This window comes from Chanos chanos, chromosome 8 (genome assembly GCF_902362185.1).
Source record: "Chanos chanos chromosome 8, fChaCha1.1, whole genome shotgun sequence".
In the NCBI taxonomy this organism is placed as follows: domain Eukaryota; kingdom Metazoa; phylum Chordata; class Actinopteri; order Gonorynchiformes; family Chanidae; genus Chanos; species Chanos chanos.
The window spans coordinates 39,982,938-40,104,833 of record NC_044502.1 but is presented as its reverse complement, the minus strand read 5'-3'; the positions used below and the strand labels follow the sequence as shown (position 1 = coordinate 40,104,833).

Here is a 121,896-nt window from a genome sequence, read left to right as displayed (position 1 = left end):
CAAAATCCAAAAAAAAAAAAAAAAAGAAAAAAGTCTGAGCACTGACTTCAGTTGAACTTAATGTGCTATGTATGACGTCTTGGATATTCTAAGAAAACTACGTCCCTTGTCTCTCTCTGCAGGTCTTTTATTGCCATGCTCATAGAAGCTTCTTTTTCCATTTTATTCCATTGTGTTCCCAATAAAAATGTTGTCTGTAATCTTTGTCTGTGTGTAGTTGGGGGGGGGGGGGGGGGGGGGGGGGGGGGAGTGGGGGGGTGTCTCCTTCAGATTTTTCCACGAAGAATTGGTGAGTATCATGTTTTGTGTTACCTACGTAAACATCGGACTTGGTGCAGACTGATTTTGCAGAACTCTTGTTCTCTTACAGGAAGGACACGGATCTTCCTCCCTCTCTCTCTCTAGTGGGATACATTGGTTTGAGGATGTGGTCACTACCTGGGTTGCTGCTGCCGCCGTTTTGATTGACTGTTTGGTTTCGGATGTCTCTTCTGTTGATGGTGAATGCCGTGATCATCTCGGAACCATAATCCCTGGTGTCGGATACGGGGCCCGGAACATGCCTCAGGTGCCCGTCCCCCAGGCACGTCATGGAAATACGGGCGTCATCGCGGTGTTGCAGCTCATGTTGTCCTTGCCCGGCAGTCGCCGGTCGTTGAAGGTGTGCATGTTGATCACCGCGTCCGTCTTCACCATGACCGGCGGCTGGGGCTTGTGTTTCACCCGCCTCTCGCAAGTGAACGACAGTCTGATCTCGTCCACCACCGCACTGCAGAAAGACCTCTTGAGGGAAAAAAAGAGTCAGAATGGGGAGAGAAAAAAGCAAAAGAGGAAGTAAGTACATTCACGTCGAATCAGTTTAGTATGAAAATTTTCTGGCTGTTAACCGAGAGTGTGAAAGACATTTGAAGAGGTTAACTAGCCATGTTCCTGAGGTAAATCATTTCTAAAGCCTTTTTCCAATCTCGATCCCCCCCTCCCGCCCCCCGTGACATTTAAAACCAGGTTGAATGGATCCCATTTGGCTGCATAACAGAAAAACGCAATGCACAAGTTTTAGTTCTGACATCTCTGCCTAACAATGGATACAAACTTCAGTTTATAACAATTTTTTTCTGGAAATCATCTTCTAATTCATTAACTGTAATTAAAAAGGTTACAAATGGCAGCCATGTAGCGGCTCTATGACCGGTCAAAAAACAACATATTCAGCTAGGGAATACTAGAATAGACCAAATGCTCAAGGTAGTGGCAATCTAATTGCATTGAAAACGGCTTCACGCCTAAAACCCTAAACATCAGACAGGGATAAAGCAGAATAAAACTCTCAGCAGTCTACGCCTTAGAGTCTTTTTTTTTTTTTTTTTTTTTTTAATCAGTGTTCTTCTATCCTCTCCAGAGGGACCACCAGCTGCTGAAATAGCAAAACTAATTCAACTAATCAAGGGTTTGATGATCAGTTGACAAGCAGAATCAGGTGAGACTGCGCCGGCCTATAACAAATGTGTGAAACAACTGGTAGTCCCAGAGGAGAAGGCTCAGAAACAGCACTTTAAATGACCAATTTTAGCCCCACTTAATCTCAGCCAAGACACAGTGCAACACACACAGAGCGATGGTTGGATGCTAAGCAATCACAGAAGCCTGGAATGGAGCGGAATCTCATTTCAGCCAATAAAAACTTCAGCTCAATTGAACGTGTGTGTGTACTGCATCAGACTACAAGAAACTGTAGCCTGATAAAGGCGCCTCCTGTAACTTTGCCCTACTAGTCTCATTCTCCAGGTTGTAGTTCAAATTTTACATTTGGTATTTCCCTGAATAAACGATTTTTTTTAAAGGGTACCTTGATTGTAAGTTCATCTTTCCTTTAAGGACACAGTCTATATCCATGAAAATTTATGTACATATATATAACCCTCTTCATTGTAAAACTAGAACAAGAGGAAACACATTTCAAAGATTCCATGCATTTTGTTTTGATACTGTTTCAAGCTCTTATCCTAACTATTCCCCTCACTGAATTGGTGGTTGTTTAATAACTTTTTTTTATTGTTATTATTAGACAGTTTGTTGGACGGATTTGGGAGGTTTTTCACATTCTCTCAACGAAACATCAGTGTTTAAAGAGAGAAAATACAGTAATATAAGGATATTAATAAGCTTATGAACGTTTTGCTCCAAAATCCTCCATTTACTAAATACCCTTTTAACAAACGATTTGACTCTCATCACAGAATCTGTGTCAGCTCTAAAGCATCTTGCAAGTCATAAAGTATTTCACCTGTTCGCGTTCTGCCGTTTTACGCAGCTTATAGATGAACTCTCCTATAGCCACGAACACGGACAACACTAATCCAGAGGCCAGCACAATGAAGATACCACCAAGGTTCTGGATGCCCATAGGACCCGTCTCATAACGCTCATCCTCCTGACAAATGCTCCCACTCCACCACTTTTCCTTCAGTACGTGCAAACGCCCATCCTCCAGAATGCTCAGGATAGCTATGGTCACCTTGTCCCGGTAAGGTGAGCCTGGGGAGAGTCATACAGACCGAGGTGAGCATTGGTGATTAGAGTGTGGTATTCAGTTGACAAAAAAGGGAGCATCTGCATATGAGTAAAAGGGACACTATGAGTATATCTTCTAGCCTGTTTGCATTAGCAAAACATCCCAAGATAGAAAGTTATGGAAGGAAAGCAAAAAAATAACCAAAACATCAGAAGGTAATTCTGAATCATGTAAGACCACCAGAGGTTTTGAATGAGCTCAACTAGCTCAAGCCTCTGCTGGGAAGTGAAAATTACCTTTTGGAGTGCCAATTCCATAGCCTTTGCTGTCGATATTACTTCCAACTTGTGTAAGATTACAGTTCCTGCGAGTCACATACTCTATCGTGGTAGATTCGGTGAGTAAGGCGTAATCAGACTTTAGGACCCTCTGGATCCCATCCTCTATGGATTTAACAAGCGATGTGCTTTGCTTACTGCTCATGAAGGCCCACATCTTCTCAAAAGTGGAGACCCTGGATTTCTATGAGAACAAAAGTCAAAAATATGACACATACTGAACGATTTTCTTTTGTTGTGGGTTGTTCTTCTCGAAGTAAACCAAGTTGAGGACAACAAGATAACACGGGTCATTTAAAACATTAGTCAGTTAAGAACATTGTAACAATGTAAACCAGTCACACACAAAAACATATGAACTATCACACTTACATCATACATGGGATCCTAAAAGTGCATCAATTCAAACAATCCTAAAAGTGCATTTAATCCTTGAAGTACATCAATATCTAATTAAAAAGGAATAAAAAAAACAGGAATAAAAAAGAATTAAAGAACCAACACAGTTTCTCATTTTGGTTAATAAATGGCACCCCACCCGGGGAAAGACTTTTCCAATTAAAGTGAAGATCGACTTTATACTTGCTTGATCTTTTTTTTTTTTTTTTTTTTGTAACTGATATCTCAAATTTAAGTGGACAATTTATGTTCTCTCACAGTTTTTAAACAGACACAACGTATTCCATACTCAGTTATACTGTGAACAGCAGATATGAAAGAGTAAACAATATTCCAAACACAGAAGGGATTCAAATTTTTTTTTTGTTCAGTTTATTCTTTTTTTCTTTTTTTTTTTGACATTGCTCTGTACAGCACTAGCGTTGACGATGTTCTATTAACCTTGAACACCTGTTATTCCTTTTTCTCCTCTAACTGTTTTTTTTTTTTTTCCCGCAGGTGTCGAGCAATATAATTGAAAGTGTCTGGCATGTTTCCTTAAACCTTGAATGACAAGAGAATAAATAAGAAATAGAATGGCACAATTTCTATCCGCCATTCAAGTAGCTACTTTGTCCTTTGAATTATTGCACATATCATCCACTCACCACTTCAAACTGTCCTTTCTTTCTAATATACAATAAAAGATACAATCCAAGGCGGGAAAAGGCACGCATCTATTGTATGCTGAGAGAAAAAAAAAAAAAAAGAGGGAAGTTGTTTCGGCCCAGTTGAGTCTTTCTCAATTAGCCGTGAGTTTAAAATGACATTTCATGGTACTCTTCGAGGAGGTCACGTAAGATACCACAGCTAATCACAGATAATTACTGGTTCAACTTCATCTAGAATCTGAAGTGACACAAGAGGAATAATGTATGAGAGTGCTCCTTGATTACTCTTGATAAAATGGCAAATTAACATGTGAAGCTTCAGGTTCTGTTCCTGAAGTGATGTTGAGGAGCAGTCTGGAAAGCAACGTTTTGAAGTTTCGTGTCATCTAAGTTCTTATAGGTTAGCTCATTTGCCTCAGTCAATCTTGTTAGCTTTTCCCAAAGTTAACGAGGAAAAAACCAGAAGCACTTAAGCAGAGAAGCCCCAGATGGTTTAATTGCAAACACCTGTTTCTCTAATATCTGTACATCAGCCGCTGCAATCATACTACCTACTGCCTTAAAGGAGTGGGGATACTTCAAAGGTATTTGGTGTATTTATTGTACTTTGGCTTAGGGTTGAAAAGTAAAGCTCTTCAAACATGTTTAAAATGAAATAGAGTAACCAGATACTGGAGGTATTAAATATGATAAGCGATCAAATATTATTAATATTAAAAAGCATTTGAATGAACAGAATTGTTGTATTAACATTATGTAGAAATCCTCGTCATGTCCTCAGTGCATACTAGAAGTTTTAGTATTATAATGTACACTGTGATTTAGTGTTTGGAGTATGTAATCACTTCACCATTGGCAATCCTTACACTCTGTCTAGATATCTTTTTTTGTTTTTGTTTTTGTTTTTTGTAGTGCTCTTTTCTATTTTCACAACAGTTCGCAGCATTTTGAGAGAATCTCAAAATAATAAAATAACATGAGATGTAAAACCCTGCAGGCAAAAAAACTGAAACTAGAGTAACAAAAAAAAAAAAAAAGAGAAAAAAATCATTATGAAGAAGCATTTCAAACGACACAGAGAAGTGGAGGAGCTTGAGAATTTTCTTTTGCTGTGGGAATTAAGATCTAACTGTAAAAAGACAAAGAAATTCACAGAAAACTCTTTTGTGGGATACTATTGATTTTTTTTTTTTAAACTTATATACTGCATGAAGAAAAAGTTAGCTTTTTGAAAAGTTGGCTTCGGCTGCAATTCAAAACATCTCCTTTTTTCCATTGCGCCACAACTTCTGAAGATGCGACTTGGTGTTTTTCAGTGTGTTTTGTCATTCTTGGCTGACTTAATATCTTTATATAACATGAACATTAGAGTAAGGGAAAGAAATGTCAATTGTACCTTGAAGAAAGTCATTGTGGCACCGTCTTTCACAACTCCATATTCTATCTTGGTCTGCTTGGCAAGGTCGTCAGCTGAGTCCACTGGGGAGTCCATCCTCTCCACGGTGAGGAAGGCAGCGAGGTTGGCCGTGTAGGAGGAGATGATGATGAGGGTAAAAAACCACCAGATGCCTCCAATGATCCGGGTAGAGAGAGCTTTAGGCATCAGCTCCGAACCTTGAAGGTGGAAAAATGAAATGGGTGCACTGGTAGAAACTGCATGAAATGAATGTCACTTAGTTAAATTGTAATGTTATTTCAGTATTTAAACCCCCCAAAATAGAGATGCTAGTCAAGAATAGGATGTGTTCAAACATCAGCAATTTAGGATCTGTAAATTAGAAGATTGCATCGTGCCAAGAGATTCTCATAAATATGATGGATGCCACATATTCGCTTTGTCTTATTCTTGCCAGAAGAATACAAGAAAATCAATAGAGCATATGCAAGATTCTGGCAAGACAGCCTAGTCTGGAAAGCAAATTGAATTCTAACATGGTTTTAATTGCCTTTATGGGAACTGGAATTCACGCTGCAATGCTATATGATATGAAGGGTTGGCAGATTTGGAAAAGCTAAATTAAGAAACACTCTTGTGGAATTTCAGCATTTTAAGAGGGTGCAAATATTAGAATGCATATCTGCTTTCATAAAACATAATTCCAACATTTTTTTGCACATTTTGGAAAAATATTGGGATGTATACAATAAAGAACACAATCGAGGGAGAGAGAGAGAGAGAAAGAAAGAGAAAGAGAAAGAGAGAGGGGATGGTTAGGAAGGGTATATATATACAATTCTTTTTTTGTCTCACAAAGACCTGATCTTCAAACTTTCAGTCAGAGTTCTGTTTTTGTCGTTGTCATATCTAAAAACCGCACTATCCAGTAGTCTGGATTTTCTTTTCTACTGATACAAAACCCATCGCTGGTATTATAATTTTCCTTTAAAATTTCTAAAGAACCTGCATTCTTGAAAATGTTAAAGCAAAATAATGTGTTCTGGCAAAAAGTGACACTACAGCACAGTCATGACCACCAGTAAAATATATTACGGTACACAGCATAAAATGATCTTTCTCATATGTTTTATGCCGATAGTCAAAAGGGTATGACAACTTTTTTCCACTTAAAAAAAACAATATCATGCATAATGTGACATTTATGAGCACTCTGGAGATGTCCTCATAAATGCTAATGAGACTAAGTTTGTGCTGTAGAAAACAAACCAGCAGTGACTGTCACCATTGCCTTGTTCTCTGTTTGAAAGCTTCACAAAAAGTTCTTGGTCAATGGCAAGGGGAAAAGAAAAAAAAAAAAAAAGAGGCGGGTTAAAAAAAAAAAAAATGGAACCGAGTTCAAATATAAGTCAAGTCTCTGAAGTCAAACAAACACAGTCTTCTCAAAGCCAAAAGAAGTCTTGGTACTCTGTGTTCATAAAATATAGTGCCATTCCTCTCCTGCAGAACATGATATATCCATTTCGGAAGCTCAAAGCATGCAGCATCTACAGTGCACCTAATGCCATTTATTACACACACACACACACACACACACACACACACACACACACACACACACACACAGATTCAAGAAGAGGTGGCACACTCCACACCTTCAGATAATCTAAATAGCAGATTAAAAGCATGTGCTGTTTGGCTGTTGCCAAGATGAAAAGAGGCCGGGGCATGTGGAACTGAACCTTGTTGTACTGTATGTGTGTTTGGGGTGGGGTGGGGGGCGAGGGGGGTAGCGAAAAAAACAAAACCACTACAAAAAACAGTGTCATTCTAAAATAGCAGGCAGGTGCTTTCAGGCTCAGACAAGCATGCAAAAATAATGCATTATCCAGATTAGAGGAGCATGCTCAAAAAAAAAAACAAAAAAAACAACAAAAAAAAATTAGAGGGGCACAATGACTCTAGACAGGATGAAGGTAATGAGGGTACATATCAATGGTGCAAATCATATCAGTCTCTGAAAATGTAGGCATATCATAATCATCCCCTTTTTTCCTCCCAATACAGCTGACGTCTGAAGGGGTCGATGAGAGAGCGAGAGGACATCGCCATATTCCAATTTTTTAGTTCATATGGAGGAAGGGTAACATGAAAGAGACAGAGAGTACCACCACGGACAATGTTTCAAATTGGTTTCAATTAAGAAGGACGTGTGATTAGGAGGGTGCTGTTTGTACATTCTCCCTAAGGCCATGTTTTCCCTCAACAACACAGACCGTGATAAAAACGAAGTGCTGGGTGTCATGAGAAGCAGCATTGAGTTGCAGGCTTGCGTATGTAATGCTGAACCTTAACATCTGGTTAGAGCTCCTTAAAAAAGAAAGAAAGAAAGGGGGGGGGGAGTTGCTGATCGGCAGTGGGCGGCCAGTCAGTCCCTGGTGGTTTAGCGCTAAGTGATATTTAATGGGATGCTCTTGTTTTCCAGTCATTTTTTTTTTTCACTTCTCCTCGTATGCTAAGCTACGTCGGTGTAGCATCGGGTGTGCAGGTCCCTGTGAGAATTGTAACCTGTGCTAAACATTACTCCAACACAAAACAGAGACAGAAAGAGAGAGAGAGAGAGAGAGAGAGAGAGAGGGCAAAAAACAATCTAGGAGCATAATATGATGCCCGACACCATAACTGTTTATCAGGCTGTTTCGACGAGAAAGGTGAATATTTGCTATTGATTAAAATGAGTGTGTTCTCTCATGGAAGGGAAGTCCAAAGAGAGAAAACGAGGAGCAAATGTGTTATTGACGAATGAGATACAACAAATATTAACGAGCAAACAGGACTACAAGAGTTGTTGATATTTTCTCGGGCAACCTTCAGGTCATTTTTATCGATTGGCTAAATCACGGTTCTAACACATGTTCATTAGATGCAATCCACGATGTTCTGTTGTCTCCTGCTCTCCTTTTAGTTTCATTTCAGACTCATCTATCCACCTCTGAACACCCCTAAACATGTTCCAAACAGATTAAAGATTAGAACAAAAAAGTTTGTGCACTGTACCATTACATGTATTTAGACTATTCTTTTACATGTATGTGATTATTTCCATCACACTGTACACTACGTATCTGTTACATTGTAACAGATACAAACAAAAAAATAGTTGTTCTGTAATGTTGTCAGCGCTTTCGCGTCACAGGATATATGGATGTATGTAACTATCGAAATAATAGCTGCTCTCGTTCACACGAACAGATCTATAGCAGTATATGCCTTTTTGTTGATGATCATGATTATGCATGCTTTTTGTTGTTCATGTTTGTTTGTTTGTTTGGTTGGTTGGTTGGTTGTCTGCTTGTTTGTTTGCTTGTTTTTTTGACTTCTCATAAGACTACAATATGTTCACTGACTCTGAACACGACGCTGACCTTTGTGGGAATGTCATGCAGTCAGAGCGGCGGTGGAGAGAGAGTGTGCAGAGCTCTTGTACCTAATGAATTACGCCTCACAATTGCAGTCCTTACAAGTACAGATTTGCCACAGAGCTTCCCTGAGCCTTCTCCATTTGTTTCATTACATGAGGTTAAAGATTTCATTACTTCATCTTCTTTCTCCCTCGCCTACTTAATTATAGGACTTGGTTTGGGGGGGCCAACATTTGCTTATGTATGCCTAAAAGGGACACGGGGGAACAGCAGTTTCACAAGAGCTTCATTGAGGCTCTAATAGCTTCCCCCTTCTCCTCTAAATTTCATCAGACTGTGCTGAAGTGTTCAAAAAAAAAAAAAAAGAAAGACGTTACAATTAAATAATAACACGAGCAACAAATGTTGAAGAGAGGAAAGGTTTCTTAAATATACTGTCAAGTTAAAGACAAAAACACAGGTGTAACTGTCAGCAAAGTCCAAAACAACAAACAGTAATGAAACAATGGAAAAAAAAAATTAGGCTATGCTGACACACTAGTCTATGCTTCTGTGAATTTTCTCTTATCATAGTTCTTGTGAGAAATGCATAAGAAAAGGATCATCTGACAATTGGGTGACAGTAGATGAAATGAATCTAAAAGACTCAGTGGAGTCTATAATCTTCAACAGCGTGTCTGTGTCTGATGGTAGACAGAGTGACTGTTTTTTTTTTCTTCCTCCTCTTCTTCTTTGTCAGCTCGGATCAGTGCCTCAACCCTATGGCCACAACGTTACAGGAGGGTCCCGGATGGTGTCGCAGCTTTAAGGAAACAAATCCTAACCCAGGACCTGCCAACTCGTGACAGACGTCTGACAACTCTCCTCCTCAGCGTGCTTTGGAAAAGAGGATGACAACATCCCTCTCGTGTCATGGAGCTCCATGTGCTCTTGACAGGAAGAGCATCTTCAGAAACAGTCACATCAGTTGTCAGTTGAAGGTGTTTTTTTTTTGTTTGTTTGCTTGTTTGTTTTGTTTTTTGGGGGGGGGGTTTTTTTTTGGTTGTTTTTTTTTTGTTTCTTTTTAAAAGACTGGCAAAGTGAGAACGCTGGAGTATAGTTTACCTTGTTGCATGAGGGAACCCACTCCAAACCAGAAGCTGTTGAGAAGCGTGAAGTTGTTCTCCACCACGTCTGAGCCAGGGTTGCACGGATGGGCATCGTACCATTCGTAGGGACTGAATCTTTGGGAGAGAACAGAGTATCGTATCAGAAATTCTCACTTTGCAGCAACATAATATGAGTAGTCATTACACAGTCATGCACTTTCATATCAGCTTAGTCTAGTGGAGGTAGGTGGCCAGCTATAAAATTATCGCATGAAACTATTAAGATGCATACATCAGTCATGAAACGTCCATCATCTGACGATGACACTATGACAAAATAAACCATTCAGCCAATGGAAGCGAGTCCTCTGTCAAATGAAATTGTGACACAAGCTACAGGTGCTTCGTGAGTGATGCCGTCCTAAATTAAAGCAAAGTAAATCTGAGTTAACGCAGGGCAGATTAAAAAAAAAAAGAACTCGTGTATTTGTGCATAAAGTCTAAACGAGAAACGGTGAAAAAAGACAGGGGCAGACTAATCCACGGCATAAGGGATGAAAAAAAAGTTATGCAATCTGAGAAGACTAATAGAACTACTGTCTTTTTGGATCTTTTCATTTCATGCATGTAAATCTCCCATCATAAATTTAGAGTCTGACAGATTTTGACCCACAGTCCTGCAGCTTTGTCAGAGGAAGTTAAGAAATAAATCCAAAAGAGATTATTACGATATAGAACTGCAACTGTGCGTTATAATGAACTCCAAGTCTTTTGAATTGAACACTTCTCTCCAACAAGTAGCACCCCTGTTGGGTCCTTGATCGAGCTACTTAACCCGCATCTCTCAAAACAAATCTCAGAGGAAGCTGTGCGAGTGTGCTACCGGGAAAAAAAAAAAAAAAAAAAAACGAAAAGAAAAGAAAATTAGATAATCAGCATATCTCACGCTTGTCACATTTCACATGGAAAGTTTATTCCTTTATTTTTTTTTTCTTTTTTGAAACACAAAGCATATAGTATTGTGACCGGGCATAACTTTTTAATGAGCAGCTCGGTTCTGCGTGAGAGAGATTTAAAAAATAAATAAATAAATAAATAAAATAAAGTGTCACTTTACGTTGTTTTGACTTGCTTCAATGTCACCATCAAAAGCTGTCTGTCAACACAACTTAAATACAGGTAGTATTTGCAATTTGACAGTTGCTGTTCAAGTCACAGGTTTAAAACTCAAGCTCACTGGAATATATGTCTTTTACGAGTAGCTGTTTGCGAGATAAAACCACATTTTTTTTTAGGACAAGATACATTAAAATGTCATTTGTGAGAAAATGGGAGGCATAAACTGGAAAGTGGGGCACATAAAACCGCATCTTATAAGGATCCTCGTACTATTTTGTAGAACAGCTTTGCACGCCATAAATCTTTTCAGTGTCATATTAAAAGACAGATAGAGAGATTAAAAAAAAAAAGTTAAAATGTCAGTACTTTGCCCACAATGAAAATCCGGTAACTATTTTTCCCAAACATAATAAGATTATTCAAATGTATTCAAAGTATTTAGCTACCAGAGGAGATCAAGGACAAGGCTTAGATCATTTTTACCTTGATCAGTTTTATGTTGCCGAGAGAAAAGTCTTATCCTTTCACCCATAAAAGTGAAATTTTGAAATAAAATGAGAATATTTATAAAAATGAAAACATTTAAAACGTAATGAACCATGAATGGTGAAACGTTGAAGACTTCCTATTTTCTACCTCACTGTTTCAGAGGCAGTCTTGTGTAAGCTTGGCACTATAGATGTAATGCAGTTATATTATGGAATGCATTTCTCTTACACTCTAGATGCAGACACAAAACATAATTCATGTCCTTGAGTGCACTTCTATCTACTTGGTTATTTTATTATTATATATTTTTTTTTTCTGTCTGTATGCATGAACCATAGTAATGTTTTTAGCTTAGACACATTCAGCAACCTATTCAATTGCTGACAATGAAAAGTCAATATTTAAGATAGTCTGCAATGATAATTGAAATAATAACAATAAACTATTTGTCTTTTCACTTTCTCCTGCAGTCAGAAATGACCTGAAGCTCTAACTCTCAGAAAATTGAAACTTGGCCAATGTGTTGGTATTTGAGAAGATAAGAACAGGGAGAGAGCGTTGGAGGGATGGTCCGTTATTACACACTTACTGGAGCGTAAGTGCTTATCCACACTGGCGAGGTATTGGAGTCTTAAATTTTAATCTGTATTCCATTGCCCATTTTTATCTATTTCACATTTCAAATGTATATTTTCCAGGGCATAGGCAGTTTACTGAAGCATCTCTCCTACTGATTCTTCATCCTCACCCCGTCCTTAAGTTATGTCCTTAAAGTTATTCTTAGTTTCAAGGGCTCTGATACGCAAAGTGGTTAGAGGATGCCTGGTGTTTACAGGTTGGCTGGCAAATCTGTATTTTCTCTTTCACAAATCTCTGAACTCCTGTGTTTTATAGCACTGACCCAAAGCAAAGAGACTCCGAAAGACAAAGGACTAGATGTTGAAGAGTCTTGTTTTTCGCTCCTCTGATTTACTCAGTGAGAGAGAGTATCCTAACCTAAAGTAGATTTTACTTCAATTTATTGTTCGGCCTTGTAAAAAAGGTTTGTGTCAAGTGAGTAATTAGGAGTGTGTTTTGTAAAAGTGGATCACTGAGTTGAAATGAACTGTGTGGAAGTATACGAAAAAAAACTTTGTTGAGATAAGCTGTGTATCAGTTTGGATCCAAACATCTCTGAGATCATCATACGAATCTAAATGCAACCGCTGTTAAATAAATTTTCAAACATGGATTGAGAGTCTTGGCAATTAGTGTCATTTTGTACATGTGCATTAGACAAAAATAAATGAATGACTGACTGATTAAAAGATATCTTCAAAAAAGATCAAAATGATGTCAGCGTGCATTTCTTTATAGGTCGACCAAATAACTGTGTATATAAGGCTGACGCAATCTCTCATTACTTTAAAATTTAAAGATTTTCAGTTAGACATTCCATCAGGTTGTTGAAAATCTTATGATCATTTTGTGAATGAGGGGTCTCATACTACATTTGGCATTGGACAATGCTTCAGAGTAACATGTTCCAAAAGAAACAATTTATACCAATATAAGTGTCATTATCACCTGCTGTACGGACTTTCCCTCATGGTGTCAGTTTCTCAATATCCTGACACGCACAGGATGGAGGGACTAGTGTGTGACTACACTGCTATCTTTTCAGCCAAGCGCTGAAAGGAGACAGGACTGATGATAAAAATGAGTTGATGAGAGCAGCTGTCTCATCTTGAAACACAGAACTCAGCCAAACGTTCATTTCCTCTGAACTTACTCAAGCAGCACTTCAGATGTGTGGCTCTGTGAATTGCCAACAATGGCCACCCGGGGAGGAAGAGTTCAGCAAGAGGCAATTTTTGGTGTGTGTATGTGTGTGTTTGTGTGTGCATTTGTGTGTGTGTGTATATGCAGGGGGAGTGGGGGAGGGGGGGGGGTGTACGTGCGTGCGTGTGTGTGTGTGTGTGTGTGTGTGCATGAGTGTGATTTTTTTTTTTTTTCTTTTGGTCCCCTTCCACTTCTGCCTAAGCATTCCCGCAATTGAAAGTTCTGAGATTTCTTGCATAAATTCTTTCATCTGTGATGTTCAATTACATTCAAATGCTAATTTCTCCAGGTATAACATCATCAAAGACATCGTACAGAAATCTTTTTTTTTTTTTTTAACACCGGACTCACCTGGCAATGACAAACAGCACACAGCTTACGCCCAGGTAGGCGAGTAGAATGTAGACCCAAATGTCAGGTGTCATAGGGTTTAGAAAAGAAAAGAATCCATTGTTGGTGCTGTTGGGTTTGCGGTAGAGAATGCTGATTCCAGTGCTGAGGAAGGGCTTGGAGAAGTCGATTACTTTCTCTCTCATGAAGGTTATGGTCAGGGGAGCCACAGCTAAATCTGCTCTCTAAAAGGTGACAAAAGAAAAAAAACAAGCAAACAGGGGGAAAAAAACTTGATAAGAACAATTTGACAAAAAAAACTTGATAAGAACAATTTGACACAACAGTTTCTTTCTTTGTACAAAAAGAAAAGAAAAGAAAAGAAAAAGAAACGTGAGCCACACTGAGAGGCTTCTGACAAATTGTATATTTGAAATACAAATCATTGCGGGGAAAAAAAAAAAGTCATTGAGAAAAGTTTATGGTCCTCTAAAAAAAAAAAAAAAAAAAAGCCTGTCAAATTAGGTTGTAGAGGCTTTCACAGATATGTGAAAAGGGCTTGGCGTAATTACTTTAAATTAGCTTGATATTGGCTGTTGGATGCAATAATGGACAATTACAAACAATTTGAGAATTATTCAAAAATCCATTCACCAAGCCAATCATGTTGGCACACAAATCACCGATTGTTTGCGGCATTCTGCAGAAGCTCTTTCAAACTCAGTTTTGCCAAGGTGACTCATCTATCGCTGATTTCAGACGCAAGTGACCTACTTTCCTCATCATCACTTAAGGTTTTTTTTTCTCTCTCTCTCTTTCTATGAATCATGGACGTAGAGAGGCAGTCACCCAAACGTGTCTAGCTGCATATTTAGAAGGTCACCATTTACATGGACTTGCCCTGCTTCCCTCTCTCCAGGGCTGGACAGGAGGTTAATGAAACCAGCTGCTTTGCTCACGCTTCACTGGATCCACCCCCCCGCCCCCTACCAGGACTGAACTCACAAAAGAGTTCCAACCTCCTTCTTCTCCTGAGCAAAGAAAAGTTGTGCAACACTTGCTCTGGCAAAATACTGTGTGTTCAGTACATCAGAAAATGTAACATTTTCATCACAATGAAGCCAAAGGAAGACTGTTGCCCCTTTCTTCTGGCTCTTTGACATTCAAATTCATTTTTTGACCTGTCTGGGTAGTCTGACAGAGACTGTATTCTCATTCATTGTATTTTTTTTTTTTTCTCCCCGCCAACATCTTGCCGCTGTTCACTTCTTTGTTTCCTTACACTGGAACATCAGAACAAATAGATCTGGAGTGACTGACTGACAGCCAAGATGTGAATGGTGCAAAACTGCCTGTGATGGTCGAGATTAGTCAAACTTGTGGTCAGCGCTACGGCGGCTAAACACGAGAACACAAACCAAGAACAGCGAGAGGGATAAGGACAACGTGTCACGTAGCACAGCCACCGTAAGCCCATTCATTATTTACCTTAACGACATGTAGCGCTCTCTTTTACCCTCCACACCTACTGCAGCTATTCAACGAAACCAGCTGTTCAGTGGGAGAAATGACCAACAGGTTACCACAGCCATCCATGATGGTAGGTTTAATATGTATTCCCTGTGTCCTGTGGTGTAGCGAATACTATGGCCAATTCACACACAGTATCCTTAGACAATATATCCTGCTGAAAGCCACTTGGTTGTGTGTCTGAGATGCTTAAGGGTGCTTCATGACAAAGAAATAAAGACAGCTGTGCATACTATCTATAAAAATCATTGAATATTCTTCCCATAGTGGCATAAAAACATTGCTGTGTCCACAATCCTGAATGGTAACAATGAAGGAAAAGATGTGTGGAAGGCTCATGACTAGTAAATAAAATGTCTTTTCATGAAGGTATTCTCCTAAGTCCAGGCCACAGGCTTATCTAAATAATGAGACAATGAGGCCCATGCTAGTGGGTAACCTTCTAGTGTTTCCGTCAGAGCAAAGATTAATTACCATGACTGAAACAAATGATGAGCTTAGCCAGCTATTAATACTGGCATCCTGGCATGATTAATGGGATCATCCATTGTAACTAAATCAAGTTGAACAAGGCCTGTTGCGTCGCTTAGCGCCTTTCTCCATCATGCCCTTTGGCTTTGCAAAGGGCTTTGCCTGTACAAGCTGAAGAAAATAAAGGGCAGCAAGCTACATGTTACGGCGGGCCTTTGGCTTTTTAATTAACCACGCGGAACACACTCTTTCATCCCTCCCTTTCACACGTACATTTGACAGTGCAGTAACTTAAACACAGCTCTCTATAGGTCCTCATTAAACTCACATAACGGAGGAGTGATGTCCTACAAAACATAAACAGACAAACACACGCACACTCACACACACACACACACAGACAGACACACACATGCACGCACGCACACACCCACACAGACACACACACAGGCATGCACACACGCATACTCAGATAGGCACCGGCATAAACGTACACACAGATTCAATTTCTTGTTGTCGCTCTCTATTTCTTCCTGTGTTTGCCATGGCTCAGTGACCTACAAAGATGAATGAAGAGGTCCAGTTGATTTGAATACATTCCACACGAGAACAACAGCATTAAACAGATGTGCTGGGGAAAAGGCTTTTTTGTTAATCAGTAATGAAACTATGATTTATGCGGGCGCCATGGGAGACAGTTTGAATGTATACCCCTATGATTTAATGCTACTTTATCAGCTTAAAACCAACCACGGACAGGCCTGTTTGAGTGTTCCATGTGTTCTTTACACCAATAGGCCTTTACTAAATGACCATTGACAAAACATGTCATAGCCACATTCAGGGAAAAATAATATTTACAGAGTATCCATACGACCATGAGAAAGAAATGAAAATTCTTTTAGGGTTAATAAAAAGCCTCAATGAAAATAAATTGCGTCAATAAATAACTTTGACAGAGTCCATACATAACAGCTCTCCTCCCCTTCCTGTACTGTTCAGATCAATGACCTTCTAGAACACTGCTTACAGGTTATTTACTGCAAATATAGGTCGATTCAGATGATTGCGTTTATCGCGACCTGGTAGATGTAAAGTTGATAGGGTTGCTGTTGATGGTGATGATGATGATGATGATGATGATGTCTTCCCTGTTAAATCATAAGTACCTCGTAGATAGAACGTAAAGCTGCTAAAAACTGATGTTATTTTCATATTTTCAATTTTGAATAAGATGTATGCTGTTTTTTTGTTTTGTTTGTTTGCTTTTTCATGTATCTGGGCAATAAGAGGCAGCAGAATTCAGCAGGAATTGGGAGTAAAAATCACTGAAACCATAAATCCCTCAGAAGCGATAAGAGTTGAAGTTTACTCACATGAAAATAGGCTATCTAAGCAGGCCTCTGGTGGCAATCCGAGGTCAGCTCTCTGTGCTTGTTTCCTAGTTTGCTTTTCAGGTCTGCTGATTCAAGATCAGCTTATCTATATAGACAGCAGCAAGAAAGGCACTCAGCCACAAAATAGAGCTCCTAAAAATACACACAGCACCTCTGATACGCACAAGGCCATGTGATAAGGTCCAAGAACACAAGACTGTTCAAATCCACTGCATTGAACCTGGGAAGACAAAGCAATCCAAGAAGTCAGAGAATCTCAAACCTTAAATCATTCTGGGGTTTTTTTGTTTGTTTGTTTGTTTGTTTGTTAGTTTGCTTTTTGAAAAATGTTTGGAAAAAAGAAAGCGTCTGAACAATGTTAACAAGGTCATTAGAAGCTCCTGACAATATTCTGGAATTTTCACGAAATTTAATTTTTGAATCTTTTTGCTTGCCATACGAAAACATTCCTCGCGTCCCTTAAACATTTGAATGGTGTTTCATGAAACTACAGATGAGTGGCAATAGACTGACCTATGAACTTGACAATGCGGTAAAGACTTAGAGATCTAGGGAGTGTTTGCATAGCTTCTCACCTCAACAGCTTGAGAGTCATTCACACTGTACTTGCTTCCAGGAGGCTAACTGTATGTGTAATACCATTTATTCATGAAGCCTGCACTACATGTATCCATAAAACACAATATTCAAGGAGATATATATATATATATGTGTGTGTGTGTGTGTGTGTGTATATATATATATGTGTGTGTGTGTATATATATATATATATGTGTGTGTGTGTATATATATATATATATATATATATATATATATATATATATATATATATATTTATAAATTCAGTTCTTGGTTGATTTCAGACAAGAGCTCAAAAAAAACCCCAAAAAAACAGACAATGTCTTCCCATGGATAAGACTGCCAGAAACTGGCCTACCGCTTGCTTATTTTTATGGTCAAGATTGAGAGGAAAACAAGTAAGAGCACACAACGGCACTTCCATTTCAACTCTTCATACCATAATCCTATTGTTCCCTTCAAGGTTGTGGTTATCATCCAGGATCTGGCTAAAGCTGTGGGGAAGATTAAGTGCTCCTGCAGCAACTCACCTTCCTTTACCCTTTCAGCACCTAGCCATTGACTCAAACCATATGGCTTCCTTCACTAAATGCCACTTAAGCTATTACAACTTTTCAGGCAAGCCCAGCAGCTCTGACCCTAGAGGGTGAGGACAGGGTGAGGGCAATGGAATAAGAGCCACTTTGCAAATGTCAGTCGAGCCCCTCTTCTATCCCGTCCTAGGCTCGCAGCTCTTCTCCTCTGCGGGACAGGGAGGTCAGAACAATTCTTAGCGAGATGCTAAGCTCTGTTCTCTACTTTCTGCTGGCTCAGGAAAAGCAGTTTAACTGTATATTTGCTGTAGCTGCATTTGCAGCGAGCTTGTCTTGCAATATCGATGTTGTCTTGACTGTAAAGCGGGGAGTAGAGCGTTATATCACCTTTGTAACTTACAGCTTTGTTACTTGGGAATTAGATTGGAAGCAAGTGTGTTGACAGATAAATCAAATTATTTAGTGATCCTAGCTTCGACGCTGATAGCATTAGGAATGCTGGCAGAAACACATGTAGGAAAATTGTGGTGGTGGAACTGGACCATACTGTCGGTGCTGTTAATTGTACCAGTACCGGTCATTAAGTACTCACATGCTCCATCAGCTCCCTGATCATGCCGTTCCACTGGCCTTTATCATCCTGCGATCCGTACTTGCCATCCGGAACCAAACGGATCTCGTAGGAGAAGCCGAGGACGTTGGCCAGCTCCTTCAGCAGGTCGATGCAGAAACCCTCAAAGCGCTCGTTGCCGACGAGCGCCTTGTCAGATTTCTTAAGCATGACATATGGCTCCTCCTGCCCGGACACAAAATATCAAATGAAAAGCAACGGTGAGGTCAGCTTTTCCAATTTATGCTGAGAACACACCTCTGGTTGAAGTAAACTGATCTCGACTGATACCGTGTTGAACCATTTAACAGGAAACAATGACAGATTCAAACTCAACGACTAGCAAGAACACAAGGCCCGTTTGAATACAGTATACTTTATATATGGTTATTAACACATACTTCAAATACGTTTGAAATGCAGTTTTTAGACACATTAAAACTTGTACTATTAGATTATATTCTTGGTAGCCAAAAAATGGGTATTAACCTCGAGAGAAAATCTCCTAAAGTTACTCCCAAGTTTACTGTGAAAACTTTAATGCACTATTTTGTCACCAGGGAGATGTGCTAAGTAAGAGAATATTTGTTATCGTTCCATATCTCTCATGCTATTTGTTTTCCTTGGCAAACAACAAAAAAAATTGTTTACAAAAGATTTGTTTTAAAATTGAATTGCTTAAAAAGTCATGTTAACATCATTGCAGTAAAGTATCATTCCCCCCTAAGTTTCAGGTTTTGCGAGATGGATGCAAGTAACACTGAAGTCTTTCCAATTTTACATCATATTACAGCATGAGACTTCCATCTAACAGAATCCTTAATGCTATCTTGAACAGAGTCAATGCACTAGGTGCAAAGGCAATTCTGTAGGCACAACCCAAGGCTCTGAGTTTCTATCAAAAATATAACCATTCCTGATACCTTGTAATCCATTCACATCATACACTGTGAACCTCCCGCACACATACGCAGACAGACACACACACACACACACACACACACACACATCCCCATTCTTCGTATGCCCTGCCCCCTCAGAGCTGAAGAACAAGGCTCATGTAGTTTATGGCCAGGGTACTGACAGTCTTTACAGCTACATAATATTTCCCCCTCGAAACTCATTATTTGGCTCGTATAAGTTCTTGATTAGGAACAGAACGCTGTCATGACAGGGAACATGCCTATAATGTCCTCTTCAATGCTGTCACTGATCACCCTACTGAGAGCATTCAGGGACAGACAAAAAAAAAAAAAGAAAATGACACAAGAACAAGGGTTGTCACCGAGCCATGCGAAAACAGTTATCAATATGTGATCTGGACACGTCACACAACTGTGCATTGAGAGGAACAACTACCATCACTGCTTAATGTGTTTTTAAATTCTCATTTATACCCTTTGTTCTCCTCACTCATTAGATGTGTAGTTCAGAAACTCTTGGTGAAGTCATTGATTCTTTTGTCAAGGTGACCTTTGCTATCTAATTGTGTCTCCGCTAAACTAGAAGAGAGAGAGAGAGAGAGAGAGAGAGAGAGAGAGAGAAAGATCCGATCATAATGGCTTCCACTCAAACACAAAAGAACGGGATTCTTGGTTGCGAGAAGAGGCTGGATTCTTTCCGTAACCGTGGGAGAGGAGAGATGTTTCAAGCAAGTGTAATGATGCTTGAGCTTGTATTTGGAAATCAATTTTGTCGCTCTTGTCCTGTCTGTCCAGTTGCCGTTATAATAAATGTTTCATGAAGATGCCATTTGCATGCCTCTGTTGCCAAGGGAGCGCAAGGCCTTAATTCATCAAAGTGCAGTGGTGTGTCACCCATTCCACAGTCTGTGTGTGAATGTGAAAATAGATACATTGACATCAGATAAGTAATATGTCATTATGTATCCACAGTGCACTCTGGGAAACCAAATACAACATCACTGCAGTGAATGTTCCTCTTACTTCATACATGCATAAATATCAGACACCATACGGAGTTTCCAGTGACAAATGATCCTTGGTGATAAGTACTTGAACATAGGGTACATGATGAAGGTAGGAAACGGACGAAAAAGATTTTTTTAAAAAGATGGGGCTTTTACATAAACATGGCGACACGACCATCAAATGCACAAATCCACTGCAGAAAGCAACAATAAATGTTACTTGTTTACATCAGAATCCAAGATACTATTTGACATTCTGGTTGTGTCCAACATATGAATGAGTAAGCAGCAGTAGACAGTAAATTTCATAGTAAACAGAATTAGGATTCAGGCAGCGGAGATCAGAATGTTAGAAGTATTTTACTAACAGTAGGATTAAGTACAAACAGAATGGCAGAGAAGGTCAGACAACATGAGAGCGACTGATACAAGCAGAAAGTATTACTTTGGTCACCAGCACTACAAGTAATCCACAACATCATCTACTTAATATGAAGTGTCCTCAAATAAAGAAAATATTCACACACTACAAAAATACTTTTGAGTGTTTATCTGTCTTCACTTGGCAGCATGCCAATTACGATAGTCCCAATCAAACATTGCTGCTGATTCATACTGACGCACTATTAAATAAATTAAAGCCGATGAATTTTTGATTACTCTGGAATTATATTGTAAGTGAAAACCAGTCGACACTATGGAAAACTTTCTTCAAGTTGTCCAATTATCTTGATCAAAAAGTTTGTGTGTTGTCGTGGAAAAAAAAAAAGCCATTACCATCTGTTCCTAGGCTCCTAATTCTTGAAATTCCCCAAAGGTTTGGACTCAAATCAAAGCCTTTAAAGCAGTTTTCTCGCTCTATCTCTGCATGGATGTACATAAGACAGAGTGGGAGTCGGCAGAGTAGTGTACAGAGAAACAGTTATAGGCAATGAAGTGAGGACAATTAATGCAAGCAGGAAAGCACATTAAATATCTTAATCTCCTTTCAGGGTGCCAGATATCATCATAAAAATGTCAGCCCTCTTATTTGTGTCCTGATGAGATCATTCTATGCAAAGCTATTTAAAAAAAAAAAAAGAAAGAAAGAAAGAAAAGAAAAGAAAAGAAAACATCTTGTGACTAAGATAGAAGAATGAAAAGCATCTCAGCATTCGTCTGTGAGATATCCTGTTTCAAAAAGGGACAAAGCTAAATAAAAACTCTCGTTGATTTGTCCTTTGAAACATTGGTTTCTCCCACAGCTTGCAGCAGCTCCATTCAAAAAATACCTGTGAGTCATTGAAACGGAGCAAAAGCCCTGTGCAGAACCAGAAGGGAGGCTCCTCACATTTTACGACATCTGACAAGCACTTTTGAGGGTGAGTCAAAAATTACCACAAGCAAGATGTTTCGTCAGTCTCCTCTTTCTTTATTCGACAGAACATGGAACTCCCATTGCTGGCAGAAGAGAAACACTGATTACATCCCTTCTAGATCACACTTGGTCATAATTATAGCCTCCAGCTTCAATCTCTACCTAATGACAGTGTTTATTGTTGTTGATAACTCATAGGCCTGTCCAAAATAAGCCCCAAAAGGGCTGTTCGGCGACAGCACCCCAGTGACAACTCAACAAAACCCCTAACCTTTCAACGACAGTTATAAATATAGGCCAGGAAAATGTGTCTTTTTTTAACCCCCAAAACTGAGTTGAACTGTTAGAGGGGGTTTGGGAACACCTGTTTATTTCAAGTCATGTTAGTAATGGAATTATCTGGGTGCAAAGCTGGTATACAGCAGTCTATCAATTACTCCATTAGCAAGGAACTGCGTCATACCAGTGGGCAGGAAACAAAGCACATATATTATATATGGAATTCTTTTTTGTTTCATTTTGTTTTGTTTTGTTTTTTGGGGGGAGTTACTGAGTTACAAAAAGTAAGTTTTAAGTTCTTTTCTACTTGTAAGTCCAAAAAATCAGCATTTGAATTCTATTACTGTAAATCGATCATTTATATTTTAACAAAAATTTCAAAGTAACACAAGGTCACTGAGATATTCAGTGAACCAGTCCACACAGACTGAAATGCAGACAGCAGACTTCAGTTACAATTTTAGCAGGCGAGGATGTCTGGTACTGTTGCTTAATACATCAAATCGTGAGTGGTGACTGAGTGTGGCAAGTCATCTGAACTGAGGGACTAAAATGCTTAAGTAGTGGAAGCTCTTAAACTCTTGTCAGCAGCAGCATGAAAATTGCAGGGAGGCCATTTTCATTATTTCGCAAAAACTGATTCTCCTCTGACCTAGGTCAAGGTTAAAAGAGAGGAGAGGAACGATTGTCCTTCAAAGAAGGTGCGTATGTGACCTACCAGGATTGTGGTGATGACCAGGGAGCGGTTGGAGAGCGAATCAGTGATGTTCATCCCATTCCGCTTGGGGACCTCTGTGATGTTCAGACCTCCGGACGCACTCCACTTCCCAACCTGGCCAAGATGAAAATTGTGTAACTGTGATGCATCATGGAAGCAACATGACCCTTTCCCTTCCACACAGACCACTTTTCTGCATCAGCAGCCTCTGCAAAGCTTCTCCTGTGGCATTAAGCTGATTGGCTATGTCATCTTTATGCCAAAAGGTCCACGGCCTGGCACCATGAGGAGATTGTCTTTTGCACACCTCCAAACGAATTAACATCAGATGAGGGAGAGCAATTCTACTGAAGGAAATTGCTTTTTAATGCAATTTCGGTACAGAGAATGTTTAACAGAAGTAGGGCAGGAAATTACCAAAGCACGCGTAGCAAATTGATAACACAGTTTGCTTATCATTAGTAAAGACTTGGAAAAGATTACAGTGTAATTTTATATCATATTGTCCTGATAAATGCAGAAAAGAATGAATTTTTATTTCATAGTGATATAACTTTTTGAGACAAAGAACACTGGGCTTTGACCCCTTTGAATTTATTTTCAATAAAAGAACTATTTCAATCATTTTTGTCCAACTCCACTTAAAACATAATGGTGGCATTAAATATAAGAAAAAGAACTAAAACTTGGGTTTGGACCATTTAACAATGAATCTTTACATTTAAGGGTGGGTGGAGCAAATTCTTTTTGTGTAACACTACATAAGATCTTTATATACAAGTCCTTAATCTCCCATATACTGCTCACACTCCTAAGAAACTTTTAGTTACTATTTCTCTTGATTTTTCTGTCTTCTGAAGAACCATGTCATCATCGTCACCATCACCACCACAATCATCATCATCATCATCATCATCATCATCATCATCATCATGTCCATTTCAGACTAAATTCAGTGTAGTCCCTGGCTTCTGCTTTGAGAGAAATTTGTAAAATGAAATACTTATTACCAGCTAAACTTCAAACACACAGACACAGCATGGGGTTGGCACGAAAATGATTAATAGGCTGTATCACCATCTGTAAAAATGTCTGCTCTGAATAATCTCCACAAATATCAGCATAAAGATCTGTACAAATAAAAGGAGTTTTATACCAATGTTGCCCTCTGGTGAGAAAACCTCGCATACTGTACATATACTCGTGAACCTCTCATTACGTCAAACAACCCAGTGGCTGTCTCTACACATCTTCGTGTGTATGCAGCGCTTGCCTCCTCTTGCCCAAAAGCCAAAGGGCTATTTTCATATTCATGAGTCCAAGAGTCGAGCTGGATCCATTTAGGGCAGTGCACGTACATGGTAGCCTACACAGTAAACAGCCAATAATGCCATCCACATGATACGAAGATTGGAACAGGCTCGGATTTGAGAGGCTTATTAGTTACAGCTCCTAAGCCAGGGACTTGAGGAGATATGCATACAGAATGCAGGTGATGGTGTGTACATTTGCACAGCATCATTTCTCAATCCAAAGTGACTGCGTTATTAACGGCGCGGAAGAGCCGAGCGAGCCCACAGCAATGCCGACATAAAGCACATCTCCTAGTCCGGAAACTTACCCTAATTCTAGTAAGAGCTAAAACGTTGTCTAATATTCAATTATGCGGGATTACATTCACAAAGTCCCTTTCTTAAACAGCTCAAACCGCCAAAGCCGATTCCCGGCACCATCCGTTTCAAGTGTGCTGGATCTGTGTCAGAGGAGCCAGGGAGATATTAATGTGATTTCGCTGGAACACGATGAGTTTTTAGTCCAGATTGCATTCTTGTCAGCGTGGCAGCATGCAGAAGCAGGCGACAGTGTATCACAATGAGGGATGGTAACTGCTTGCACTATCAGTGTTGTTTGGAAAGTCATCACAGCTTCCCTGACAATCCGTCAGCCTGGCATACGCTTTCTCTGATACATGAAAAGTCAGTCGCGGAATCTTTTCATGCTACAATAAGTACAGTGTTCAAAGGCGATACAACGTTCTCCGTTTTATTGCCGTTAATTCCATTAACAGTGTGTTGAAAGAAGAAGACCTTAAGCCTTTTTCCGTATAGCTGATTGCAGACGAAAACTGGCATTGCTGAGTTCAGTTGGAACACAGACATTAACATTTCACTACTAACTCCATTACAGACCTGCACTGCACACAAAAAAGAGAAACTGACTAATGCTCCACAGACAAATAACTTTGCCAACATTGGTTCATGCGCTATCATATACAACACACGCTACAATCACTTTTTTTGTGAAAAGATCTGCTATGTTTTTAACTATGTTCATGTCCTTCAGTACCACAAAAAAAAAAAAAAAGTTGGGCACCACTTCAGATTGTCATTAAAAGCAAGGTAGCAATTAACAGTCCTGTGTACCCCAATCCAATTTACTTTATGACCCAATAACTTATGCTTATGTTTCAACAGACTATTGGTTTTCTTGTTAGGGGGTAAATTATAATGTGTCAAATGTGGACTGGGCTTTATTTTGTTCGGCAACGGGGATCAAATCGGGTGGCAGTTTAGCCTATTATTACATTGTCAATGCAGAGCACGATTTAACTGTAGCCATTAGCCTTCGCAATGGTCTGTATACACTTATTTTCCACCACAGCATTAACAAAAGACTATTTGGTCATGTCTGTTATGCGAGTCACTGGGGCATAAGGATATTTGTGGTTGTACAGGCTGGGCATTGCAAAACAGGGAATAGCATTCCACGCTAGGCTTCTGATGAACAAAAATAACAATTTGTTTTGGGGTTTTTTTGCAAAGGGTTGAGTTCTGTGTTATCATTCTGGGTATGGCTGTACAGCCTTCATTCTGGGCTGTTTCTCTAAGCCATGGCAGTGTAGGAGTTAATGAGTGCTGCATGTTCTAACCTTCTCCAGGCCATCTTCCTTCAGGCTCACGATGTCCAGGTCAAAGTCAGTCCGCAGACCCGTGGTTCTGTTAAAGGACAGTCGTCCTGTGAGGCCGTCCCAGTGAGACTGCAGGGAGAAACAGGACGATGCTGTCACAAACATTTCTGAAAATGCGCGCAGACACACACACACACACACACACATACACACACGCGCGCGCACACACGCACACAGACACACATACACGCACACACACGCACACACGGCCTGCGTTTCCTTTTTAATTACGTTTTACATCCCAACGCCTCAGACACATTTTCCCCCCAGACCTCAGTCTTAATTAACAACCATCTCACTAGCTTCATTCCTCAGAGGAGATGGAGGGAAAAATACAGTTACAGTCCCCTGCTACAGCACCCCCCCCCCCCCCCCCCCCAGCCCTCCCCAGCTCACCCCACCCCCTTTCCCTCGTCCCTATCCAACTGATGTACTGATACAGGCCTCTCTCCCTCATACATCCAGCTCTCCCTATGGTTTTGAGAGCTTTCACAGGAATGTTTGCGCCTTCTCCCAGTCGCCTTCCAAGTTGACTCGGCAACCCTCTTCCCTCTTCCTCTATACGCATGGCTCCAGTCGAGCTGTGTTCTACAACCCTAATCTGGTTATGATGAGCCACAATCACAGAGTCTCTTGTGAAATGAAATAAGAGCTGATTATGCCATTCACAGTTGTGACCAGAATGCACACAATGAATTCATCCAAAAAAGTGGGACACACACTGACTCATAGCGAGTTTGGCATTAGTGGCTAGGTTGTAAACAAAGGGGGCTTACTGAAATCAACGTTAATTGTGCCAATCTGATTTTGTTGATTCACATGCGAAAAAAAAAGTAGATCCATAAAATAGCCCTGTTACTGAGCAAGTGCAAAATATAGATAAAATAACCCATTGGCCATTATTTACACAGTATACTAAGTCACAAGCTGACATAAAAAATCTAACACCCAATGCATTCACTTACTAATTTACAATTAGCCCACAGTTGTTGATATCAGCCAATACATGATAAATCTTAGTTCTTTAATGCTCTGTGAATCTCTATGGTAATCCCCAGCGGAGAGGGCTGGCTGTATGAACATTGCCCTGCGCTGTAGTCATTACCTCCTTAATGAAACTCATGAAGCGCCCGCCGAACCTCCAGGGCTTGTGGCGGTGGCACTGCAGTGAGTTAACTGTCATTTGCGGCGCGTGCTGGTAGGAGACAGACACGATGTGGACCGCGTCATACGTAAGAGCAGCATCTGTCTGGAATAAAGCAGGACATTATTTCAACTGACAGGATCTGACTGGGGAGCAAGAGCGCCGGACGCAGATCCATGTCTGATAGACAATCCCAACGCCTGTTTTCAACTTGATTATGCGAAACGCGCTACAGAGAGAGAGGTGGAGAAGAGAGAGAGAGAGAGAGAGAGAGAGAGAGAGAGAGAGAGAGAGAGAGTGGCTCAGGAGTGCACTGACACCTAGATGCAGCTGTGATCAACAGCTTGACAAAAGCAAAGCTAACTGATTTTTTTTTTCCCCCCTTTTCTTTTTCTTTTCTATTTTTTTTCCTAGAAAAAAAAAAAACATGCTTGAAGAAGTTGCTAAATAATTTATGTTGCTCCCTCCTGTGCATCAAAGTCCTTTGTAAATATGGATATGGAGCTTTCCAGTTGAGTAAAAAGAAATTAAAGGCAGCCTTCCTTGTTATTTATGGCATACAGATTCCTGCTTACAGTTATTCAGGAGCAATTAAATGCAGGTACTATCTGTGAAAAAGTGCTCTCCTCATAAAAATTAATAAATAATAAATAAAAAATAAAATTAAAAAAAACCTTATTCTCCTACACACTCATAATTAGACCTGTGAGGGAGCTGTGTGGGAGTGTTTGAACCCCAGTCAAACATATTAATAGATAAACAAACAAAAAAGAGTCGTACAACGAGTTATAAAACATTCATATTAGATTCTAAGTGCATTTAGAGTCCTTTATCCTCTATTAGCTGTGCACCTATTCACTTAAACCGCTATATCAAAGACAGGATTTGTGATTATTGGATTTGAACTGTTGTGCTACAGGATTTTCATTGCCGAGTAATAAGCCCCTCTCAATAAATGACGAAAATGAGATCAGAAATCTTTAGAGAGTGTGACCCAGCTGTGCCTGTCTACCATTTCGTCTTCCATTACTATGATAATCATCATTATTAAAGAACCTAATCTAGACTAATGTAACTCTCAGTATCAACTATAAGCAGACAAAATCATTAGATGGGAGCAGAACCAGGGAGATTTGAAACCATAAGCCACTGTGTTTGCCATTGTTCCGTAAAAAAACATGGAAATTTGTGATATCTAATTATTTTATCTTTTAGTTTGAGAAAGAAACTTTAAGGTGAGAAAGCACAGAGTGAAAATGCAGCATACCGTCATGATTCCTTCCAGGAGCCCCGAATCGGGCTTAGGAGGAATCTGCTTCTCCATAGACCACCTTTCTACAATGGAGGCCACTTGAGGGTTGTCCACATTGAGGATCCGAAAACCGGTCATATTAACACCACAGAAACGGTATGGCTCCAAATTAATGGCCATGAGATCCTACAGAAAGACAGAGAGAGAGAGAGAGAGAGAGAGAGAGAGGGAGAGAGAGAAAGAGAGAGAGAGAGAGAGAGAGGATCTCATTTAGCTGGTTAGCTGGTTTGGATTGAGTCTCATTGTTGTAGTGAGAAAGGCTGCTTGTCTCTTTGTCCTCTAATAAAAAGGAGAGGGATACAGCAAAGCAAATGGAAGACAGCATGAGGTAAAATAAAGGAGAGAGAGGATAATGCAGAGCTTCAAGGTGTTCTGGGATGAGCAGGATGAGCTCGGTGCAGGAAACCAAAATCAAAGCGTCACCTCCTCAGTATCTGATTGAAACAGTTCATTATTTGGCAATACATAGTTCACTGCGCTTAGTCATACTTCCTTCAATTTAAACTCCCTTCGGTTTGTCATTGTGTGGAACTTTGAGTAAAGACTCAGCACTTTACGCGGTACAGGCAACAGTAAACTCCAAAGCCAAAAACAAAAAAAAAAAAAAGAGAATAAATTACTGGTGTGTAAAACGGCGTTAAGATCTTGGGTAAATTATTTCAAATCCAATTCAAACTTGCAATAGGGTCAAAGCAAAAAAGCAAGACAGACTGTAACCCAGTAGAGAGTGCTCTGAATAGCACAGAGCCTAGATAAATGAGCAAGTCGATGTTCACATATTAAAGCAGAAAGCCCTTAATCTGCTGAGGGTAATTAATAATGTAACACAATTCCATCGTACAAAGAAAGCAAACACCCACTTTTGTCTGTGTCGTTATTTCCAGAGCAAGTATTCTGCCTCTTGTACAAAGCCTCACATCAACACAAATGGTGTTGGAAAGTGCCGGGGGGGGCGAAGACATTTGGTAGAACATAATAGGCTATTTCATTAACACCCCGTGGGGCAGGCACTGGGGTAACAGGAGCGTGCAGACACATGCTGAAAGACAGTTTGCCCCCAGATACGAGAAATTAAACTTTCCCCACCCCCAAGATTGCAGATTAACACTTCAATATGAACTTAATATAAGATTAAAAAAAAAAAAAAATCAATCTGTTTTTATGGATTTTTTTTTTTATTTTTTGCTACTTAAAACTTGCTGATCCTCCATTACAGTACATGCGTAGCTGAAGTTATTTCAGAGCCGCATTTTTGAAACAGAATCTGCTTTTTTTGAAAAAAGAGACTGACAAACAAACAAACAAACAAACGGCAGTCTCTTGCTGCAAACCAAAGTATCTTTAAAAAAAAAAAAAAATTAGGGATTTAGTCAACAAGCTAAAATTTATTTGCACAGTATATTTTTCAAAAAAATTCCACGTTGTAGCTGGAGTTTCATTTAGCGCAAAACAATAAAGGCCAAACATCATAACAGGGAATAAAATTCCTTTAAAATAGGTTTGAGGACCAAGTTAGAGGAAAAGCGATGAAGCCAGTGGAAACTGAGAACAACCCTGCAGGATCAGGAAAGCTACAGTCATGACAGACTCTCTACTGAGGGAAGGGAAGCTAGTAAGACCCAACATGCTGCTCTTAACTCCTCATGTTCCGAATAGGTATCACCCTATCTGCCAGATGATAAAGTAGTGATATTAAACCAGGTTTATTTTATTTTATTTTTAAGTATCAGTACACACTGAGCATAAAAAATATAGCAAATCTTGAAGAGGGCACTCTTTGAAATATCTAATGAAAAGAAAAAAAGAAAAAAGTAAGATGACACAATGACATGGTTTGGGTATCTTTACTAAATAAACACAGCTCAGTGAACCACAGGTATCTTCCCAAAACACGCCGTCGCAATTCTAAATATGATTTTACTTGAAATGATATCTATCTCAGAGGATGGGTATTCTTTAGAAAAATGTATCACATGAATTACACGTGTTGGTATTTATAGTTGTCTGAAAATTCCTTAGCTTCAGCAAAACGGTACATGAAGAGAACCAAAAATGTATTGATTTTCTTCCTGTTCTTTTTTCGGTCTCTTAAATTTTGCATTCCTTGAAATCTTTATAATTCACACTACGGTAAATCCATGGGTTTTTTCGTCCGCTTTTCTGTTAAAAAAATACCCAGACAGAATGTGTTTGAACTGAGCCACATGCCAGCTGACAATGCACTGTGATACACTTTCTCCACACTGTACCCTGTGAGTGATTTTCTGCTGTAAACACAAACTGCTACATAGCAGAACAATGTTATTATCAATCTGCTGCACTTGAGAGATGAAGTAGCCAAATTCTAAACCTTACTGTGCTGTAAACAGTTACTGAATCCTATTTGCTAACGGTAAGAATTGACACTCCAAGAATTTTCTTGTCTCAAATGTGGGATGGTACAGTGTTGTATAAAGTACCCAACAGGCATACTTGAGTAAAAGTACAGATACCTCTTTGGAAAATAACTGAAGTAAAACTTAACATGACCCAGTATCTGTAGTAGAAGTATCTGATATTATTAATATATTATCTTTGTGCCGGTCAGAGGACAGACGCTGGTGGTTGATTTTTTTTGTAACACTTTGGTGACTTTTTATGAATGCCTAAGGGTCACTCAGCCACTGAAGTACAGGAGAAATAACTGCAACTTTGCCAAATATGCCAGCTAATATAGTTATCTAAAATAATAAGGCTGAGACATTGTCATATCACCCATGCAGCCTCAGCTGGTCATAACCATGGTAACCTCAAAGATGCTTGTCCAGTCTATGGGAGGATGAAATACAGCTGAAATCATTTCTGAGCGAAGCACTGTGCATATTTGCATTTTGTCATTTTCTGCTTATCTAATATTCCAGTACATAACAATCATGTCTGTGGAAATATATAGGGGTAAAAGTAACCATTTGCTTTTGAAAATGTAGCGAAGTGAATGTGAAAATGGACAGAAACATTAATACACAAGCAGAAACATTCTGAAAACACACTTAAGCACAGCAATGAAGTATTTCCACTTTGTTACTACACACCACGGAGGTGGCAGGCAGACCCGGGAGAAGTCCAGTTAGAGTACACACTCTTAAGCAGTAGGAAAGGAACTCCTAATGTTCTAATGTTCTTTTTTGTTGCTTTAGCAAGAAGATTAATTTGCTCTGTCTTGCTGTGCGCTCTGCTGGGACTGACTCACACTGAGGTTCTGTTGCTACTCTGGCTGCTACATCCCCTTTCAGTAAACCCATTTTGTGGGGTGATGTTGCTTCAAAAGTTATGTGCAACAGGGGAGATGTTTGGAGCAATCAATGCATTGTTTCACACAGGGGGGATTACTACAGTGAAGCACTATACGAGATGTTTATTTGTGGAGTATAGTGTGGGGTTGTAGTGCTGTGCCATTGGCCAAATGCAAAAACAAGACAGTTACTTGGCATATGGGTTGCGCTGGATAACATTAACCCATGAGCAAATTAAAGTTTATTTCACTTCAATATGGCTGTCTACCTGTTTGACATATCAAAAACACCAGAAAGTCTTGGAATTTAGAGTCAAGAGTATTTCTGTGGATAGTTGGGAAGGTCATAATTCAAAGTCTGAGCAAATAGTGGGTTATTAGTTGAAGCATTTTTTTACCCCTATCAAAAGCAGCTGTGACACATCAATTGAGTATCAATCTGTTGCCTTCACAACACTCTTTTCAAAGACTTTTGTTGGCTTCACCGAGGGGGAGTGTTTACACGAGGCTATTGAAGACTCCATTACTCTGTGTTTTGTCAAACGGAATTGATATTATGGACCAGATTCAAGCCCCACTGGCAATTAAAAGCCATTCATCAAAAAAGAAAACGAGAGCAGAGATGAGGACAAATGAGACTCAATTTGCTTTAGCAAATGTGGTACATTACCAGAGTGGTGAATATGTAGTGGTAGTACTCTGTCATCATTCCCATCATCTGGGCCTGGAAGAACAGAAAGAGGGAGGGAGGAGGAGTCGGGGAAGGACGGTGAAAAAGAGAGACAAGAGAATGAGAAAGGTCACTATGTCAAGTTAAGTCATTTACATGCCAAGTAATCAACATGCCAGCCAACACAAACTATGCAAAGCGAAAGAAACTAGATCAGAGTGGAGGGACGGGAAAAATCAACCGCTCTTCATTGACTGTATTGACTAACATGCTGTAGATTTTTCTTTTTCCTTTCCAAGTTTGTCAGAGGTACAACACGTACAGGAATCTTTTTTTTTTTATTATTTTTTTTATCATCATTATTATTATTTATTTTTAGAAGAAGAAGAAATGACATTTTAACATGAGCGAAAAAAAAAAAAAACTTGTCTCTATCAACCACTTCTGTGGATCAGAGTTGGATGGCATATGACAACTCCTTCCCACCCCCTGCCAAGCACAATAAGGGTCCTTAATCAAAGAGAACGATCATTTTAGTCATATCCCCACCCACTCCTCTCTGCTCCCTTCACTCAATCTCCATCTAAATGTCTTTCTTTTTCCCATGGTGGCAGTATCTCCTCTTTAATTATACCATCTGTTGTGAAGAAAACCCAAGGTTATGCAAATCATTGTCACTTCTTTTTTTGAGCCCATGTTTCCATTTTCTACAACTACAAGAACTGACAAAACACAACAAATAGTCTCCATCTAAACTTGCCTTTTTAAAAAAAACAACAACACGAAATGTAATCATTTTAAAATCGGAATCACATCGTCGTGGCGTGACGGGTCTCCTTCGCGTCAGAGGGACAAGAATTTCAGAGCATCAACATCGATATTCGCCTCTCATTTTTATCCTTCTATCCTGCTCTCCCTCGCTCTATCCCTCTTTCCCACAGGCGTGGCAATGCTTTTTAAAGACATCTGGGAGGTGGTTCGCAGACAACTCCAACAGACACTTGGCCCTGCCACATTTCCCATTTCCCTCTCCCCTAAAGGGGAATGTGTGCACTGGTGGAGGCTTTGGTGATGCTGACTAACACAGGCAAGTGGCAGACGGGGTAAGGGCAGGTGACTGCAGGAATAAGCTGAGGAGGATTCAGAAGACTTAAGCTACAGAAAGTTAAATCTCTTGACTGTATATCCAAGTCTGAGGTAAATTGGACTTTATTATGAACCTAAAAAAAAAAAAAAAATAAATAATAATAATAATAAAAAAAAACGAAAATCTCCGGGGTTTACAAGTGTAGTTCAACACAGGTCAAGATACCTCATAAAACTTCATGGGTATAGAACAGAGGATCACGGATGGCTGTTGGACTATTAAGCCTCTTAACTAAATTACTGAATTAAATAGCTACAAGATAAAAATGTTCCACATTCCACTCTTAACCCTGGAAACCACATCCATGCTATATTTCGGCTGCTAACGGCTCCAAAATAAAGCGCTGTTCAAAGTCTGATTCAACGAGAAGCTGCCAAATCTCTATTCCGCCTCAAGCTCTTTCAACAAAATATCACAGATTTCTTAAATCCAACCAACCAGTGTCTCTTTTTCTTTGTAACGCATGCTCTCGATACATGTAAACCTTCTTACGCCTTTTGTGGTTAGTTCCAAATTGCTTTAAGGTAATTTATTTCATGAGATCAAGTTTGTATGAAAATGTGGGTATTAGTTTTCTTTTTTTTTTTTCCTTCTTTTTTTTTTTTTCCATTTCCAAGTTTCGGTGTGAGAGCTGACCTGTTTGAGGATCTGAGCTGCCATGATGTGGCTACAGTCGAAGATGATGCGAAACTCTCGGCTGCGTTTCATCTCTTTCAGCAGAGGCCTGGCATCTGTAGTATCGAGAGGCAACTGACGGATCTTTAGCCTGATGTTGTACCTCGATGGAGCCATGATCAGCTCCTGTAATCTTATCAGACCTGTTGGAGAAACATAATTAGATTTGGTTTTCAACATCATATAATACATATAACGGTATAATATTTTGAAGTACATGCTCACATACTACTGGATACATGGGGAGGATATTGACATAAAGCAGAAAAATATTACTTATAGAATCACATTATGTAATATTTTAACCCAATTACATCATTAATATTGTCAAAACAAAAACAGAAATGTTAAGCAGTAAATATGGCTTGCGTGCAGCATGAGAGCAATACTAAAAGCTGAGATAGTACTTTATGAAAATGGCAGTGTCCAGAACTCAAAATGCACAGTACTGGGCAAGCATGAATCTAATGCAACACTTAATGAAAGGTAATTATAATGGGGTGCTCTTTATGTGAATGGCACAGAGCGTTGTTTCAGTCGTCACTAGTCTTGAGTGTCCATCTAGCCAGACTTTGGCCCTCACCTGTGCTGTCATCGTACACGACGGTAGCTGTCTTCCATTTGAGGAACTGCACGAGATCCAGGATGGCATAGCTGAGGGAGGAGTAATCCGGGTACAGGTTGGCATAAAATGTGTCCCTGTTGTCCATTGGGTGGTGTTTCCACCGAACCTGGATGTGAGGCACCTCCAGAGCATTGCAGATAGACTGCACGGCGTTCGAGGATGAGCTGTGTGACGGCCCAAATATGGCGACGACACCTAAAGACAGTTGGTCACATGCTGGCAAAAACAGACACAACGTTAGCCGTTAGGGAATACATGAGTACGCTATATTTCAGATTCTATATTTCAGTATATGGATACTGAACCAATATATGATTCCATAAGTCATTCTAGCTATTCCCACAGCATATTTACTTAAAAAAAATACAGATGAATAAGAATATTAGAATCATCAGGTCCTTAACGAAGAAAAAGAAAATTGAAGAAGGTGCCCGAGGTGCCCATAGGTCAGACCTGGCAAAACCAATATGTAATTCCAATCCTGAGGTAAATCACTGATATTTCTCACCTTTTCTTGATGCTTCAAAGCTGTCATAGATATTTATCCTTTGTATGTCATATGTTAAAGTTGTATTTGGCAATAATGTCCTGTTTCTGTTGATATTGTTAACGGCAAATTTAAAAGCCAACTCCTCCGAACTGACGAGTGGGACCGGTCCATCTGTTTGTTCAAAAATCCCACCTGCAAAAAAAAAGAGGCAAAAAGAGATCGTGTGATCAGCAGAAATGCAAACAATGTGAAACTCACCTCAGAGTAACATCTAAACCTCAGGTGGAGATATGAAATTACAGCGTGGATGATGGACTGCACTGCATACTTCAGACAGAGCACTAGATATGCTCAGCAAATACAGAGGGAACTTCACTCCATTCCCCATCATAAGAGTGAATCACAGCTCAGACTTTTAAGTCTAGGATCACAATGGAGATGAGTGGAGAGGAGAAAAAAGAGAGAGAGAGAGAGAGAGAGAGAGAGAGAGAGAGTAAGAAAATGGTCACATCAAAGATATCCATCCTCCTTTTCAGCCGATCTGTCTCCTTTCATACTCTGAAAATATGAAAATGAAACTTTTGGATATAGCAAATAGATGAGATTTTCAGTTATAAACAGCAAATATTGAACTTTTTTCTTTCTTTTTTTTTTACCACTTCATCCACAGAAAATCAGGAGTGCATGAAATGGGGCCAAAAGTAAGTAAGGACCTCTGCAGAAAAAGAAAAGATTATTGACTCCAACCTCTGTGTGAAATTATATTGAAACACAGAGACGATAACACCCGAAGTGATCTCCAACCCCCGAGGCCTTAATATTGTTAGACCTGCTGCAACTTCTCCAAAAAAACGGCTTACCGACCACGCAACTCGATGGGAACCCCAAGCGTTCTGGGTTACAGGAGGAAAACCAATGAAAAGACCACGGAGCGAAATAAAAAAAAAAAAATGCTAACCTATCATGTTACTGTTGCATTCGGTGTGCTAATTAAAGTTTTCATAAAGAAGAATGCCACTGATTTATTCCCCACTGGTTTGGGCCTCCCAAGTACCAAGACATAAGCAGTAAGCGCAACCTCAAATGTGGTATTTTAAAGGTCCACAGTTGTGAAAACATATCAAGTTTTATATTTGTCCACGGATCTGGAAACAGGATAAGCACCTCGAATGAAAAAGTGTAGCTTTAAAAAAAAAAAAAAAAAAAACGGGCGTAGGCAAAGGATAACCAGAGAAGATACATCACACTTTATATTTCAGCTTTTTTTTTCTTTTTTTTTGACAGGGGGAGGAGAAGGTCAAGAACACCTCTCACAGCTTTGGTCTGCACTCCTCCCTCAGGACTCCTCCCAAGAGAGGAGCAGAATCATAGCCCTGCGTTATACAGCACGGAGCAGCAGCCTGGGCATGCAGCGCATTTCACTATTTATGACCCCGGTTCGCTGCTTGCTTTCTGACGGGACTTGATACATAAACTCCTTGCAAGGAGTGGGCGCATTAAAATAAATGAAACCTGCCACTTTGTGGGGAAATCTCATTAGAGTACATTAAGTAATTGCTGGAGTATATACTAATTTGACTGTTAAGAGGATAAAATGTGCATTGCTAGAAAGCACTTTAACAAATTTAATAAACAGGGGACCTGCTCCTTGGGAAAAAAAGAAAAAGAAAAAGAAAAAAGAAAAAAACAAGGATAATTTGCATTCCTTTCCCCGACTCCTGCCACAAGCGTAATGCCAAAGCTTAACGTGTCACAATATCTAAGTCTGCTAAACAAAGGAGCAAAGCACTCCATTTTTATACCAGTCTATCCACACTAATAAGTAGATATAGCAGACTAGTACTAGATGCTAATTACACTGATGTAAGAGTTTCTGTCTCGGGATATAAATGTTATGTGTCAAAGGCGACATGTAAATTGAGCAGTAACTTTTGTGTTGTTGTTGTTGTTGTTGTTGTTGTTGTTTTTGTTGTTGTTGCTATTGTTCTCCTTTTTTCCTGAACATCAGTCAATTTTGTTTCAGATTAACTTGCTCCCTATTCTTAGCCTACATTACAAAAGGACTTAATTAATCTCTTGGGCCGTACCCTGCTGCAGAAAACAAGTGCTAATTATCACTTCGGCTTCTTATATAGTAACCCTTAGTGAAACTGTTGGTTTTAAAAAGCTCAGCATAGCATATGGTGAACAAAACTGAGTTAGCATATACCTGTATCAACACAATATCATAGAGAGAAATCTGAGGTGAGGAAAATTTCAGTTTCTTTTCTTTTTCTTTCTTTTTCTTTTGTTTTCCAATAGGTAAACAGCTACTTATGAAAACATTCTTTAACGAGTAGCATTTTATTTGTTTGTTTAATATGTCAAAACTGTGTGGGTGAAATGCAATCATGTAGATTCAGTAGAGCTTAGACTCAATGAATCTGATACATTTTTTCCACAAATTGTGAGTCACACTCAGTAACGTAATTTGGCATCTCAGGTTGGATTTACCTCCCAAGAAAGCAAAAATGACCAAAAAATAAAACCTATTTAACTTTTTTTTTTTTTTTGCTTTTAAACGACTGAATGAAATTAAGAAATAGTGAAGTATTGATTTCCCATAATATCTCTGAGAAACACAATCTACGTCTAAGGGAGCACAGGAAGGCCGCGTGAATCTCAACCCTGGAATTCCACCGTGGGGGCCCAGTCGCATTGTCGTCACCTTGGAATGAAATGTACCTCACAGAGCGCTTGTTCACATTCATACTGCCAGGTAGGTCTCTGCCAGCAGAAACACAATAACACAATATCATTCTGTTTCTGGATGAATGTGTGCTAGCAGGACTGAATGTTTGAGAGGAGCTCTTTGTGTGGCTTTGCTTCTCTGGTAGGATTCCCAGTCTGTCTGTGAATGGCTGGCCTGCTCTTTGGACCCCTCACAAGCACTTTGTCAGACAATGGTATAGGAGAAAAGAACAAACAATGCCCAAGCAGAACAATTACAGAAAACTACCAATGTTGTGGGAAAAAAACATAAACATAACCTACCAAAAACACAGCTACATCTTTCATTCTGTTCCGCGTAAACATATTCAATGATAAAGAGACTAATGTTTCACAAACTTCAGGTTTTTTTGTTTTTGTTTTTGTTTTTGTTTTTCATTTTAGGCGCAACATTTATCAACGTCCATCAAAATACAAAACTAAAAAAAAAAAGGCTGCTCCTCAAAAATTTTCTTAACAACCATGAATTTTAAAATAGTCAGCCTCATTGAGAGAATTCGTTACTGTGTTCACATGTAACTAGCTGCCCAATTAATACAAGTTCTACTTTCATACAAATGCAATTTCACCCAAAACACTAACAGAATGTATCTGAGGAAAATGGCTACATATAATTGGATACATCTGCTTAGTGTATTAAACGATTTGCATATTGTGCCCTTTCAATTGGATGTGTAATTTCATACAATTAAACCCATATTACGCCGCTGCATTTAAGTAGTCCGTGTCAGTCAACAGATGATCCGTAATGTGCGCAAAATTCACTCTCTGCAAAAACAGCCATGACTAAGAATTTTTCAATGATGTCATGTTCCTTCATGTTGATTAATCAAGCTCGTCTCGTGTCATGCGCCCTCCTTACCTGGAGACGATGCAAACGAACAGGCCATAATGGCGCACAATTTCGCATGTGTCACAGTCTTACATATTACCATATAAATTACATCAGGCTATAAGTATTATGTTTAAGTCCATAATGAGAAAGTGGGCTTTAATTAAGTTATGCTTCTCTGTTCTTGTCTTGCCAATTGTGAATATGCATCTGACACCATCAATGCTGTAACATTCTTATTTGCTTGATATGATTAGTAATACTCATATATTGCTAGAATGCTGTGATATCTCCTCTGTCAAATAACTGTCAGGTAACAACACATTTATAAAATCTAATTTTATGCTCAACTGGCTCTGTTTCTGCAATTTATCGCACCTTTCACTCTCTCCCTCTTCTCCACCCCCCCCCCCCCCCCTCCCCCCCTTACTTTCCCTCCCTCCATTTCTTTCCAGCTTAGAGCCTTTTTATTTTTTTTTTGTGATCACATTATCCTTCACAAACATTCGGACTAGATAACATTACAGGGATAAGCTTGTATCCGAGAGATTCCCTGGCTACTCCTTCCTAACACAGATGCACACCTGTTAAGGAAAAAAGCAAATTGTTATAATATTTTTTTTCTCTCATTTCTTTCCTTTTCAATTAGCCTCAGACTGGAATTACCTACATTGTTCAACAGGCAGAAGTGAACAGTCTAACAAAATGAAGGTGACTTTGTGCGTTCAGTAATGATGAAGATGAAATGTTTTTGGCATGATTCACTGGACATCCTAAAATACTTTTATGAAAGAAAGAGAGGGCCGAGAAAATCCGAAAAGAAAAGGAAATGTTGTTATCCTTGCAGGTGCTACTACATACCTTGCTACTACATCCCTTCAATAACCTGAATTTTTTCTCCTCGCTGCATTTTGGACATTTGTTGATAGAGTGCCCCCCCACCCCCCCACCCCCCACCCCCACCCCTCCAGACGACAGCCTCTCTCCTTTCACTGGCATAGTGTCATTGTTATCACTGAGGTACAGTTCTCCAGTGCCAAGATACTATACCCAGCTTGTGCCAGGTAAACCCAGCCAAGAAAATGGAACAGTGATGACTCTGGCCAAATGAAGGAAGAGCCAAAACAGCAAAGACCACAAACCTTACAGACAAGGACAGCCACGTGTATGCAAGCACAAACACACACACACGTACATACACACACACACACACACACACACATATACACACGTGTGCGCGCACACACGCACACAATGGAAATTTTTGTCCATCTAAGATGATATACGTACACTTGGACCATCAGTCTTGGCGCCAGTGGGAACTGAGAAACAAAGGTGAGTTATTTCTCATTAACAGAGACCCTCATCTCTTTTCATTAGCCATGGCTACAAACACTGTCCCTAATGGAAAGAATCAGCGTTGTCGTTCGTTTTGTGGAGCTCAGTGCTCAGAGTTGACAGCTGACACTAATAATATATGCTAACTACACTATAAATGTAAAATCCACTGTGACATCGCGTTTAATAAATCATGTTTTATGAGACATATTAACCCAAACCGCAGCAGCCTGTTCTCTGCACCCCCAAGTTCAGTCTGAGGAGAACAACATGTTTGGAGGTGTTGCTTCAGTTGACTTATTTATGCTCACACCAGAGAAGCTGAGACGCTCAAACTGGTAACCTGGGAAATAAATAGTGATGTAAATGTATCAACAATACAATACATGAGGAAAGGCGGTCAATGCAGCATGACATTTAGTATGGAAGCTTCAAGTGTTATTGGGTGTCCTTGTGAGAAAAATATGTGAGAGGTAAGACTGAAGAACGTAAACAGCATAACTACCACTTGACCTCATCAAGTAGAAACGTAAAAAAAAAAAAATTGTCAATATGCCTTATGTAAACCCTGAGACAGACACAGCACCCTGAGGAAGAAATAATGGAATTGGAAAAACATGCTGAAGAATACGGCGAACTTATGTTTGTTGGCAAGCATGCGTCAAATATTGTGTTTGCCACATGTTGGTAATTCACGTGTCTTTTATTCCCCTTGACCAGTTTGGGATATCTTTTCTAACATGTTCTTGTATTCATCATTCTTCCTGCTAAGAGACTGTCTCCACCATCTGGAACAAACTCCCTTCCAAGTCTGTTTAAGAGCAACTCTAGTGTCTGTGTGTGTGTGTGTGTGTGTGTGTGTGTGTGTGTGTGTGTGTGTGTGTGAGCGCGGATTTATAATAATTGCTCTGCCTATAGCTTGGGGACATCATTTTCATTAAGGCCGTTTCATTCACGAAGGGACCTTTTAATTCCACAAACCAAAGCCATGGGCAAGCCCATACATATCCTGGGGGGGTGAACATTCCCTGGCTGAAAATGGATCTCCAAAACGGAGATCACAAGGTTAGATAACCACTAAGCACTGCCAATACCAAGGGTAGTGTAATTGACATTGATTTTACACTTTAGGAAGCAATTAATATCTGAACAGAGTTTAGCAAGCGAATAGCCTTTCCAATTTCATGAGGGGAGGGCAAGACATTGTTTACGGACTACACTTGATTAGCAAGCTATTTGATCCAAGGAACTGTCGTATGTCTTTACAATCTAATTTTATGTCTCTGTAGAATAACAAAGATGTTTCAGCCCAGCTCCTGAAGACCATACTCATCCGACCACTGCGAGTCATTAAAGTCAAGTTACAGTAAAAAAAAACAAAAAAAAAACAAAACAAAACTATTATCAAAGCAGTTGGCAATTTTTAAATGTGAGGTCTTTTTTCTCCTGTAAATTTATGCAGAGAAAAATGTGTTGATAATAAATAATAAATGACTTTTAATTAATCAAAACACCAGGGGTGGTAAAAGTATTCAAATATTGCACTACAGATAAGTAAAGACACGACCATAAAAGAACAGCTCATAAAGAACATAAAAGAAGTCACCAACTAAAAAAAATAACTTGAGACAAAGTCTTACGGTATCAAGCTTTTAATGTTCAAAGATTTTCAAAAGTACGAGATGAAAAAACATACTGCAGTTAAGAAAACAATGACCAAGAACGTGACCTTCTTGAGATCCGACGCAGAGTTCTTGAAGGCACTTGTTTTCCCGTTGTGTTGTAAACAAAGCACACACTTCATCTTGCATGAATCGTCTCGTGCACCAACAAAGGTAAACATACTGGCTGCTAACTCGCTTTCTGCTGCCGTCCCCCATACCATTTTGACGTTCCTGGCACCTCTTTGACATTTCCCAGCCAACACACTCAAACTGGCAATGATGAGTACATGCCAGGGCAAGTACTATAGCTAGGCCTATGAGCTAGTCACATAAATACACCTGATCTGGCAACCTTGTGTACATTCGCATCATTTAGGTCCTGCACCAAGCTATGCTTCAATTAGACTGTGGTATTGGTGTTTCCACACACACTAAATAAGCTACCACATGATAAAAAAAGTCTTAGTGTTCATGCAAAATGAAGCAAGTGACATCAGCTGTCAGTGGAGATGTAGTGGAGCAAAAAAATATATATATATATCATTAGATTTCATCCGGAAGAAAACTGCTCAAATCTACCAGTGTACTACTTAAGTACAGCAACAAACCACCCTCACTTTGCTGCTTACCACCCCTGCAAAAGAAATGTATAATAGAGAGCGGACGAAAAATGGTCAACTAATAATTAGGATGGCAGGCTTAAGCCGCGCTGTCGAAGATCAGCTGGAGATTTTGTGGAGGATGCAATTTGTTCTCTCAATAAGGAAACCATGCCAGACCCTCCAACACACAAGTTAAGCTAAAAGAGACAATACAATAACAGTCACATTAGTGTGAGGAGACCAGGTTACTCCGTTTTCAAGGTGCAAGAGGACAAGGCTAAATATAAAAACTGGCCCACTTATTAGCGAGGAGGCAGCTCCCATGCAATCTTAATGCGGACAAATGAGGGAGAGGGGGAGGGGTGGGGGGGTGCAGAGCTTATCATTTGGGACACCTCTGGCTAAATTCTAGGACAAGGGGCTATAAAATGGAAATTGAACGTGGCTCTCTCTGAATGCTTTTGCATCCTCTGAAGTTGAACCAATCACGAATACCTGACACGGAGGTCTGCCTGTTTCTGTCTCTCTGTTATTTGGTAAAATAATTGAATTTGAGTCTATTAAATTAAAATATATGACTTCACCTATAAGAAACACTTGCAGTACAGTACTATCTTCCAGTTGTGTCCTAGTTCAGAGCTTGTGCTTCTTCAGCCTGAAGGCACATACATTTTGTGTTACTTCTGGAATTTTCTCCACTGGCACACATACATAAATTTACATCAATGCCTTGTAGTCAAAACCTCTTAAATGTATCCACGTACAATCAGCGTAAGTATGTCAGTGTGCCTGTGAGACATGTAAGCTTTTTTTATGACAATCTGTACTGAGTGGACTTTGGGGAAATCAGAAAAAAACGCATGCATATATTCAGAGCTCTTTACAGACCCTCCTCTTTATATATCCACCTGTTCTATTCATCTCTCCAATTGCATACCGTGTTCCAACTGAATTTGGAGGAGTGTATAAATAAATATTTTATGCCCCGTGTGAATGAATAGGCTAATATAGAAATTACACATTTGCCATTCGTAAGCTTAAGCTGCACTACCTACTGTGTAGTTTTAAGACGTTATTTTAAAGTATTCTAATGAAACTCACATCATCAGGTGATATAGAATTGATAAACCCTTCTGAAATGAGATTTTAAAGCGGAAAGCAAACCTCTGTAGAACTGAGCGTGGTTCATATAGGGAGTTTAAGGCAAGTGCTTTTTAAGTATGTTCCTCCAGTAGCTTATGAATGGAATCACCATGTTTCAGGTTTATGAAAATAGATCAATATGATTTTTTTTTCTTTTAATAAATAGAGCGCGTTCATGCTGAATAACTGATGGCAACATCAAAAAGAAGCATTAATGATTGCTAGAGAGTTCTGTCCATGGTAGCTTATTATCCTACATAACAACCAACACACAGTAACTTGACTTGGCATGTTCGTAGGCAATTAGGTGAACCAGATCGAACATCAAGCGAAAAATTCATTAAAACCATATCAATATGTATTCACTTAATCTGTTAAGAAATTAAATGAAACTTTCTAAAACTTGTTTCTCATTAGTTCTTATTACATAGAATTTATTCATCTTGATTTCACAATTTACAGGTACAAAAAGAGCACTTTACAAATCATCTAAAATTTGTGTTCCATTAATGGGTCGACCAAGTCATTTGTTGGTTTTCGCAACTGATTATTGGTCTTAACACATGCTAATTCTGGACCTTTTAGGTCTTTTAGGCTGGAAAAATAAGGAAAAATTATACCCCCCAAAGAGCCCTCAATATGACTTTATATGTTCAATCTGTCAATCTTAAGGCATAATAGCAACTGAAATCCAAATGAAGTAAATGCAATTGTCCCCATCTCTTTAGTTATTTTTGGTGTAAATTTATCAAGTGTAATTTATTTTCACTTGCCTACATTAAAAAATGTGGGAGCAATTACACTTGTGTGAGGAAACTCTGGTCTTCTTTATTTACTGGAGCTAATCACAATATGTGCCTGGTTTACATTCGAGTCCCTCCTCAAACACTGCTTGACAAGAGGAGATTTCTGATAAAAGTTAAGTGTTTTGTTACTGCACAAAACATTTGTTCCTTAGCATCTTGAACCATCTTTCAAATCCAATTAAGAAACTAAGAAGGCCAAAGCTTTGCGGCGAGGAAAGAATTTGTACGTGCCCAATGCGTATTGATTTGGTTTTATATGGCCTCACATCTTGGCCTCTTTAGGATTAACATGAGAAACAAATGATCCTCAGAGGCCATTTTCAGCACCTGGTCAGGTTAGTGTTTACAGGTGCCTCGCAGATGTTTCTACAGATGCTTTTGAGCTTAAATCTCTCACAGGTAGAAGGCAAACGCAGTCGGTAAAACTATTCAGAGAGAAACAGTGAAATAACATGAAAGACAAGCCATCACAGCATGATACAAGGGTATCGCTAACAAGACTTCTGCCCTTGAAAGAAAATAAAGTTCACACTAAATGTTTCAATTACTTCTGTTATGCCTCTCAGAATATATCTGGATGACAACCAAGAACGCCATTAGACCATTTTAAGCGGACAAATCCATTAAGTGCAAGTTTCATTACAAACTTGCTACTAAAAGTGCCTCTTCAGGAAGTCAAAAACAAAAATAATTCAAGTTTTATTTGTTTTCCTGTATAGACAGCCTTTTAAGTTCACTTCAAAAACTTTGATTGTTATTCAGCATTTGTTATTCAGCAAGATATTATTATATTTCATTGTGCTGACTTTAAATCTCTTTTTAGACATTATGGGATGAGAGAGATAGAACCTCCGAGGACGGGACATCACCCAGAACATTCTGGGGGGTGGGGGGGGGGGGGCATACTCATCCTCAGCATGGTCAAGCACAATATTTCACAAAGCTCAACAATTGGTCATTGTCTCATTACGTTTGCCAGTAAAGCTCCAATGAAATTGAAAGATTCAAAGCAATATAAAGGACTTTCCCTTTAATATCATACAAAGTGATTCTGCAGTGATTTCAACTCTGAATATCATCCCGAATGCTAAATGACACTAAGAAAATGAGAACCAAAGAGTACTATGACATGGGTAATCAGTCAGATATATAACCTGAATTGAGATCCAAACATCCTTGAAAAATACATCTTTGACTGTATTTCATTTTTGAAAGGTAAATATTTTGTTCGTTTGTTTGTTTGTTTGTTTGTCTGAAAAAAAAAAGAATGAATTGTGTCAAAAAAAAAAGAAAAAAGAAAAGAAAAGATATGATTTGGCAGTTAAAAGTGAATTTGAGAAATGGCATGCCAACAGTAGATCCATTGCCCATGTCAAAGAAATGTAGAACTGCTGTGCATCCATTCGGTGCCTCATGTCAATTTGTCCAGTGTTTCATGTGAAGAACCGTCATGCTCATTGCACAGTATAAATTGCTCACTCTGTTCAAACTGATCCCTGACATGGAGTCGGCCTCCCTTCTGACAGTTCAACCGTCTGACGCCTGACAACCAGCTGAGCTTTGCTATCAAAATAACACAAGGAAAGAGGGCTTTCCTCCAGGATCTCTCCACATCATAGACAGGAGAATTTGATGAGTTTTTGAGTTTTAACCACAAAAGCAGAGATACAGTGCACCTCGCTGACAAACTTCTAATGAACTGGTAGCAGTTCAGAGCTTTGAGACAAAATAATGAATACAACAGAGGTCGAAATAAGAAAAAAGAAAGAAAGAAAATCGTCTTCTACACCAGAGAAAGTGAATCAGAGCTCTCTTTTCTTTTCTTTTCATTCTACCTTTTTTTTTTTATTAAAGAAATATTTCTGCTGTAAAAAAAACACCTCTCTCTCTTCGTATGGACCTCCGTGTTTTTATTCGCAGATGTCAACAGCCAACTTTGTGGTAACACCTGCTTCAGAGAGACTCATGAAGGACAGCACTCATAAAACCACACCACTTAAGTTGTTCACACCATCTCCCGAGACAGACAACCTTGACAACGGTGCCACAGCAAAGATTACGATTTACGGTGAAGAGTGGATGAATGCTATTTGAGGTTACGGGAGTGCTTTCAGATCACAAGCAGAAAAGCAAAAAAAAAAAAAAAAAAGAAATACTCAGTATACATTAGCGCAGGTATGTTGGTCAAAGACGATGATATATTTCACTCCTTAATGGAATAATGTGTCAGTTAACTAAAATGCTTTCTCACATGTCAGTCATTTATGGATTCGGTTATTAAAATGCTTCTTTCACACACAGTTAAGTGTGTGTGTGAAGATCTAAACGGCACGCTACAGCTGCTCTCCGGTCTATTTACTGCATTAAAACTCACCATGTGAAAACAGACCGAGAGAAGCATTAATTCGGTTGTTTAACATTTGTGGGAACTGACAGTAGAGTCTCTGACTCCAAACATTATTTGTTTTAAACAAGAGCTCTCCCAATACCTCGGGCCAAAGTGGAGGAACAGCAGCTCGGCGCTGGATGAAATTACAGGCGGGGTACAGCTTTTGAGAAATCAGTTGAGAAAATGAAAAGCACATCCAATTTTAAATCAAATAAAAAAAAACTGGAAGAAAAAGTTGAAAACCGCAAAGCTTTAAGTCTGACGAGCAGATTAATGTTGAAAACTAAGCTGTATCTGAATTGAACGTTCAAGGTTTTTTCCAACTGAAGTCACAATGTCTGCATCTCTGCAGGTGTCACCGCAAGACAAGCAAATTGGAGAAACAATGGCTGCCTGATTCAAGGGTTGCTTGTCACAGTGTCACAGGTGTAAGGACACGTTAGCAGTCAAGTGACACTGGCCCCTGTCTCCACGGGGCCACCCATAACAACACAGTGGGAGCTCTGTTTTTTTTTTTTTTTGTTGCTGTTGTCTGTGCGCTTGCCACGGCCTACGTCTCCTGGACTCAGAGGCCTAATTGTTTTCCCTGCCGATCTGACACAGTTAAATGAAGGGTGTCTGGCGGGGGAGCAGGTTTCAAATTCGCGTGGCAGATCTCGAGGGTTCTCCTCGCATCAAGGGAACCGTGAAAGCTCGGCCAGCAGAGTGAAGCGATTTTTTCGTGTGTGTGCGTGTGTGTGTTCGTGTGCGTTTGAGTGAGGAGGGTTAGACTTGAGTCATGCACTGTGAAGCAATCCCGATATACCACTTATTTAACATACTGAACCGCTACAGTGCATCAGTGCCGTACACTGTTTCTCATTCAACAAGCAGAAGGTTCTGCCAAAACAAAGCTTTCTGCCTCAATACTTAGAAGCTTTTGTAAGTTTTATGTAGTTCAGACAGGCACAGGTCAAGATATACAAGAAAATAGCATGAGCCGCACACAAAAGCATCAAATTCTATGTTCAAATCAATGAAGATTAGAGAGCATCTCGCGGCTGAAATTACAGGTCGTTTCATTCCCTACAATTTTCCAGGTGAATGGAATTTGAAATGGTGCACTGCATATTCTTCCTTTGCTCATTGTTCCTCTTCACTGAGCTCTCTAAGTGCCCCATCTCTCCTGCTATGTTCCTCTCTTTTTCTCTCATCCTCACCTCTGCACCTGTCAAATGAAATAAGCCTTCTCCACCTCTCCATCAGACAAAAATAGACGCAAGGCGAGAGTCGTGAACAAAGCCACACGCGTACCCGAAACATTTCACACGCACGGTGAACTACATGCAGTCTAAATGAGTGTTACTACACACTAATGAAACGTCACAGACAGCCAGAAACAGAGAGGGAGACAGAGAGAGGGAGACATAGAGAGAGAGAGAGAGAGAGAGAGAGAGAGCGTCGGTTCTGGGGAACAGCGCTTTGTGAGAAATAACTCATCTCGATTAACTTGCGACGTGTCCCCTCGCCGACAGCGTCCTTGGAAGTCACCGATCTTAATTAACAAGAAGAGCAATGACGCGGTCATGACTCGGTCCACTGCAGTGGTGACACGAGTTTGACAAGTGGCACGTTTTGAGTCTTTGAAAACTGGGGGACGTAAGATGTGGTATGTCAGTAGGATCACATGTTAGGTACACGCCATCAATCCTAAAACTCATTTGGCATGTGAGACAGGTTACTCAATTATTCATCTCTTAATATTTCTCCACAAATTAATCCTCATTCATTGTGACAAGGAGAATGAAGTGATAGCTCACCAGGTAATTTGAAACATAATTATTTGCTCTCTTGAGTAGCTCAGATGAGACTGTGATGATACTGATATTGTTTGATTTCTTTTTTCCGCACACAAACTTCTGCAGGCGACAACATTCTGATATCAGCTTCCAAAACGTCCATCTGAACTCATACATAACTTCTGTTATTCAATTTCACTTCTTCTCAGATCTTATACCATTCCCTAATAAACAGTAAAGTAGAAAATGTCATTATATTCAGATAATGTTCAGACAATGCTAAGATAACTAGGCATTCTTTTACAATCTTGCGTGGGCTTCGTTCTTCCCATGGCTGTTCACAAAATTATTTACAATTATTTACTTCACAGAGACTCACCACTCTAAGATGACCACCCTATTTTTATTGTTAATGCATGTGCGTAAAAATTCCGAATTTTATCGCTAAACCATGAAAAATGGTTCAGTAAATATTTGACCTTTATTATGGCTGTGGAGTATTAAATGAAATTCACACTGGTCACCTCCCACAATTCCTCTTGGCATCTGGAGTGATATATGCACCTTAATTTGCTATATGCCCTCTTAAATATGATTTATTGACATTTCTTCAGCTTATGCAAATAAGGCATATTTATGTCATCACTTTCATAACGGAGAGAGCACAGGACGAGCCTCTGTTCCGGGGTGAAAAGAAAAAAAGAAAAGAGACAGGAGCTCTGGAGTGAAGAAGTGTGCACTGACACTCCTAATGGAAAAACGCTGCCTGACTGAATGTGGGAGATATACACTGGGATATGTTCTGACTCATCTGCTTTCCCTGGGAGATTTCCATGAAAGAACAAATATTGCCCCTGAATGACACAAGAGAGGACAAAGCTGTGTCTCAGCTTCGTCTGCTTTGGAAGTCTAAAGTGCACTGGATTTTAATAGAGTAAAATCCCCCAAAAAAGTCAAAATGTAAACTAATTCAACACGTCATTTCGTTTTGAAATTCAAATTTAAGATGCGATCACATGAGCGCGCTTTACGTTCGACGATCATTACTTGAATCAAAAGAGCTCTTCTAGCCAAACTGGATTATTACAACCGATCAGCTGAGAAAGCTAACAAAGGCGCTGAGACAATGACCGGCTGAGAGACAGGGAGAGATTTTTACAGTGCGATGGCAGAAGTGGGAGAAAAAAAGGAAGCAAATACTCAGATAAGCAGTTTGCTATTACTCATCAAATGCAGCCTTGGCTACATTAAGTAATTAAGAGAGGTGATAATGTAATTACAGAAGAATAGCGAGTGAAAGCATAAAAGAAAAAAAAAAGCCTTCTGACCTTTAGCACTCTATTCAACATTTCCACTTCCTGTAAGAGTGACTTTTTAGAAGCCGTATTAAGGCAAATAACGCACACAGGCTCAGTAAATTACTTTCTGTGGCCAATTTAAGAAGAAAAATAAAATGTTTTGCAGTCAGACGTAACTCCAGCTACTTATCATACAAGTGCTTCATCATACCACTCATAAGCAGAAAAATGTCACTTCTTTTCCTTCAAGAGAAAGAGCGTAGGTTTATGCTAAAACATCACAGACACTATTTCGAGGTGCTATTTTAAAAGTGAAACATCTTTTTATTTTCATTTTGTAGTGTTTCTAACAAGCCTTACAGGACCAACGTGAAAAAGAAACACTCTAAACAAACATCATGACAGAACCTAACAGTAGGACCAGGAGGCCGCACGCATAGACGTTAATAAAGCTTCCCTACGAGTAGTGCTGAAGCTTAAGGGATATCATTTTCGCAGTTCAGTTATTTTCACCAGCATGAGAGGTGGTTCTGGAAACAACAGTGTGACCTCATTTTCTTATGGAGGCCAAGGTTAAACCATATGGACAAATAAATATATAAATCAATATACTATGAGCTAGCTGGACGTTCTCCATGCTGGCTCAACCGGTGAGGACAGCATGTCGGGCATGTGCGAGCAAGGCTAAATTCACTAGTCAATCTGTTCTCCTTGCTTTTCTGCTGAGGAGAGGCGAAACGAAACAAACGGAAAGTCACCATCTGTCAACGCGACGGGCTCCCAGGGGACCCAGAAGACAATGGACTCTCATCTGTCACAGGGATGAAGAGCGTAGCTGTAGTAATGGATGTTTAAAAGATGGACACCTTTACTTCCATATTTAGCCTCTCCTGAGAGCAAACCGTTGACAGCTGAGACAGCTGATATAGAATATCATTCACTGTCTGCGGTTCATGTTTGGATGCCACACTATGATTCTCTACGCACACCACAACGTCAAGTTAGCACGAGGTGACATATGTAGAGCAGAGTCAATGCAACCGACAGCGAATGGAAAAAAAAAAAAAAAAGAAAAGCTGGCTAATCTTCAAGAATTTTTTTGGACATCCTGACCACCTCTCTCAAGACAATGACCGATTCAAATTCTGAAAACGCCTGGCTTCCGCAAAAGAATTTTGAGAGTTGTTTCGAATAAAAGTGCGAATAAAACCAGCGGCTAAGAACGAGAGAGAGAAAAAAAAAAAAAAAAAAACTTGGAAAACACTCTGGATTCTTATTTCGCGGCATAAACATACCACAGAGAGTCAAACCTGCAGTTTTCTTGTCAAAGCGTAAAGCTGTATGTTTCCCCCATCGTTTCTCCCACTCCTCTGTCAGGCATGCTGATTCACAATCTAAGGCCCCCTCCTGTGGTATGACAGGTGCCAGCATCAGCCACAACACGCCGCTGCATTAGCGTCTCTGGAGCTACCTCCGCTACCCGCTGTCACGTTCTCTCCCTTCCCATTTGTAACGTGCGGAAAAAAAAAACAAAAAAAAGACAAATGCTGGGAGGATGGAGTAACCTGTCAGAGGGCTATAGAGGAGAAAAGGCCGTCGAGGGCTTGCGCATGTGTGTGTGTGTGTGTGTGTGTGTGTGTGTGTGTGTGTGTGTGTGTGTGTGTGAGAACATTCCGCGGAAACTTTCAGTGGAAAGGATACGGACATCCAGATATGGCCACAGAGCCTGGTTTCATAGTTTAACCTCTTTTTTTTTTTTTTGCTTTTTTTTTTTTTTGCTTCCATCTAAGGTGGAGAAGCACAGGAGCTTTGCTTCTCTCTGGCCCTGTGTGGTGTGGCAAAGCTGAGTTAATCTGTTTTCTGCATCGGCGGCTCGCAACAAGTCCACTCTCTTTTTCATTAACCGTCTGAGAGAGCCTGGAGGCCGAGCAGGGCCTCTGCTGTCAGAGAGCTGAGCCTGGCCCATCTCAGAGCTCAACAAACATCACGCATCAATAGGGCTTCACACACGCATCTACTCACACACACACACACACACACATACGTGCACACATACACACACGCGCGCGCGCGCGCGCACACACACACACATAAACAACCTGTCCTTATTTAGAAGAAGAAAAAAAAACATATATAAACGTTCTGTCAGCGCAAACAAACAACACACATACTGCGTACATACACAAAAGCATATTCACACATAAAAGCAAACACGTTCATACAGAAAGACAGGAAGAAAAACGTTAGCAAAGAAAGAACAACACACAACAAAACCAATACCCTGAGACATTGACAAATATTGATTCCCTTGTGCATCCCCTTGGCCGTAATGACTAAGAAACGATTCAACCTTGAAGGGGCCCCATACAAAGCCAAAACCACATGAGTATGGGAAGAGCATGCTGAGTCGCATGGTTACTGAGGTAACACAGCTCTTACTTAGTGCTCCCTCCTCTGTCGAGAAGAGGAGAGCAGGAGGAATTGGTATCAGGGCCACCATCTCCTCTCTCCATCTGTCTGTGCACTCTTCCGGGGGCTAATTATCCTAATCCCCGGAATCCAGGATGCGGCTCGGTGGCATGCGCCACGTCCCAGGACGCCACCGTTTTGCCTCCCGGTTAAATGTGGAAATTAATTACCGCCCCCGCCCACTGCTGATGGGAGTAAAAAAAAAAAAATCAGCGCAGACATTTGCCCCTCCCATCTGGCGCACCCGCGTACGGGGGACATCTTTTTCTGAAGGCACCTGGGGTCAGAGTGGAGGGTCAGAGAATGCGGTGTCAACAGGTCAACGGTCCATCATCGGCCGTCAATCATCCTACAGCCTGTGCAGCGGAAAATAATCACTCCTGAGCTTTGGCTGGAATCAGAGGCTTTACTGTGAATTCATATGATCTGTCTCATCGATGCCATAGATCTCTCTGAAATGTTTCTTGCTCTTGTGTTTTAAATGTAACTGTAATATACTGAAATGTAGTGAATGTAATGTAGCGAAATTAGGAATGGCTTTACCGTTTGCTATGAGGTCTCAGTGATAATGTCTTAAGCTTCAGTAAGCTACACCAGAGAAAATGACAAAAAGAACGACAAAAGCGACTTGAACTCAGAGTGACATGAAGTCAGAGTTAGTAGATGCATGTACGGTGCGGCCTGAGGTAAGACGTCTCTTTTTTTCTTTTTTTTTTTTTTTTTGGAACACGCTCGTGTAAATCAAAGTGGATAAGAATGGGAAATTGCTCCGAACGCGGGGCGCTAGCTATCATACTGACTTACATGCCGATGATACTCTCCCAGGACTCCGATTTCTCTCGTCTGCGTTTCCGCTCCTCCAAGACACAGTGGAGACTGTCACAGACTGCCATCTGAACCACGCCGTCCAATCAGAGCCGGCGCATTTCCCCACGGTGCAATTAACCCCTAGCCGTGAGAGAGTCGGCCTCCCCAGCAAGTCTGTCCAGAAACCTGGCGGCAGGCTACTAAAAAGGAACCCTTATATTTCGATACACCCTCTAACCTGCCGTCAGCAAATCCTCCCCCCTTCCTACATCTGCACAGCATGTTACAATCATGGTGAAACAGCCACTGACTACCAAGCAGGCCAGTCATGAATTCCAAATAACTATTCTTTTCTAGATTTGTTTGATTATCTTTTCAAAGGAAGAGAATGAGCCTCAGCCGCCTTGTAAAACTGAATGTATTCCAAATATATGACGGAGATTTTCTTAGAGACAAGGACGCAACACAGTGCTTTTGTTCATTAAGAGGTGTCGTAACAGAAATTAGTTTCTTTTTTTTTTTTTGCCGACTTTCACTTGCCATCTTTGGATGAAAAGCAGGGGTTGAGTGGAGGTGAAGACTAGGGTCAAATGTTAGAAGGTTATTGCAAGCTCAAATGCTAACAGACTGAAATCAGATGCTCTACGTCAAGCTGGGAACGCGAAAACTATCCCAGCGAAAACTCACGCCCTACTGATTACTCGGGGTAGCATGGTACGACTTTAAAGACATAGTGTCTCTCACATAACACAATACAGAGCATCTGTTGTTTAAAAGAGGTGTTAATTACCAGTGTACAACAGAAACAAACTAGACCTCAAGCTTCACTACAAGAGTAACACTGAAGATAAGCATCAAAGGTAGCATTGACCTTGGATTTGAAACGTGTAGCTCACTCCAACAGAGAGCTGGAAGAGGCTGTGAAAGACAGGATTAACATTCTCCACGAGCGCGTCTAAACAGAGTCTCGACTGTTAGAGGTGAGATTCCACCTTCAGATAGGTCCATTAGTATTTTTATTCCTGATCATTAGCTCCATAAGTGCCTTAATTGATGCTCATCTCTGACAGATGACTCTCTGATTAGACACAGTTATCTCCTTCTTGCCTGCTGAACAATGGTCCATTAGTCCACGTTTGAGCGTTGCAAAAAAAAAAAAAGGCATTGTTTGACAGTAGGCCTCCATTCTGAACTGTTTCCAGTCTGACCTTCACCATTTCTTTACATTATTTAGCCTTTGCGCGTGAGGTAGTGACAACTGACTAAAATGTCATTTTGGAGGCTTTGTGTTTGTTTTGTTGCTCCTTTCTTGAGTGAGCGGATGGCAGAGAGAGAGAGAGAGAGAGAGAGAGAGCTGCCGCATGACGGAAACATCTCTGTCCTTATCCCTCTTCCCCCACTCAATCGTTCTCTCTTTCTATCCATTCTCTAAGCTCACTATCGTTCATCCACTCACGACCATTCATTCGTCCACCACCCGCTTTTTTATCACTCTCCTATCACCTTCACTCCTTCTGTCTTTCCAGCGCTCCTTTTCTCTGTCTATCAATCAGTCTACACGCCTCTACTCCTCTTCTTTCAGTCTCTTTTCCGAACTCTTTTAATTCTGCTCACAGGACCAGCGTTAGTAGCTGTTTGTCCTGAATGCTCTCTTACTGGACATAACCTGGTGTAAATTGACTACATTCGACAGTTTCTGTCAACTCTCACCTTCATTGCCTCTGTTTAATGGTCAGTGTGCCCGCAAATACGAGGTTTCACGAGATCTGATCCCAACTCAGTTGCTCTTACTGTCCAAAGAGCTGATATGGTATCTGCAGTCATTTTCCGCACAGTTCAGTAAAACTTGGATTTTCGAAAGTTCTTTTCGACAAAGACTCCAGTGAACATTAGCCATCCACCAACATATGTGGATGTGCTTGGGTCTGAGCAATGGAAAACATAGGAATTACCAATTGCAGACATGATCCCCCACAGCACGAGAGTGCAATATGGCATCTGACCTCTGGGTACACCAGCAGGCATATAATACGCTAATGTATCCTATTACGCACGGTTTGCTAGCGGCAGATTCTCTTTTCTGAAATGAACACTGCGTCTAGACTTCATTGGGGCTTGGCATAATGGTAAGGGTCTTTTATTTGGTTATTTATTTATTTTTGCTCTCTCTTTCCCCCTCTCCCCTTCATGAAAGATACAAGGGGCACCCTACAGAGAGTCATTAGGGAAGCATTTACACTGGGCTTTTTTTTTCTCTCCGCACACTGCATCGTACTGCAGTGCTTTGAAGACACCGTGGAGACACCCACAGCTACTCAGGGAGACGCTCCTGCAAATGACACACCAAAAAGATATCCACCTCGTCAAGTTCACTTTGGAAACTCCGCTAAAATTGAGGCTAATGTTTTTAAAGAGGCTGTTGGCTTTGAAATATCCCTTTGGAAGAGAGGGGAGGGGAAAGAGAGAGAGAGAGAGAGAGAGAGAGAGAGAAATCTGGCAGGCCAGAGTTGAGGGAGGACAAAATAGTGGTTTGGCCCGCATTTGCAGAGCATGAAACATGAATTAGCACGCTAGGACGCTGGCGGGGTGGAAAGAATTGCGGCCCTCTCTGCTTCTCCTCTCTGGCCCCTGCATTACCATTCTGTCTTCAAATTGAATCCGCGACTGATTTGAATTCCACCACTGTATAACCTCTTATTTATTCATTGCTTTTCTCTCCCCTACATACCATTAAATCTAATAATTCGTTTTCAATACGGCTTCTGCCGCAACAGAACGCGCTCCACTGATTTCATGTTGCCAAGCTCAGGTTCCGACAGTCAGAGAATAGAATGAAAAGGCTGCCTGGTGGTTATGAGGCGCTTAGATAGCAATGAGGGTGTGATTAAAAATTAACCAGCGCATTTGGTCATTCCTTTGATGTGCGGCAGGGTCGAGCCCACTGGTGAGTTAGAGTATTAGTTAGCCCTGTTGTACGCACGGCCAATGGCGGTAATTATTCTGCTTTAGTGATATAAGTTGTATCTGTCGGCTGAAAATGCTATGTTTGCCCCTTGATATTAGCCTGTCTGCTTTACTTGACAAGAGAATTATAAAAGGGAGGCGACCACCGTGGGAGAATTAAACAGACCCCCGATGTTTGCCACAGCTAGATCCAATCAACTTTTTATAATGGATGATTTGTATCAAACTCACCTTTCTCCCCCCTCCCGACCAACAGAATACACATTGTAGTGGTGAACCGTCTGTGGACTTGTGTTTCTGTACAGAGTTTGTGCATGTGTGTGTGTGTGTGTGCGTGTGCGTGTGCGTGTGCGTGTGCGCGTGCGCTCGTGTGTGTCTGTGTGTCTGTGTGTTGCATGTGAATCCTTTCAGGCAAATAATTCCAAAATATTAAGTAAGACGACTTGAAAAAAACATCTGAACTCCTCTTCATCTTAAAGATGAAAAATGTTTGAATTCATAGCAAATGAAAATAAAATATCAATGAAGACTTGTGCATATTAATGTTATTAATAGACAAAAGCACTGTCAAAGTGTCAGCCCTTAGACATTACTGTTCTCTGTTCATCTCATGCAACAAGAAAGATTGTAAATGAAGATTATAAATAGAAAACAGCTTTGACAACTTAAAAAAAACATGAAACTAGAATATAATGGAAAATCACATGTTATTTTTAAGATGTTATTTATATTACTTAAAATTGTTATAAACCCATGTTAAATAAAACTGACGAACAACACGGCTGAAAACGTCGCACCTGGTGCATGAGTAAGTCTGGCCTTATCAGATAACAGCACATGGTTTGGATAAAGTTTATGTATGGGCTTCAACCTCTCCTCATTCACAGTGGTAAGGAAAGGAGGTCTCCGAAGCTATGAGGAAGCTATGTCTACACAGTGTCTGAGCAAGCATGGGGTCCAAGGCCACCTTGCCACCACTGAGCTACACAGAAAACAAGACTGACATAAATTATGGAGGTTAGTCTTTGGTGCTGTTGTTGTTGTTGTTGTTGTTGTTGTTGTTTTTGTTCCCCCCCCCTTCAAAACTAGACAAAACATAAATTCTGCATCTGCTTGCTTTCTTCATAAATTGGCCTATATATGTCAGACAGTGAGGAAATAGGACTATAAATCCAACACATGCAGATTGGCAGTGTGAGCATTATCTTTTTTTTGTTCAATGGAGACAAATCCACTCATGATGGGTAAATATGTCACTTAAGAGAGCTCCTCTAACATTGCAGTGTTTAGCATCATAGTATATATATATTTGTAATATATATTATGATCTTATGACACACACACACACACACACATATATATATATATACACCCAGTGAATTTTTTTTGACAAAATCTTCTCGTATCTGTTCTAAACTGACATGCACTGAGTGACTGGCTCTGGTCTAACACATTACTCTAAAAAATATCAATGCACTAATTGCACAAAAAATTAACTAGTCATTCAGTTCCACTCACCAGACTAAAGGAGAAAACAAAACAAAACAAAACAAGAAAAGGGAACAAAAGAAAGAAGCTGTTTTTCAGATTTTTTCAATCAAATATTCACCCAGTCAACATCAGTTGTTCGTAACAGAGTTCAAAAAATCTGTTAGGGGGATTAAGCAATTCAGGTGTGGTTCGATATTACTATTTGCGGACCATCAAGTTGCTGAAATATGAAAACAATGTGCCTGTTCCAAGTTTCGCACAGATGGCTACCACATTTCTCCTTGACCTTCTGTGAAATCCATGGGCTTAATTACTGCTGCTGCAGGACTTGGACATGTTAATGACAGACTATGTATGTTAACTTCAAAACCTGCAGTGTGGGACATTGACAGACACTGAATTTTAAAGGTGGCACCAGAAATAATCCATTCTCCTAACATATATTTAAATATATTTTATAGAACCATTCCCCATAAAGCTTTGTGCATAATGTCACATATAAAGAAATTTGATGTTGTCCTTTGAATGGTTCCCTGCAGAACTCCCCTTCAGGGAAGGACACTCAGACTAAGCGTAAGTATGCCAAGCATATTATGTGTAGTCACGGTACAAACACAGCATGTAAAAATGATGGAAATGAGGATGTCGTTTGTCAAAGTTACCATAAATTCATAGCTAGGACAGTTCAATAATGGGGTGTTGTATTAGATATATCTTTGTAAGGATGAATCTTTGGATGTGTTGTGCAAGCACTGAACTAGACAGTCCTTTGTCAAGGTCACTGACCTAAGCTATAGTTTTTTTTTTAGCCTTTGTCCAGACTCATGTGCAGATGACATTTAAATGCAGTTTGTCACCATTCTGCTTGGAGGTCACCCAACACGATAAAGAATAACACAAAAAGATGCACATTATTCATTGTTCTTGTCTCAAATCTAATACAGTGCGTACAGTACAGAATTCTGTAAATACTGAGGTCAGTGTCTTCACCCTGAGTATGAAGAAATGTCCAGCCTGCAGTCCTTCAGAAACCCAGCTCTGCTCATGCTTTTTTCCCCCTCCCCACAGGTCAACAGCACCATATGACTCACTCGGAGACTCAGCCCAATCCAGCTGCCTGATAACAGTTAGATTATGCCCTGTTTGTCCTTAGATAGAATCATACCCCAATACACACACACACACACACACACTCTCACACACAAATGCAGACACACATACATACAAACACACACACACACACACACACACCCACACACACACACACAAACATTCACACAGATAAACACGCAAATGTACGTATACATATATATTTTTTTACAGTGTAGCATTTGTCAACATGTAATTCATCTTTGATTACGGCACCCTTCATAGGCCCTTGACAAAGCCAATATTTTCTTGCCGGGCTCCTTCCTGTCTTGCATTCAGGAGACTTCATCTATTCTTTGCTGAACAAATGTGTAATGTTACTACAAGCCACTCGTCTGCAACCGACTTCCACTTCTTATGTAAATGCAGTGCAGAGTGTGATCAGGGATTTATTTTCCAATGCTTTTTCGCTCTTCCCGCTCCATGGCTCTATCACCAACACCAAGGGATGAATGCCCCAGCCTGTTTGATTATACAAATTTAACATTGTCGCAGTGTAATCGTGTCTGTTCAACAGAAATGCTGTTGAGTCTGAAACTAAAATAAGGGGATTTTTTTTTTCTTTTTTCCCCCCTTTGAGGGAAAGAGTCAATACTACACTGCACACAATAGATCTGGAAAAGAGGTATGAAAAGAAAGCAAGAACAAGCGAGGAATGCGAGCTCATTCTCTGAAATAATAGTAAGGAAAAAGGACGAAGTTGACAAAAACATTAGGAGAGTGATCTATTACGTTACAGTTTTAGTCTTATCCAAAGGGCAGCACTACTGAAAGAGAAGGCCTCTTTTTGGAATAAAAGTGCAGTCATTTGATTTTTTTTACTGAGCAGTGAATGAGCCTGTGGCTACAGTCACCACTTCATTTAAGGCGGAAAAAATATATAGAAGCTGGCAGCCAGTTAAATGCAATTGCACACGTCAAGAGAGGGAAAGTAATTTCGAGAAAATCAAGAGCGCTCTTACAGGGCAGACATTCCAAACACAAAGAGCTGTCACATGTTTGCTACACAGTCCGTATACAGATTCAGCCATGATGCTACAGCATAAATGCAATCGTTTTTTCCAGGTATGTTCCAGGAGCAGAAGGAGAAAGGTTTAGAATTGTTTGACCAAGCGTGATTTTTACTACCATTCGAGATGGAAAGGTCTTCCAACATTTTTTTTTTTTTTTTTAGGCCTCCACTGTCAAATTTTAGGTTTAGGGTTTTGTATGTCTTTTAAGATGTTCTAATCTGAACTGAATCTAAACTGGGAGCTAAAACAGATTGAGAAACACACCCCTAACAAAAAAGGAAAGGAACTGAAGATGACAATGAGAGTTTCTTAACTATATGTTTATGTGTTTGCCATATGCAATCACGCATTGTGACAAAAAGCCGATTATAAATTCAAGCATATACAAAGTGAATGGAGGTCCAGGCAGTCATTTTACCGGGTATTAAAAAAAGAAGGAGAAGAAAAAGGCATGCAGTTATGAACAGAAATATGATGCGTCATATAACATCATATTCAAATGACCACATAAGCTATTTTCAATGGAAATTGTACAAGATATGACCAAAGATATTTCAGCAATCCAACTGGTGAATTAAATGGCCGCATTAACAAAGAGACAGGGCAAGAATTATCATCAGTCAAAATTTGGCACCAAACCTCATCGTCACTCTTTCACATGCATCAGCCCTCTGGCAGAGAAAATGATATCATAAATTAGTAAGTTATGTTAAGTCACGACAGTAGCAAAATGACACTACATGAAAAAAACAACTTTGTAAAAAGTATCGCTATGACTTATAGACGTCCTAAAATGGATACAGAGTTTGTTTGCCAATGTCTATGGGTCTATGGAGTTATGAAATATATAGGCTACAACTCTCTTTGCGTCTTTAAAATAATTAGAGTCATTGTTTACTTTGCCAAAAAATGAGTAGCTTACTGCATGCTGTGGTGATGTAGTGTGTTTTGCAAAGACATGTCTCAGGTGTGAACTGTCCACTTTTCACTAAGTGCGTTTGATTGAATTTGTGGAGGCTTCGGTAAAAACTGGTGCTCCAACCTACCAGTTCTTTTGGCCATACACACTGAATTTAACTGCCCCGGTACAAGTGAATGTCTTAATTTTGACATAATTGATGTGCAAAGACGAGATTCAAAAACCAGACAGCTCGCTGAATACGGTCTCAGATGAGATACGATACAAAATAAAGAAATGTCCATTAGCGCTCACGTATGAACCGTGGAGTACAGGAACAATAGAGTAAATTACTTTTGCTTCTTTCACTTCTGTGTTCTATTACTTTGCAATCTTGTCTCCAAAACGAAATGACTGTGACCGCTGTTATAGACATTCTATTAAAATTGCCTCGCTATAAAAAGATATTACAGCAGTTTAATTTTCTGGAAGCTGGCACCGGCAACAGAGGAAGAGGCTGGTTCTCTGACATCAATCGTTCAAAGTCTGACATGTAGATGAAGAACGAGCATTTACCTTTTCCTGCCGCATATTCGACACAATAGTCTGCTCGACACCATATAGTGCTTCTCTAGGAGATTTAAATCAAGAGACAATCAATCGACAAAATCTTAGCCATCAAAATAATACTGTGTATGGTCAAAATACACTTCAGATAGAGGGTATACAGTGTGCCAGAGAGCACTGCTTGTCAATACATCTGAGTGAGCTTTTTTATATTGCACATGGTGGTGTAAAATCCGGAAGGTCTTTCCGTGGGTATTTTCAGTGCATTTCAGAAGTACATTACAGAGATATACAACCCTCTGGCATCACATGGAATGTTCTGTCTCTAGGAGACGTATCAGAGCACCTTTTTTTTTTAAATGCAAGGTTGAAATATTATAATTGGCATTTTCTGGAGTTAAAAAAAAAATTGTAAATAATATGTTGGCACCAACTTCTAACATTAGCAAGGAACTTGCAGAGTTCAATTTTCGACAAATCTCTTGCAATCATTCCACTGAACAGCGCTGTAATTACCTTGTTACGTATGCTATATGTGCATATAACAGGTAGACAGTCTGTGGAATGATATACTTTAGATGGAATGATACACTTAAGAATTGAATGCCAGGTCTCCACCAATCAGGGAGCTTTTGTCAGGTCCACTGGGGCTGCTCAGCCAATGTGTCGGTCTGAGCCGTCAGGGTTTCACAGCTAATCAACCCCCAAGGAGAAATTCTTTGTGAAGGCAGGCTGTTCTAGCTTTCCATCAGGACCAGGGAAGACAATCACTACCCATTCCCGCTGGATAACAAAAATCAAGCTACGCAGATGACTGGAAAATCATGAAGGAGATGGCAGGTGGAGCAGTGGATGGTGCAATCAAATGCAGACAGAATGAGGGAGAAAAAGAGAGAGAGAGAGAAAAAAAAGGCCTGTCTTGGACTGTGAATTGTAGGTTTGCAACTGGCACTCCTTTTTGAGGGGGTTGCAAATCATCTTCTGCTGATAGTGTTCCATTAAAATGATAAACAAGTGATTATAAAGCGTTCTGTGGTATCTGACCTCGAGTCAAAAACCCGGGCTCTCAACCAGCGATGAGAGCCTTCTGTAACCCTGTGTAACAGCATTAACGGATAGATGTCTCTGAGAAAGACTTGATAGACACAAATGACTTTAAGGCCATTACATAAAGTCCCATAATTGGCCGTCATTATTGAAATATAAACACAATAATCCACCAAAAAATGGGACAGGGGTGGAAAGGGAACAGGCCATTGTGTCCCAGTGGGGATTACCACAATGTGCAAATGCTGAACGGGATTAAATTTGCAATTTGACAGGAAGGGGTCTGGTTTGTGTAAGAGGCCTCAGAAAAAAAAAAGAAAAAAAAAAAAAGGTTCATTTTTTTCCAGGAAGGGTTCAAGAGCTTCAAAAGAGTACTTCTATGTTACTGCTCTATAAGGAAATAGGATGAATCGTTTAGGGGGAGGAGTAGGAAGGAAGAAAAGGGACAAAAAGTTCTCTCCCTATCATCATGGTGGTTTGAACTAGCTCAGTCTTCATGGTTCCACTCCATCGTGATTGGTCAGGAAGACGTATAATTGGGAGAAATATCGTCCCTCGTTGTTCTTTCAAAAGACTGGAAGTGGCGGGAGCTAGTTTAATAGGTATCATCCAACGCACGCGCACACACACACAGAGAAAGAGCGAGAGACAGAGAGAGCCACAGCAGACATCAGCCCCCAAGGCTGACGGGCTGCCTAATTTTTATGCACAGGGCATCCCAAATGTCATTACTGGCTAGAAAAACGGCACAAAGACTCACTGATTGTCCCCGGGCCTTGACATGGCTTCCTTTTTTCAATCACTCTTCCATTCCATAGTCAAGTGATGCCCAGTGCATGATCACAATGGGTGAAATTCAACATTAAGGCTTGTCTTATCTTTGTACTAACAATTATTTCCTCCGATTTTCATGATATCAGCACAGAAATTACTACTCCTTTTGTTGGGGCAACCATAAAGCTATGTGTATTGATATTAACCATGTAGTTAAGGGATTTACAGAACAAGAATATGCATAATTCAAGGGACAATCATTTAAATTCAAGAGATTTACGTGCTATTCACGTATTGTTGTGTTTTTCTGAGGCTTGCAAGAACATGGTGAAGTTATATAAAGACAAAAGAAAAGAAAAGAAAAGAAAAGAAAGAGATTTATATAAACCCTTCACTTGTTTTTGCTGTGTTAAAAGATGTTCTGAAGAGACTGCAGAACTGTATTGAAAATAAGCCTTTGGGCAGACTGCCCTCAGAAAGAAGCTAGTCTCAAACTTCACTGACTGTCTTTGACATTTTAGACAGATCAATTTAGACATTTCAGAATATTGCTGTTTTGTAAGCGTCAGCGGTTAGTGTACCCAAATATGTGTACAATGCCTTTTAAAACCCAGACATCGCATCATTGGGGAGGGCAACTGCAAAGCCTTTGGTTTTGTTTTTATTTGTTCATTTATTTATTTATTTATTTATTTATTGGCAAGCCCGGCGTTCAGCAAATCACTATCCACCTTGCTGTACTTGGTTCTGTGCTGAATGACTCAACATCACCTATGACATTTTCCTGTTTTCTATGCAATAAGAATGCTGGTAGGAAGAGCACACACATACTCACCCTCTAGCACAGCTGTGATAGCCAACAAGCCAACCCACATCTTTTTTCAAAAAGGCCCAAATCCACATTGACTGTCACATGGACATGGGTAATGGTGATTTAAATGGATAGCCTGGATAACCACAAGTCTGTGGAGCTGGCACTGCGATCTTGCCTTGTAATATCAGTTACCCATTAACAGAAGACAACATGATAGTATTTCTCAGTATAAAAAAATACTTTCTCAGCAACACTGTAGTGCAATCCAGTAAGTAGTGTGGTGGGGGACAAAATTCCTTTACACAAAAATAAAACATAAGGAGGATTTTTTAAAAGGCAAGATTAAAAAATTCATTTGAATGTATTGTAGGTAGTTATTACAAATAAACAGCACAATACAGAGAATAAACAATCCCCTACCCTCTGTGTGTGTGTGTGTGTTTGTGTGTGTGTGTTTGTGTGTGTGTGTGGGGGGGGGGGGGGTTAACATACTTTTATATATTTATTTATCTATTTATTTATTTATTTATTTGTTGGGGGCGGGGGGGTCAAAACTGATAATCAGATAACACTTGCTAATTCACAACTGTAATTATTCATGCAAATATTATGATCTCATGTTTGCATTCCAAGTGAAGCAATTAGAGCCAAAGTAATTAATTCTGCTAGTCAGTGTTGCATTATCACCATGTTTTCATTTATTTTATTTTTTTTCACAGTGTAGTGCAGTCTGGATTAGGGTTTTGTGATGATCAGAATGTGATAAAAAAAAAGGGCCCTTGATTTCACACACATGACTGTATTTTATGTTCAGTTGACACCTGTGCTGATAAGCTTCAAACAACATGCTATTTATTTTCTTTGTGCGGAAAGATGAAGCAGTACGTAAACATCCCCACTAAGATACCAAGTGAAAAAAAAAAAAAGACTTGGTCATTACCTGGCAGCCATAGCTATGATGTGTGTGTGTGTGTGTGTGTGTGTGTGTGTGTGTGTGCGTGTGTGTATACACACATATGTTCCGTGAGAACACACATTGTGAGTACAGCAGCAATGACTGGCCTGGATATTTAATTATGTATTCTGACAGAATCTAATCAAACTTGATCCAACTGGTTCTGTCACAGTTTTAGACAAACAGTTTTATGCAATTCTATGAAAACACATTCGCACAAAAGCTTTGAAAAAAAATTTGTGCTAAACATTTTAAAGTGCTTATGTGTCTTCAGGGCCAAAGAAAAACGTTTCTGTTCGACTTTCCCCTTCACTCGTACATTTTTTTTTTTTTCCCTGACAGCAAACATGTGGTCCTGCTTCATTTTCAAAATCCCCTGTAAATCCTTCCAGTTTCTGCCTTTCCTCTTGCTTGTGTATCAAACACAACCTCCATTTCATGCCTGACAAGACCAAGTCTCAGCGCGTGCAGGTGGTCAGCGCTAAGACACTGAGTCCTGTGCTTTCTGTGGTTAACCACTATATTCTCAGAGAAATCAACATGCCGCCTCTACCCTTCTCTACGGTGCCACGCCGAAAATCGCCTCTCATCCACAGTGCAGCTAGATGATAGGAACAGATGGAAGCTAACGCACCGCTAAAATGAATTATACCAGTCTTCAGAGGTGCCAAACAATTTTGTGTAACCTCACTGTACGAGCCAGCTATTGAGAAAAATCAATACGGTTTTCAAGTACTACTCTTCACTCTAGACCAAAGTTGCTGATTTACTGATCATACCTGTATGCTTTCAGTGCACGGTTGTTACGCAAGGGCTTTTTTTTTTTTTCGTCAGAAAATGCTCATATGAATAGATACATACTCTCTGAAGAATTTAGAATTCATGCCAAAAGCATTGGAACAACAAAATGGCTTTAGGCAGCCTTGAGTGCTTTGCCTCTGTGACAATGAAGGTTCCAAAGCTCTTGTCGACGCTTAAAGGAACAATACGGCAGACCTGCAAAAAAAAACAAAAAAAAAAAAAAGAACTCTTGAACTCGTGGAGTTCACAGAGTTTTTCTCTGTGCTTCTTGACCTCCTAACCCTTCTTCAAGTACCAATAAACTAGGAAAGCGCAATCTCTCAGCCAAGAGCTTGTAAAGTAATAGTTAGTTGTTATTGCGACCAATTAGAAAAAGCAGAGAAGAATCTCTTTTGTTGTTGTTGTTGTTGCTGGTTTATTTATTTATTTATTTATTTGTTTGTTTATTTGTTTATTTTTTCGTGAGATTGGTAGAAAGAGCTGCATATACGCTAGGCTCTTTGCCGCACTCCGCTTTCCCATGGCTATTTTTCAGCCTGGAAACGGGGCTGATTTTGCGCATGTACCTCTTTCTGGTCATGGAAGCGTGGAACTCCTCCAAAGGACCCTGCCATTTCCCAGTCTGCTAGAGACAGCGAGGGTCAATGCAGTCGGCTTCTCCGCCACCTCTTCTGCAACACGGTTTGCTAAATACGGTCTTTGCCATGGCCAATGAATCCTTAATGTCAATGTCTGATTAAGTCAGAGGAAAAGGTCTGCCATTGTATTACCAAGGTAACAAGGAAGCCTTAGCTGCGAGCTCCCGCTTTAACACAGATTTCTGCAGGCACTGATCATGTCTGGAGACGGACAAGGCAGTCCTCCTCAGGTGGGGGGGTGGGGGGGTGGGGTGGGGGGGTTGGGGAGTGAGGGGGTGGCAGCTCTGTTGAATGCCACGCTATTTGAAAGGAGAAGAGAAAAAAAAAGAAGCCGTTTTATCTTGCTCGGGGCAACACACAAAAGAGGCAAGCGCGGCAACGTGGCAGGTTTTTAAATTGGGATCAAAAGGTTCGAGCTAATTAACAAACTAAATAAGAGTTTGCCAAGCTTCACCAGCACAGAGTTCTCTCCCCGTTTATGGGTTTTCACAGGGCAACACATAGCGGATATTTAATCTCTGTGTGTGTGTGTGTGTGTGTGTGTGTGTGTGTGTGTGTGTGTGTGTGTGTACACAGGCATATGCGCCTGCGTGTGGCGTGCGCGTGCGTGTATGTTTGCATGTGCCTGTGTTGTTATGGTTGTTGTTTAAGGGGGGTACGAGACTAAAAAAAAAAAAAAAAAGAAAAATGCATAAAACAATAACACCATGTCCTTGTCACTGTCCCCTCTGCATGTCAGTGCAACCTGTGTCCATAAAAGTCTCCAACATTGGTTGGAGGGTTGAGCATTCCCGTTTGACTGCTTTAATTCTATTTGACTTTCCCAGCAGAGCCAGGGTGATGGCTGTGACTGGGAGTCGGATGGGTGAGACAGGGGCTCGTAATAAAGACAAATGGGGACAACATGAAATTTGATTCTGTCTGGTGAAGCAGCACCACCCACAGAAGTAAAAAAAAAAAAAAAAAAAAAAAAAAAAGAAGAGAGAAAGAATGATAGATAAACAGAAACCAACAACACTGACAACCTATGAATTTCGCCAAGCTGTCAAATCCAGAGGGGCACAGATCCGGCAATAACGGCGCCCATCCCTGGAGATGGAGAATGTGGGGAAAAAAAAAAACAAAACAAGAAACCTCCCAATATTATCTAATTCTCCTCCAATGCCCCCCCCCCCCCCCCCCCCCCCCCCCCATATCCGCAAGTTCTACTTGTCAGGTGATGTATCAGGGCTTCTTGGGGTTTTGTGTCATCCGAAACAGGTTCCGTCCCCTTCTGTCACTATTCCAAAGGGGGGGGGGGGGGGGGGGGGGGTCCATGGATGAATCAGTGTGAGAGAGTCACACCGTTTTATTTATTTAAATCATTATCAGGAGCATATGTTCCCCTCAGACCTTTTTCTGTGGAACACACACTTTGTAGCGTGATATGAAAACACCATCTGCTACGAGAACACGGCGATGTTACCAACAGAGAGAGGGCCCACTGTGTCAAAGGATTATCTTCCAGTTTGGGATCTCCGTTACATTATCAGCAGTCTCCACCGGCCATCAGAGGATGGTCCTTATGATTCATGATGAATAAAACCAATTAGGTCTCAATTATATGAAATTAGAACGGCCAAGAAAGACCATTTCCCAAATGGTAACATATTCTTTGGGTTTACAAGATACTCCAATAATCTGCTGTAATATCTTCCTAGTCACTCGTTTACAAATTGAATGATACATTCTCTTCCATTGTTTTGGAGAGGGTATAATGCAAACTTCTACACTTGCCATAGGTTTTAAGGAAGCGTTTGTCTCATCCATTAAAACAGGTTATTATTTTTGAGATAGCAAGAAGATCAAGACAAGAATCATACTTCTGCAAAAGAACAATTTCATTCCACATAATATAGAGTTTTCAGATTAGAACTTCTGTACAGAAGGTTAATGTAATCTGTGTGTGTGTGCTTGTGTGTGTGTGTGTGTGTGTGTGTGTGTGTGTGTGTGTGTGTGTGTGTGTATGCGCACTAGGGAATGGAGGGGGAGAGTTGTTGTTGTTGTGTTCAAGGTTATGGCACATTAGCAGATAGCTCGCTGGTCTCGGAACCCGTTCTCTGAACAGGTCTCACCTCTGGCGTGAGTAGACTGTCCCGCTGACTTAAAGGTACAGGACATGGTGCATTTGAACGAGGCCTTCCTACAGAACTAAACTGACATCTGTTGCTTCTCATTAAGTATATTAAAGCTAATACCAAGGCCACCAAGTGCTTTTAATGGAGGGGGACGTATGAACAGTTTCTGTGAAAATCTAGCACCTGTTAGTCTGTGTGTGTGTGTGTGTATGTATGTGTATGTTTGTGTATGTGTGGGTTTTGGTATCCGCTCCTTTGTCTGGGTGACACAAACCCCTTCTCACTCTCCCTTGTTTCTCTAATCGGCCTCTGCAGGCTAGAAAAACAGAGCCCTCAGTATTATACATCAAAGCGCCTATGCACTGGGCTCAGCTTTTCAGTGACCTGTCCCTAGCTCTGTTCAAATGCAGAGTGCTGACTCTCAGACCCCCATCTGTGCTAAGAGGTGTCTGTCTCTACTCTCTCCTGTCTGTGCAGCGATTAAATTTACATGAAAATGAATAATTCATTTCTACTCCTCAATTGATGGCCATCTTAATTTGATAGAACTTGTGATGTTTCGCTTCTTGTTGTCAGCTTCTCTCTAATTTAATCTCCTTTCTCCCCTGTTTTCCTTCTCCTGTACAATTATTTCAACCTGGTATCAGTGCCAAGCTGAATAATTTAGACGGACTCCGGCTTTGTTGTGAGTAGGTTGTAAGCACAATGATGAGTTTTTGTTTCATATCATTCAATTTCTGGCCCATTTGATATTAAGCACTTCATGATCTCTAGAAGACATGTCCTTGGGAAGACCATAAATTTCACACTTCACAAAACAGACATTTTGGTATACTTCCTAGTATCTAGAATATAGAATTATATTCTTTAATACAAGTGGTGCCATAAAAAAGTCAATTCATTTCAAAAGGCCAGTCTGTATATCTCACCACACATTTTCAAAAGGTCTATTGAATATAATTTTTTTTTTATGTTTGTAGAACAGACTACTAATATTCTGAAAATTGAGCTCTCACGAGAAACAACGATGTTATTTGTAAAGTTCATGTTTTGCTTGTTGAACAGTAAGCGTACAAAACGATGGACATAGTCCGTCACATAACCCTCCATATTAACACTTCAGCAGTCTTGAAGAAATAAAACTTGATGATAAATTTAAACCAGGTCAGCTGTTGCTCTGGGAAAACAGTAACAGAAACAAAAGCGATATAAAATCATGAACCAGATTGGTTAACTGGCAGTGATGAAGCACTTTAAGTATTAGGTAGATAAAGCAATTGATTATTCAATAAATCCCTGTCTTGCTTTGATCTCCCGCAATCAGAAATAAAGAAGAAAAAAGGGCCAGAGGCCATAAATTAGCTTCATCAATCGTCTGCCTGAACAGGAGATAATGCAACAACGATGTCAGTTAATATGGATCTGAAAATGGTTGCCAGATGAGAGATTTCAAAAGATTGCCTGTTTGGTTTCTGACCTGTACACCACGGCAGCAAATGTAACGTAAATATATCTGTATCACACGTTCCACCATCTGTCAAATGTCACGAGACAGAACACACAAGGATGTGTTTGAAAAAGGGATTATATTTTCAACTGTGTTCATTAAATTTAATCATATGTTTGGGGTTTTTTTTTTTTCTTTCTTTCTTCTGTACACCAACATGAAGCACCTCACAACTCTGTGTAATGACTAAAACATTTTGCTGATCAGAAAAAAAAAAAAAGGAAAAAGGCACCACCCGCAAAATGTTCACTGCAGCAAAACACCACCACAGCGTCTAAATCAGTGCTGGAGCATTCATCACCATACTCATACACACACACACACACACACACACACACACATATATATACACAACATTGTCTCTACAGTGGCGCTGAGCAACTATGAGTTTCAGCTTTGGTTAAGTAAGAAGGCAAAAGCAATGCAGCTGAAAACAAGAGAGCAGGAGAGAGAAAAAAAAAATAGTCATCTCCTCCTTCAGACGTTTACAAGCGTGGAGAGTGAGTTTGATCGACCATCTGGCCTCGCTGAAGAGCATTGTAAAAACAGTGAAATCAATGGAGAAGAGCCCACCTTGGATACCCACCATTACACAGATGGTGTACAGACACACATTCAGTCTAAATCACAGAGAGAAGACAGTGTGCCGACAACCACACACAAACTCGCACACACACCACACACCACACACACCACACACACACACACACACACACACATACACATCCATTCGCTTTCTTTCTGGGCAGAAGCCCTCCTTAATGAATGCCACCTTTGTGACAGTTATGATCTCAGAGGCGTGGGCAAGTCCCTCGCTGCCCATTGTCCTCCGGCTTAAACAGAGCCCTCTTGTGGCTTAAAGGGGAACAGCTGAGACACTGAAATGTATAAAAGATGATGTACATATAAACTTACTGAATATATTTGTAAAGGAACATGATCAGGACAATGCATGTTTACAAATGCCCATGCATGCATGTGATAATTCCATATTTGTACTAACGCAGAACTGTTAAAAACACCGCAAACATATACATATATATGAACAAATCCACACACCACATCCAAATAAATCCAAATCCAGACTACAATGTACATGTAAATGAACAAAAACAAGTATGTCAGCAAAAATACAAGAAAGCACAGTGGTAAAATTCTGACAGCCTCGCAGCATGCAGAAATAAATCTAAACCATTGTATAATTCTATGCATATTAAAAATGACCTTCTGAAGTTCCGTTATTTCCCTCACTGTCAAACCCACACTTAAAAAACAGGATGCCACACGTGTGTGTGTGTGTGTGTGTGTGTGTGTGCGCATGCGAGTGTGTCTGTGTGTGTCTGTGTATTGGTGTATGTCTGTGCATGTGTGTGAATGCACATGATTGTGTGTGTGTGTTTTAGAGAGAGAGAGAGAGAGAGAACACTGCTCATGGTTACTGCTTTATTTTAATACATTTCAGGGTAAATTTGACTCAGTTCTGTCATTTCAGAGAAAAAAAATCCTGTCACTTTTTGTTTGGGATTTTTTGTTGACTGCACTGCAGAAATACAACAGCAACTGCTGCGAAAACGATTCAGTTTACACTAGTAGTACAAAGCCCACAAATCTGCGCTGAGACAGACATCACATATCTTCACTACCGTGTCATATATGTCAAAGTTACAGACATCAATCTTCAGCCAATGCAAACGCCCACTATAATACTGACGAACTGAAATACTTAAGATCAGAAGCTGAAACTGATCATCTTTCTCCATCAGTCACAACCTAACTGTACTACTTATATGAGACACACAAAGACGGCCCAACCGATGGCAAATGAAGAACCACTGTAAAGTGATGTATTTATAATTATATTACAACCCACAACTATAACGTCTCAGAGAAAAATATATGCGTGCGTGTGTGTGTGTGTGTGTGTGTGTGTGCGGGGGGGGTTACAGAAAATTAAGCTACTTTCATATTACGTCGGATTACTTGTGAAATGATTTTTTATGCGGCCGTGTTCTTCGAGTGAATGTTTAGAGATGTTAATGTGTTTTAAAGGGTTTTTGAGTAATTGTCCAGCATAGCACCATGCCACATGTCAAAAGTAATCTGCCTCGAGACAAAAACGTATTGATCTTCCTTCGGCTCCTGTCTCCTCGCGACGCGTATTGTTTCATCGCCTCGCCGGACCCCAAATGAGAAATAGGCTATTTTTGTTGTTGATGTTGTTGTTTTTCTCTGCGTGTTAAAAAAGCACGAGGGAGCACTGCGGATGTACTTTTTGGATTCAGAATGAAACAACACAAAGTTAAATAGACAAAAAAGAAAAGCTTAGAAGCGTCTTGTGGTGTGCCGTCTGCGTAATGGCGAGGTTTCTTGCAAACTTTCCACTTCACGGGTCTGTTTCTAAGGCATGCATATCAACTGTCCCTGACGTCTTTCAGAAATAAAGGACAGAATCTTTGTGGCTTGCATTCCATTCGTGTTTTTGTCCTTCTAATGTCTTACAGTCATTGTAAAAAACAAAGCCATTTTGAAGACAGTCATTTAAAAAAAATGGTAACACTTTAATCAACATGGCACTCGCTTAATTGGTCATAAAAATACAAAATGTAACAGTGGGGGTAGATCCACCGCATCGTTTTAAAGTTTGGCATCTGCATATTACCCTTAATGATTATCATTATGCAAAGTTACTTTATCACGGTTGACTCGATACCGTTATTCGAGCAGAGGACCTACCCACCAGGTCAATTTGAAAATCGCACTTTGACATTTACTGCATCAGATCAACGGCGTGATTAAAAACAATATGTGAATAAGATGATGAACAAATAGCTATACCATACTACAAGACAGTACAGTCACTGAAATAGTCACGATCTAGATTTGCTCAAATGGAAGGAAATTTGATCTCAAGTCTCGTCGACACTCAAACTCAGTTTTAAACCAGTGTGCATAGACATTTCTTACCTATTCGTATGACATGAGGCATTCCGCAAGAACACTGAATCCAAAAAAGACATACAATGACCGTTGTCCAGTATTCCAAAATTGCACTCCGGGGCGACAACCAAGTGTTTCTCATGATTGAGAAGAAGTGGGATCCACTTTTTTAGGAATCCAAGGACGTCTCAGAATTGCTCATCAAATTTGTATTCGTGGGAGTCATATGAGGATTTGACTGCCTGCGACAAATTTGCACTCATTGTACTTGGTGAAACATTCTCCCAGTTTTTTCCTCTCTCTCTCTCAAGTCTCAAATCAGTTTCGCTTAGATTAAGCCCCGGTTCTTCACACAGACGGATCAGTGCTCTACCTGCGAACGCTGGCCGTTACAATTAGCCTGCAGGAGTCTCTGTATCCCCTCCTACCGCTGATGCTATCTGTCGGCTGGCTCAGACGCCGCAACAACCGGGCTGGAATCCCGTGCAAATGTGGAAGGGGACTGCGCCTGCGGTACTTTTAGCCACCACAAATAATTCTCTTGACGGAGTCAGCAGTTGAAATATCAGGAAATTCGTCGACTCTTTAGTGCGATCCTTGGGAATTCTCTCACATTTGGTATGCGGCATCTGAACAGGAAGAAAGTGCAATTTCTTACCACTATCGAAGTCAGCTTTCCATACTGTCAGCCAAACGACTTCTGATCTGGTACGACAGTAAACGACAAAAAATCAGTTATTAGTTGTTCAAACCGCGCTTTCCTTCGTGTTTTATGAATTCGAAAAGTATTTTATACAGAAACGGCACTACTTACACACATTAAAACATCTCGAGGAGAGTGTTAATTACTTTGTTGAAGGTACTATGAGTGGTAGGCGCAGGTTTCTCTAAATGGCCACCTGAGGCACATGCGTCATTGCGCAAAATATTTGCAGTCCGTGCGTGGACAATGCACTTGAATGCGCATATACCTAACTTTATTTATTTATTTATTTATTTAATAAATGTGATCTTTAAGGCTAACTCAATCATCAGTGTAAGCTAACAATTTAGAAGTTACTGATACTATCGATTCTAAATTATTAAATTACGATTTGTGATGTGAATCAATCCTCATCTATGTAGAGTTTGTTGTAACACTTTTGAAATTACTCTTACTCTTCCACGCTCTATTGAAAGCATATGAGTCCAAAACTCCAGAGAAAAATGCTTATGCTCAGACTTCAGTTTGTAGACGGACACTCGTGTCGCCTACGTCTTTTTCAAAATAAACATTATATTGTCTCATTACACTGAAATTATTTACTCTAAGAGGATAAAACATACCGAAGTATTTACATAAAGGACAATAATAATATGGACGAGGAGTCAGAGGCAATGACAAAGCAGAGTGCTTCTCTCCTTTATTTGGGGCACTCTGTCTGTGTCAATGAGCACATTAAGCCCACATAACTGCTTATTGCCTATCTGTCTGTCCATTTTTCATGCTTTATACGGTGCAGTCATCCACATGCCGCGAGTGAAACATGACGACGATCACTTCGAGAAAGTATGCCAGCCCTCTGCACCTCCACACCCCCGGACCCTCCCAAACCTCCACACCGTGTAGCTATCGACTGCATCCGAGTAATGAAATCGAATGATAAGTGTATTTATTCTCCTCTGTGACACAGGCAGTTTATTACTGTCACGATGTATTTCAAATAATCCTTGCGCAGTCCTTTACAGTCTTCTTCATTCGTGAGTTGGTGGCCATCTGCTTGAAGGGACACAAGATTGATTACCATCATAACTGTGAGTGTACAGGAACATAATAATCATCAGCTGAACATACAGTCCTCAATGTTAAACTATCGTTGTTGAATATGCCATCCATTTGCTTGCCAATACATTATCAGAAATCTCTCACAGTCATTACTGGGTTGGATTCAGAGGTAAATATTTGCATGTTAATGAACGAAGTCTCATAGCACTGTTCTGTATGAAATTAACTAAAATGACCCATCATGAAATATAATTTAACATTTTACATTGACAATTTAAATTAAGCAGCAAAAAGTAAATATTGTTCATGTCTACTTTGTTTGAATGCTGATGACAATCAAAATGTTTGTATTATTTGGAGCTGCGTGCACCAACCACTTGAAATGGGTTCCAATGCATATTCATGTCTGCAGGTTCAGATTTATGACCCCCTGGCACAATATAAGGGCAATCAATGTGAGTTATGTGCCCCTGCCTTTCGCATTATCAAGATTCATTGACTGCTGCTCCCAGAAATACAAAATGTTGACTGTGCTGGCAAACAAGACATTGTAACGTTGTAGCTGCCCTCTCTGAAGGCCTTCAGCTGGGCTCTCCATTAGCCCAACTGATGAGTGGAACTGATCGATGACTCTGATCAGCAGCGGTGGCAGGTGGGTGCCGGCAGACGCAAGATGGAGGGACGGCCGAAAAAAAGCGACATCATCATCATCATCACTCAGAACTCCTTCACCGAACAAGGCATTCCCTCTCCATTACCCCCCTGAAAGGGAGAGCAGATAATGTTAAACATATGCATTGTCACTTTGTTTTGTGATTACTGAAAGACTAATGGAAAAGGAGAGATTTATAGCACCTTTAAATGCTTGAGTAAAATTGCAGAGGGCATTATCATGAGTCGCTTTTAATAAACACAGCTTTGACAGCATCCTAAGCCTCACTCGCTCCCCAAAGCATTATTGATAGAGAGTGAAGGTGAAAGTCATTACTACATTTCACTCAACTCCCGGCTGGTAAGTGTAATGTATACGCAAAAGGGACTTGAGAGATTTACCATGCGGTTCTTTGGAACGCTGGAGAATTTTGACCGTATGACCGTATTTTGACCGTATATCACATATATCATAATTTCATATGTCATTATTTGGCATATGGAGGACGTTGCGCTTAAGTCAAACACAGAAACATCACACAGAAGTAAAAACAGTTTTTCTCATCCTCCAGACACACATCGAAGTGTTGCAAAGTCATGTGTGAGCGTGTTCTCTATTTTTGTTTTCTGAAATGATTACCAGTGCATTCAAAAGCGAGGCGCCTCTGACGATCAATGTCTAGTCTGCCAAGTCAGTCATAGCTAATGGTTCAGAAAACACAAAGGCCCCTATTGTAAAACTAGAACCATTGACAAGTGTTGCACTTAGTTGACAAGATTGATCAGCACATTTCATTTATTTTCTCTAGCTATTGCAACCGAACAGAGAGGGACAATCAATTCTTGCTAAGGTGTCTTCGAGTCTCTGCTTAAAATCCTGCCCTTCCATTGGCCAAAAGGAGATATGGTTTTAGAAGTTGTTAGATTGTTCATAATTGTTTGAAGAAATTGCAGAGCTCATATTGAGCCAAAAAAAAAAATGAATCATATGAAACATTTTTTTCATTGATTTTCATTCACTCCTTTTGAAAAATATAAAAGGCTTCTCCATCCAGCTGAAGATAATGTTAAGATCGAACATCTCTCTGTTGAGAAAATCCAAAATGAACCAGTCCCCTATTTTAATATAGCCATGAACTGAGTGTCAATTTCAGGCTGCCTTTTGAAAAAAAATAATTGCTTTTATGACATTACTACATATAGACTGGCAATTTATTTCTTAAACAATACACATCAAACTTTTTCCACTAACTATTAATGAAATGTATTTCAAGGCTCAAAAGTACCAACAAACTTGTAATGAAGTTGAGATAATGCAGAGTTGTAGATATTGGATTCTTGCACAATAAGGTACCTCTTTGGCCTTCTCTTTGTGGAAACACTAGAGAACCCACTATGACACATCTTTTTTGAATAGATCATGAATATAAGATTGCCTGAACCCCAGAGACACTTCCCCTGTATAATCACACCCCCACAAATGTAAAAGTAGATTTGATATGCCTTCTAATGGAAAACGGCATTGTTAAAGTGTTGGATCAGTGCAATGCCAGACGCTACACAAGAATCACAGAGAGTGAGTCACTCAAAATGGCCATGCTATGATAGGTAAGTTACAATAGGGGAAAAAAAGAAAGAAAGAATGGGAGTTTGGACTAAGTAGTGATTGTACAGCTGCCAGAACTGTCAAAACAGTCTAAGACTAAACCTCGGTCATAACTGATGTCAAGCCCTGTTTTTTTAACAATAAAGTCCATATTTGACACTGTCGATAATTAACATTTAATTGCATTTATACATTCTTTTCCTTGGTGGAGTAAGAAAAAGTAGACTGTGGTCTTACTTTGTACAGTTGGTTTGTAAAGTTTCAGCTGATTATTGTGTTTTCATTACGCAAATATGAAGGAACATCATCATCATCATCATCATCTTCAGGACACTTTTCCTATACATTGATGCTGTAGTCCGCCGTCTCTGTGATAAAAGCCAAGAGGAGATTAGCTCTTAACTGGACTGTACATGGGGATAAACAAACTTTTTCATGATATTATATATTCTTGGCTCAAATGAGACAGTTGAGATAAGTAGGTATTCCAGCTCTGTTAACATGAACAGAGGAGGCATACTGAATCAATAGAGTATGGAAACTGACCAAAACCACAGATTCTCTGCCGTGTCAATTGAGAAAATTGTCCTTCATTTTTTGATGTCCTCAGGAGAGCTTATGTGGAAGGATGGTCATTTTTACCAGTCCTGGTTGTGAGATAGAACTAAAACAGCATCAGCACATCCTTTCTCCCTCTCAAAAAGAAGAAGGAAAAAAAACAAAAAAAACCAACAGTATTTGTGTTGCCAAACTGTACAACTCAATGCCATGGCAACACTGTCAGTTTCTGGCAACTCTATCACCCCGCCATAACGTCCTTGCAACGTTAGCGGGCAGACACAGATGATTAAGTGTCTATTTACTCACCTCTGCTTTACTAGAGCTATATTGCCACTTTGCAGTGTTGACAGATTAAAGGCTTGCTTTGGCCTCGTACTGTACGATTCAAGGCAAACCGCTGTCTGCAAGGGCTGCGCATGAGGGATTGTCCCCATTCCCGTGTTGATCACAGTGTTTAGTTCAGCGCTTGCCATTTCTGGACATCCAACAGAATGTTCCGGAATATAGGTCCGGCCCCAGATAAGATGGTAGAAAAAGGAATGGGGCAAGGGCAGGTGTAAGATCCAGTGACGAACACACAGCCTCACGGAGACTAAAGGCGGATGGGATATTTTGTATTGGTCGTGGTTGTGTGACATACTGGGGAATGTAACCAGAATAAACAGCTTTGAATTTCACCCAAGATTTGTTTCAATGACGTCCCTGTCATCAGAAAGGAGAAATGTATGTGGAGTTATGCGGTTTTATTATTTCTCAAGCCACTGCTCAAAGCTCTCAGATATGATTATGGATTTTCTTTTCAATAAACTGTATATGTTTCTATATTATACATTTCTCAAAACCCAAATACACTTTGATCTAAGCGCTCTTAGGTCACTGAACATTTTACTCTCTGTTTCTGTTCAAACTGCAAAACCAGACTCCAGCCAGTGTATCGAATCCTTTCCCTAATGATGTCTATGGATCTTGTGGAACACGAACTGTTAGGATGTGGACGAATCGGTCCAAGTCCTTAAAAAGATATAGGAACTAGGCGAAATTTGTAAGACCATTGGAAGGAAGGTCAGTGAGGACAAACCCAAATATGTAATTATGTATAATTTCCAAGAATCACTTCGCTCTAGGAACTCATTAATCAAGAGCAGATTACCTCACATAACCTCCAGTATGAAATTCACTTTTGCTCTTCCTCACCGGCAAAATGAATCGAGCTCCGAACTTGAACCCTGCCTGCTGACAGGACACACATAAACCGGATAGTCCGTACAAGCAGAAGGAATCTAAATGTCATACAGATCTGAGAGCTTCAAGGGTCCTGATTGTCTTGTCATGTTGCATTCTCTCTTGCCCTAGCAGTCATGCAGGAATTGTGCTGCCTCAGTGAGTCTAATCCAACTCCTCCTCACAAGCCTCTGCTCAGCATATGCTAAACCACAGTGAATGAATGCGTGTTTGGGCAGGGTTACATATTCCTCAAGCTGTATAGCTCTGTTTCCTCAAAGCTTCTGTCACTGTTGCCACGTCCAGTCTGATTAACCCAAACACACATGGCTGAGTTTTTGGTTTTTTGGGGTTTTTTTTTTTTTTTTAAAGGGAGATTTTGCTGTAGCAGTGTAGTTTTCAAGCTAAATAAATACCAAAGCCTAAACTGACACGTGTCAGAGGAAAGGGTACACCTCTACAAAACATCTACCGTCACTGAGTCTTTTTTTCAGGGAAAATGTAGCCCAGATGATCATATTCCAAGTTATTAAAATATATGCTAAACATTTTTTAGGCAGTTCAGTCATGTCCATTGAATATTCTTCCTCTAAAAAAAAAAATGAACTGATAACTGAAAAAAGAGTGAAAGAGAACGAGATGACAAATATCATTTGATCAGCAGTAGCAGATGCAAAATAGGAGACATTTGTTTGTTTAATTATTTCAGTTCCCCTGTGCTTTTGGCAGTGGTTCTATCAAAGCCCACAGAAAAAAAAAGTGCAGATGACAATAAACATCCGTTTAGCTGCTTTGTTTAATAATATCTGTCTGGCTCCGTAACAGGACAGACTTTTGTTTTTGTTTACACCGTGTTGCCCATCATTAAGCTGGCATGACCCACCACGCTCTCTTTTCGTAGTAATTAAAAAGGGTATAGAGTAAAGAGAGAACGCACGGACCCATGCCAGGAGTTTGAAGTAAGACTCAATTAACCTGAATAACCCTGCCCAACACAAACAATGAGAAATTAATTACTATATGTAACATTTATTCCACAGAAGATTATCCAGCTCACAGGACCTGAAATAAGATTTGGAATACAATCTTTTATTAGTCATTAGTATGCACATTTGGGAGTAACAAAAAGCATTAATTAGCTTAAGAATGAGAAACAATGTTACTGCAAACAACATTACTGCACAAACCATTACAATTGATAATGTCAAAGCCACCCAATTTTTTTTTTTTTCTGTACAACTAATATGTCATGAAGTGACATTCAAGAGTGATTTCAAGATATTGTGCCTGCAAAAACGGATCTTAATGTGTTGTCCATCAAGTTGGCACCAAATGTAAGCCTAATGAATGTGGAGCTTAAGTTGCGTATGTAAAACAGCTCCCCCTGTTTGTGCCACGCTCGACTGAATTTGAAATTATCGTGGCGTTGTAACGTGCGTCACTCCAGCGTAGGTTCTCAGATGTCTAACACAGCTGCTTCTTTAAAAAGAGAACGGAGTCAGAAGAGCTATCCATCATTGACAAGTGACCAATTGCTTGTGAACTGTGAAACACTTGAACCAGCAACAACATGAGGCATGCCACTTACAGCTGATGCGAGTCAAGTTAGGTCATTAAAGCAAAGGACATTCGAGTATGACAGCAGTCACTGACTTTATCTACCTTTATCTGCTTTCTTCCCCCTGAAGTCTATTTTCATGCAGATAAGCCACATCCATAGATAACAGATATGTGGTTAACAGTAGGCATTCTGATGTCATAACTTGACTTGAAAGGATCAAGTCACGAACTGAAAAGATGTCAACTGTGAAGGGAAAAAAGAGGACAATTGATATAGACAGAACTGGGCAGAACTCAACAGTTCAGTGTCTGTTCTATACGCTTAAATAGGGTAAACCTTATAAGGCTAGTTTCATCTGTACAGTGAAGCATAATGTCAGGACATTTATGGGCAGCTCCCTGTGGTATATTGCCTTCACTGGAGAAGTTCTCTTCGTATTAGAACACTGGGCAATGCACATGGTGCAGAATACTGAATAAAACTGACGGTGAGTGATTGTCAAGGGGAAGCTTTATTTCCGTATTTAACAAAACTTTATAACCTTTTAAATATGCGTTTTCATGGTGCTTGTCCCTTTGAGGCCACTTTTAAACCTTAAAGTATTTCATTTTGCCTTGAAAAAATACTTGAGATGCTCAAGAATTTCACAGGCCCGTGACAAATTACATTAATAATTATCTGAATTTCACATTTCTAAATATAGAAAATGGGGAAAAGTGTAAAATTCTCAGTAAATGAAACTCGGGACTTGTCTACCCGTACCCCCCTCTGTCGGTTCTGTTTTCATTGTCTGTTCATTAAGGAACTGTTAATCCATTACTGATGCTGGATCAGAGAAGAGAAAATATCCATCCCCCCCCTGCAATCTTGCTCTCCAGGCCTGACGGATGAAGCACTTGTATCGAGTACTACATGTCACAGCTTTGACTTCTGAGGTCAGGTCGGGGGTCTGTCAATATCTCACACAAACGTGTATTCCTTTTATCTCTTCCCTGAGGAGAGGAAAGCCAAGGCACCTGAACAAGCTCAGGCCAGGAACAAAGTGACAATAAATCGATAAAAGGATGTATATATATGTGTGTGTGTGTGTGTATGTATGTGTGTATGTATATGTATATGTGTGTGTGTGTGTGTGTGTGTGTGTGTGTGTATATATATATATATATATATATATATATATATATACACACACACACACATATATATGAACCAGACATCATGACTGGTTCCTGTTATACATGCTGGTTCTGTCACATCTTAAGGATTCCTGGAGCACATTTATTCATTTATTCATAAGAAATTGATTATAATCATGGATTACTATATTGGCATTTTATGTTAGAGTCTACTATAAATCAGTTTCCCATGTATTCAGAACCTCATAGATTATCAATAAGAATTGAAGTGACCTGAGTTTCTATACACAAATACAATTCTCAGGACTAAAATGTCCAGAGGTAAGATCATAGGTAGTCTATCTGCTTTCAGTCCCAGAAACGGTTGATTAGGATCTCATGCGAGGAATAGTTTCGGGGTAGTAGTGTATATGTAACGCTGAAACAAAAGGAAAATTAAAAGAAAAAAAAAAAAGAAAGTCTCCAGATTTGGTGGTCCACATTTTTACACATCTGAATGACCACATCCACAAGATGAGGAAAATGAGGACCCTAGCCCTGAAATTATCACTCCCTGACATCAGAAATCACAGAGCAAGATTAAAAAAAAAAAAAGGGTCATTCAGATTCTTGTTCCTTCAATCAATGCCCAGGGTGAAGCACTGGCTTAATCAAAGATCATGTACATGGGTAATCACTACAAGAGAACCTTGGCTGCCTGAAATTTGCATATATTGAGTTACAGGAGTCAGTCTCACTTGGACCGTATCGTGTGGATCAGTAGTGAGGCTGATGTTATCTACAGTAAACGAAGGAAAAAGCAGGGACTTATAATTGACTTTAAAAAACCATTTGGCCTCGTTTGGATACATTTTCACATCTGTAGCCTACGAGCGGTTAACAAAGACGCCGTGTTCTCATTTATGCAGAGGGAGAGTCAGGACTGGTTTTAGAATCGGTCAGCTATTATCATTAGGAATTCATTTGCAATGGAATGATTATAAAGCCAATGTTTGTCTCGGTCGAAAGTGACAGGTGTAACAATGAACTTCTAATGGAAAAAAAAAAGTTGAACCCGTTTTCTTTCTTTTATGAACTTTCTGTGTGTTGTACAATAGAGCTGCGGTCTGTTCAGGTTTAAACTAATTACGACAGTTGAGCTGTTTTTATCAAGGGACTGACTGTCTTCTGAGTGTATCCTCACTTTACCTTGATTTATCTTTTTCATCTTGTCACAGTGTGCAATAATTAGCATCATGGCCACCAGCTGAATGAAATGGAACATCTGGTATATTTAATCTAGCAGTGCCTTTTTTTTTTATATACAATTTTATACAGTTATGAACAACTGAGCACATATAAAGCATGACAATCCATATACCCTCACAAAATGTAAACATATCTTACACACACACACACACACACACACACACACACACACACACAAGCACAAACTCTCTCTCTCTCTCTCTCTCTCTCTCTCTCTCTCTCACACACACACACACACACATGCACAAAAAAAGAAAAAAAAAAGAAAAACCCACAGAAACAGAAAGGAATCCCGCTACTTATTTTTATTATGTTGCAAGGAGTGACAGAAAATATCTCTAAAAAAAAATACACAGCAAATCTCACAATAGCCCTTGAACAGTGCTCAACTTCAGCCCAAACAAGAAAACGTATCAAAATTGCCTCCAATTTCCCTGTGTCTGGATCGTGTTTTGATGCTCCAGGCTCCATGATTATGCAGCTGTCTCTCCCAGCGGCAGCAGAGGCCGCATTGAAGCTTCCCCTGCAAGGAGAGGATTCAAATCAAGCTGGAGTCTTCCCACAGGAACTCAGTAAAGTCTTTGTTTCCTCCACTAAAGACAGTGCCTATTGGTCTCTCTGTCTGACAAGAAAGAGCCCTGTTTTGAAGTTTTTTTGGAGTTTGTCGTTAGCAGAAGTCCTCTGAGAAGGACTGTAATGAAATCTGTGTGCGACCCTCGCAGGCATTAATTAGCATGTGGCTCAGCGTGACATTTGATACCTCAAGGTTCGACCCGAAACTCTTGGGCTTTTCATTGCAAGGCATTACTAAGATGTTTATATGTACATCCTTAATTCATCAAACCAAAAAGAAACTGTATGACGTAACATGAACATTAGTTATTTTACTCTTCGGTATGGAGAAATGATGCGCATTGCTCTCAAAAAAGGACGTCACGTCTACCAATTAATCCTCATCCCTCAAAGTGTGAAATCCAACAAACTGCTGGATAGACATTTTGAAGAATATTCTGGATAAGCACTATGACTATGTCATTGTCACAATTTCAAGTGTTTATTAGTCAACAATTCATCAAAAATGGCTCAAATGGCTCAAAGATGAACTACAGCACAGGGTTGGTCGCTACAAACTTAAGGTTCTGATCAAATCAACAGCTGTATCAAGTCCTATGATGTGCTGTATCGCAAACCTTTGCAGTTAGCGAATAAGTTGGTTGGTCTACATCGTCTTGTATGAGACCTGTTGCAGCTGCAAAGCCATTTAATCTAAAATATTTTTATATATATTAGAAATATAGCAATGGAAGACAGGACAAGAGAGGGACAAATAAAAGCCATTTAAATCTTAATATTCAGTTTTCTGTATGTAACATAGTAAAAATATTTAGAAAAGTGGACACACCTTTTATTTCCCCCTAACACTCTATGGTGACTTTACTCAAATTGATTTGGTCTGCATTTAAAATTATGACCACACATGACTTCAGGACCTCTAATGATTTGAAAGGGAGTATATCTTGTAGATCACAAGTGATCACATTTTCTCTGTTCATATTCATTCAAATTTACTTATGAATTAAAACATATTAGCGTGAATACACTCAAAATAGAAAGAGAAATAATCTGTGTTGGCTCAACAGTGACGAAAACATGTATGTCTGTTTACTGTGTTTCTTTGTCTCTCTCTCTCTCTCTCTCTCTCTCTCTGTCTTAGGCTGCTAGTTGAACACTGGGTAAAATGTCTTGAGCTGTTTAGAAAACTTTATAAAGCAGAACATATGAACATATCCATTTGTTTTAGAGATGAGTATCTAAAATCTATTTTCCTTCTAAATTTCAAAATAGATTCTGAAAAATGCAAAAGAACCTTGCTTTGCTCACAGTATTTCCATTTCAAGACTGCATCATGCTTACAGTGGCGCTTCCATTGCAAGTTTTACAAGCAAAGTTACACTGTGTTGCCATGGTTACCAAGAGGGCAGTTATTACTCCGTTTCTTGGATGGTTACATTAAATGCACAGTCCCTGGAAGGTTCAACACCTTTTTAGAAATTCACTCTTCTCTTCTATACGCCCCCACCCCCCACCAATCCCCCCCCCCCCCCTCCACCCCCACACATAATTTTTTTTTCCCTAGAAGTATAATCTACCTTTGATCTCAGGGAATGGTAGGGTCAGAGCTACAGCACACATTAAAATCCATCCTATGAATCTATCCCTCTCATTTGCCCAACTGTAAGGGCAACTGTTTACGCCTACCTTTAAAGGCAATCTCTCTGCATCAGGCGTTTCTTTTAGGATTAATACACATGCTCCATGCTGTTGAGAACGGCAGAAAAATCCTGTGTTCATTCTCTGCATGCAATCAAAGGCACTTAAGCATGTAGCTGAGTGATGTCCCCGAGAGGGAGACTAATCATGGGCTGAACAATGTCTTTTTTATGTTGATTAAACACACTATACTGACCTTAACCACAGTGTGTAATGATTGAGTGGTAAGCGGCAGAACTACTGAGAACACTGTGCGACATTACAAACGTGATTTCAGGTATGGCTGCTTTCATTTGATGGTGGCGCTACCAAGCACAATAACCGTTCCAATTTCGCTGTCATGTGAATTCCAAGAGAGGCATGACTCATACATTCTTCTTGTCTAAATATTACTTAATGTGCTTTTACATGTCTATCAAGATTTGTTCTCACTGTATTACAGTGCATGTTCAATGTGGCATTATTAATTCCGTAATATTAATACCGTTCATTCCATACCAATATCATGATCAGTTTCAGCTTTGATGGCTTATAATTAACCTAATGTTGCATGAAAACACATTACATCAATTTAATAGATGCTTTTTGAAACCACTGAATCATAGACTGTCACCATTTCTAATTTGCTCATGGAGCTAAATGGGACCTAAAACAGCAAAAACGTCACTACAAACAAAATTTTAACAATCCGCTACACTCAAAATAATAAATAATCCCACTTTGCCATTAGTGCTCGGTGTTCGCTAGTTGCTAATGACCTGGACCTATGATATAGTTAGAAACACACAAACACACACACACACACACACACACACACATTGAAAACCCACAGGGACTGGGCAAACATGTGATAGACATAGATCCTACACACCCACTCCTTAAGTCTTAAGTCTCTTGAGTACTAACATAATGCCATGGAATACCTATTAATTATTGATCAGTTACTGTACAGTGAAACTTGTGCTATGGTATAGAACAGCTGCTGCTTCTGCTTTGGTTATGAAATATTAATGCAGAATGTCTCATAGCTGACTTTACATGTTTAGGAAGTAATGAACTCAAACATTGTCTCTATGTGAACTATCAAAGTGGAAAGTATTTAAAGGCCTTGGTTAATAAATGTCTGCTGACATTAAAATACATATGAAGATGTAAGTATGTGCCTAAAAAATGTAAATATTTACCAGTGTCAAATGGTGTTTAGTCTGACTTGTAAATAGGGTTTAGTCTGAATTTAATATGAAAACAAGCATGCATTCATATTAAACTGCAATTTTTAATGTGGCTTATAGAGTCTAAAAATAGTGGGTGGGACCAGCAAAAAGTGGAGGTTGAAAATAACGGATTAGTACGATTTATATGAATTTCATAATGTTCAGAAGGATTATTTAGGTGTCTGATCGAATTTGTTAGGATGAAGTTCAAGATTAGAGAAGGAAATCTTGAATTTAAGAATCTAAGAACACAACAGAGTTCAAAGAATGTTTATTAAAGGTTTTGTCTTTTTCAAACGCCAAAATAATGATGATGATGATGATGATGATAATATGTAGTGCTAACAGTGGTATTCAAACTTATTATTTTTGGGAGGGAAATTTCCGTTTCGGTCACTTGGATTGACTTCAGTCAATCTACTCACCTGGACTCACCATCATTAAAGTGAAAAAATACCATATGAGAAATTTCATTTAGAAACCACATCAGAGACAGAGTTGATATTGGTTATGATCACTTACTGTAGCCCCTGCAATCACAGAGCATTTTGAAAATGTATTTATTTATTTGTGTGTTTGTTTATTTATTTTCTTAAACAAATCAGAAGTTCTTCTTAGCACACCACGTCTACATGATTACTTCTATGTACCTTAGATAAGTTATGGCCAGAAACAACAACAATAGTAAAAACAACAGCAACAACAACAACAACAACAACAAAAAATGAGGTGTTGAAAACATAGATAAGATGCTTTCAAAGCACCTACATTCCTATCCTAAAAAGGTGGGAAGGGTTTTTTGCCTCTCTTGCCTTTGAACCTTTGCCATCTGTCTGTGCCAAGTCAATCCTCTAAGACTCTCCTTAGGCGGTAAAATTGGCAGCCGACATCCTCCTGTCTACTGGATGAAGCCCCTTCTCTTCCCATGGCAACGCAATCCACCAGCCCACGCAACTGAAGGGGATTAGGGGCAGACCAAGCAATCATGCCACGCTAGACCCCCAGATAAAGCAACCAATATGTCAGCCAATGAATGTGGCAAAAACTAACAATGACTGAGTAGACTTACAGTGTATTTGCGTAATTCTGACTCATGAGTGTGCGGAAAGCAACATTTCTGCATTGCACTCTAAAGATAACGGCTACTGCAAATACAGTCTCTTTTTTTTTAATGAAAAAAATTTTTTTTTTTTTGCTTTTTTTTTATCATAAACAACAATTTTCGGCTTCTTCCCTCGAAGTGAATGTTACTGAGAGCTGGCCACGCAATAGAGAAATGAGTGTAAGTGACCAGTGTACCAAAAGAAGACCAATTGTTACTTACTTGGCATTCAGAAACTGCAGGTTTTAAGGACATAACCTGACAGGTGTGGGTAATTTATCGTGCGTTATATTGCAGGAGAAATGCCACATAAGAGATAATGAGAAACTGGCCACCTAAAAAAAGAGTCTTGAATGACAGCAGCAATGGTAAAATCCCAAGGAAAATAGCCATTAAAAATCACATAAAGACAGCTTTTCAGTAATACGCTGTCGAGATGAATCTTTCTATTCAGAAAAAACGTTGTTTCTTCACTGTCCAGGACCGGGGTTATTTGTCAGTCTGATTTACATTGTGGTACATGCGGGACACATTCTGACAAGCATAAATTACACATATCTGCCAGACCTCTGGCTGGCTGTAGGGAGAAGGGAGTAACAGCACAGGGAAGCCTTTCTCCCTGCGTGGTCTGATCCCGACATCTTCCAGATCAGTGCGCACATACAACACACACACACACACCCCACACACACACACACACCCACACGCCCCCCATCCCACCCCCTCTACCCCCACTCCCCCCCCCCCCCCCACCCCCAACTCAAAACCAATCCCTGCCGCACCATTGTGGCTGGAGGAAACCATGCATGTTCGCCCCAAGGAGTACACAGCAGTCATGAAAAAAGAAACAGCAATCTGCCAAAATGCCGAATTTTCACGGAGAAAAGCCAACTAAGCAAGAGCATCAGAGCAATACTGTCAACTGCTACGAGATGTTCATGTGCTTAGATGTCATTTCTGTGTGTGTGTGTGTGTGTGTGTGTGTGTGTGTTCGTGTGTTTGTGTGTGGGTGGGTGGGTGAGTGCATCTGCATTTGTATTTGCATGTATATGTGCTCCCTTGTGTAATTAAAATGTTGAAATTTGATCAAACCCAATGAAGAATGAGGTAGTTGTTAATATTTAGCTCATCTTCCAATGTAGTAAATCAAAATATTTAGAATAAAATCTTTGCAATTTTTTTTTTCCCTGACCATGTAAATGATGACGTCCATTACGGAATGAGTCATCCAAGAGACAAATCTGTCCACTCCCTCTTCACCTGTTAGTACAGACAAATACTGCAAAATGTGTCATTCCCTGGAGAAAACAAGAGCACAGTCATGCATGACCTTGTATTGTTGCTTCTTTTTTTTTTTTTATGTGTTCATGTCCAGACTGATTTTACACATTAGTCATTAAAGGGGGTTATGGAAAGGTTATGAACTTTACTGCTCCTATTACTTCCAAATCATAAAGCGTTCACTGATTCCTGCAACACTAATTCAGAAACAGCTCACTGTCAGAGCCTAGCAAGTTTCTGTCCGGCGGTTGGTGAATAGCTCTAACCGTTGATCTGACTATAAAGAAGATAAAAAATCGTGTCCAATCAGGAGAGGGCGTTTGATTTTTGCACATGGTACTCATATTTCGCTTGCAGAGCTGCCGATTGCCCCTCCTCGGATCTTTTGATCTGCTTATCTTAGTTTTTAAAATTAAATAAAAAAAATAAAGTGAACGACGTTATAAAATCAGAAACACATTTGACATTAAAGCGATTCAGGTTGACGTATGCTACGGCCAAATCTTCAAAAGGGCTTCGGGGGCCTCGATTCACGCAACGCTCACCCGGGAGCAAAGCGGCAGAAATGCGACAGAATGTTTGTACCACGTTAACAAAAACCAAAATACCTGCACGTATGACAAAAAAAGTATTGTCTTTATTCCATCTCAAACTCGCGCACCAGCCTTTGAATTTCTCTTGTTTGTCAATAACCCTCTTCTTTAAATCATTAAATCAGAGGCAGAGTTCCCGCCCAGTCAGACAGTGACTCATCGTGATTGATTCTAACAGAAGGTGTAACACGTTACAGCATTTTCGTCCCTTCTAGATATTCCCCGTGGTTTATTTCAGTGAGTCATGAAGCACGAGATGTGAATGTTATCTGAGTGTCTGTATGGGAGTGAGAAAAGAGTGGATTGATTAATGTTACGTGTTCAGATTGATGTGTAGGACAACTTAACACGGCACGTATCCTCAGAGGAAAACAGATCCGAGAGGCGCCTCCACGAATGTAAATAAAGACAACAACTCATAAGTGACTATGCTAACCAACGATAAAGAACCTTTTTGACACACTTCGTTCAAGACGTCGAGCCTAAATTAACTTGCCGCTATTTATGTGGCCGCTGAGTTATCTTGATTTAGTTTTGCAATGTATCATTTTATTTTATTTTTTTCCCTCTGCTGCTAAATTTCTACTCCTCTCTCTTAGTCTAAAAAGGAGATTACAAAACATGGTATGATGAGGTGAAAAAAAAAGAAAAGGAAAGAACATCAAAGAGCATTTCAGAACGGTTGTAACCTAGACATATAGCATGCTAAATATTCGCACAGTATAGGATCCAAAATTCATTCAATTTGTCACACTGATGGGAGGCTATTCTTAGCTGCTTTTTACTTTACCAATGTGTTTAATGTGTGTTGGCTAATCTCTTACTCTGCAAGGGGCAGCCTTACTATTGCAAGCCATCTGTAGAAACATGAATGTAATTCAGTGAACAATTGAATAACCACACAATGTTGTTTGGCTAGTTAGTTTGTCAGCAGTCAGTAAGGTTTCTGGCGGAAGCTCCTGCATTGTGGCAGTGCTGGTTAATATGTAAAATTCTCACATTGTTGGCAAGATCTGCAGAGGGTTTCATAGCCATGCTGATTAAACTAATTTATAAATGAGGGAAGTGTAATCAAAATTAACCTTGACGAAAGGCAAAAAAAAAAAAAACACTGAAATACTCAGATCTTAAACGTTTTGATTAAGAACAACCTTAGTGAATATTCTCCACTTGGTGGAGAAGGACATGGTGTATTGTACCATGGCTCTTAACTGAGAAGAGAGGTAGGTCTCTCAGGAGAATTCACACAGGAGAATTATGTAGCGTGTTGTTGCTCTTTTTTGTTGTTGTTGTTGTTGTTGTCATTGTGTGTTTGTTTGTTTGTTTTCTTTCTGACAGTAACAGCCTTCTGTTTTTGACTGTTGTCCAGGTCTTCATTTTTTACTGTAACACTCTGCATCTCAGGCCAATCTTTTCACTATTAAGATGACAGATTTACTCATTTGATTTAATCCAATATATTGGACGGGGAGACATGATATATTCCAACAATGGGACAAAGGTCCGCATCTCACTAAGTTGTTCAGTCAAGACTGAAAACAATTAAACAAATAACCTCTGAAAACAGCTTTCCTTCTCTCATTACATTAAGTGGCTCATTTTGACTTATGCAGCAATGGAACGCCCATCACATTCTTTTGTTAAGGGACGACACGAAATGAATCTGACTTCGCTCATTTTAAGAGATTAAAAAGGTCAGAGGTCAGAGTTAAAACCGTTCCATCGGTAGCCGAGAGACACATATATCCTCGTAGTCTTAGACCGCAGAGTCAAACGGAACTCAACCGTTTTTCTCCCCGAGGCATTGTTTAAATAAAATTAGAAGGCACAGAAGTCGGGGCGAGAGGGGAGAGTGACTATGGACCGCCGCTGACAGAGGAAGGGGAGCAGGGGAAATAAGAGAAAACAGGTACATCTCCCTCAGGTCTATAATCTCAAGATTACTGTTTACTCTGGGGTTTGTTTCCCCTCACTCTGGTCCACCTGGGCTTCATTTCTAATCTCCTTGGCCCCAGCTGTCTAGGAATTGATTTTAAGAATCTCTGAATCAATTACTCCTCTTTCCAAGGTCTCACTGCTGTGAGATTTCAGATACACACATAGAGAGAGGCAAGAGAGAGCCAAGGTGAGAGGGAAAAGAGACAGACAGACAGCGAGATAGACACGGAGGGACAGAGAGAGGGCAGAGTCTATATGCCGTACATCAGTCCGCAATGATGGACTTCTAATATTATTCTCCTAGGTCAGCTTTGCTGTACCCCCCGTTCACATTTATGCACTCCAGTCTATCCGCACTAGAGGTGAACACCCCCCCCCTCACCCCCCACCAACCATGCCATTATCCAGGGTCAGACGAGTTGACAGGATTTATCTTAATGGCTCTATTACTCTCTTGTTTTGATTTATCATGCTATGGCAAAGAGGCAGAAAACAAATTCCATTCAAGGGAGAGCTGGTTTCAGCTGGTTCCACAGGTGATGGGAAATCAGAGATGTTTCTCAGCGCTCTGTGATCTATTTATATAACTGAAATGCACAAAAACTCCACCGATAATCAGGACACGCGGTGTCTTTAACACTGACAACGTTTGTCACATTAAAATAAAAGAAGACGTTTGTGTGCACTTTTCATTTTAAAAGGACAGGTGTGTATTCCATTCAGATTTCAATCTAAAGCTTTGAAATCAACATGCAAACATAACTATGACATATAAAAATGCATTGGGACTAAATGATTAATTAGAATAAAGCATAATTAAATACCATATACATTTGTTTTTACGCTGCAATATAAAAAAAAAAGTTGGACTTAAAAATAAAAAGTAAAAAAAAAAATGTTTACTTCGGTGTCGAGGAGTGATAAAGTTAAAGTCAGCAGAAGATGCATTACACCAACAGAAAAAAAGAGCAAAGTACTGCTAACCTTAAAAACGAATGAGCCCAACTACCAGATAATAAGTAATTATATGTCTGCTGAATGCTATGACTGGTAGAGGGAGGGGCAGGAGTCCACTGGAGCTGGCCCTTTATTTTGTCTCATTTCTTTTTCCAAAGATGTTTGTAGCTTTGTAATGCAATTTCCAGCTGCAGAAATAATTGCTATTTATTGCCAATTAAACTAATTAGTTCCAAAATACCCCAAAGGACTCTATAGCTTGACAAAACAAGAAGGAAAAGATGGGGAACTATGAAGATGGCACAAAAAGGGGAGAGAGAGAGAGAGAGAGAGAGAGAGAGAGAGAGAGAAGAAAAAACATTGCGTCTGGCTGCTCCATTAGGGGCCATTCCAAGTGGAGGCCACAGAGGGGTTTGGTTGCTGGTGGGGCTGTGGAGGTTTTTTTGGTCACAGCATGGTGGAGGGAGAATGGCTCTGTTTGACAGATGTCAACTGCAGGCCAGGCCTGCGGCTGTATCCAAGGGGAATTTCATTAATACTTCATCATGCTTAAGCTAAACCTGGCAGACAGATGTGCACAGATTGGACCCTAGGTGATATGCTTTTACAGTATGTTATTATTTTTGGTCCCAAAAAAGAAAAAAAAAGGGGGAACATGGAATTGAAAAAGAGGTATCCATACCTAGACAACGGAACAGACAGATATTATTTATGTAACACATAATAATAAAAAGAATGATAGGGTAGGGTGGTACCCAGATTTTATGGTATGTATTTATTCACTGTGGAACAGTATATTATATATGGAATATAAAACAGACAATGCTGGTTAAAAAAAAAAAAAACCACATGTGAACACCTCAGAGTTCACCCTTTGAAAACATCTTCCATGAAAACACTGCATGATGTTTATAACCCCGGATCACTGCAGCCCCAGAGATTGTGGGAGGGGTGGATGGAGGGCCTGTGTGTGTGTACTGGGGGGGGGGGGGGGGGGGGGGGGGGTGTTTTGCATGTATTTCGCAGTGCGAGTAAATTCACTTTATATCTTGTGGAGTCAATCTGCACTGAAATTGTATTGTAATGAATAACTCATTGCATGTCAATGGGCACATTTTGTAGGATGATGCAGAGTCTTTCGGGAGCATAATGGAACATGATGTCTGTGCAAGTGTCTGCAATTCACAGATTTCCAATGACTACCAAATTACTTCCTGCCCCAGTGTACCGTGCCACAGATGCGGGCATTCCACAGACTCTGTGCATTCACACATGTTCTGAAATAAACATGAAAGATTTCTAAAAATCCAGTTGAATTAGCTGTATGGATCCACAAATGCAGCATTAGAACTCCAACTCAGACATACTAATGGTATTCCGACTAGAGACTTTTCCCAAAACTGAAATGTAGGCTGAGTATCAGTCTACACCACTGCTCAAAAAAACTACTGTCTCCCCCCTGCCCCCCCCCCCCTCTCTCTCACCCACACACACACACACACACACACACACACACACATAGCTCTAACATACACACAAAGGATAACAGATATTGCAGAAACTCATAATAGAATTTGGATTTAAATGCTGCAAGGAACAAATCCTTGTTGAACCTCAATTTAAAATGGTGACAAGTTTTAAAAAAAGTGTACATGTAACAATAATTGTACAGGTCTCATACCAAAGGCCACTTGTTACAGCTCACTGACTGCTGTGAGTGTTTACTTCTGTGTAGCTGATGGAACAAAGACAATTGGTAGGTAAAGACCACTCTCTAGTCTGCAATCTGGAGGTTTGGCATCACCCAGCAGCTTCAGTGGCACCAAGGCTAAAAATTCTGCTTTCGCCTCTGTCAGGCCTGTACGCGTGCTTGGCCTTTTATCACTTTGAAGATGCAGTCAGTCTGGATTTTCAGTGCATGAAGTGATTTGAGATTTAAGAAGGGAAAAGGGGGGGAAAAAAAGGAAATCGACTATCTGCACGTCTGTCAACTATCGACGATCCCATCTGTCTATTCTGATAAGACAGCTTCGCTCTGAATTTTCGGCACGCGTGGGCGGTTCAGAGTGATGCTAGGGAAAGAAAAAAAAAAAAAAAAAAAAAAAAAAGGAAATGCGATAAAATTAGAACTGGTCTCATTAAAGATTGAATCTGGTTAAATGTTTTGCTTAATAGAATTTCCAGTCACATACAGTCCCCCATACAAATTGAGAGTACCATCTGTAGGCTTCTAACAAGAGAAAATGTACAGTCTCATTTTCAGTAAGGTCCCGGACTACTTGTTCTTTCTTCGACCAGGCTCTCGTTCTTCTCTTTCAGCTGGGGAAAGGACTTGTGTATTGTGAGGGATTACGTAACGCAGCACAAGGGCCGAGTAACATTCCTGAATAGAATGTACAACCATGGTTCACTCAATCAGTTATTTAACAAAAGGACATTTTTTTTTCATCAGTAACTTGATCAGGAAGATATCCATACTGAGAAATATTCTTACCTAAAGTGTTCCATTCCAGCAATTCTGGATTTCTGTCCCTCTGTGATGAGAAAACTTTTTAAGTCGGACCTTTCCTCGTTATTTAGAAACGGCACTGTTGTCACGGTAAACGTTTTGATTTCCCGTTTCACACAACCCAAACGACTAGCGAGAGAGAAATTTGTTGTTGTGGATAACACCACAAAAATATACCACATCTAATATTATATGCCAGAGACATGTTTTATGTCAGTGCCTCTGTGTATGCAGACACCTTAATGGAAAGAAATCTTCTCAGCAGACAATGGAGGACGCTTTCATCCTTTGTCGTAGAACATGGCAGTATATGCTTCATAATCAGCTTTCTGAAATTATTATGGGTACTTCTGTCGAAACAGGGGCTCAGCATTTACACATTTATAAAGGCGTCAGTTCTACATTCCATGTATTCCTTTTCTTACATGCAACAAAGTCTAGCAAATTCAACAAATACATATGTGCACAGTTACATATTAAGCACATTAAAGCAATGCATTATGTAATATCAGTGACAATAAAGAAGATTCATAAAAAAAAAAAACTTGTTCCATTACCTCTCAATGCTTTAGTTCACTCACAAAAAATTCAGATTTTTTTTTTTCCTTGTATTATTCACTGGCCTTTTGTAATGTCATAGAAATATTCCTAGCTGGTCCAGCTCTTGTATCAATATGTACACTGTAAGGAAACAAACCACAGCCATTACATAACATCATAAATGTCAAAATATTTGTGGTGAAAGCGGGTTTCCTTTTCTGAAACAGATAAATAATTCAGCCTCAGTGAACACACTCACATTTCAGCCAGAGTATAATCAAATGAGAGAGCACAGAAAAGAATAGCTCAATTAATAATTAATTAATGTGGCCCAGATTTCTCACATTCAAAACAGTCTGTGGATATCTAAGGTATTATGATGAGTCTAGAGTAAAGAAAGTTTGTTACATTGTGATGTTCTGAACAACTCTTGGATATCTGTATAAAAATATAAACATTATAAAAATGTAAGAGCAAATTTAAATGTCAGTTGTTTCTGAATAAAGTCTTAAGTTGTATCTGAAATACAAACAAACAAACGAAAATACACTGCGATGTAAAAATTTGCTTCTTTAAAGGACTTTGGTTGAGTGAACAGACTGCTCTTGTAGTTTGTAGTGCTGCCTCCATCTGTTGCACATTTGGAAAGTAAATTTCTGGCATGTTTTTTGTTAATCTGCTGCTCACCTCTCTTGTCTTGCTTTCAAAGAATGCTCAAAGCGCTTCTCTAGGTCATAGTTGAATGATTCATTAATCTCTCCTTCTCTCTCTTTCTCTCTCTTCTTTTTTTTTTTCACGTGAGGATTCAGATCTTTCTGTACTGACAAAGACACGTGAACATTATGAGTTTAACTAGTTTTATGTAGCAAGGGTAACGGAAACATGGATTCCCAGGCCTCAGATCAAGACTGGCTGCCAGGACCAGTTGTCCATTTTCTACAAAACCTGGCATAGTCTTTGCACTGACAGCAATTAGCAGTTCAGAGCCAAAGCCCACTACAAACAGTTACAAACTGCACCGAGCAGGAATTTTTTTGCACATCTATTGTAAGAAAAGGTTATTGGGATAAGCGTTAATATGACGCTGTTCGGTTGATAATTAATATACTGACAAGAGAGAAACAATTTCAAATGTATGTAGAACGATACGCATGCAAGGATCAGGACATGTGCTTGTTTGTATCCTAATCGGATCTGTATTACTCTGTGCCCCCTTGCTGCGGTTTTATAGTAAACCACAAACAATAACCTATTTTTTTTATTTAATCCTCTACACCCCTGTATCTCACCTATAATATTTGACTAGCACACTTTCGTCGGCGTAACGGCGCAGTTGCCGAGCATTTAGACTCCCCAAAGGCAAAGATGCAGATCAAATCCCGCTCTTCAAATGACAAAACACACACTAGAATAAAGTAGATGTAGCCGGTGTTAATGTGAAGAGGCAAAAGCTGAAAGCGTTGAAGGTAGTCCTCGGCTGGCACCGTTTATGGAGTGCTCAGTCAGAGCGGTATTGGAAAGCCAGCTGACTTGCGTAGGACTGTAACGCTTTGGAGGTTCCTCTTCACTGTGCTGTTCACGAATAGCACAAGTACCGTAGGCAGAGCAATTAACTGCCGCCATAACAAATTTTAACGTTAAAACCCCTCAGGCCAAATTAGCTCCAGTGTATTAGATTGTTGTGCAAATGTGATTGGGTTTGCATGCGAAGGTGTAAATCTGTAGAGCACGTAATGATGTCATACCGAGGCCCCATACATGTGAGGAATACATTGGTAATAATCATCTTAAAACATTCCACCACAATACAGAGAAAAGACAGACAATACAGACTCTATACTGACTGCAGAAGGAAAGAGAGGAAACTGAGAAAGTGGGGAGTGGGGAAAAGAGAGAGAGAAGGAGAGAGAGAGAGAGAGGGAGACAGAGAGAGAGAGAAAGAGAAACATTCCACCATAATACAGAGAAAAGACAGACAATGCAGTCTCTATACTGACTGTAGAAGAAAAGAGAGGAAACTGAAAAAGTGGGGAGTAGGGAAAAGAGAGAGAGAGAGAGAGAGAGAGGGAGAGAGACAGGGAGAGAGAGAGAAAGGGAGACAGAGAAAGAGAAACATTCCACCATAATACAGAGAAAAGACAGACAATGCAGACTCTATACTGACTGTAGAAGAAAAGAGAGGAAACTGAAATGTGGGGAGTAGGGAAAAGAGAGAGAGAGAGAGAGACAGAGAGAGAGAGAGAGAGAGAGAGAGAGAAACCACACATCAAGTAAGTAGACTGGCACAAAATTGGCTTTTATCATTTATTCATTTGAAATGCAAAAATTGGAAGCAGATGCACATCCAACTGGGCCCTCCACTCATTTGCATTGAAAGCCTGCAGGGATACTTGTAAGGCTGTCTGTGGCACACTTGTTTCATGCCACAAAAATGCCCTCTAGAGCCAGGGTTTACTCCAGTGTACATTTGTACCTGCTGTGCAATACTTGAGTGTAAACGTAGATCATTAAATTACTCAACACCTACAGTGGCACTTTCAGGGGAAACCGTGACATTGACCTAAGATACCTGTAAAATCACTATGTTCTCCAAGGAGATTATATGCTACTGTTCCAACCTAACTGTAAACTGATGGGTGTTGAGTTCAGGAAATGGGAAATGATCTCACACCGCTAACAGCGAGTTTGCAGTAAACTTACCAGACCTTACGAGATCTCAGCATCATCCAGAGCCGGCTTCCGCTGATCACTTCAAGCAATAACAGTGCCCACGATCTCGCTGTTAAAGATTCACAAACAATCACACACCCCAATTGGATTTAGAAGTTACAGGTTCTTTTATGGGTACTGGTAACAACTACATATATATATATATATATATATATATATATATATAGACGGATGACACAGAATGTGAGGTGGAGGTGCGGAGCTAGACTAATCATGTATACCTTCAGTTACACTGCTCAGAGCTATCATCCACACTTTTGCACTTTGCACTCTGGAGATTGTCATTTGGTCTCGGCAGCCCCACTAAGTAAGGAGAACTTTGTGTCGGGGGTGAGCGGGGGGGGGGGGAAGCAGGGCGAACATGCTGACCGGCACTTTCTCGACTGTCAGAACCAATCAGTGTCTGTGAAGTTAATGGAGAACACAAAACCTATTTAAAAGCTACATTTACCACTTGGCTGATTCCATTACATTGTGTAATTTCCAGGTGTCACATTTCCCCTCCACACGTCTGTCTTAATGCTCTCCCAAGCAGCCTCTGATTAGTCAGACTCTACTGGCCTCCCAAATCCCCTCTCCCCTGTGGGCTACACCACCAGCTTCTTCACTCCTGGAGAGAGGGAACACTGAGAAACATCCCTATACAAGATTCCTTGGGCAGAGTGTTTGATTTGCACGCACCAAAGAGAGCCAGAACGCTAAATATTTGAGTTTCTTCTTTTTGCATTGGTATGAAAACTGCTGGCCAGTGGCCTGGATTATGTTTTAAATAGAAACAAATATAAGAATATTGAATTCAGTTATGATCAACCTGTACACATGTAGCACGAGTCCTTTCAGGTGCTATGCTAAAAACACACCTTTGAATGTATAAAATTGCATTAAATTGTACCTCCACACTAGGGTGAGCAAAATTTGTCATATATCCCCCTGTTAAGCAAGTTAAGAACTGAGCAAAGTAAAACTATCACACTCTCTGAACTCTGTCGGCACTAACTATCATGATCTTTTGATTTATGTCAGGTTAACTGCTGACCAACTTCATTGAGAAAGCAATTTTTACATGAGCTTTTAAGATGGATAGGTACAGAGAGTGAAAGAATAGCATTAAACTTCTGGGCTTATGTATCAGTGTACACTGACCTTATGTTCGGCTACTCTCTGTGCTTCCGTTTGTGGGTTGCTGTCACTTATGTGCATGGACGCAGCATCTTAAGCTACCTTTTTGGCAATTTGGACATTCAAATTCATTCCAATCCCATCACATCAATAATAGTCCTCTGGCTACATTCTGTCACAAAGCACAAGACATCCAAAGGCTATTACCTTCATTTAACAAATCACTCAGCGGGCAGCATTCCCTGTGACTGCTCCGTCCGCTCTGGCATAAATAAAGTCAAGGTTTAATCAGAGGACGGCCTTAACCTGTCATTTGGGTATCGGTTCCATCTGAAGATGTAATCAAACATTTTGTTTGATTTGTCGTCTGAGGCATCGCTCTTGGTCAGACGCTTCTACACGAGAGAAAAGTCGGTTCTCAGGATTGACCTGCTGACCAAATCCCTCACAGAACATTGATCACAAGATTGTTCATTGTTCATTTTTATGTTTTCTCCAACACTCATACATTACCCAAGTGTTTAACATGTAGATTTCATAAAGAACACTGTCACTGAGTGTGGATATTCAAAAGTCGAATCTGTACCGTAGCGTAAACTTTTGGTAAAACCAAGCCCTGAGTGTTGAGATTACCAGTAGCAGTTCATCAATGTTCAGAGGGAGCCAAGCTAATAGCTTAATTGATTTCCGTATAGGTAATCACTGCTATTGAACACTCATTGCCTTTGGCAAGATTTCTCCTCACAAACACTGAGGTGCCAGAAATGGACAAATAAACCCAACAGTTTGCTTTGCAAATAATTCTAAGCTTTTTTTCTCTCCTTATTCACAGAGAATACTAGTGATTACCAACGGAGAGGAATCCATAAGAGAGTCTGCCTCTCTTTGAAAACTATTCTCTTAGCAATAGCTTAAATTAACAATTTTGCAACAGAGAAGCATTTGCATAATGCAAGATGAATACATTCAATTTTACAATACCTTTAAAACCATTAGTACACTGTTCCTAGCAGACCTTAACCATTTGTTCATTCTGTCAAAAACCTATAGCAGAATCAGTTTTCCTGTTTGAAAAGTAGTTTTAAGTTTCTGCACAATCCCTTTAAAGCCTCATTCTAGTTCATTCAGTCAGTCACCTTATCAGCATGATTACAAGATTTAAATATTAATTATTTAAGAGCGTGTGATGCGAAAGTTAATGGAGAGCAACACCAACCAGGTGTACGGTGTTTGGGAACAGGCAGAGAAATACCTGAGATAAAGTTCAAGTAAAAAATGGGCTTTTATTTTATAAGCACTTCACACTTAACAATTGCATACAAAACGGAGCACCTCAGTGGACTGGGCAACACAGGAGAACTTAGACAAACTTAATGTCTGGGAGGACCTTCATTACAGTAATCCAAAAATCTGTCTCAGAGTCATCAGAGACTCTCTTTCAGTGCCTATCATGACAAGTTACCCAACATCTGTAACTGTATAGCAGCCCATTGGAAAATGAATGACTCTACCCCTAGTGCAACGCAAGGGCAACAGCAAATCACTGCCCTTAAACAAATGAACAAATTAGAGATTTTTTTTCCAAGAAATGAGTGGCCAAGTGCTAAATTGTTTAACATTCAGCAGTGATAGATAGACAATAGTGGGAAAGAGAGGGGTTTCAAAGCAAAAACATAGTACATAGGAGAGAGGTCAGGATGAATTTCTCTTTTCTGTGCTTCTGCTTTTCGCGGGTAATAGCCCGCTGCTCTGAGCCTTGTGCTCCTTTACAGTCAGAGCGAGAAGACACGTTTATGGACCCCCACAGGAGGTGAATTCACAGCGAGGAGCGGAATAGCCTCCGTAACAAAGCCAGCTCTACCAGATAATAAAGACAGACTAATAAAAAGGGAATGGTTGGAAAACGCGGAGGGGGGGCTATCCATGGCTTTTACTGCCGCAGATCTCCCCTGGTGCAAATTGCAGGTCAAACACGTTGATTTGATGACGTTGACCCTTCCTTCCCCAGCTGATGTAGAAAAGGCCCGTCGTTGGTTGAGTATATTAAATGCACCCAAAAGGCCACTAATCATTCCCTTTCTACCAAGATGCTCTTACGACTGAAAACATCCCCCTTCTTTTAATTAATCATTCAGAGGCTAACGATCAATTCATGTGCATGTTAAAGGAATTAAAGCAGTCCTTTTAAATGTAACCATAGGGTAGAAGCAGTAATTGTTAGCATTATTGACAGCTTAATACATGGGTAAAATGGAGGTAGTGCAAGTGTATGCTAATGGAGCCTGAAAGCATATGCTGTCACTTTTAGTCTCTTAGCTGGTATTTTTACTTGCCACTGTAACTATTCCCTCTCACAACGCATAACGACACGAAAGTACACATTCATTGATCATAGCCAGGAGCTAACAATAAAGGTGATCCCATGTGGCTTGACATGACCAAGAGAGACCTGCAGCCCAGAGGTTCAGGCTAAGAGCGATAGACCTTCAGGCATCTGGACTCCATTCCAAACATCCGATTTGCACTGACAAGGGATGATAAATGACCAGGAGTGTCTGATCTTCTACTTCTTTCTCTACACTCAATCTAAAATCAAAGCCTTACCTGTAATGGCAATTTCTGTCCCTGCAGTTTAATACAACGTGGGATACAAACTCAGAGCATTGAAATGAGTGTAGAATTTATCACTTTATGTGTATTTTTGGCATGCGGTCTCCTGCATTAATATGTCAGCTTCAAGATATATAGAGAGAGTCTAAGTTAAGTCATCAAGTCATTTACATTATGTTCTTTCTGGATTCAAAACTCAATATAGCAAAGTTTACATAGAGCATATCATTTTTACCTGCCTGAAATTGAACTTAAGAAAGAAAGCGTGAAAGATGGAAATAGATCATAACATAAACAAACACAACAGAATTCAAAGACAAGAGATACAATGTAACTGACATAACAGTGGTTTAAAATTTACTGTAATTATATAATTACATAGTGGTTGAACACATTACTCTAAACGCAAAATGCTACCTTTCTAATGAGGTCTAGACTCGTACAGTTAAGATAAACCATTTGAGTAATTATCTTATATTTTCATTACAGGATTAAACACTTCCAAATGTTTTAAGATGCCACAGACCATTAAAGAGACGGATTGCAGGAGAAAACACAAACGGGCTGGCCTTCCGCATGCTTGTTATGGAATGAGTAGTGTTGTGTGAAGCATGAATAAGAGGTAAATTAGTGCACAGGGAAAGCGTTATTATAATTATAGTATATGTAAATTATCAGAGAATGGGCATGCTGTGCACGCTGAGCTTGTGAAGAGAATGTTGTGCTGCAGTTTATCATATCTGAAGGAAATATCTTCACCAATGTCATTTTCAGTGACAACAACGACCCAATTCAATCAAACTGCCGTAAAACCGCGACTGTGACAATGACATTTTAGCACTTGAAGTTGCATAAAATGATACTAAAATAGTCTCAACAAAATAACAACAAAAAAAAAATAGCAGTACTGAGTTATTTTTGTCCTCCATTTGTATAATAGTGAGTTTTGAGTTGAGTAGTAGGAGCTATAGAAATATAGCCATTTGGGCCAAGATAATATTCATATTGAATGCTAGCTGTATTTTGTACATTAACCTCAATGGTATAATTAATGATGAAACACATGCCGAGACTTCTGGCCATCACACTAAAGAGACAGTGGGCATGGTTTAATGTTCCTCCTTCCTCCTCTGACTTCAAACTGAGTCAGGAGACGCTCAGCTCAAGAGTTCTTTGCATCTTGTACGACAGGGTTCCCTGTCGCGCTAGCTGAAACATTATTCACGACGTTCATCAAGCTAACGCTGCACAGGTGGTTAGGCAGTCAATTTCCATTTCCAAAGCCGCGTCTTTTTCAGCGTGCTAAACACCCCTCACAAGCCATGACTCTTCGTTCGCCGCCTCCGTCATCCGTTTCTCTCGCTGACACACGGCCCTTTCAAGTATCTGTCAGACACTTTCAGCGCTACGCACGAGGAAGGCATGCAGCCATCGTTTGACGCGTGGCTAAGAAAACAGCCGCAATCCTTGATAATAAACCCCATATAGGATAAAGATTTGGGAGTTATTTTTAACTCCACAGAATGTTTTTGTCCCCCTGTTTAGCGCCTCTGACGGCCTTTTTCACATAAAGATGATGCTATCACTTTCACTGGCAATCATTAATCCGCCAAACGAGTGAGGCTATAAGATAATTTGTGATGTCCTTGAGGACATTAATCTTTGTGCACCACACTGGGCAAAAAAAAAAGAGAAAAACTGTTATTAGGTGGCTAACATCAGTTCTGCTGCAGTGGCCTGGCAAATTAAGCTTGGTATTGGTTTTGTATGCAAATCAATAAAGAGACACAAAAGGTCTTGTAGGGCTACAACCTTTGACACACAATGAACAAGGATGACATACAAGTGATGCATATACAGATGTGCTATTTTTCACGTTAAAATGATCTATAACATCATGTTACAATGATCTACAACAGATCATTCTAACATCAATGGTAATCAAATTATTACAACACATTTCAAGCATGTGACATTTTGACCAGTAAGGAAATAGTATGTCTATAGGTCAGTGCTTCACCTGTTGTTATGTGAATTCAGGGCCTCGTTCTAATCAGCCACCTATATTAATTTGCTACAAGATGTATGTTTTCCAGTTAAATGTACAATTTCAAAACACTTTCAGTTAATACTTCTCAGACCAACTGTCCACATTATACACAGCTTAGAACAGCTCTTAATGAGCAGGTTTAAAGGTTCTCTTTTGTTGTCGTTGAAAAGCACTCTTTTTTCAGGGCTTTTCTAAATCACTTTAGCTCCATCCAGAACTGTACAGGGGCGTTCTCTCTCTCTCTCTCTCTCTCTCTCTCTCTCTCTCTCTCTCTCTCTCTCTCTCTGCCTCTTTGGGCAATGTGGAAGCAGCCCGTGATTGTACAGGAACCATATCCCGCTCATCAGCAACACTTCAGTTCTGGCAATCAGCAGTGGTCCTTACCTGTGTTACCCTGCCCGTTGCTACAGCAACCAGCTCTGCCTGACCAAGCTTCTATTCATCGAGTGACACTCCAGTGACCACTTCATGGATCACAGAAACGTGGCCTTCGGGGTGAAAAAATAAAAAATAATGGTAATAATAATGCTGATGATGATGTTCTTCTTGTGTTCTGAAAAAAAAAAAAAGAAAAAACAGAAAAAAGGTTTCAATTGCTCCGGTGTCCTGAAGCAGTGCAGACCACATGGAGGGAGAATCAATAGAGTAAAGAGTTGACTATTGACCAGACCAGGGAATTTGACAGTTCCCTGCTCCCAGAGGAAAGCTAAAAGTTAAACCGGGCTGGCTCTTCGCCAGCGTGTTTAGTGGCAAACAAATTAAATCTACTGTTCTGCCCACGCCCGTCTCTCTGCGTATGTTTGTGTGTGTGTGTGTGTGTGTGTGAGTGAGTGTGTATTTGTTTGCATTGGTTTGCGATGTGATGATGAAGAAAGACAAGTTCTGCTCATGCAAGGTCTAACGCCCATAGATATTGCTTAAAACTGTCATTCAGGTTATATCAGAATACTCACCGTTGTCAGGCCACTGCAGATTGTATCACACTCTGGCATCAAATCATGAAATTGCAGTATACACGGGTCGTTGGCATTACCCGTATTTTTGTGTCCAAATTGGTAATTTTCTTCATTAAATGAATACGTTTCGTAGATCAAATTATTCTTGATGAAAACTTTTTAACTAAATAATTTGTCATAATTTAGTGTTGGTGGCTGAGTCAATATAAAAAATTAGTTTAACAATATTTAAAAGTCATCTGTTATCTGAAAAACATTTTCCTAAAAAAAAAAAATCAATTTCTCCAAATGGCAGGTTTCTAACTGATAAGAGCTTAAAGGAAAAACCTAAAGGGCTCTATAATGCAGCAAAAAAGTTCAATATATCTCCCAAAAACAGCTGAAGATTTTTTCAGAGGAAAACTTGTTCTAACCTTCTGTATCTAATGATATGACCCCTGGAGAAGTATGAAACTTTTTTATCAAATGTTTAGTTAAGAACAGTCTTGACTTCAAGACCCAACTTCAACACAATTTTACAAGTCAGTCACTTGTGTTGCAACCAATAAATGTCAAATGGTGTGACCAAACTGCCTAGTTACCCCACAATGAACTCAGTTACACCGCCTGATACAAGTCATGTTATTTTAAGTTTTTCATATTCCCGTTTTGTTTTAATTCACATTAAGCTTGATGAGTTCTCTAATTAGATTAGTTTGAAATGGAACACAACTGGGAGCAGTTTTTTGAAGATATTCTATTTTGCTGATGACTGAGGTGTGTTCTTTCAAACAGCTCAATTTTTCATTCTTCTTTTCCTCCTTTAGGAAATGAGATGCTGGCAAACAAAAATAAGTGACTGTTAATAATACCTGCATAAAAGTTCAGCACAAATAAAGTAATTTAAAAGGGAATGTAGTACATGATGTATTTTATATGATATGTTATATGTTACATGATATTTATATGATGTGTTTTAGACATGGCCATCAACAGGATACACGTTTTTATCTATGTTGTAATTATATGAAATGAAAAAGATATAAATTTCACTGAGTAAAAAGAGGTGTATCCAGACTGGAATACTCCTGTATACTCCCGGGATACTCGGATGTATCCGGGAGTTTGATGCTCAGTTACGCGGACTGGAATACTCCTGGATATGTACCAGGTTTGGGAGCCTGCACAGAGCCTATATTTGATAGTTTCACCATCATAATTCAATGATGCTATTTTAAAAGCTACAAAGCCAGTGTAAGCGTACAGAGTTTTGTCTCGTGCATTCTCAACTTAGAAACTTACTTTTGCTCATTCAGACTCCTTTTTTTAATATTTTGACAATGTTCTTTGTCAGTGGTTGTGTAAAATATTTATATATTTATTCAAATTACACTTTACTCCTGTGTCAGAGACTGATTATCAGTATAGATCAAAATGATCATGAAAATCACCACTGATGTGTTAAAAGACAGAATTGTAACATAAAAATGCTAAAAATTGTTTAGTCTTCAAAGATCTGCAAAGAGGTTTTCTACAAAGTGTTCTGATATCATTGTTACAAGCAATATCTCATTCAAACGTCTTTAACAAAAGACTGTTCATTTTGCTGAGTGAGATTATGCACATTGCAGGTATACTGTTTTGCTCATTCCTGCTGAGAAAAAAAAATAGACCAGACCTTCATCACAAGATCCAGCCAGGGGACAGCGAACTCCTGAGAGCTCAAACGTCAGCAGCCGTGGCTGAAAAGGAAGCCCTCCGCGGGGCACAGAGAGACTTCTCAGCCTGCAGGTGTTCACACAAGCGCTGTCTCACAAGAACAGCTATTACGACTGTCACCGAGCCCAGTGAACCATCTCTTAGCCCTCAGGCAAACATCTGGTCCCAGTACCAGACCCTGAACCTGGTTGCCTGAGATTGAGAATACCATAGTCTAACCTGACTGCTATGACACATTCATTACCTTCACAAATTATACTGCCAGAAAAAATCCATAGCGTGTGATTGATCAATCATTGCTCCATCTGCTAAATTTGGCTTCTGTGAGGCAGCTTCCAATGCAGCAAGCAAATGTATTCTGGATGCAATTATATGTAAAGTGCTCTCCATATTCCCTGTTATGCCCTTTATGAGCTGAGAGACTGTTATGACAGAGAATGTCTCTAAAATCGTGGTGACATTTGTTGGGACATTTAAATGCTTTGTTTGTTCTCACACATGTAGACTTACACCAAATACAATATGAGGTTTCTTATCTTCGTCTGTAAGTTAAACTATCTTTAGGTATGGATTTCTGTTTTGAGATTCACATTATTATTTTTTTTTTTTTCAGATAGAAATAGATTAATGCCAGTCAGAAAAGAAACCCATATTTAAAAACAGCCTTATTAAAAGTATTTCTTTTTTCTTGACATCTGCAACTCAGACAAAACAGTCAAAAGAGTTCTCTACGTTTCCTATTAGCTTATGGAACTTGTTACTTGTTATATAAACACATTTCATGTTCATATTTTTTATTTGGAGGAATGAAAGATTGAGACAATAAGGGCTTGTTAACTTATTAAAGCAAAATAAAAAAGAAATGGCCCTTTTGACTTCGTAAGTCAATGATTTTATTCAGAGGTGACACTAAAACATGATCAATCTAAACATATCATAAAATGAAATGATTATACATCTTCTTGATGAAAGTGATATGAAACAGATGACAGTGATGCGTCAGCGCCAATATTTGAGATTGTTTTCAGAACACAATGGTGTAGTAGAGGATTCCAAGACATGATAAATAAACAAACTAAAATGAAAAAAAACAACAACAAAAAAAACCTTTATTCAAACACACCACTGTGAATTATCATCTTCCTGTAGTTTGCATGATTATGTCGAATTCATTTCCATCCAATAATCTCATCCTTAGCTGAAAAACAGATATGAACAGTAGAAAGCAGTGTAGGTCTAGCATAGGGTAATTTGATATTTGGGTTCCTGGATGAGATCACTGCAGCTCATTCTGAGTAATGTAAAAACCTAATTCAAATACTCATGATCACAAAGCAAAAACGGTGAATCATAGGGGTTGGTCTGTGGCAGGAGTCGGGGCTCTTAAAAGAGCGGTAACACAGCATGACAGACCCTTTGCCAAACATGACCATAGGCAGCCAGTCACGTGAGTTCTCCCTCCTCAGGCTTTCTGTCTGCCACCCTCCCTCTCTCTCTCTCTCTCTCTCTCTCCTTTCCTCTCAGGTCGTCTATCAGTCACCCACCTTGGCTGTTGAATAGACCCCTTGGTCAGGCCCCAAGCTGCTGGTGACCCATAGAACTAGTACCCTCCATCCTAACCAAACAGCTCATCCACCGCTTGCCTCACAATCTGCTCTGACAGCATGGGGACCTTAGTCCTTAGGAGAGGCTGTTTGTGCGTAAACAGGGTTTGACAGCAATGCTGACTAACAGTGCGTATTTGATAAGAAAAAAAAAAAAAAAGACTAGCTATTTTTAACACTTCTAACCCAGCCAGGTGACAAACTGAAGCAATGCAATGTTACAGCCAATAGGAAAATGTTCTGAGCAATACACTATCATTGCAGCAGCCTTGGTATCATTTAAACCACACAACTATGATCCACTGAAATTTGGTCCTCCAAAATAATGAGCACGAGTACGAGCTATCCAAAGACTGCCATAAAACAGGGTGGGGGGGGGGGGGGGGGGGGGGTTAATGAAAAGTGGTTTTCCAGACGTGTAGAGAGAGATGCAATTTAGTAGATAATGCCACAGAGGTTTTTAAAAAGGAGAACGTCGCCCCGTATAGGGAAGAACAATGACCGCAATCTCTCACATGGCTGTCAGCAAAGGCCACTCCAGAGCCTGGCGAGAGGCCAGCCAAAGTGCTGACACGCAGAGAAACAGAAATTAATGCTAAATGAATGTGAGTAGTGGGTACGGTTGCCTCTTGGAATTGGGAGGTGCTTTCTCCAGTATTTTGGGAGAATTTTGTTTGAATGGTATTCAAGGCCCCCTTGCCCCCCCCCCCCTCTCCCCCACCTGAACTGTCTGTCAGGATTTGATTATGAACAGATGAGTCACCCTTTATTCTCAAAAGAAAAAAACAAGACAGACGAAAGAAAAAAAAAATCGATTTCCAATATGATTGACACGAGAATCTTGAAAGAAGCCTCTTAAAAAAAAAAAAAAAAACTCGAAGGAATGGCAATAGATTGTGAAATAGTCTCTGACTAAGACACAAAAAAGTATTTTCTGTACACATGGGTAATAGGCCAATGCAAAAAAAGGAAATGGATGTGGAAAATGACTTGTTTTCATCTCTTTGCAGTTCATTATTTCAAAGAGAATAAGGCATTAGCACTTCCTTTCCATGATAAACAAATTCTGGTGATTCTGATTAATTTCCATGGTAAACAAAGTATCACAACTCTGTTTTCTCCAAGATTTTTTTTTTTTGGGGGGGGGGGGGTCTATAAAATTGAACAAAGCTAAAACTGCTTTGTTTACCCCAACTCAAAGCAAAGAGGAAAATTAAACTACAAAGCTTCACATAGGAAAAGAACTCACAGTAGATAATAGGGATGCGTCCCATCAGTCATTTGGGAGCTAATAGAAGTGAGGACAAAATGGGGTATTATGTCAGAACAGTCATTTGGACATCACACCAAATGAGTTGTATTACCTATCAAAATATGGTTTCTCTCAATGCACAAGGGCCAGATTTGAAAAATAAAATCACAAATTATACGGCACAGTCCATGTTCTTTTTAAGTTAAACTTTGTTGATCGATAAACTCCAGAGTATATGGGAAAAGAAGATCAATGAGAAGGCCTTGATTCTTGTTCTACTGGCTCTGAGTGCATCAAGGTTTGAATCTCAGATTGCTGAAATCAGTTTGTCACTAATCAATTCAGATATATTAGCCCTCGCAAATATAATGTTCCCTTTATTTATTTATTTATTTATTTATTTATTTATTTATTTATTTATTTTATTTTATCCTCTTTTTTTTTTTTGGATAAGTTGGGTTTCAGAGTGCTTCAAAGCTAGACTACAGGTTCCTGAGGATTGACTTACTGCTCCACTTGTAAGTGAAGTGTGTGGTGTAAAGACAGAATACATTAAAATATCATCTTACATACTGTGGCAGCCAAGGCTGTTTCACATTTGAGGAGCTATTACAGGATCAGACAGGTAAGGAGCAGATGAGTCAGAATAAATTCTCCATAAATGAACAGGAACAAGGTCTGTACACGTGTTACATGGCTGAAGGCACATCAGCGTACTCTTAACTAAATTCGTATAATGGCATGTATTAGCATCTCATCTCAAGAAAAGGGTTCTCGATCTTGAAAAAGCACAGGCTTTGTGAACCCCTCTGAATTCATAAAGGTCATGAATTCATGATGATGTCAATTCATATCTTTGAATGGCAGAGTACTTGCAATTTCCCCCTAAATTTGTTGGAATTTGAATGAACTGATGTAGGTATACCATACCATCTTAGTGTGAGTGTGATGCACTGTTTTGGGAAATATAGCTGATTGAAAATGAGCTATATTTGGTGCATTATATAATATCAGAAAGCCATCGTATAATCTAAAATGAAAGATCGCTAATGACACAAATTAAGCCTTACTGGCATAATTTAGTTACAACACTAATGGTAAATGATTAAGTGATCACGGTCTTCTATGAGATATAGAGGAGTAAACTGACAGCATTGACAGGAAAAACATTTTACATTGAAAAAAAAAAAATTCAGTGGCCTAAAAAAAAACAAAAAAAAAAACATTGACGAGTGTGTCAGCGAATCCACTTGACCAGTCTATGTACACTACGACCTACTTCCTACCCACCTTCACCAGAATCCTCCTCTTCCCTATCTCTTCCCTGTCATGTTATGTTTAATCTTGTGCAACAGAGTCAGTATTCATGATAGACTTGCCCAGAGCTCCTTCAACCCAAAGGCCTCTGAGTTCCTTTCATACTAGCCCTAGGACTAGTCGATATATGTCAATAAAATCATTCAATTGAACTTTGTGAGATTCTGAACTGAAGCTGTGAAACTCTTCAAGGACTTCACATTCAAGGGAAACAAGTTTAGCGTCCTTAAAAATCTAATGGATAGCATCAGAGATTACTGATGATCTTTTGGAGGTGTTGTGATTAAGGTAAACATTTTGGCTTCCCCAGAACTTGAACTGCTGATTTGCAAGGCAAGCCCGGTGTATGGGTCAGGTTTGTGTACATATATCCTGATCAATTAAAACTTCCTGGCAGAAAAAGAACTTTTGTTTTTTGTTTTTTTTTAATAAAACTTTTCGTAAACACAAAAATACCACTGGCCGTTTCAAACTCAAAACAGACTCAAATCACTTTATGGTCTTAAAATGCACCCTGTGTAAGGGCTCTTCTAATTAGCATTCTTTGGGTGTGATGCTACCTTTTCTCTAGTGTACAGAAATTATTATTTAAGCTTATTTTACCAAGGAGCAGGCTAGTTCTGTGAACTAAACTGAGAGAAAGGTCTAAGAATCAAATCAATCTGTTAGGTAATACTGTGCTGTTGGGAAAATCATCATGTTTGAATTGATGAGTTTCTAAGATCATGGGTTTGAAACCGCTGTAGCTGGAGAGAATTATGTTTGCTAAATTCTGTCACCAAAGCAGGCACTTTAGCATAGCATGTGACAGAAGTGAGATTATTTCGGTTGACAAATGTATCGCTCAAACACAGGGCAAGAGACATTGTTTTTTGAATTCTATCAACACTGCAAATAAGACATTAGTAAAGTATTGATTTCAGTTGTCACACTCCCTATAAATATGTCTAGCCTAGCTCAGTCTCTTGATGTATTGCTTCCTCATGTATTGGAGGAGGCTCCTGCGTGTATTGACCAGCCTAATGATGTTGCTCAGGTGGAAATCTCGCTAATGCCCTTTTATAGCATATACCCCTAATTCCATTTCACATTAGTGAATTTACTGCACATGTGCAACCATACAGACTCTAAGCACCAAAGCCATCAATAAGTCCGCTCACCGCAGGACACGTCTATTTCTGGGTGAAAAAGTGAGTTAGACTTTAGTGACAGAAATAATGAGGCTGGTTTTAGTGCGTAGGCCTATACTCTATGGCATGTCATAATCTCATTTTCTGGGCTGAACGCATTAAATGATAAAAAATTGCTCAACAGTACATATTTGGATGTAATAACTTATTTTTCGAACGGTTCAGTTACTACATCCGACTCGACAAGTAATAACTCGGAGCGTGTGTTTTAGGGTGACGACCAAAGGATCTGAACTCAGGACTTGATAGGTGAGTAACAGAAGACGGGGAAGGAAAGAAGCAGGCACAGCCTCAATGCTGCACCATGGACAGCTTGACAAAAGCACTGGCTCACATTTAGGCATAATTTGATCTGAGCTATTTTCCGTCATTTCTGCGCATTGTTACCCCCCCGCACCCCACCCCAACCCAAATCCCCTCCCTACCCCCCTATTGGTTGCCATGAGCTCCTTTGAAGAAGCCGTGATGATTGCAGCTAATGAGATAAGAGACTCGGTAACCACGATGACAAATTCAAGCCATTTGAGGCTCAAGGGAAAATAACAAGGAGGAGATTATGCATGCAAGCAGCAGGTGAGAGATATTGGAGCTGTTGTGTCCCCTCTGGCCAGATTCCCACCTCCTGGAAAATACTTCCTGCCAGGCAGTACAGTACATTCAACATCACATTTACATTTACAAATGGATTTTATTTCTTTATATTAAAAGGAAAAAAAAAAGAAAAAAAAAAGCTGAACGAAGCACAACTTCTTGCAACATTACGGCGTGTCTATTCATTTTTCAGATATGCCCCTCGATATAAACATTCCCAAACATGCACTGAATAGAAACCAGGTTCTCTCCACCTATGGAGAGTGGTTAGAGACTACAAACGCAAGATATACAAGACTTGTATTGAATTCTTAAAGAACGGCACCAAGACATGGTCTTCACTACAAATTTTCATTTAATTATGAATTCTCCTTGATAGCCATCGCTCTCGTGTTCTGAAACACTCTGTACATATGGCATCAGTTCGATTTAAGATAAGTTAAACTGTCTGCATGTCATAAACTGGTGATGCCACTGTGTCTATGGGTCTATTTTTTCCCCTAAGTAAACTGAATAGTTATTTTAATGGAAAACTATTAAGTCATCAGCCTACATTTGCACTGTGTGTCTTTCCCTCAATATTATCTGATTAGTTAAGCCTTCCAATTCTCCTGCTTAATTTTTTTTTTTATTATTATTTATTTATTTTTTGGCACAGTTATTGACTTGCAGTGAGTTTCCTTCTAAAAGCCAAACTCTTTGAAAACAGTCAATCTGTAGGAGAAAAAAAAGTCAGCTGTGTGCTGTATTTCCTCTAGTGCTTTGTGTACATATGATGTTTTCTCTGCACAATTCAAAGCAGTGTCAGTCAGGAAAACACAGCGATGCCAGTCATGAGAAAGAGGGGGGGGGGGGGGGGTGAAGAAAAAAAAAAGAAAAAAAGAAAAATACTCGTCTTTTTACCATGTTGACTTGCTTAGCCACTGCTCCACACTGTTGTCTATCATCAGCAAAACCAGAAGTGAAAAGCAAACCAGGGTGAGCTCATAAAAGAGGAACCTAAGGAACTGTTTTGACATTATTAGATCTCATCACATTGCCGATGAGTAATTCATCTGCTCTTAATGTGCCACAGCTGCGCTCTAATGAGCTGAGTCGAGGGGAGAGGGTAGGCAGCCCCTTGTCCTCTCTGCATCCATCAAGCACTACACACTGACAACAGCCACATAACCTCAGACCTTCACCTCCCATTCAGCTCCACTTCTCTAGAGAAAAGAACATACAGTCAGAGCCCTGGACGCATACAGCAGAGTTCAGGTCCAGCTATATCAATCCATGGCTGAGTATAGAGTAATGGACCATATAGCGGACCATAGAATTAGATAACTGGACATGCAGTGCGGTCAGAGTAAGCTTGGCTGTACTGTCAGATTTTGAGACAGGCAGTGTTCTACAATGAAAGGTAAATGTATATAATAAGATAACTGAATATGCTAACTGAATGCACAGAGTCAGAGGAAACACCTGTCATGTATAGGAAGTCTATGTGGAGTCAGAACACTGAGTATGTGTTTAACTGAGAATGTGAATATAAGCAATTTGTATGATGTGGGTGTTGGGCTATGAGGTATAAAGACAGAGAACAGAAAGGTTTTATCAGCTGCTCAAGTTTCTGGTGGAATCTGAGTTACATCTTAAAGTATGCTACAACTTTGCGCTCTGAACCTATTTGAATATGTTCCTGCACCCTGAATAGCAAGTGGAATGATTAAAGACAATATCCATGCATTCAAAAGACTTCCTATCTTCTCCCTTCGGAATAAAAGCACAAGATACTAACATATGGTTGCTCTTTCTTTTTTTTTATATAGATATGGTAATTCAAAAGCTGTACGCTCTATTCAAAACTAACGTTAACTATTTTAACTGGCGGAATGCTTCTAACAAGCATCATTGTTATGCAAAGATAAGCATCTCTCTCTCTCTCTCTCTCTCTCTCTCTCTCTCTCTCTCCCTCTCCCTCTCTCTCTCTGTCTGTCTGTCTCTCTCTCTGTCTCTCTCTCTCTTTTGTCCTGTATGTATGATCATGAATGAGAAAAACATGGTGCGGAGACATGACACCATAAGTGTTCTTGAGCTTGTGTTCAGAGAGGCAGTTCCTGCTACGCTGCCCTCCAAGACATCTCTCATCCACAGCAGAGCCCCACATAAGCACCCACGCCACCACTTGGAGACCCCTAATAAGGAGAGGTCTTATAAATTATTGATTGTGGTAGTATCCCCTATCCACCCCCCCCCCCACCCCCATCTCCCCCATTCTCTTACCCCCCACCCCCCCTTTTTCACACCCAGCCCTTTCCGTAAGATATATATTCCCTTTAAATCCAGGGACTTTGCTCTTTGCCTCGGGTTTTTGAACACAGTCTACAGAGCAAGCCCTGGCGAGCAATGGATGCCTCAGAAATAGAGACCAATTAGAGGTCGCCAAGATGCTCTTAGTCTCCCACTCTTTTCTGTCCTTCTCTCCATCTCTCCCTCCCTCTCTCTCTCTCTCTCTCTCTCTCTCCCTCTTTTTCTACCCACCCCTTGATCCGTTAACTTCTTACTACTGTGGAGGGTCAGAATCAAATCTCTCTCAGAGCAATTCACTGCCCCATACCGCATCTCCACATTATGAACACTGAACGAGTTTGAGTATGATTCTGAATCCTGCGTTGTCTCAACCCACGGAAACATTTCAGTCCGCAGCACACATTCAGAGCAGCTGCAAAAATCTATCCACCGTCTATCCCTCAAGCACATTATTAATTAACAGCGTGGAGGCATGGAAAAAAAAGCAGTGTGAGATGTCTAGAAGAGGGACCAAAAAAAATCTCAAAGTGGAAAAACGATCGTTTACAACTATAGGATAAAAATGATGATGCAATAAACAGGCTGTTTGAATATTTTGCCAAGCGAGTGATTGCGATTAGTCAGTTGCAGAGTTGGTTCCCTTTAGATGGCCAGCGTTTCAGAGTAAATTAAACGGAAACCGGCTATAATATTCTGCTCTCGCATCTCACATTCATGAGGTGTATGCGTCTGTCAAGGACATACCAGAGGCTGCCTCTAACATATGTAACATATAACCTGTACCACGTTGACAGATATTGACAAATAGAATGCCCCATTCGCAGGTGCATTCAGTCTTCCTCTTGAACAGCCCCCACCCCACCCCATCCCCAAAGATTTCACCCCTAGGCATCATATTTTATTTATGATTTTACTTTGCTACATATCTTGTCACGGCATCTCTTTTAAATTTGAAAAGAGAAAATGTTGACAGATTTGGTCAGCTATTCAACTGTGTTTCTCATTCTCTCTCTCTCTTTCTCTCTCTCTCCCTCTCTCCCTCTCTCTCTCTCTCTCTCTCTCTCTCTCCGTAGCGGTGTTAAAACCTCACCGGTGAGAGTGAGACCCTGTCATGTGTCTCTGTCACACTCTTTATGTTACACACTGCTCATGTGACATGCTGTGACAGGAAGGTCACCTCTCTACTCATACATGTTGAGCGTTGAGGTTAGCAGATTAACAAATACAATCATTTCTAATTTACAATACTATGTGATGAGGAAAGAAAGAAAGAAAGAAAGAAAGAAAGAAAGAAAGAAAGAAAGAAAGAAAGAAAGAAAATGTCAGCAAATATAAACTCACTGACAGAGAATTATTGCTTTTATATTTTACTAGAGGTGACAGCATTTTGGCAAATGTGATGGTTTAATTTAAGCGACTCAGTAGGTCAGCCGGTGCATGTCATTTCACTATAGCAACCTGCATAACAGCAGCCGGCTGTACAGTAGGGTGAATCCATATATCGAGCTTAAATCAAACGCCAACCAGAGGCTGCGACAAGGCAGTTAAAATAGAACGACTTGAGTCAGATTTAGAGTGGATAAACACGCAAAGACACTTAAGTTATAATCACGAATGCAGTTCACCAAAAATTATGAATGTTTTTCCGTCGTTGCTCGAATATTGCATAGCCGCGTACCTGAAGCTTTTAAAATATCACTTACACTCGCAAACTATGTTGGCTAGCTGTATGTCCCGGGAGAATGATTGATTTACTGACACAAACACACAGAAAAAGATAAAGAGGAAGAGCAATGTGAGTGAGAGAGAAAGAAAAAGAATGAGAGAGAGCGAAAGAGAGGTACAGGGAGCGGGACAGAGAGAAATGGAGAAGAAAAGAGAGGAATATTCTCCCTCTGAAAAAAAAAAAAAAAAAAAGCGCCGAAACTTTGCAGTTTTGCAGTTGCTTGTATCATTCAGTGTGTGATTCCCGTGGCTATTTGAGTGGAATTCAGAATCAGTTCCTCATCCCCAAACGAGAGTGCAGCGAAATCTGGTATTCATGCACATGCCAACCTCCAGGCGGTTCCTTACTTATACATCAGAATACAGTATCTATTCCATAGCCGCCGCCGCCCCCCCCCCCCCCCCCATTCCACCTCCACCAACAGCAGGTCACAGGGCTCACACATAAGCACAGACATATTGAAATATTAAAAGGCGGTCTACACCTAGCACAGCCCATCAATACCGTCCTCACCTGGACAACCAGTCAAAAAGATGGTGATGATGATGATGATGATGATGATGATGATGATGATGATGGTACAGCTGTTGAAGAGAGAGAGATAAAAACCGGCTTTGTCCAGAAAGTGTGTCTGTTTCCTGACATGCAGAGCCCTCTCCTGGTCATTTTTTGGCACTGTGCCTCTTTCGTTGTGCCTCAGCCCTGCCCCTCTACACTCTGCTCTCACTGCCTTTCCACGGTGTGTTCAGCTCATTGCCATCCTATAGATTTCCGCTATAAGAGCAGAGAGACAGATGATGAAAGAACCAATGCCCCCCCCCCCCCCCCGGGCACTGGGATCATTCAGTGTAGCCTGAGTAATGATTATTTTCCTAAAGTTAAAGTAGCATTAATGGATTAAATGGTCCTCAATGCATCTGACCTCTCTTAAGATACAGGACAATGAGAGTGAAAAAAATCAATGTGCATGTACATACATCTTTAAATCGATTATATTTCAGCCTCTCTTGATGAATATGTATCATTTTGAGATGAAAATCTAAATCATAAAAGAGGTTAAGGCAAAGAACATCATTGCGAGGGTTATTTTGAACGCGGTAAATCGTCCACCTCACGGAAAGCTGGAAGCACGTGGGGTTTAATAGGGCTCCTGTCCACACTATTAAACCCCTTTTCTAAAATAATACGACATAAGGCATTTATGGAAGGGTGCGAAAAACAAAACAAAACAAAACAAAAGCCTGTTCTTCATTTCTAAGAAATGCATGGTACATTTTCACTTTAAAAAACATTGCTCTCTTAAGGAAAAAAAAAAAAAAAAAAAAAAAAATCTTATGGGTACAGCAGTGTGCATTTGACATTAGAATAAGTATCTCTGAGAAACCCTCTGTGCATTTGAAGGAGCCACGTTTCTTTCAACTATTAAGGCGCGAATGGGAAATAGTGATCCCATAGTCCTTTTCTGCTTGATGGCAAAGCCTCTGTTGTGTCTTTGTCAGTTCTCAAGCTCTAAAGCGTGGGGTTTTCACAGAGGCAGTAACATCAACCATAGAGAAAGACAAAGGAGGATGATAGAGTCAGCGTGGGAATAGCCTGGTTTGGGGGATAATAAGCGGAGAGCATCTAAGGGACTGAAGAGTATTTTATTATACAAAACAGCTGTGTACTCATTCCGCTTTAGCTTTTTGGAGGGGAGGGGGAGGGTGTGGAGGGAGGGGAGGCCTAAATGAAAATACACAGTTTGGTGAAATGTAAGAACAAGTAGACAAACAAACAAACAAACAAACAAAAAAACAACAACAAAAAAAAAAAAAACGGTCATGAAGTTCTAGCGTTGAGGACAAACCAGCTCTTCAGACATGATCTCACACTCACACGCCCACACGACCCGGGCGGTAGATCTGGAGATTGAGGACCGGTGTCTAGAACAACCTGTACAGGACTTTTGCTCCCCCGTGACTAAACACCACAACTAAATTTCCAGCAAACACTCATCAAACCAGCAAACCACTGAGCCTGTCAAGCTCTGAGGAATATGCTCGTGTTGAACTTTATATTGAAAAAAAAAAAAAAAACAGAAAAGGAAAACCAAGACAGTACGAAAAACATTTATTTATTTATTTATTTATTTATTGGGAGCTATGTGAATGCAAGTTCTGACACACAATCTTAACATCTACCTGCACTGCAAAATCCTTGCAAAATCCTTTATCCTTGAGGTTTTTCTCATTCTTTTTTTTTTTTTTTTGTTGTGGTTCTGCTTCTGGAGGTCAACCGTGTGGGGAGACTGAAGGTCACAGGGATCCCAGAGAGTCACCAGTGGCCTGGGAGCGGCACACAAAGAGGTCAGCGAGGTGGGTTAGCTGAGGGAAGCAGGCTCGAATGTCAAAGCAAGGAGAAGATACGAGAGGCTACTGTCAGCAACAGAAACAGCAACCTCACAGCCAGCAAGACCTGGGGACTTCATTTTTTTTTTTTTTTTCTCCTCAGCTTCTCTGTAAGCTGTTAAATCAGCAAAGCAGCTAAACTGTTTGTCAGTGTCAGGCCGTGTAAGTACTCAACAACAACTATCCCCCAAATTCAGCAAATCTAAGCTACAGTGGATTCTAGGCGACTAAATAATGGCTGTACTTGTCTAATTGTGTAATTATCAGTCTGCAGTCGGTACATGCCTGCATTTTTTTTAATAATCAGCTAAGTGGAATATGCCTGCAGTGGTGAGTTTTGTTAATGATGAAGTTAATTTGAAGCTGGTGAGGCTCGCAGCGGGAGAAAGAAATAGAGAGAGAGAGAGAGAGAGAGGGAGAGGGAGAGAGAGAGAGAGAGAGAGAGAGGGAAAGAGAGAGAGAGAGAGAGAGGGAGAGAGAGGGAGAGAGAGAAAGAGGGAGAAAGAGAGAGAGAGAGAGAGAGAGAAAGGGAGAGGGAGGGAGAGGGAGAGAGAGAGAGAGGGAGGGAGAGGGAGAGAGAGAGAGAGAGAGAGAGAGAGAGAGAGAGAGAGAGAGAGAGAGAGAGAGAGAGGGGGAGGGAAAGGGAGAGAGAGAGAGAAGGAGAGAGAGGTGGTGAATTCCTCTGCTTCACTGCGAGTGGATCCTCTTATCAGCATCGCCCGAGGTGTTTACGTTCACTAACCACTCGGGACAGGCCGCTCTTTAGCCCCTACATGCTGCCAAGGGCATCATCATCCGCCGTGTTGCATGAAAATCAGTTTAGAAATGGGTTCCTCTTCCCCTCTCTCTCTCCCTCTCTCTCTCTCTCTCTCTCTCTCTCTCTTTCTCCCTCTCTCTCTCTCTCTCTTTCTCTCTCTCTTTCTCTCTCCTTTCTCGAGTGTGCTTTTTCAGTTGCATTGGGTTATTTTTTTTAACCAATTAATGCATGGGAACACTTCACCATTGGCCACAGTTGCCATGGAAAGGAAAGAAAGGGTACAGGCCCTGATGCCTATTGCTTATTCCAGCAACACACACACACACACACGAAAAAGCCAGATCCATAATTTCTCCCACACTATAGGGAGTGTTGGCAAATTAGGGAGGTAAAGAGCTGTAGATTTATGCAGAAGTGCTTGAGTGGAAAACCTATGTTGGTAAGGAGGTTGAGGGTTGAACAATCGACATGTCTGAAATGAAAGCAGCAAAGCTGAACATTAGAGTCACTTATCCTACTATAGCTGTACTCCTCCACCTCTCACATATACAGACGCAAACGTTCCGAACTATCCAAAATAAGAAGAGGGGAAAAAAACAAAAAAAGAAACAAAAAAAAAAACAATTCGACTCGACTCTCCCACAAATGGCTGTCATTATTTCTGTCTCCTCCTCTCTGGTGCACCACTCATCTCATCAGTCTCTCCTTCTGCTGATTGCTGATGTACACTACAAGCGTTTATACACTTCTGGCACTATCAGTGTATTTGTGCGTGGGTGTGTGTGTGTGTGTGTGTGTGTGTGTGTGTGTGTGTGTGTGTGTGTGTGGGTGTGGGTGCATGGGATCGTGCGTGCGTGAGCATGTGTGTGTGTGTAGGTATGTCCCTGTACATGTGAGTTTGCATGAATTTTGAAGGGAGTAAGAGTGAAATTACCTGGACAACTACTCATTAGCACCACTGATAGGATGATTAGCCCGTTTTGAAAAACTTGAATATCTGACATTGTGCACTTAACAACCGCCCCAATCCCCACCCCCCCCCCCCCCCCCCCCCCCCCCCCCCCCCCCCAACCCCATTTTAACCAAAGCCCTCTTCACCCTGATCACGCACCAGGAGGCAGAAGAAGACTGAGACAGGGGATTTAATCAGCTTCATTAAGCTCCATTAGAAAAGAGGCAAACACAAGATGGAGACTCAGTGACAGAAAGTTTAAAAAAAAAAAAAAAACAACATTGATGAACATTTGAGACAAATTGCATGTTTTAAGTGTATGATAATAGAGGTAGTTCTGGGAAAGCAGCTCCTAGGCTAAAAGCAACAACAACAACAACAACAACAACAACAAAACACAGATAAGTGAAAGAGTGATGAGTGAAGGAGATACAGAGAAGGTAAGAGGGGGGTAAGAGAGAGTGAAGGTGAAGGTAAGGGATTCATTGTATTGGCACAGGGCTGAGAAAACAGTAAAAGAACATAAAAGTCAAGAGAAAAAGAAGCCGTGAAGCTGGCTTTAGCCAGGTCCTAAATGTCACGTCGAACAAGATTTCTCCAGCGTCACCTGGCGTTTCAGAACCTCCCAGAAAACTCCCTGATAAACTGTAAACTCTTCTTTGTGCAGACACTTAAGGGTGGAAGACAGCTACTTAGAGTTCATTTTGTTCTCTTCCAGCTTGGCATGCATCTTCATGTTACCCTCCTCTAGCATGCTGGGAGCACAATCACCAACAATTCAGCTCATTACCCAAGCCCCGTGTCCTCCCTCCCCCTCACATTTTAATGTGCTTCAACTGAGAAGAAAAACTAGGCAAAAGACCATCTAAAAGCTAAAAATATTTAGTTTGCCCATCTGCATTACATTCGTAATGAAAACATTTTCTTTCGTCGCGTAGTCTTTTCAGTGGTCGTAATGGGGCACCCACTGCTAAAGTTGACGCCAAGGGGATGTCTGCAGAAGGAGCTGACGAAGCTCGAGGGTACAACAGCTGTCTCTCGCCAGGGATTCGGCGATCCCTCAGTTCCAGGGTCCATCAGTCTAACCAACCCAGTGCACGTTCCACCAGTCAAATGCACTAACAACCAGACGAGCTGAGGCAACTCCAATGGCCCCTAAGTCTCTATCACTCTGTTAAAGCAACTGCAGTGATTAAATATTCATGCAGACTGTGTACTAAGTACTTGGAAACAAATGCATACTTCAAAATACATCGACTACATTGTGTTGCAGCACAATACTTAAGACCTATTTCTCGTATGGTCACGGGGGAGCTCAGGTGCTCAGATGTGGTCTCTCTGAGATCTGAGGACATTAGTCATTTAAGTCTGTACTGTTAGGAATCTTTTACAGTAAAGACAGAATTATGCAAGTAAAAGCAAGGGCAAACATCCAGATGAATAAATTTACCTACTATTTCTTCTACAAATACATGACTTAACAAGTTATAGGAGGACATAGCGTTGAGATTACAAATAACGCAAAAGAAATCCATTTGAAGAGACAAGTTTAATTAAACTATCAGCTGAAAGTATCAAAATGTTAAGTGTCACTCTGCTTTTTTTTTTAATGTTGAAAAATGTAATGATCTATAGTTAATATTGTCAAAGTGACTATTTTAAAGTGGAAAACAG

The 121,896-nt window shown here is 40.0% G+C and overlaps 1 protein-coding gene across 1 annotated transcript; it reads right to left on the bottom strand.

The window, feature by feature from the left end:
• Positions 1–364: 364 nt before the first annotated feature.
• Positions 365–72,979, bottom strand: grik3 (glutamate ionotropic receptor kainate type subunit 3). The gene is made up of 16 exons (XM_030781207.1): positions 72,865–72,979; positions 35,289–35,462; positions 34,739–34,996; positions 34,117–34,298; positions 32,334–32,387; positions 28,348–28,518; positions 27,042–27,185; positions 25,898–26,005; positions 22,969–23,082; positions 18,667–18,870; positions 13,586–13,809; positions 9,822–9,940; positions 5,296–5,513; positions 2,809–3,034; positions 2,285–2,535; positions 365–781 (listed from the first exon to the last, which is right to left on the bottom strand). Exons 1-16 carry the CDS (start codon positions 72,977–72,979, stop codon positions 365–367), a joined length of 2,979 nt encoding a protein of 992 aa, XP_030637067.1.
• Positions 72,980–121,896: the final 48,917 nt, after the last annotated feature.

Coding starts and splice junctions, on each gene's coding strand:
- grik3 (XM_030781207.1), bottom strand. CDS start 72,979: ATGAGAAACACTTGGTTGTCGCCCCGGAGTGCAATTTTGGAATACTGG. Junction 34,997..35,288: donor CTTTGAAGCATCAAGAAAAG/GTGAGAAATATC, acceptor TGTTTTTGCCAG/CATGTGACCAACTGTCTTTA. Junction 32,388..34,116: donor CAGCTCAGATCCTCAAACAG/GTCAGCTCTCAC, acceptor CTGTTCTTCCAG/GCCCAGATGATGGGAATGAT.